Source organism: Nicotiana tabacum, chromosome 24 (genome assembly GCF_000715075.1).
Source record: "Nicotiana tabacum cultivar K326 chromosome 24, ASM71507v2, whole genome shotgun sequence".
Taxonomy (NCBI): domain Eukaryota; kingdom Viridiplantae; phylum Streptophyta; class Magnoliopsida; order Solanales; family Solanaceae; genus Nicotiana; species Nicotiana tabacum.
In genome coordinates this window covers 110,422,562-110,535,022 of record NC_134103.1, presented here as the reverse complement: position 1 = coordinate 110,535,022, position 112,461 = coordinate 110,422,562, and the positions used below count along the sequence as shown (strand labels likewise).

Genomic DNA, 112,461 nt, shown 5'->3' with positions numbered 1-112,461 from the left:
AAGGACCGGATCGGGCTGTTCGCCTCGGTAGAATTATGTAACACACTCTTATGGGATCGAGTCGTTCACCTCAGCATTTCTATGAAGTACTCTTATGGGATTGGGTCGTTCGCCTCGACAACTTCATGAAACACTTTTATGGGATCGGGTTGTTCACCTCGACAGAATCGTGCGTAATATTTGACAAGAAGCAGTGTATCCGTGAGTTTTCCTGATTTGAATTGTGACCACCTATCTAGTGGGGACTATTTTATATGTATACTCCGGTTAGGGAGGTAACCGATAATTGAGAGCTTGTGTTTACTGTTCAGAGGAGGATCGTACCACGTACCTATATTTGTTTACACTGTTTATTTACCATGCCTCATACTTATTTACTTTCTATTGTACTGCTTTATTGGATCTATAGTAAGTATTGATATCGACCCCTTGTCACTACTTCTCCGAGGTTAGGCTAGATATTTACTGGGTACGCATTGATTTACGTACTCATGCTACACTTCTGTATGTATTGTGCATGTATATATATATTTCTGGTGGTCTTTTGGGAGCAAAGGCTCGGCTATTGCGGGGACTTTACGGTGAGCTGCATCCCACGTTACGATCCGCAACATACAGAGTCTTTATCAGAATTATTTATATTTTTCTGTCTAACTTATATTCCGGACATATGTTGTATAGTTATTGTACATTATAGTAGATACTCATGCACTTGTGACATCGAGTTTTGGGGGTGTTCTACGATTTATTTTAACTAAATTGTACGTAACTACGATTTATTTTAATGCACCGATTTCTCTATCTAAATAAGATTCATGATTTTAAAAATAATAAAAATGAATAATTAAGTGTTGGCTTGCCTAACGACGACGTTGGTCGCTATCACGACCTATAATGGATTTTGGGTCGTGACAGGTATCTCGAGCTTTCATGTTTTGGTTCAAGATTGATTTTGATATGAGATTCGGCAAATTCTATTAAATAATTTAAACATATTCCAATATTAAGGAGAATAAACGGTAAACACGTCCAATAAAAAAAAAAAAAATCTATATTAGAATGAACCTTGTAGTCAACATTTGGATATCCGATATTTCTTGATTTGTTTCTATCTTTGTAGCGTTAGTACTTGATAAGCATATTTTGCCTGAAACGCTATATGATATAGTCAGTTAAAAAAAAGCAAGCGATGTATATAAAACAATCACGTATATATTTCATGCATATTGCTTATATATTTCATCGCACCTATATAGTTTTTTTATAGTAACTGATGTGATGATAATGACAAATGATCTGTTGCCTTGTGAATAGACAAATATTTTCAGATGCTTCGCAATATAATATTTACAGTATCACTCTAATACTCGTTTTCTTGCATCCGTATGAACAAAAAAATTAAGACGTTTTGACAAATACAAAGTAATATTAGTACAATAACTCCGATAATAGAATCTCCATATCTCTCTTGCTCCTAGGGTGTACAAATCGAACCGAAAAATCGTACCAAACCGAAAAGTCAAATCAAACCGATTAAAAAATCCGACTTGGTTTGGTTTGATTTTGTTTGGTATTGAGTAAAAAACTCAAACCAACCCGACATATAAATATATAATTTTTATATATACTTTACGATTTTATATAGAATTTTCTTTAAAAAATGTCTTAAAATATTTGGGATTCTCTTGCGCAATATAAATTTTAATAGAATATGAAGTGCACCATATTTATTGACATTAAATAATGGGTTGTATGATCACTTTCTTATCAAGTGTTACAGAAAATGCCTTTATATCTTTGTTCTTCCATATTCATAACATATGTTAAGATCTATTAAAGTCTTATATCTTTTTCGAATGTGAAGTGATTATAAATATAAAAGCCCAAACAAACCCGACATATAAATATATAATTTTCTTTAAAAAAAAACCCATATTCCATATTCGAATGAGTAAAAAAACTCAAACCAACCCGACATATAAATATATATTTTTTATATATACTTTAAGATTTTATATAGAATTTTCTTTAAAAAATGTCTTAAAATATTTGGAATTCTCTTGCGGGATATAAATTTTAATAGAATATGAAGTGCTCCATATTTATTGACCTTAAATAATGGATTGTATGATCACCTTCTTATCAAGTATTACAGAAAATGCCTTTATCTCTTTGTTCTTCCATGTTCATAACATATGTTAGGATCTATTAAAGTCTTATATCTTTTACGAATGTGAAGTGATTATTAATATTTAGGTATCATATTGATTTTTATGTTTAATTACTAGATTCAGTTAACCTGAAAGTGTACATCAACGAAAATATTGGTAACATGAAAGTGTACATCAAAAAAAAATTATTGTTAGACGACTAAAAAATTAACTATTATGTGTTACTAATAGAATTCTCCCGTAAGAATATTTTAATCGATAGTATGTTTGTCAATTTTTTTATATTTTTACTAAATATATAGTTATTTATCAAATATTTAACAAAGTAAGATTGAAATAATATTTAAGTAACAAAAAATCCAAAAATCCGACAAAATCGAACCAATCCAAACCGATATAATTGGTTTGATTTGATTTTGATAAAAATCGAATCAACTCGGTCCATGTACACCCCTACTTGCTCCTATTAACATATAAAACGTCACACATCCTATAACATCTACGTTAGAAAACATAATAATAAACTTAGAAAATAAATTTAAAAAATTTAATAAGGCACAATGATTTTTAAACCTGCAAGTAGTCAGCTATCACTAATTCGGGTCTCAGTAGTTAGGACGTCAATAAATTGAAAATCATGGATTCGCCATAAACCGGCATATAAGTTTCAGTATTAGGAGCCCAGAGGCGGATATAGTGTACTGATTACGGGTTCAACTGAATCCATAACTTTCGACGCGGAGTAAAAATTTATATGTAAAAATTTATTAAAATTATAAAAATAATAGATATGAACCCATAACTTTAAAAATTGAACCCATAAAATTTAAATCCTGGATCCGCATATGTAGGAGCCACCTTAAAACCTACAATTACGTATGCACAATATTCCTGGATCTTATCCTAATGCCTCATAATCTTATTCTTGCGAATGGTTTCACGTTCGTAGGTGTGTATATGGATTGAGTTGGTTCGGTTTTTATCAAAATCAAACCAAATTAACTATATCGGTTTGGACTAGTTTCAATCTTACTTTGTTAAAGTTATGAATATAGTTTTGATAAGTGAATATATGTTTAGTAAATATTGAAAAAATTGACAAACATATGATCTATTAAAATATTCTAATGGGAGAATTCTTTTAGTAACACATGATAGTTATTTTCTTAGTCGTCTAACAATAATTTTTCGTTAATGTACGCTTTCAAGGTTAACACATGATAGAATCCCAAATATTTCTACATTTTTTAAAGAAAATTCAATATAAAGTCTTAAAAATATATATATAAATTAAATATTTATATGTCGGTTTGGGGTTGCTCCAGTGGTGAGCACCCTCCACTTCCAACCAAGAGGTTGTGAGTTCGAGTCACCCCAAGAGCAAGATGGGGAGTTCTTGGAGGGAGGGAGCCGAGGGTCTATCGGAAACAACCTCTCTAACCCAGGGTAGGGGTAAGGGTAGGGGTAAGGTCTGTGTACACACTATAGTGAGATTATACTGAGTTGTTGTTGGTTCGAGTTTTTTTACTCAATACCAAACCAAGTCAAACCAAACCTAGTCGAATTTTTTAATCGGTTTGGTTTGATTTTTCGATTTGGTGCGATTTTCCGGTTCGATTTGAACACAAGTAGACTTTCATGTATCAAAATCTTTGGTTGGAATAAAAAATAACAAAATGATTGAGACAAATAGAGATTCATGACACGAAAGAACCAATAAAGAATCAAAATAATTTATGGAATAACTTAATATAGCAGAATCAAAATAAAACTGAAACACGTACATCCTGATCAATAAGATCATGTCGAGGCTAATAATCTCATTGATGTTCTTCAAATTGACCTAACGCCAAATACGACATATACTGGCTCTTATGGATCAATCTTCCATAGAAGGATTGAGGTTATCAAGCGATGACGCAACTGTTTCCTTAAGAGGTCGTTTAAAAAAAATAATTAGTCGTAACTATTTAAATTCTACCAAAATAAATTCACATGGATAGTTTACTAATATTGTCCCTTTATATAGCCGATGCAAAGGAGACGTCAAAAGGATAATAATTCTATGTATCTAGCTCAGCGATGCAAAGTGCTTAATGAATACAGGGAACTCAAAAAATTATTACAATAGTAAAGATGAAAAAATTATTACACTAGTACGTCAAAAAATTATTGCAACTACAATGAAAAAATAATTTAGGATCCGTCCAAAACCGATTTATATTTGTGTTCTGAAGTGGGTAAGGGTCGATAAAGAGAGGAGAAAAGAGTAAAGAAAAAAATTAATATTCTAAAAGAGGAGGATTAAATTTTCAGAAAAAGCCAAAACTACCCACCCTTTAATTATGCTAATTGATATAATTAGATATGAATTAGGGTTTAAGATTCACTTGTTAAAAAATAAGGGTAAAAATGATCCAAAATTTAGACGGCTAGGGTTTAATTGGTACCAAGATTTAAGGGAGGATAGGGCAGCTTGAACGCGTGAACTTATAATACCAGAGCCTATTCTGTCCTTGATATATCGTTTTACTACTTTTTCTATAACTTGGTTTATCTGTAATTTTATTTAAATCTGGACCTAAACTTTATCAGTTCTAGGCTTTTCGCCGCCTCCAATCATACACCTCTTTGTTCCTTATTTTTGCTCCGCGGGTATGTTAATCTGAGGCTGTTGGTCTTATTGCGATCTCCTGTGTGATCTCTGCGCTGCATTATTTTTCTTGCTGAAGGAAGAAAAAAAAAAAGACAGAAAGATTCAAAATTTTCTGTTGTAAGTCCGCTGATGCTCTCTCGCTCTCTCTTTCTGCCCCTTTCTCTTTGATTTTTTTAAATGTTCTTAGATTCTGCTGTTTTTTTTTTCGATCCAAAATCAAGATGGATCGAGTAAGGGTTTTGGGCTTACAGCTTGTTTGGATGGTTGTTAACCATTGTATTGTTTTATTAAAATTGATTGTATTGTATTTTTAAATTTATTATTCCGGAATAATGAAAAGTCCCATTTTTTAAACAATACATGTGGTGTAATGAGATTGTTTCATATTTTTCTTTCCAATTATACCATAACTTATTATTCCATAATTTTATTTTACCCTTTTACCTTTTTTTTTATTTTAACTCCAAATCTCCCGCCTATAACCTATTGTGTCTTCATCCCTTTTTTTTCAGAACTACTGCCACTTCCAACTCCAACGTAAAATTGCTAATTTTGTTAGAATTTGATGAATTTAATTGCTCAATCTATTTACAAGACATATTTGGTGATAAATTAGTAGAGAAGGGGCTTTCTTAAATTATTTTTATGCGTAATTCTTGATAAATTTAATATTTAAACAATTGAGGGTATTTTAGTAAACTTATCAGTTATAGTACAATACGATACAGTCAAACCAAACAGCAAAATATTATTTAACAACAGCAAACAATATAATTTATCCAAACGTTGTGTTTATTAAACGATACAATACAATACAATATAAAATGATGTGTAACAACCATCCAAACAAGCTGTTAGGGCGCGTAGGAAGTAGGACAGATTATAGATTTATGGCTATTGGAAAGCCTGACGGTTTAGAGGGTGGTCCGTAGAATGTTTTACTGAGACTCAGCTATACTAAAATATAAAGAAATTGGTTCCTGGACAAGGTTCAGTCCAAATTAGGACTAGTGTTTTAAGTGGATTCAGTTATTCGGTACGTGTCCTACCTGTGCCGGTAAGAGGTGACAGGTACCAGATGGAATAATTGAGGTGCACACAAGCTAGCTTGAACACCACTATCATAAAAAAGAGAGGATTAGTGCTGAGCTATACACCTACCCCTAACTTATCTCGGAATGATATTGAGAGCTGCATATCAGGCTTTCAGAGTAGTGGCAAGAAGATAGTCCTATCTGACACTAAGAGTTTTTTGACATCTTTCTTGCACCTTCTAGGTTTTGAAATATAAGAATATTGTGCTTCTATGAGATTAAGATATTCATATGGCTTGAAATTGTTATAATATTTGCTTATGGGGAATGCTCAACCTTTTTTTGCACGTGTAGGGTTTCTGCAGTTGGAATGAGTAATTGAAGTTACCTATATTCTTTTGGTATTTTGTCCGAATTTGGAAGTTGGAATTTTCTTTTCTTATGAAGTCAAGTCATTTTAACTGCAATCAAGTCATTTTGACATTATATCAGTGTATCCTTTTTGCTACAAGAACATTGATTTTAGATTTATCATTGTTGTTAAAGGCAAAAAGCTCTAAAATGCGCTCTAGGTCTGTTGGGGCTTTAAGCGCAAAGCACGCTTAAAGTGTGGGCTTTAGTAAAAGAAGGCGCAATGAAGGGGAAATATATATAGAACAAAGTAACAAATTCATTCAAAATGTTTTCCTTTACAGCTAATACACTTATTTTCCGATTATGTTTGTTGTTTAGTGCTGCTTGATTTACGACAAAACTCATGGGCAATGAGGTGCATGTCTTAGTGCCTTGCCTTAGACTGAAGTGCAACTTAAGCGTGGCGAAGAACCCTCCCTGAGCTTTTCTGAGTTTCAGGGCTTAAGCGCGCCTTAAATGAGCCTTTGACAACACTGAGATTTATGAGATGATTACTATTTAAGCTATAAGAGTTGTTTAATATAACTGATGGTATTGATGTGCCTCCCAAAAAAAAAAACAATGTGTATTTCCTGACAATAGCATCACGGTTATAGGAAGATATGAATCTAATTCGTTCATGTATTGTTAAGAAATAAAAAATAATTGGTTAGTATTATAGCAAGTGTACTCAAACGGTGGGAAAAGAAGCGCTATTATTGCCTTCAAGCTTTCAGAAATTTGAATTTCTGCATTTGAAATTATTGAGCAAATATAGTAGATAATCAAGAAAGGTCATGGAATTTCTTCTCCATCATTTTCTGTCATTCTTAAGGCACCATAATAAATCATTTAATGTACTGCATATGCCCCTGAAATGTGATCAATCTTGTGATTTACACGAAACTAAAGTGATGAATGAATGATGCTAACGAAACAAAAGGATGCATGTATCAGTTGAACGGGCACCTTGCGACCCATCAGTTAACACAATGTGGTAACTAATAAATGTTAATTTTCTGAATTATCATATAAAGGCACGTTTTTATTTGAGTCAATCCTTCTTTATATTTAACATGTATTTATACTTTTTTGCCTCTGCAATGAGTATAAATTTTCTCATTGTCCGATTATCCAGGAGTGGCTCATTTCCAGGTGAAAAAAGAGTGAAGTCCCTTTACAATTTTGGTTTTCTTTTCTAATCTTTTTGTTTTTTTGCTTTTGATAATTAGATCTTAACTTCCATTTAGCTGTTTTTTGTTACTTTCTGGAATTGATCAAGTGATTCTTCTGCAATCTATATTTTGCTTAATCATTTTTGGGTATCTTGTGATTGTTCAAGTCGCACATCCCATCTCTCTTTTCTGACTCTGGAAGACATCTATTTTACCTATTTTGATCTTATTCATGCTTTGCAAAATAAACTTTTACAACTTTATAAATTTTTTTCATCCTCCTCTTTTATAAAAACCACCAGTACTCTTTCTAGGAACCAGTATTTTCGGGGCCAAATGAAGAATGAATTAGCTAGGATCCATGGTATTCAGACTCAAGTCATGACTCGAGTAACTCTTTTGATATTGATGAAATCTCTTCCCTCTATCTTCTTGTTTTAGTTGATTTTGATTCTTTGTTGATCTTATATATCTTCGGTAGTTTTGTAGTTGGTTTTATCCATTGATCCTTTTAATGATAGTTGTTCTGTTTCTCTGTGTAAAGCAGGCTAGGCGTTTTAAGTCTGGACGTTTGAACATGGCAGCTCTAAAGGACCTGCTTCCACCTGCAAAATCTACTAGCAGTACACACTATGATCATACAAATGACCCGTGGTTCAAGAACAGATATACTGCAAGTGAGGCAGAGAAGACAGCAGTCATCAAGGCAAATCCTGTTCCTCCTTATCTGAAAAGAGCTGGCTTTAGGCCATCTAAGCTCGAGGATTTTGGGGATGGAGGTGCATTCCCCGAAATTCACTATGCTCAGTATCCACTGGATATGGGCAGAAAGAAGGATTGGAAACCTGGGGGGAAGACCTTGCCTGTTACGGTGGATGAGCATGGTGATGTGAGGTATGATGCGATTGTGAGGCAGAATGAAAATTCAAAAAAAATTGTTTATTCTCAGCATAAGGATCTTATCCCGAAGTTTGTGAAGGATGAGGATGACGAAGACATGGATGTGGAAGAGAAGCAGAAAATAATTGAGGAGACCACCCAGGAGACCAAGGCTGCTCTTGAGAAGATTGTAAATGTTCGGTTGAGTGCTGCACAGCCCAAAAATGTTCCTACGCAATCTCAAGACTCCAAGTTTATCAAGTACAAGCCCTCCCAGCAGTCAGCAGCATTTAACTCAGGTGCAAAAGAGAGGATTATTAGGATGGTGGAGATGCCTGTGGACCCTATGGAGCCACCAAAATTCAAACACAAAAGGGTTCCAAAGGCCTCTGGTTCTCCACCTGTGCCAGTAATGCATTCTCCGCCTCGTCCTGTTACAGTGAAGGACCAGCAGGATTGGAAGATACCTCCGTGTATATCAAATTGGAAGAACCCCAAAGGTTATACAATTCCTCTTGATAAGCGTCTGGCTGCTGATGGTAGGGGACTTCAGGAGGTGCAGATCAATGACAACTTTGCAAAACTATCAGAGGCTCTATATGTAGCAGAGCAGAAGGCCAGAGAAGCCGTTGCAATGAGGTCAAAGGTCCAGAAAGAGATGATGATGAAAGAGAAGGAAAAGAAGGAGATGGAACTTCGTGAGTTGGCCCGCAAGGCAAGATCTGAGAGAACTGGTGTGGCACCTCCAGCTGCTGAGAGGGGAACCATGAATGATGATGATATGAGTGTGGATTATGAGCGTGCAAGAGATTTTCCTAAAGAGTCAAGAGAAGACAGGGAAGAGCGATCACAGAGGGAGAAGATACGGGAGGAGCGGCGTCGGGAGAGGGAGAGGGAGAGAAGGTTGGAGGCCAAAGATGCTGCAATGGGTAAGAAGAGCAAGATTACCAGAGACAGAGACCGTGATGTCAGTGAAAAAGTGGCTCTGGGGATGGCCTCTACTGGCACATCAAGAGGGGAGGTTATGTACGATCAGAGATTATTCAACCAAGAGAAAGGGATGGATTCTGGATTTGCCACTGATGACGCTTACAACGTCTATGATAAGGGCCTGTTTACTGCTCAGCCTACACTTTCTACTCTATACAGACCGAAGAAGGATGCTGATTCTGAAATGTACGGAGGTGCAGATGAGCAGCTGGAGAAGATAATGAAAACAGAACGCTTTAAACCTGACAAGGCATTTGCAGGAACATCGGAGAGAGCTGCTCCAAGAGATGGACCTGTACAATTCGAGAAGGAGGTTGAGGAAGCTGATCCATTTGGTTTGGATCAGTTCTTGACAGAGGTTAAGAAGGGTAAGAAAGCAATGGCGAGTGTTGGTAGTGGAGGAACCATGAAGGCTAGTGCTGGTACCACACGAGATGGCTATGAAACATCTAGCAGAACTCGCATTGCTTTTGACAAGGGGCGTTAAAGTACCTTCAGGTAGCAGGAAGTACTGGCTGTGGATCAATGCTGGCTGCATCTACTATGCATAGTGTGCGATAATCTGCTGGTGTTTCATTCTGTACTATTTGCCAGGTAATTGCTCTTAGAATGACAAAAATAGTAACTGCTCTGTCTTCATGCTCTTGTAACACATCTTCTTTGTTTACCCGTTACTGTTTGGCTTTAATTTATGAGTTTGCAACACAAGTTTATTGTGCTTTCACGCTTAAAATTTGCATCGCTCAACTAAATGAAGCGCCTTTGACCGGTTGGATGATACTTTAACGGTAGGAATTCTGGTTTCAACTTTTAACCCATGTAGTTTGTTTTCTTCTGCTGTTAAGTCTCTTGCATTTCTGTAATATCTTTTGGTGAAAGGATTTTGTGTTCTGTAGCAGTTGCTGTGTGTGTAGCAATCTCCAATTGTTAATAACATCTCGCTACTTCATATTGATTAAGATGATAAAGTTGAGAATGTTTCTATGGCAGCTTATGAAAGTCCAAACGATAAAGTTTGACATGGTATATGATAAACGGCTCCTGCAATAGGTCCTCTCACCAGTTGAAGAAAACTCCCAAGTTGTAAGACCCCGTTTGTCATATAGATTTTGCCAAAATAAATTTGGATTTTATTTGGTAAACACATGTTTGGCCATAGATTTTGCCTACAGTTTGGCAAAATCTCAAATCCCAAAACCAGCTCCAAAATATCACTATTACATTTTTTAAAAATTGCCCAAAACTTTTGTATTTTATAAAAGAGCCCACTATTTATTATTTTGTAACAATGTTGCTTCGTTTCTCAGTCACTTGATAGTGTATCGTGTAGTTCATTATAAAAATGATAATTTTATATCAAATTTATTTATATTCAGGATTATGATTTGCGATAATATAAAAATATTATTGATAATGGTACTGTTGGGTATTTGTGATAGTTTTTAGAACTTGTGGGTATAAGTCATGTTTCATGTTTTTTCAAAATAAATTTGGGAAATATGTTTTGAAAACTGATGTCCAAACACATTTTCATCTTCAAACCAAACTTCATCCGAATCAGATTTTTCAGAACAAATTTGGGAATCTATGGCCAAACGCTAGCTTAAAATTTACTTAAAAAATTGTCGCTTTTCTGGATTTAGTTATGTGGGCAGTGCAAAGATAAAATGGCTCCATATGTTAGCATAAGGTGCTAAGAACTTGTAAAGCTGGAGGAGAATGTACGAAAATTCTAAATTACTTCTTGGTTTGTTCATAAAGGGAATGCAAATTATGTTGGTATAAAGTAAATGGATTAACAACTTGTTTGGATACTTGTTACCTATTGTATTATATCGTATTTTTAAATATAATATTTATTTTGATTGTTACTTAAATTTTATTGTATCGTATCGTTAAATCCATCGTTTCGTAACTACACAAAATGTCACTTTATGGAACGACGGATTTGGCGGGGTGACATCGTTTCCTCACTTTTTTCTCTCAACCTGACCTTACTTATTATTAAATAATCACATTTTATCATTTACCCTACTTTTTATATATAATAATTCTACTTTGTATCCTATTTTTTCTTAATAATGTTGCAAGTTTATTCTTCATACTGTTGGTGCGTGCAGGGGCGGAGCTACAGTGTGGGTGCGGGTTCGGGTGAACCCAATGACTTTTTCCGGAACCCTGTATTTGTATTAAAATATTTACTAAATCTATATAAATATATACTGCTGAATCCAGTAACAAAAGGGGTCTTGGTTCAATGGTAAGGACTGTGGGTTCACTAGGAAAGATGGAGGTTTGATTCCCTTTGAAAGCAATATTTTACTTTAAAATTTAGAACCCACACACATCAAATCCTAGCTTCGCCTCTGGGTGTGTGACATTATGAAACGACGGCAAACGATACAATATCTGTATATCATGTGCCATAGGTTAGCAGAGATGTCGGAATGATGGAGGAGCTGGAGCTCATGCCATAACACGTTTTACAATATCTCATTGTTTCTTAGAATTGGGATCAACTGTGCAGAGGATCCACATCAAAACACATGTGCAAACACTTCCGAATCAATTGCTGAATATTTGGAGTCCGAAACCAACGTAAAATTGGGCTTCAAGAACCAAACTCATGTAAAACAAATGTATCTATAGCGCATGGTATGCATGTGGTATACCATTTTGGTCTGATGAATCAAGCTAACAGGTATTATCAGGCCTACAGAGGTATAGCGCATGTATATCATGTGCCATAGGTCCCCATTTTAAAATCCACTTTCTTCCCCCACATAACAGAAACAACGCAGCCACCCCTCCCCCCCCCCAAAAAAAAAAAAATCTGCCATTAGCGGCGGACCCAAGGTCCCACCACGTAAATTTAATCAACTTTTTTTAACGAAAAAAATACAAGATTCAAGGTATATTCGAGGCGTAGAACACGAATCTTGCTTGCATTTCGAAAAAGGGAGTCGTTTGTCCACATTGAACAATGAGGAAAACACTTCAAATTTAGCTATTTTCCCTAATATTTTTCTTATAATAACTAAAAAATTTATATATAGTATTAACATTAAACTATGTATTCTTGTAATTTCCTGTTTTTATTCCTTTTTATAGTAATTTTTGAAAATTAGATTTTCGGGAAAATTCTAGAATTTTTGTGTTTGTGTGATGGTTGATTCTTTTGTTGCCTATGATGCCTATGTTAATATCATTTGAGTTACTTACTTGTGGTTAGCGCCGAACGTGGCTATTTAGTTGTATTAAGGCGTATAAGGCCCAAGGCAAAATTTATGAAATAGCAATGATGCGTAGAATCGTGTGGGACTTGGTGTATTGTATTCTTGTGGCTTGCTAACCGGTTAAAATTTCTAGGTAGGCCTAGAAATAAAGAAAACATAATCTTAAGTGGAGGAGAATGTGGCATCACACATTTTTTAAAAATACTTAAGGCTTCATTGGAAAGTCATTAAGCACTAAACATATCATTTGCATGCTAACAATAGTTAAGGTTATCAAATAAATTTGTTTAGGTATGTGAAATAGTGTTGACATGATTTGGAGGGTTATAATGATGTTTAGAAGTAGGGGAAAGGAATTTGGAACAAGTTGAAATTGTTAAAAGAAAAAAGACGCTCAAAGTTGCACATGACTTTACTTCAAACTATCATAACTCTCTTTATATAATTTATTATACTGTGTTTAGGGAATCAAATTAAAGATCTTTGAGTCTAGTTTTTAACGGTTCAAATCGTTCGCCATTTGAAATTTTATACACAAAATTTACGGCCAATTTACTGAGAATTGTCCAATCTATGCATCCGACTGTAAGGCCATGCAGCCGAGAGCGCACCTAAGGAAGTCTATTGCCCAATAAAGGTGTCCTAAACCCTAATATCGACCTTTCAAGAGTTGCCCATCCACATAAGCTCTTTTCCATTTCTAAGGCGACTTTTATAAAATCAATGACCTAAAGCAAAATTTAATAAGAAATCTTATACTTTCCTTTAATTGAAATTCACATATAATATTTTTAAATAACATAAAGCCTTTAACTTTACATAATATTGTTATTTATATTATAGAGGTTAATTTAAATAACTAAGATGTTAGACGTGTATTTAAAATATATTAACTTTGATATTATTGTAAAACACTGTATTTACTAATATGAAGATTCAAGTAGTTTAATTCAAATATTCTAAAATATTTTATTGTTTAAGAGCAAACACTCTTTCTTCTTTTCTTTCTTTTTACAGGATTTTTGTACTTTTTAATTTTTTCTGTAAACTTTAATATTGTCTAAATTTAAATAAAATTATAAAATCCACTATAAAAGTTTTGGGACCTCAAAATCTTGAGTGCCTAAATCAAGGCCTTACTAGCCTCCCTTTTTACTCACCTATCCATCTGTAACGTTCGTCAAATTTTATATAGTCTAAATTAAGACAACCATGACAAAGAATATTAGTGAGTGTGTCATCTAATTACCAAATGCGAATAAAGCTGATTGAACATAATATTTGCGGGGCAGTGCTTTTAACGGAACTGGTAGCCTAAAATCAAAATATATTAAAAGATACTTAAACTTCTTTCATAAAATTTATATAATAATGAGATATAAAAAAAAACATACATGACTTGATCTAGTAGTAGGAACACGTCATGGTATTGAATTCTCCGGTACACAAAAATGTAATAAAAATCGAGTTTTGAACTTTGTGTCACTTGTGTGAGAAATTTCTTAGTTAAAAAAATATACACAGAAGTACTTACTTATGATGTATAGAATATGGATCATTTTTGAATTTAGAGTTGAAATTTAAAAATAAAATTATATAAAAAAAAATTATACATAGAAGAATAAAAATAGAATTGATGAGAAAATAAATATATTATTTAATTTAATAATAATTCTTTTTATCTTTATTAACTCATTCAATACTACTTTTTTCAAAAGTTTTTAAAAATTTGAAAAATAAAATCTTTTATTCTCACACATATATATATATATATATATATATATATATATATATATATATATATATATATATATATATAGAGAGAGAGAGAGAGAGAGAGAGAGAGAGAGAGAGAGAGAGAGAGAGAGAGAGAGAGAGAGAGAGAGAGAGAGAGAGTACTCCTTCCTTCCCTCAACGCTTTTTACTAGGGTTCTTTCTCATGCTCTTTTTGCCTTTATTTTTCTCCTAATTTTCTCAAATATGCCTGTGTTTACAAAATATTAGAGCTGTTTTTTGCATATTAATTATCATTCATTCGTTTTTGTCAATTCGAAATGTCTTTGCTGTTTATTTGATCTTGTTTTGACATGATTTTCCTTTTCCCTTTTTTCAATTTCTGAATAATTGAACTGTAAAATCACTTGGGTCAATTCTTTTTGTTGGAAAAATCTTAGCTTTAGAATATACAACAATTTAACTGTTGCCTGTCAAATTGTGTGACTGACTTTGTGGTAAAGATTTTTCAGGTCAGTTATAAAAGGAGGGTACAATGAGGTTGGAGAAATGCTGGTTTTGCTCCTCAACTGTATATCCAGGCCATGGTATTCAATATGTTCGAAACGACGCTAAGGTAACAATTGTTTTTCTTCTTTTTCTTTTGCTATTTTCTCCCTTGTATATCATGGTTATGCTGAATGTTGCGTCCTTTGTTACCTCAAATTTGCTGGACTAACTAGTTGTTTAGTTGTAGGAGTTTAATACTTTGGTTTACTCATATAATCAGTAGTAAGAGGGGTCTACTGCTTCGATATATTAGAATCATCAGTTGTAAGAGGAGTCTACTACTACTTTATGGCTCTTTAAAGCCTCATGGTTAATAAAATTTTGAGAGAAATATATTCAACCAAATTTTTTATTCTTGTTGCTGGGTCTTTTCAAAAAAAAAAAAGAACTAACAGGTTAAGATATGAAGGATTAGTGAATGCCATTTGTTGTATTGCAATTATAGTGTCGTTGTCCCAGTTGACCTGAGTCAATGTTTTTCACAGCGGCAATTAGGACAGTAGATTTGAGTTGTGAGCACAAACATTTGCTTATTTGAGGATTTTGAGCAAGTGATATTAGTAGTTTGTGATTCGAACTCTGATTAAGCAAAGACTAGTATTGAGTCGATGTGTTTTTCAGTGGGGAGATTAGGTGAGTAGCTTTTGCGTGTAGATCCTTGGGAAACATGCTCATTTTAGGATTTCGAGCAGGAGATGTTAGCAATTTGTATTCACACCCAAGGGCGTGACGTAGTAGTCAATAAAGTGTGTGCAAACCTTGGAGATAGTAGAGACAAAAACCACCGGATGATTTCTTCCCATCTGCCTAAGTTTTGGTGGGCATAGACCATAGTTACTTGGTACCTGAATTGGTGTGAGGTAGCACGTACCGGGTGGAGCAGTTAAGCTACACGCAAGCTGGCCCAGGCACCACTGTCTTAAAAAAAGTTTGTAATCTAAATTCCCGATTAAGCAAAGGATTAGTATTGAGTTGATCACTTGATTGAAGGTGATAAGCTACACGCAAGCTGGCCCAGGCACCACTGTCTTAAAAAAAGTTTGTAATCTAAATTCCCGATTAAGCAAAGGATTAGTATTGAGTTGATCACTTGATTGAAGGTGATAAGTTTCACCTTTTTGAGACTTCAGAATTGACTGCTTGGTATTTGCAGTAGTGGTACAATTTTCCCGAATTCAGAAGGCTATAACTGGGTGAAAGTTTTGTCCTTCCCAAAATTTACACGGATAAACTACTCAGCTAGTACAAGAAGCATGTTGGTTGTCAGGTGTAAAAATTGAGAATTATTTGTACATGTGCTTTCTGACATTTTTTATATCAAAAATTGTGTGCTTTGTGACATTTGACAATACTGGAAAACTGGTGCATAAAGGCCAGAGTACGTCGTAGTGCATTTCTGTGATCTGTAATATTTTCTTTGTCTTTATCATGGTTGGTCCACCATAGTATGATGATGCACCTTCAGACAAAGCAATAAAAAGTAGTGGCTGGTTTTTCAGGAGATAAACCATCTCTTTGGCCTTTGCGCTCTATTTTTCTCCATGTCCTTTTGTTTTGTTGGTTTTTCTTGCTTTCCTATTGCTCTGCTAATGTTCGATAGTGATGGCATCTAGCTTTAGTGTCACGAAACAGGTAGATTCTCACTTTTTGCTGCTTGATCATGTAAATGAAAAGTTGTTTTCTGTTTGCAGATATTTCGGTTCTGTAGATCGAAGTGTCACAAGAACTTTAAGATGAAGAGGAATCCACGAAAAGTTAAGTGGACTAAAGCATATAGACGGCTGCATGGAAAGGACATGACTCAGGTGAGTAGTATTCCTCCTTTTCGTTCTTCTTTTCCTGTTGCATTTGCTCCATCCACTCCACTGATTTGCTTATTCTTCTTCAATTATGAATTCTGTTGTTGCTGCATGTTGCTATTTGAAGGACTCAACATTTGAATTTGAGAGGAAGCGCAATAGGCCGGAGAGATATGACAGGAATGTCACTGAGAACACTCTGAAGGCCATTCGCAAAATTGATAAAATCAGAGTTGTCAGGGATGAAAGGCACCACAAAAACAGGTCCCTTTTATACTGCTCCACTAATTCACATCATGTAGTTTTATTTTCTTTTTTTATATACTAACATTAGTTGGAAAATTGGACAGGATGAAAGGAAAGAAAACCAAGGAGCAGAGAGAGGCAACAAAGGAGCTCGAGCAGAGCATTCATATGGTTAAAGCTCCTGCTGCGCTTGCGAACGACCCATCTCTCACCTTGCCTATCAAGGTCAAGGTTTCACAGCAGAAATCCGAGGAAAATCGTATGGAGGAGTAAACATTTCCTTTATTCTCAAAACTCAAATGCAAAATCATAACTTTCCTGCAGTGGTCAATTTTGTCGGCGTGCGTAACAATATGTATAGCCTTTTTGATGACTTGTTAATGGTCATTACTTTGAGAAAATACACTTATCTTTCGTGCTCACTAGTGATGACTCTTTTTTTGAAGAAATTATCAGAATACTTCATCCTGTAGAAGAAATGTTTACTAGTTGGGTATATCTTGTGTTTTCGATTATGAATTATTTGTTGGATCTTTTTCATTTCTTCTGAAGAGACACAGTGCGCTTTGACTTGGATTGTGGAGAAGATAAATTGGAATAGATCGACAGGTTGATGCTTAAGAAGCCACCTGCTTATTGTTTGCTGCAAAAACCATGATATAAAATTTGCACAGTTTAGATTAGCTCTTTGAGAATACTGGCGATTTATTGTTTGTCAACCGTATAAGGCAATAATGGATAATCATTTTTTAAGTGGATAATGATTCTTATCTATATTCGATCCGTTTTTAAACAGTTTATTATCCAATTTATTTTTAATGGATAATATGAGTGGATAACTGTATTTTTTAAACCATTTTGCCACCTCTACTCACAACTTACCTTTTCGGAGGTGAAAGCGTAGTTTCACCTAGATTGTACCGCCGATATTGGCGACAACTAAACTTATTCGATACAAGATTCTCCAAAAAAAGAATGTGTTATTCCCAAGATTGACACTAATTCCTTTTTAGTTCGTTAAAAATAGAATGACACATCTTTAAATTTGAAAACAAGTTTAATTGACAAGCTTTTACATAGATGCACAAAATATTTAAAATTACAAATTTCAAAAGTCAACAATGACATAAATGAGTGTATTTTTGTATATCACATGGCAACGAGAAGAATAGCGTTTCAGATTTTAGTTACGTGTATATGTAGAACTTTTCTCATCATAATTCTAATAACAATGTTATTTGGCTTTTTGTAGTTACGGCACTTGGCTTAATGAGATTGCCTTTTCTTCTTTTAATCAAAATATAATTATAGATAAATGTTGAAAATAACGAGGTCAACAAAGATTCTCCTCGACACATTTCAACAACAAAATTTCTAACATCAGACATCAATACAGTTGTTGATTCTCACAGCCAAATCTTCTATATCTATATATTATTAAAATGAGAAGAAAAAAAATACCATATTAAGCCAAGTGGCATTGCCACAATTAGCCAAGTGGCACTCATTTAGCACTCATATTGAAATATAGGACAATACACGGCAAAAAATGAGAGATCAAAATAACTGTAGTAGGATGGAAGAAGGGGTTAATTTGGGTTAGAGAACGTCGAACAACCAAAGTTCTAATTAAGAGAACTCTCTTCTACATTGAAAGCAAGCATATTGATTTGAGTAAGGGAGCTTTATTTTATTTTTTTGTAAATAACACTTCTTCACCTTCTTTACGTTTTAAATTTTGTTTATGTTGTGTTTATAAAAAAATACTGTTTCTGCATATGAGTTGCATGTCCAGATTCTTATATGTTTACTAAAGTTGTTTGGCTTAAAATTTCCTCTTATTTTAACTGCATTTTTTTTGCCGATTCTTCGTTCTTCCCCTAAATAAACTAATTTTTTCCTTTTTTTGTTTAATTTTAGGCGCAATAGGGATTTTATCAAAATACTTCTTCATATGATGAAGAAATGAAAAAAGGGCACTTGAGAATGACTTCAAAGTCCATGGCAGAAAAATATAGTGACGGTACAGACATGAATTTCTACGTACTAACTACTAAGATTTGTATTCTCTCAAAAAGCTCAAAAAGTACAACTTTAGAGAAGATTGTATCCAACAAAAATAAAGGATAAAAAAAGATAATATAAAACTAGAAGAAGTCTATCACATAAAATGTTAGACACAAATTTTAAAAAGTTGGTTAACCAAGCTCATTGGTTCGAATGACTTCATTACAACACTCCGAGCTTGGTAAAGAAAAAACACAACACTGAGCAAGACTCTGCAGCATAAATGTCAGATCATTGACTCTACATAGCAATTATTTAGGGCAAGGAGCTTAGAACTAAATAAAGGACTGCAAAATGGCCACATACCTTTGATAAATTACTCTTTTCAATATATGTGTTACTCTTTATTGTAATTGATTTATTGAGGAAATAATCTTAAATCCCAACTTCATAAACACGTAAATAGAGCAAGCAAGTCTTTGACTTAATAGACCAAATTAAAGTATAGGTATTCCTTCCGTCCCAATTTATACGAGGATTGATCTATTCGGGAGTCAAACAACTCTTTCTTTGACTATAATTTTTTCCAATTCCTTTCATATATTGTGAATTATTAATTATGCAGACTTATAGTACTTTTTATATAGTTTTCAAATATATAATTTTATTAAAAATACTCGAAGAATCTATATTTGAAATTGAGTCAAAGGAAGAGTTATTTGACTCCCCAAATAGGTCAACCCTCAAATAAATTGGAATGGAGAGAGTACATCTTATGTGATATGGATCGTGAACTAAGGTACGATGTTATATCTTCTGACTCGCTTCTTTGTTGGTATATGTGTGTATGTACATTCGAATAGTCAAGTATAGAGTGCAGTAAGATGATTAGCTCGAGAAGATGCAAGTTTTATGTTCCCTTTTTACACATTAGCATTCTTCTCGGATAATCACATTTTTACCCATTAATCGTATGCTCCAAGTTTTACTATCATTCTATGATAACAAAAAAATCATATGGGCAAATTTTATGTGTATGTTTTGTGTGTGCGTCTAATCAAATTTATCATGTAGTTTGTAAATTTATCGAGACGTGGAAAAATATGCTAAAGATATATGATCAAAACTCGCGCGAGTTTGCCATGACATATGTGGCTGAAAGTTGATGGGAAAACATAGAAACATCAAAAGTATAAACATTGTAAAATCTTAAGAAAAACAAATTGTTCAAAGCTTTCCTTTTGGAAATTTCTAAGCAATTTTAGTTTATTATAATTGATTAGGATACCAACGCCAAATATGAGTGGAGTTGCTATGAGGCACAATTTTTTAAGCATGATTAAAACTATAATGAGTGTCAGATGTTTAATCCACAAATATTAATAAAGCTTGTAGACAGACAGAAAGCAGAAAGAGAGCCCGAGGTGCTGACCCGCAGCGAGGCAGGGGCGTTCTTAATGTTTTCTTTCCTTAGATATTATTAACAAGCAGAATGGAGATATTATTAACAAGCGGAATAGAGATCTTAAAAGTAGAAAGCGGGCTATTATTAAACTTTGCTGTTATATATAAACTAATGCATCCATATTAGAACTATTATTATGCTTTAAATAAAGTTCTTCCGTTACAGTTGTGTTAAGCTAATTGTGCTTTATTGTGATGAACGCAATTATACTATGAAATTCAATTTTTGTTTTCTTTACTACCACATCCGTGAATTATGCAGGTACTTATAACAACAAATAACAATATACCCAGTATAATTCCACATTATAGGGTCTGTTGAGGGTAAAGTGTATGCAGCTGTTTCCGAAAGACCCTCGGCAGATACTTATTATATACTATATAAAAGCAAAAACTTTAGATTTGTCATTGTAACAACTGTCTTTATTAGATATGTCCATAAAATTTACATTTAGCTAAAAATATGGCAATAATTATTTATGATATTTTTCTCTAATACTTTTCGCGCATCGCGTCGGTACTATACTAGTATCTATAAAATGAGAAGCAAAAGAATGTAGTGATGCCCTAGTGGCATAATCACATTTCAACAAGTATCGTTTTTGGACAAATCTCCAATAATAAAGTTGGAGTTTAATAGGCAAAAAAGTCGCTCAAAACCGGTTCATTTTTTGCTACGCTCCAAAATTGCTCTTGAAAGCCAAAATAACTACTTGAATTAAAAGAGCCCCACCAAAGATCACACTTTGCAAAGAACAATGGATTTGAAATTTTAGGGATCTGTGCCGATTTTAGGGATAATTGGAGCTATTATTGAAATTTTTGTAATTTCAATTCCTGTTTGTTACTCTTTTATCTCTCTTTCTGCTTTTTTCTCTTTGCTTATTCTCAATTTATATTTTTGTATTTGAAAATTTCTTCTTCCTTTTTCTTGGCAAGAGGTTTAAATAAATATTTGAATGGACTATAATGGATGTGAAAGAACAATCAACAATGTCGCTAAGAATGTCAAAGGGTTTGTACAATTGTTATTCTTCTTCAAAACAGAAGCTTTCTTCTTCAATCAGTCCATCAGCCTTCTAAATTCTTTTTCTCCATTTTCTTTGTAGTTTTCAAGATTGTTCAAATACAACTTCAAATAATTTGGCCTTTTCCCCATCCTCTATTTAATAGAGTCTTTACACACTCAATTTAGTTAAGTTTGAATGTCAAAAGTCGATTGATTCTGATATCTTATCACTTTATCTTCATGTTCAAGTACAGTCAATGTTTATGAAAACTGAATTGCTTAGATTTTTTTTTTAAATTCCAAGGTCTTAAACTGACTATGTTAAAATGCAGTGATTGAAACCTAGAATGGGTCAAACTCTGTTTACTCGCAAAGGTAAAGCAGAATGCTGCGATTTGAACCTCACAGAACAATGCAAAGTTTTTTTCATTCTACTCGATTTCAGCTTATAGTTTGAGGACGAGGATAGTTAACCATTAATTGTAATATTTTTGGATGCTGAAGAAAGTACAAAGCGAGGAGATGCAAAGCAATGGGAGTAGTGAAGGATCAGGTAATTTAGTGCTCACTATTTCTCGAGAAAACATGTTTAAGGGCTATTGCCCAACCTGTTGAAAATTTTATTTATTTCGGGAAAGTTCTCTTTATGATAAGATGTCTATACAATAGGAGTCAAAAATCTTATTAAATTCGTCAACCCTTTTAACTTTATTGATTAAGGTGGTAATTTCGTACAACAACCTTTCTTACATGAAAGTAAAAGATGACCATCTATTATAGTTTGACTGGAAATTTGTGATTATATTTGATGTATAGGAAAAAGAATTGTGTATTCGTAGCCCATACTTTAATTTAAAAGGTATTTAGACTTCACAAATTATTATGCATACATGTTTGTTGCCACTGTGCCACATGAATTCAAAACTTCAATTATGACTTTCTTCCCATTTGATTGCTTATGGACAATATTCAGCAATAAGTAAAATATGATATTTCCTGCTGTGCTTGCAAATTTGGAGAATAAGGAAAAGGAGGACTTAGAGTGAAACCATGTCGTACTATAGGTTATGTCAGTCATACATTTGCGTGTTTTCATGTATGATACTATAGATACTAATCCCAATCTTTAATGGAAAAACAAAGTGAACAAACAAGCTGTATACTTCACACCTCATTTGATTCAAATGTTTATCAAAGAGCTGACTGCATTCTTTTTCTATTTATTGATTGCAGATCTTAATATTTTTAGCCTTTTCGTAATTGCATAAAACTAGATAATGACATAAGAAACAAGGACGCACATTTCTTTTTCAGGCGAGTTTATGTTGTTATACACGATCTTCCTTACTTCAATATTTGAATTATGGTTGGATATGCAAAGATCTACTTATCACTCACTCTTTGGTTAGTTTTGTTCATTTTCTTACTAGAAAGCATCTCCCGTGCCCTTCCTTTGGCATTGCTGTATGGTCTAAACTATCTGTCCTTAACCCAATTCATCGACTGCTTTCACTAGCAATATAAGCTTTTACACAGTACATCTTGCAGTTGTCTTCAATGTTCTGTTGTTTTCCTCCTTGAACTTATGTCGTTCATGTTCGCTGACTTCTTTGAATGAAAATCGTGAATTGTTCATGAAAACAGGAAGTCAAAATTGGGTATTGTAAAATCTTCACTTAAATTTTCTGTTCCTGAGGCTCTTTGGGCTGTTAACAGTTAAAGAATTTGCTGGTTTAACATCCTTAATCAGGCTCTGAATATTATAGGTTAAGTTGAATTAGACAATTCTAATTGTTGTTGTTGTTGTTGTTGTTAATTAGAAAAGAATATTAGATTCTTGATGCGATACTGACCTGCAAAGAATTAAAAGCTCTTATTCTTTGATATTTTCTTCAAATAAGTTTTCTGCTATGCGGGGAGGAAGCATAATTCCTATTTTTACTTTAATTGTGTACTATGACTTAGGACATTCGTTCCATTTGACGGAAGTTCTCTATCAATACATCTTTCTCATAACAATAGACCTATTGTAACGATCCGACCGGTCGTTTTGAGTATTATAACCCCGTTCCTCCATTTACTGTACAATTTATGCCTTATAATTATTTTATAACTTACCGGGTTAGTTGGTTCGGGTCAGGAATGAATTCGAAATGAAATGAGACACTTAGTCTCATAATTGAAAATTTAAGTTAGAAAAGTTGACCAGATGTGGACCTAAGTGTAAAAGACCTCGGATTTGAATTCTGATAATTCCAACATCTCTGTATGGTGATTTTGGATTTAGGAGCGTGTCCGAAAAATTATTTGGAGGTCCGTAGTGGAATTATGTTTGAAATGCCGAAAGTTTAGTTTTTGGGAAGTTTGACCGGGGTTGACTTTTTGATATCGGGATCGGAATCCGATTCTGAAAATATGAATACCTCCATTATATTATTTATGACTTGTGTGCAAAATTTGAGGTCAATCGGACATGATTTGATAGGTTCCGGAGTCATTTGTAGAAATTAGAAATTTCAAAGTTATTAGGCTTGAATTGGGGTGTAATTCATGGTTTTAGCATTGTTTGAGGTGATTTGAGGGTTCGACTAAGTTTGTATGATGTTTTAGGACTTGTTGGTATATTTGGTTGAGGTCCCGAGGGGCTCGGGTGAGTTTTGGATGGTTAGCAGATCAAGAATTTGGACTTGAACAACTGTTGGAATTTTCTGATATCTGATGGTGTTTTCCTTCTATGCGATCGCGTGAATGTGTCTGCGATCGCGTAGGCTTAGTTGGTCAGTAAAGGTTTTTGTTCTACGCGACCGCGTGAGGATATCTGCGATCGCGTAGGGTTAATTTGAGGCAGTGATATTTTGTGCTTCGCGATCGCGTGAAGCGGGACGCGATCGCGTAGCTATGTGAGTTTGTTATTCGCGAACGCGAGAAGAAGGTCACGTTCGCGTAGAGGAAATGGGGCAGAAATGGAAATCATGCGTTTGTGCTTCGCGATCGCGTAGGTCTGTGATGTTGTGCATCGCGATCGCGTGGAAAAGTCCGCGATCGCGTAGAGTTAAACCTGGGCTGTGAAAAACTCTTCTTCGCGATCACGTGGTGATGTTCGCGATCGCGTAGAGCAAATGTCTGGGCAAGGAGTTTAAGTTCTGAAAATGGGACCTATTTTCATTTTTTGACGGATTAGAGCTCGGGAAGAGGCGATTTTCAAGAGTTTTTCAAGGAAAACAACGGAGTAAGTGTTCTTAACTCAATTTTGGTCAAATTACCCGAATCCATGGTTATTTTTATCATTTAATTGGTGAATTAAGTTGGAAAAGTCTGAAAACTCTCTTGGTTTAAATTGAAGATTTGAGGGTCGAGTTGGGGCCGAATTTTGATAAAATTGGTATGGTTAGACTCGTGGTTGAATAGGCTTTCAGATTTTGTAACTTTTGTCGAGTTCTGAGATGTGAGCTAAATTTCGAATTTTTATGGGAAATTAGCATTTTCTTATGGAATTAATTCCAATGAATTTATTGACTGAAACAAATTAATTTTGGCTAGATTCGAGGCGTTTGGAGGCCAATTCACGAGGAAAGGACATTGCAAATTAAGAATTTCACGGCTAGAGGTAAGTAAGAGTTTTAAATCTGGTCCTGAGGGTATGAAACCCTAGATTATTTTATTATGAGAGTATTTTGGAGGTGATTTTAGAGGTGACGCACATGCTAGGTGACGTGCGTGTGGGCGTGCACCGTAAAAATTGGGACTTGGTCCATTCCGTAAAACTGGAAAGTTGAATAAGCTTGTCGTTAGCTATGTGCCCTTTCTGTGCTTTAAAAATTTGACAGTGAAGCATGCTTAGGCTATGTGATGGTGCTGTAAAGACCACAGAGGTCTTGTACATGTTGAATTATCTGCCAAATTATTATTTTGTACTCAGTCACAGTTTACTTATTTATTTTATCTTAGTCTCTATTGTTCATTATTGATGCATCATATTATTGTTATTTGGGCTGAGTATCATTACTATTGAGAGCTCGAGAGACTGGAGAGATTTATGACTGAGTGAGGCCGATGGCCTAATTGTGAGATATTATACTATAGCATGTGAGTTGTCCGTGCAGCACGTGAGTTGTCAGTGCAGAACCTTTTATTATACTATAGCACGTGAGTTGTCCGTGCTGATCCAAATATTTATGCTATGGCACGTGAGTTGTCCGTGCAGCACGTGAGTTGTCTGTGCAGATTATAGCGCTTGGGCTGTAGGAGCCCTTCCGGAGTCTGTACACCCCCAGTGAGCGCGGGTACCCATTGAGTATGAGTGCTGAGAGCCGAGTGATTGGGTTGTTTTGACGAGTGAAGTGATTGTTGCCCTGAGAGGCTGTACTTGCTTTTCATTTATTATTGCACTTAGTTACTATTTGTTATTGTTGTGAAAGTCTCTGAAAGATTTTATATTCGGATTACATGAACTTGAACTGTATAAATTGATTTGACTTAAACTGCTGGATTTGAAAGCATGTCTATTCTCTATTGGAATTACTGAAAATGAGCTATAACTGTGTAGCTCGTCACTATCTTCAATTCTTTTTTTATTATTGTTACTTGCTGAGTTGGTTGTACTCATACTATACCCTGCACTTCATGTGCAGATCCAAGTGCTTCTGGACATAGCGGGTGCTGATTTTCTCGCACAATTAATTTTCCGGAGATTCAGAGGTAGCTGCCGTGTTTCGCAGACCTTGTCTCTCCTTCTCTATCTCCTTGTTTACTGTAGTTGGTCTTAGAATATTATAGACCATTTTCTTTTGACTTGTATCCATATTAGATGCTCATGTACTCAGTGACACCAGGTTTGGGAGCGTTGTATCGGAATTTGCTAGATTTTTAGTATTGTATTAAACATTATATTTTCAAACTTAAAGGAAATCGTGGGTTATTGATGTTGTCGGCTTGCCTAGTACTGAGAGAGGCGCCATCACGACAGGTTAGGATTTTGGGTCGTGACATCTATTATCGTAGTAGTATTAAATTACTATTTCAGATCCTATACGTTAACATGCATGTTCAATTTTCTATGCGCCTGCGGCTTGTTTGTTAAGTAGGTGTCGTCTTTTGACAATATGACATATGTCAAGAGAAGAGGCCTCTCCAAAAAATTGAAAAAGGTCAATCATTTGAAGAGCAGGGACAGTAACGAGGAGAATAGTTCTTAGCATTTTGCACCCTAAGGGTGGTTTGCTTAAGGTTTCTGTTGTGTGACATAAGAAACAATGATGCACATTTCTTTTTCAGGAAAGTGTCTGTTGTTATATACGATCTTCCTTACTTCAATATTTGAATTTTCTAAATATCTTTTAGCCTTCTGACCTTTCTATATTTTGGACGGTAAACTGAAAGCTATTTCTACTGTTTTCATCAATTTAGAAAGGATGAATGAGCAAGAATTGAAAAAATAAAAAATACGTTTCTGTTTATCTTGCTAAAAAAGAATTCTTGAATCCGTTGAGACCTTAAAGATAATCACTTTCATAAAGAGAGCTTGCAACTATCTTTTTCATAAAGAGAGCTTGCAACTATCTTACATATGTATAATTTTGTTGCCAGCCTCGATCTTCTCTAGAGAAGAAAAAAGAAGGGGAGCTGCATGTTGAAAAATAATACTCTTGCTAAGCCAAAGTAATAGTGAAAATTCATTTTAGAAAATTGTTCCAAACTTGAGAAGTTTAAGAGAGGACTAGGATTTGACTTTGCATTTGCCAACTCTAGTAATAAAATTTGTTTTTTTGGTGATAATGTTGTTAATTGTACAGTTATTGATGACATGCCTCAATATATTAATTGTTCAATCAACAACAACGGGGTAACATTATTCATCACTTTGGTATATGCCAACTGTAGGGCTCATCTCAAGGAATCACTGTGAGATGATATCCTATCTTTTTCTAATGATATGACTTTACCATGGATGGTCGCTGGCGACTTTAATTATATCGTGAGCCTGAGGAGAAGAAGGGGGTAGAATTCATAGTATGTCTAAAAGCCTTCCTTTCATTAATTGTATAGTAGGCAGTGGTTTAATGGACTTTGGCTACTTTGGTAACCCTTCACCTGGTGTAATGGGTGGGCATCTAGTAAGAGGATATGGGCAAGATTGGATAGGGCATTAGTAAACTCTGAATGGTTGCAAAGCTTTCCTGATATTTCAGTTGTTCATTTGGTCAGAACTGGCTCTGATCACGCCCCACTACTTATTTCTACGAACAATCAATGGGAGCCTAAGAAATATTTCAGATTCTTAAATTTTTGGACTGAACAAGAGGACTTCTTAAAAGTCGTTGAACAAGCTTGGCAAATACAGGTCGAATGAGGTCCTATGTGAAAATTTCATCTTAATCTTAAGAATGTTTGTAAGAGTCTCTCCTTCTGGTCTAGGAACACTATTGGGAATATTTTTGACAAAATCAAGGAACTACAAAATAGACTTGCAGAGCTTGAGAACAGATGTTTGAATGATAACTCAGAGTGTAATAGGATAGAGTACAACAATGTGAATGCTCAGCTTATCAGGCACATTAAAAATGAAGAATCTTTTTGGAGGCAAAAAGCTGGATTGAAGTGGTATTCAGAGGGGGATAATAACACAAGGTTCTTTGGTTCTGTTATCAATTCCAGAAGGAAAAAGCTAAAGTTAACAAGAATTAAAAAACAGGATGGCACATGGATTGAAAATAAGGATGACATAGTTACTGAAGCTGTTGCCTTTTTTGAACAACAATTTGCACAAGAGACTACATGTAGAGATTTTTCTATGCCCAGGAGGCTTCCCAGAGTGATAGGTGAAGATGACAACCTGACATTGGAGGCCATTCCAACTATGAATGAAGTGAAACAAGTGGTCTTCTCTATGAGTAGTAGTAGTTCACCTGGTCCAGATGGCTTATCTGGGAAATTTTTTCATCAGTGCTGGGATATTATTGCTAAGGATCTTTATGATGTTATACTGGATTTCTCTTTTGATAGTGAACTCTCAAGATCTTTCACTCACACATGCCTAGTCCTTATCCCTAAAATTGACAACCCCAACAATACACTGATTTTAGGCCCATTAGCTTAAGCAACTTCACTTCCAAAATCATATCCAAGCTGCTGAATACTAGACTATCCCCTTTGATGAATAAGATTATCTCCCCTAACCAAACGAGCTTCATAAAAGGGAGATCGATCTCTGACAATGCAATGCTCACACAGGAAATTGGTTCACAATTTAAAAAGGCCAAATATCAATGGGAATATAGTATTCAAACTGGACATGGCCAAAGCTTTTGATAGGGTTGCTTGAGACTACCTTTGCCAGACTTTGAGACAATTGGGATTCTCTGAATTTTGGATTGACATGGTTGCCAGGTTGGTCTCTAACAACTGGTATTCCATTAATTTCAATGGAGTTAGGCATGGATTTTGCAAATCCTCAAGAGGTCTCAAACAAGCCACTATCTCCCTCACTATTTGTTATTGGAGTTGAGCTATTATCTAATATGATGGATAAATTGAAGAATGAGAATTTCATCCCCTTTTTCGTGGACCATGGAAGTCCTTTGATCACTCATCTTACATATGCCGATGACACTATACTCTTTTCCTCTGGGGACCTCCTATCCATTTCCATGATAATAAGGAAGCTAGAAAATTGTGAGCAAGTCTCAGGCCAAATGGTGAATAAAAGGAAATTTTCTTTTCTGGTATCTCCATTTACTCCTATTTCTATCATAGAGGATATCAAATGCATTACTGGTTTTTCTCATTCCCCTTTCCCTTTTACTTATCTGGGTGCCCTTTTTACTATGGAAGATTTGTTTTTTGTTATTTTGGAAATATGGTGGCCAAAATAGCAAATAGAACTCAGGGGTGGAAAGGAAAACTTCTTTCTGTTGAGGGTAGAACGGTCCTTATCAGGTCTGTACTGCATTCACTATCATTGCATATCATATCTGTTGTGCATCCACTAAAAACTACCCTCAGAGATATTGAAAAATCTCTTGCTAATTTGTTTTGGGGATCTTTAGAAAGTAAGAGAACTTATCACTGGTTTTCATGGAAGAATTTATGTTACCCTAAGGTAGAGGGAGGGGTAGGATTTAGGTCATTGCATGACATGTACATTTCATTTGCTGCTAAAGCTTGGTAGAATTTCAGAACTCATAACTCCCTTCTCACTCTCTTTTTGGAAGCCAAGTACTGTAAAAAAGAAGTCGTCCAGTTTCTAAAAAGAAGAACTATTCTCAATCTTACTCTTGGAGAAGGCTAATGGATATCAGAAAAGATTGTGAAAAATATATCTTATGGAAAGTAGGGAAGGGCAACATCTCCTTTTGGTGGGACAACTGGACAAACAAAGGTGCATTAGCCAAAATAATTGGACAAGGCAACAAATCTAAGAATATTAGAGTGTCCAATTTAATCTCAAGCAATCGATGGAATCTGGAAGAGCTCCATGATGCTCTTCCTCCTAATTTGGTATCTCATATCGAGTCTATCAGTATTACTTCGGGAGAGAAAGATCAACCTATTTGGTTTGCGAATCACAATGGATCTTTTTCAACCAAATCAGCCTGGAAGGCTCTTAGGAAATCTAAAGGTTCCCCACTCACTCTCTCTAAGATTTGTCATAGTAAGTTACCATTCAAAGTCTCTTTCCATACATTGCGGTTATTGAATGGTAAATTAGCCACAGATGATTCTTTGGTTAAATTTGGTGTGCATAGCCCTTCAAAATGCTATTGTTGTCCTAATGGTACCTCTGAGTCTATTAAGCATATATTTTGTGAAAGTGTGGTTGTTGGAAAAGTTTGAAAATATTTTCAAGATGCATGTGGTTTGAGAATGCAATCTACAGGTGGCACAAGAGCCAAATTTATTAGACGGTGGATTGTTCAACCTCAAAATCAAGTTCATGAGTTGATATTGCAATGTTTTCCATCTGTTATATGTTGGGAAATTTGGAAGTATCGATGTACTTTTAAATATGAGGGAGTTAGAAATACTACTAGCAGTATCATTGCAAAAATTACATATCTGATACGACTGTTTCTTTCGGCCCAATTATCCTTCACCTTTCCCTTTCCAAGAATTACCCAAATGATTGATAGGATTAAGCCCAAGCTGAGCATCATTCCAGTGATATAGAATAATCCTGCTTTCGGTGAATTCAAATTAAATGTAGATGGGTGCAGCAAAGGAAATCATGAGAGCGCAGGGGGTGGTGGGATTTTAAGAGATCACCTTCGACATATGGTCATGGCTTTCACTGTGTATCTTGGGTGTTGCTCCAATAACTTAGCTGAGGTGCAGGCTATTAAAACTGAAATGAGGTGGTGTTTAGACCACGACTTTAACAGAATAACTATTGAATCAGACTCTTTACTTGCTCTTCAAATGATAAAGGGAGAAATCTCCACAGCATGGCAAATCAGAGAAGAAGTCAAAGAGATTCTAGAAATGAACATAGATGGACAGTTTCAATTCACTCACACCTTCAGGGAAGGTAACATTCCAGCTGATCTTCTAGCAAATTTAGCGAAAAGAGATAGAAAAAATCAGTCCTTCACTGGGGCTATAAACATGCCAAGGCAGATTACATCCTCAGTGAAAAATGATGAGTTAAGAAGACCAAGTTTTAGAATTAAGGTGAGGAAGAGCACCTTCATCTTTGATCCAGGTTGAATGTGATATTTGTGTTAAGTTTCATACTTAGCAATTTTTGGGACCTTAATTGTTTCAGGAGTAACCCTCCTCCTTTTCTTTCTGTTTTCTTAGGGATAAGACAATTGTAAAGTTGGATTTGTCCAATTAGCTCTATTTTGATGAGGTCAGGTATATGCCCCCTCTATGTTCCTTTTGACTTATCTTCAATATAATCTCCTATGAAGAACCTTTGGCCAAAAAAAAGAAAAAAAAGAAAATTGTTCATTGCGTTGCAAATTTCATGTTTTCTCGCAGACGCCTTTTTTTTGTCCTCCATGTCTTCGTTACATTCAGGGATTTGAACCGATGTGAAGAATATGAATTCCTAAAGATAAGGGGGATGGATACATGGTGCCTTTCGAGTTTGAGAATTTTACTGAAAGATCTGAACTTCTCAGATTAAAAGAAAATTGCGGGGTACCAATCCTTGACTCTTTTCATATATCTAAGCTAGCTAACTTATGCAATAACGAAAGGATAGGTTGTCACAGATGCGGTGCTAAACACTTCTCTATGGAGTTGCTGACTAATTCATGTGTTCCAAACGAAAAGAAGGATATGCAAGATAGCTTTCCAGAAAGAAAGAAATATCTTAACTTCATGTTCATCCCAGAAATTAGATGTTTGAGTGTTTAAGAAATCACCAATAAAGCTTTTACAGTTTTTAACATCTTTTTAGTTAGTTTGAAGCGAATATAAGCTAAACAACAAGGTAAATTTATATTTCAAGCTGACTTTCCCATGAGATGACTCTTCCTGGAGAATTATATATGATATTAGTTGGGTTCAAATATATGTCCTCAACCAAAAAAGATAATTTAAATACTAAAACATTAATTTTGATGTGATATTATAAATAAGATATAAACATCAATCTACTATAGTTAATTCCTTTTAATATTTGACCGCGCATCGCACGGGTACTAATACTAGTATACATAAGAAAAGAACAGCATATTACCTTACCAAGAGAAAAGGTTAGAACAGCTTACCGTCGTGCTTTTAGCTTTTATAAACTGGAAATAGTAATGAATCAACAGTGGTTTACTTGCATTGCCCACAAAGTATTTTAAGGTTAATATGGCATACAATGAGTAATTTTATCATTGCTCATATTGATAATTATACAAGCACCTACACAATTGCATATTCCTCTTGCATAAAACTTGGATTCTCTTTACACCACAATTTCTCAGTGTTCCAAAATTTTCCTATATAAGTTACAAAATTAGTGTGACATTTTGAAAATCAGCACGAACACATGTCGCATGTCAATCTCCTAACTGCTGTATTTCAATCGCTGAATTGTGCCTACAAGAGAAGTTGGTTATAGTGATGGGAACGTTACTTCCAGCAGAACCTAACTACTGTTTGTCGCGCTTGTATGTCAAAACTGCATGAGAATCAGACAATTTCAACCTCAAGGAAATCTCTGAATTTCAACCAATGGATAGACGCAAGACCATGCCATGAACATCTCTTCTCCAGCACTGATCGAGGACTCTTCGCCTTGTCAAGATATTCAGATCTACATGACTGCTGGTTTAATTAAGCAAGAGTGCTCTCAACATATTCCATTGCTTTTCTTTTCACAGCCTCCATTCGATCGTCATCACCAAGCGTCTTCTCATACTCGAGATACTTCTTAAAAAGGAACTGCACTCCAGACGTCAAAAGCCATTAGAAAACCATAGAATCGCTACCATCTTAAAACAATTAAGAAAAAACAAATCGCAAGAAAAATCATAAAGAATATTCCATGGTTTTTAAAAATATATAATCACCTTCATCTTTTTGGGTGGAAGGTTAAGAGTAATTGCCCTTTCAAATAAAGCACGGATCACTTCCGCATCTCCTAGTCGAATCTCCTGTTCATTTGATTTAATTTGAGTCATGTACAGTAAAAAAGATTTTCTTTATATATACAAATATGTCTATGTATTTGTATCAAAGTTCAGTTTAAGACGGTACTTGATCAAGATAAACACTCCACAAGTCAGTTCTCTTGGGATACTCGCGAAGCATTTTCTCAAACAAGGAGCGACCCCTGTCAGGAACCCCACACTTGAACTCTAGAATAGCTGTCTGTGAAATAAACTTAATATGCTTGTGCGGAGGAAGACTTAGTAAAGCACGATTCACCACTGACTGGACCCCATCTTGGCTTTGTTTCAATAGCCACTGAACCCGCCTGAGCCAAACCTAAATGCAAAGAGAACAAATAGAGTTGGCAATAGTTAAATAGGATCAACCAAAATATTTCCAAAACCACTTTTAGTTGTCAGTACCGTGCACGAATGCTTGAACTTCTTAACCATCTTGTTAAGCAGTTCATCTGAGAGTGTGTGTTGCTCGGTCCTCTCATACATTCCTAACAAGGCCAGATGCACCTTTTTGGGATCACAATACTGCAATGCTCTTTGGAATACTTTTGCAACAGCTTCCTGGATCGAAATCAAGAATAAGGGCTTCAGAGGAAAATATAGGAGGAACTCTCATTGCAAAATGAAATATAACAAGCATAAAAAATGGATCAATATCTTTGTTTTGTCATACCTGTGAGGGATTTCCATACTCATTTTCTAAATTAAAGTAGGCAACCCAAACATTCAGCTTCTCCGACTCTTCTCGAACATTTATTGTCCTCAAAGCCCTTGGGAAAAGAATCAAGACACAATTAACAGGTTATATATAGATAATTTTCCATCACATTTTACACCTCACAGTACCTAAGAACACTAATGCACGAAAAAGAATAAATATCATGGCAATTTCACTTCAGTGGCCAAGTATGAGCTGTGCATATGACTTTGCACCTCATGTGGTTCTCTTAAATTGTTTCATGCAAAAGACTCCCCCTTTTGGAGCAGAAACATTATACTTAAAAGCCATATGTATATCACAAAAAAATCTCTTCCGAGTCCATTAAATCTGATGGTACAACCTGCCCAAGATAGTTTTTCCAAAAATGTGTTCTTAAGAATCCAGAAATCCATATACTTATCCTTAAATAATCTTTTCATGCTTGCAATTTGACAAGGTATACATGACATTATAATCTTATAACCTCGTCAACATATTGACTGTTCTATCACATTGGAGCACAAGAAGTAGACATAGTTTAGAAGAGTGACAAGAAATAATGGCTAACTGAGAGCTTAAATACCAATATGACGAGAGGCTTGTTTATTAACTCTTCATTTGGCAGAAAGGAAATTCACTGTTTGTTCTAGATGAAGAAGATATAACTTGAAAGATTTACCGTTCAGCAATTGAGCGTGCCTTCTCAACATCAGCCAAAGACAGCACAAATGCCATGTATTTTATCCAGACAAAGCTGCTATTTGGGGAACTTCTAACTAATTTCTCAAACTCATCTTCATCTCTGGGAATATCTTTTTCTAGTAATCTTTCCTCAGCAGCTCTAATTTCTTGTTCCCTGCATTAAAAAGATTGTATCACATGAAGACAGTAAAGATACAGACAACTTTGCTTTCTATGAATTTGTAAACCTGAAGAGAAGATTAATGATCAAACAGTACCTCAATCTTTTAGCTTTCTTTGCTGCTAGTTTCTTGTTCTTTTCATCTGAAGTACCTAAATTGCTAGCATCACCTGAGTCTTGATTAACTACATCGCCCACATCCAATTTTTCTATATCATCAAGTGGGACCTCCAATGGTGGTATTGATGCCCGAGATTCAACTTCAGCAAGGAACGGGTCCATCCCATCTACAGATTCTTCGTCAAGATTATCCCGTTCTTGGGAGCTCCTCTCAGGTGAAGGAGTTGACTCGATACCTCTGGAAAGAGCATTTCCTTCCATTGCACAACCAGAACTGTGCCTTATATTTGTTTCACCACTTGTAGCATCATTAAAATATGAATTCTTCATCCCAAGTGATATTCTCTGTCTTTCCTTATCCACCTAACAAAAGGTTGAAAAAAATGAGTTTGAGTGAAACAGACCCAGATGGAAGAAATAACACACAAGCTACAGCCTAAGTCATCACTCGTGTTATTCTGGAAGCTATATTAGCACTTGAAGTGCTTCAGATGGTATGATGATTAAAGAACTTGAGATGCGCAAATTAAGTGAATTCGCTTATATAACGTGGGGTAACATTCTTATTATTGTCTGAACCAGGAAACCAAAAACCAAGAAAAGAAAACAAAGAAAAAGAAACAAAGCAAGGCATATAAGCAAAAAACTTTTCCATTACTCTCCCTTTTCCTTTTAGTTTTGATAAAGTTTCCACCTAGTCCAAAGTATTTGTCTACTCAGTGGAACTGCATTGTCATACAGAACAAGCATTTACCTTCAAAATCTTTGCCGTCACTCTATCTCCAGCTTTGTATCTAGAGTCAATATTGTTGACATGATCGTCAGAGATCTCTGAAACATGGCACAATCCAACCTAGAAAATGAAGCTGAATCATCAGCACACAAGTAAAACACAAGCTTTCTGCTAAGAAACATAGCTCATCAATATTGTAAACTGATGAGAAAAACATATTCATGATGAACACCAGAACTTTCTTAAAGAATAGAGAACTTGTTTATAGCTGATGAAAATACAAGACAAGAAAAAAGATACACTTATCACTAAAGAGTCAAGAAGTTGCTTTACAACTGATGAAATTACAATACGTAAAAAGATATAGACTGAATTTCCTGTGAGTTAAAGCATGTGAAAAAGTACTAATGTGGTAACTTGAGTCGTAACTTACTACCCAAAGGCAAGTCATAACTGTTGGAAGTGACCAGTTACATACCATGTTTGTGTGATCAACTAGGATAAACAAGCCATACGGTTCAACTCGCTTAACTCTGCCAGTTATGACATCCCCAACAGTCAAATTACTTAGAGCATCTTTATCAGACTTGGAAGCACTGCCTGCACTTGATGTCCTTAGAGTGACTTCAACTCGCTTAGACAATGGCTCCACTGACACCACCCTACAATAAAGGAACTTAGTATACGACAACATGAGGATTGAGACATAAATAGTTTATCCATACTGACAAAACTTACTTGCCAACGACAAGTTTCCCAACAGGGAATTCTTTCTCCGGGTTTTCAACATAGCCATCATACAAGTTTGAGAGAAGAACTTTTGCATCAACTTTGCGCGAAAGCATTACGAAACATCCTTTCGGTGTAACATTTTTCACATATGCCTAAAAGTATGAAAATGGGAAAAGAAGAGAGGAACCTCCACATTAATTAACTCGCAGAAAAGGAAATCCATCATCATTGCAGATGACAGTAACATCGATAAACTGATACGCTAAAATGATTTTAGTAATGAGTTCATCAGTACAATCAGGTCATATCCTATGTGTTATCTTTTTATTCTTTTACAACTGAGAAGCCAGTTCATATCCTATATGTTGAACGATTTTAATGGAAAACGATGAATAGACAACAAATTTTGTCCTGTGCATATATAAGAATGAGTTTGTTATGACCTCAGCACATATCCATTTATTATACATATAGAATACAAGAGGCATCTGCTAGCAGTCGCACAAAAAGTTCAGACTTGAGACCGTGTGAAAGAAGTTTCATATGAAGGATGCATAAACCTTTCAGCAGAAAAGTAGAAAGGAAAAAGAAACAAGAAAAACCATATATGCGATGCAATGGAATCAGTTACTTCAAGATTTTGAAATTAGTGGGCAGGAAAAAGAAAACGTATCTGAAGGGAGTGTCATTAGCATCAATTACAAAAATGTAGTACACTTTCCAATCTTCCCACATATATAACATATCTTTTAAGACACCAGCCACAGTAAGCAGAAGAGATTAATCAATCAGCAAAGTGGCACTTGAGAAATTTTGCATTGGTACTATAAGTGACAGCAGAAAGGAGAAGGTTAACTTCAGACAAGTATGGGGATGAAAAAGGGACTTGGGGTACAAGGGGCTAAACAGTTCATAAGGGACAGCTCAATGGAAATATGTAATGAATTTTGGGTGATCAAGAACACGTAAGCTGAAATTGGGAAGACATTCTTTCAGCAACCCTTGGTTTGAAGTCAGTTCATTGAGGAGAGACTTGACGTTTAAAAAATAACTAAAAGGTTTTGTTTTGTATTTTAGGGGGAGGGCATTAGCTGTTAAATGTTAGCTTCTTTTCGCTATGATGCAGTTTTGTCCCTAAATGTGAAATCTGATGTTTAATATGTAGGGTGTCGGTTGGTTTATGCCACTTAGAGTGAAGGATTTTATAGAAAGCTGAAACTTCGAGAAAAGCAGATGTTGGATGAATAGCAAAGGAAATTATCCTCCTTGTGGGATTTTGGGCTACTTTTAGAGAATTGGGTAGGACTGATTATGGTCGGGAAGGAGCAAGTGATTACCTAGTAGTGATGTCGATGAGATATTAGGCAGATCACTTCATTTGGTCCAAGGGAGGAAGAGAATCATATGATTTCTCCAACCACTGGAAGAATACGTCCCTTGGACCTCAGGGAAAGACAAGGTATTTTACCTCAGCCTTACTTAAGAGAGGGATTGAACCTAATTTGAAGGGTTTTAAAGCCTTCCCAACTAGATGATAAAGATGGCTTTCCTCCCTCTTTAAGTACCCCCAATCTTCTGATTTTCAATCTAGACAAGAGTTACATAAGATTCAATACCAGATGATCATAAAAATTAACTTAGAGACATCTATCAGAGTGTCATTGTCAATGTTGCACATTATCTTTTGCGTGAAGGGGGAATGAAAACAAGACGCAAGCAGAGGCGAATAATATAGGTTTGAAAAGGTCAAGAAAACTACAGAAAGAGCATTGATTGCATATTAATGCAGTTTGCAAAGGGAAAAAAAATACATCTAAATCACGTTGTACCTGCACCGCCATATTTGGACGAAGATCCTCTATCTTCTCCACCAATCCAGGAAAATTCCTGAATAAAAGTGAACAAAGAAAAGAAAAATAAATCAATCAAAAATAAAAAAGAGCAAAGAAATGATATGGGTGCCAACCTCCTATATATCAACATTGTTAGATAAGCTCAAGGAGGAAAGGAAGCAGAGGGGGAAATACGGGTCTCTGAATACTTCTTTTGGTATAAGTAATAAACTTCTCATCCAATTGTTTAGTGTAGTTGGAAAGACATCTAAATTGTTTCTTTTGATTCTAGAGGGACTGGAAAAGCTAATTAATGTGGAGGCTCCACTTCAGTTGACCTTGTCTTTTATTTCCTAAGCCAAACCAGGGAAATAGCCCCTGCCCCCCCCCAATTACTACATACAGAGTGAGATTCCAAAGTAATACAACTTCATCAATTTTGTAACCTGTTTACCTAATATATTAAGAGACCACCATAACCGTACAAGTCATCTTACTCATCTAAAATTAACTCCCTTGGGTCTGCAGCGAGGAGGATCGTGAAACATAAAGAAGTCCAATGCACTTCAGATAACATAAGTCACCAGGAGCAAGTGCATAGCACACACATTGGCCTTAGAATTCATTAAAGAGAACTCTATTGTGCTGCTAATCATGTAACATTGACTACCTCAGGTCTGCAAGCAGGATCATGAACACATAAAAAGATCCAGTGCACTTTGGATAACAGAAGTCATCACTGGGATCAAGTACATAGCACACATCAGAGTGAGAGTTCATTGAAGAGTGCTCTCTAGAAACCACCTAAAAGGCTTAGGCAACGGCAATTTTTTATCGGTTAGAAGCACCAACATATTCCATTAATAGAAATTTTGAAGCATGTTTTAAATTTGCAGCATGATAATAAACCTAATACCTATGAAGATTATAAATGCATTTAGTATCATGAAGCTCATGTTGTTGACCTTGAAGAAATAATGCAAAACATTGCCTTAAGAGTAGTCCTTAATACGATTCAAGTAAGGAATTTGGAACTTACACAGTGTCATTGTTTACAGCAAGCTTCTGCTCCTGGGTTCTGTGTGAAATAGACTGCAGCGAAAGGTCAATATGAACAGTGCCCTTGCCTGAATGAGTAGTCTCCAGAACTTTGCACTTTACAAATTGTCCTTCATGATATCCAGACAGCGGATCAGCAACCCCTGGATCTGTCAGTTCAGTGAAATGAACCTTACCATATAGGTGAGGATCAATCTGAACAAGCAATCCACCAACACCTGGAAAGATTTTGGAAATCCTGCCACCCAAAACACTGCCTTCACGAATATGAAATGCCATATTTTCACTTGAATGATCCGTGGGGCCATCTTTTTGACGGGCAGATCTTTCCAGGTCAACCAACAGTGGTCGTGAAATCAAGCGCACCAACTTCTTCTCCTTATTAGCACTTAAAACATAACCGGAAAAAGACCTGCCGATAGAGAACCTTTTCTGAAATTCATCTAGCTCATTAGGCTCACTTGAGCTATCTAAGACGTGGAGCTGGGCCTTAACATCTCGAGATATCGTTAGCCAAGCCCATTCATTGTCAACTTTGTACACAAAGCCAGTAACGAGTTGGCCGGTTGAATAATTGAATTCTTCAACGGGCTCAATTTCACCAGATCCTGGAGATGCAAGTAGAACAACGATAGTCAAAAGGAATACCTTAAAAAAAAGTAGACTTGCCTCACTTGAACATGAAATCAGTCATGTCTATTAAAGAATGTCAATCTGACCATCTTAGAACAACCCCTGGTTCATAAGATTTATTTTAGTTTGTATTTCTTTGAACGGGATAAAAATATGCTTTTCTGCATCTACCCTGACCATTGAAAGCCAATTTTTTTTTTTTGAGAAAGGTAACCAAAGAAAGCCAAGATTTTTAAATCTTAGCAAGTCAACATTTGTAGCCATAAACTCATGTAAACAATGAATGTGATTTATTGAATAAAAGTTAAGAGCTCTCAGCATCATGCATATATGCGCCAACCACAAATATATAAGACAGGGAACAATAGCCCAGTCAAAGAATGGCCCGACATATCCTGTATATAGCAAAGGATAGAATCACGAGACTTTTTGGTGTCAGTAACATAAGAATAAGCAACAAGCGCAAAGACACAAGGATTGGGTAAAATATAGGTCCTACTACACATATTGGGCTTGTGGAGCTTACAAAGTAACAAAAATAAGGTAACAAACCTTCTAGTAATATGTCACATAATACAGATTTCAGTATATTTTTTTGATAAGGTACCATCTGGAGTTTAACAGTCAAAGGTAAAGTTTGACAATCTATGGACAGAGGCGGAGCCAGAATCTGAAGTTTCTGGGTTCAGAATTTTAGCCCTTTTAAGTTATTGTGTTATGAATTAATAATCTGAACATATTAAATGAATTTCTTAAGACAAATATAGAGTTTGGACCAAAGTTACTGGGTTCGGCCGAACCGCGCCTCGGTCTCTAGGTTCGCCCATGTCTATGGATTTGATCTAACAAGAAGAATGCAAATATGTCCAAATTGGATGAGGTAGAAGACAAGCATAAGTGGATGAAATTCATATGAAGTCAGTCAGTATAAAAAAAAGGTCTCATGCCATACGTGGCCATGTTATCATTTCACCTGCAAGTGTGGATGGTTTAATGGATAGCTCCCACTGATAGCCTCTCTTAATACTTTCTGACATATTGGACTTTGAAATAATCCTTGCAGTAAGAGTCTGCCCAAATCTGAAGTTACTAAATGGAGCTTCAGCATGATTGTCATCTGATGCCTATTCATCAAGTCATCAAGAAATTAAAAACCACAAGTTTAGAAACACTGGAAATCAAATTATGTTTTTTTTCTTTTCCTACTATTCTTTTATTCTTTCCTTTTCTTTCGAGAAGGGTAAGATCTCTATTAAGGGGTCTTTGGTTCAAACACGAGTTATGCAGAGATTAATTATGCAGGGATTAGTTATAAATGGACTAGTTATCAGAGTTTAATTACACAAGAATTAGTATTGCGGGGATTAGTTATACGAAAATTACCTTATGTAAGGATTAGTAATATAGAAATGTACTGTCAGTATTATTAATTATTTGTCTAGTTTATTCTATTAACATTGTTAGCATATTATAAATATGTTTTTTAAACCAAAGAAAAAAGTTTGAATAGAGGGTATTCTTGTCATTTTGTGTTTTAATCCAAGTATTACTAATACATTTATTAGTTATTCCATCTTCTACCCTGCATAAAATAATACATAGATTCCCTCATAACTTATACATGTATTAGTTATGGAAAAGAAAAACATAAACCAAACATTGTATTAGCAATGCTATGTTTAATGTGGAAAAGAGAAAAAACCAACCAAACATTGTATAACTTATGCTAGATTTTATGTGGAGATTATTTTTCCCCATTTTTGTAACCGGCAACCAAAAGACCCCTTATGTAATCAGTTGAGAACAAGTCATCAAGTAGTGGCTCACCTCTGTTATGTGGACCCTCCCATGGAAACCGGACCCAAATTTGAGTCTCAATTCAAGTGGCCTTATTTCAGTAATCTGCAGTTAATCGAAAAGACAAGATATAATCCCCAGCTAATTTATGATCTCAATCTTGCATGCAGTAAGAGTAACTACTACCAGGGACGATATCCATACCTCTGCCTGAACCAGCGATCCAGCATTATAACTAGATTTCTTTTTAGCCCTCTTGGAACTCGACGTTTCAATAGCTTCACTAATAGATTTAAGCAGCAGCAGCAATCTCCCACTTGTTGAAGGAGAGGGAGTGGCCATAACAGTGGCAATGACACTACATTAAAAGAAAAATGAATTACAAACTAGGAAAAAATAAATAAAAATATTACTAACTAGAAACCACAATAGCATGCATTAAATACATATGAATTACTTTAGCTATCCATAGAATAGAAAGCAAAATAGCATGAAGCCGGAGACATGAGTACATTATTGAAGCAAGAACAGTACGTTCTTCCACAGCCTTATGGAGAGGAAATTCTTAGCAACAACTTGTAGCTGTAGAGAATTCCCCCCCCTTTCACCCAACTAGTTTCCACATAAGTCATTCTAATTTTATTGTCCCGTGATTAAATTAATAATTCTTGAGCCTTGACTTAACAACCGAAATCCCCTAATATTAAAATACTACATAGAAAGAGGTGTACGCTCCTGACGTTCCTATATCACAAGTGATTCAGATTCCATGGTAGCTTTCTCTTATATATTCTTCCATTCACATATCAGCTAGCCATATCTTCTGACTGGTATATGCGCACATATCATACTGGGATGAAAGGGCAGCCCGGTGCACAAAGCATCTCACATTCACGCAGGATTCGGGGAAGGGCCGCACCCCAAGATGGTAACTCCTATATCTAAATTCCCTTGACTTTATCAAGTTGGCACATTTCCCTTGAACCATACTAGAAGATTCTTCAACATACATTTTTCCTTTGATCATACTACCTCATTCACCCATTTGCTATTCAAAAAGCATAAACTACAACCACGTCGATGCAAGTTTTACTCTCTGAACTTCCTGATTTTCTCTTACTTCCTTCCCAAGTCTAGTGATACTACCTCTTGGACGATGTCAAATCACAGCATTTAGACCATGATTTAATGCACATCTCATTTGCTTTTCCTTTAGAATTCGTAAACATCAATTTCATTGTCAACTCGAGTACAATAAATTCCAAACATCAGCAAAACCACTAAATGGTAAAAACCAATAAATGAAATGACAATCTGTTTTAGCTGTGCAGCTAGACATCATAAAGTAACGGACAATGAAAACACAATTAAAAAAATACAATGGAAATTATCCGGATTGTTACCTCTCTCCATTGGCAAATGATTTAGGGGGTAGATTTTGAGTGTTGTAATCAGCTCGTGATGCATATCCAAGAGTGTTATTATATGATGGTAGTGAAACCACCTGGTTAACAGAAATGGTTAAGCATGCCTAAACAGTATGGATAGAAGCGAGCCAAAAAAATTACAACAAAAAACTGAAAAGACTTGCCAAGTAATTTTCTTTAACAATCTCCACAACTGCATTTACAGTTTGATTTACTTCCAATTCCCCAAGTGCTTCCCTCTTGCGTTTCTGTTTATGAAGGGAAAGTAATCAGATACATGAAAGAGAAAAAGAAATGTAGTGCAACCTGTGAGAAGGCACGGGAGAAAATATGTTATTGATATTGGATCATAAATACAATACAAGAAATCTCTATTTATAGCTATACACTACATGGAGATATTACTCCTCTTCTAATGTGGGACAAGACTACACTATACATATCTGTAAACTAACACTCCCCCTCAAGCCGGTGCATACACATCATATGTACCGAGCTTGTTACACATGTAACTAATACGAGAACCAGTAAGAGCCTTAGTGAAAATATCTGCTAGTTGATCATTCGACTTTACAAACTTTGTAATATCTCCTGAAAGTATTTTTTCTCTGACAAAGTGACAGTCGATCTCAATGTGTTTAGTCCTCTCATGGAACACCGGATTTGACGCAATATGAAGAGCAGCTTGGTTATCACACACTAGTTCCATCTTGCTGATTTCTCCGAACTTTAACTCCTTGAGCAACTGCTTGACCCAAACTAACTCACACGTCGCCGTAGCCATGGCCCGATATTCGGCTTCGGCGCTAGATCGAGCAACTACATTCTGTTTCTTGCTCTTCCACGAGACCAAATTATCTCCTACTAGAACACAATATTCAGACGTAGAACGTCTATCAAAAGGTGATCCTGCCCAATCAGCATCTGTGTACCCAACAATCTGCTCGTGGCCTTGATCCTCGAATAGTAATCCTTAGCCTGGAGCTGACTTTATATACCGAAGAATGCGAAACTATCAAAGGGAGAATCCATAAACTATCAGGTCTAGTCATTGTGAGGTAATTCAATTTGCCAACCAACCCCCTATATCTCGTAGGGTCTCTAAGAGGCTCCCCCTATCCAGGCAGAAGCTTAGCATTCGGATCCATAGGAGAGTCAATAAGTCTGCAACACATCATTCCAGTCTCCTCAAAAATGTCTAAGGCATACTTCCGCTGTGAAATAACAATACCTGAGCTAGACAGAGCGACCTCAATACCTAAAAATATTTCAATCTGCCCAGATCCTTAGTCTGGAAGTGCTGAAAGAGATGTTGCTTCAGATTAGTAATACCATCCTGATCATTACCAGTAATAACCATATCATCAACATAAATCACTAGATAAATACACAGATTAGGAGCAGAATGTCGATAAAACACAGAGTGATCAGCCTCACTACGAGTCATGCCGAACTCCTGAACTTACCAAACCAAGCTCGAGGGGACTGTTTCAAACCATATAGTGACCTGCGCAATCTGCACACACAACCATTAAACTCCCCCGGAGCAACAAAACCAGGTGGTTGCTCCATATAAACTTCTTCCTCAAAATCACCGTGGAGAAAAGCATTCTTAATGTCTAACTGATAAAGAGGCCAATGACGTACAACAACCATGGACAAAAAGAGACGAACATATGCTACGTTAGCCACGGGAGAGAAAGTATCACTATAATCAATCCCAAAAATTTGAGTATATCCTTTTGCAACAAGACGAGCCTTAAGACGATCAACCTGGCCATCCGGGCCGACTTTGACTGCATAAACCCAACGACAACCAACAGTAGACTTACCTGCAGGAAGAGGAACAAGCTCCCAAGTGTCACTCGCATGTAAAGCAGACATCTCGTCAATCATAACATGTCGCCATCCTGGATGAGATAGTGCCTCACTTGTAGGCTTAGGGATAGAAACAATGGGCAAAGAAGATATAAAAGCATAATGAGGTGACGACAGACGATGATAACTTAAACCGATATAGTGGGGATTAGGATTAAGTGTGGATCGTACACCTTTGCGAAGTGCAATTGGTTGACTAAGAGGAGACAAGTCCGCAGCAGGTGCAGAATCTGATGCGGGGCGTGAATCACCTAGGCTCGATGCTGGATGTGGACGGCGATGATAAGTTAAGAGTGGTGGAGCTGCAGAAGGTTGAACTGGATTATGTGGAGGAACTGGAGCTATAGGTGGTGGAGCTACAACCGGAGCTGTAGGTGGTGGAATTGGAGCTATAGGCGGTGGAGCTACAACCGGAGCTGTAGGTGGTGGAACTGGAGCTATAGGTGGTGGAGCTACAACTGGAGTTGTAGGTGGTGGAGCTGGAGTGACTGAATATCTAAGTGATGACCTGAACCTGTGAAGTATGATTGGGTTTCAAAGAAGGTAACATCAGCGGATATAGGGTACCGCTGGAGGTCAGGAGAGTAGCATCGATACCCCTTTTGTGTTCTCGAGAAACCAAGAAATACGCACTTAAGAGCACGAGGAGCTAACTTATCTATTCCTGGAGTAAGGTTATGGACAAAACAAGTGCTTCCAAAGATACGGGGTGGAAGAGAGAACAAAGGTAAGTGGGGAAACATGACAGAGAATGGAACTTGGTTCTGGATAGCTGAAGATGTCATACGATTAATAAGATAGCAAGATGTAAGAACTGCATCCCCTAAAAATGCAACGGAGCATGAGATTGTATGAGTAAGGTACGAGCAGTTTCAATAAGATGTCTATTCTTTCTTTCAGCTATCCCATTTTGTTGAGATGTGTACGGACAAGATGTTTGATGAATAATCCCATGAGATTTCATAAACTGCTGAAATGGGGAAGACAAATACTCTCGGGCATTATCACTACGAAATGTGCGAATAGAAACCCCAAATTGATTTTGAATTTCAGCGTGGAAGGTCTGGAAAATAGAAAACAGCTCAGATCGATTTTTTATTAAAAATATCCAAGTGCGCCTGGAATAATCATCAATGAAACTGACAAAGTAACGGAATCCCAAGGTGGAACTGACCCGACTAGGACCCCAAACATTTGAATGGACTAAAGTAAAATGTGACTCTGCTCGATTATCAAGACGCCAAGGGAAATGGGAGCGGGTATGCTTACCGAGCTGACATGACTCACACTCTAGAGCTGACAAGTGAGATAAATAAGATATCATTTTCTGAAATTTTGACAAACTGGGATGTCCCAACCGTTTATGTAATAAATCTGGTGAATGAGTAACAGGACAAGTTGTAGAAGGAAGACAAGATGTGAGTCCATGTGATTTAGCAAGGATAAGGTAATAAAGTCTGTTTGATTCGCGCCCGGTACCAACATGGTCAATAAGAAATAAAACAGCGCATTTAAGTGATTTGACTAAGCGACTAACAACTATGAGATTAAAAGGACTATTGGGAACATAAAGGACTGAATCTAAAGGTAAGGAAGGAAGTGGGCTTGCTTGACCTATTGCAGTTGCCATGGTTTGAGACCCATTGGCTATTGTGACTTTTGGAAGAGATTGAGAATACGAAATAGTAGTGAAAAAGAATTTGTTACCAGAAATATGATCTGATGCACCTGAATCAATGACCCAAGACTCAGAGGATGAAGATTGGGAGAAACAAGTCACGTTATTACCTATTTGAACAACAGAAGCTATCTCAGAAGATGTCTGCTTACATGCTTTATACTGAAGGAACTCAATATACTCTGCTAAAGAAACCATCCGACTATTCAAAGCATCGGTTCCCATGTCGCTACAATTTGTAGTAGTAGGGTTAACTTGAAATAGTGGAAATAAGTAGCTCTTGTGAGAAAACTGAAGAAATAGCATGAAAAACACTATTTACAGCAGGAAACAGAACATTGTTCTGTGCCGGAAACACTGTAGCTCACCGGAAAATTCCAAAGTTGTCAGAATTTGTCGTAACCAGGATGGATAGACTCGGAATTCCTTTGCGAGCAAGTTGTCCTGAAGAAATGTTTTAAAAAACAATAGCCATGAAAGGTCACTGTTCACGCCGGAAAAATATAAAAGTGGTCGGAATTTGATTTGAATTAGATGGGTAGGCTCGGAATTTTGAGAAGAGCACACTGTCCTGAAGAAGTTTCGCGAAACAATGGCCGGAACCCTCGCCGGAAAAGTTGTTGCCGGCGCGTGGAGGAACGTGGCGGCTTTTCTGCCAGATAAAATTTCAGGGGTTGGGCGTCGGAGGGTGATCTACCTCGTGGTGGTGTTGGTTTAGCACAACACCGACAGAAAGTGACTTTCACTTAGACAAGCCTTAGGTCACCGGAAAAATTGCAGGATGACTAAGTTCTTTCTTCCCGATTAACGATGGAATGACGCACATCAATCTTTTCTCACTAATGCTCTGATACCATGCGAGAAGGCACGGGAGAAAATATGTTATTGATATTGGATCATAAATACAATACAAGAGGTCCCTATTTATAGCTATACACTACAAGGAGATATTACTCCTCTTCCAATGTGGGACAAGACTACACTATACATATCTGTAAACTAACACAACCAATATAGATGCAAGATAAAAGAAGAAAACAAAATACAAGATTGCATACACAAAATTAATAGTTTTTCTTTGAAGTAGTAGTATGAGAGCAGCCCCCGAAGGCTTTGGACTAGTGGTAACCGGTAAAACTTGTGATGTGTGGGTTAGCCGCACATCGCGGTTCAAACGGTGTTGCGGACAAAAACCTGGTATTTAAGTAGAAAAGGGTAGAGGGGCAGGTCCATTATAAACTGAGTTTCGAACCGTCCGCCACTAGCCCTTGGTATTTCTCCGTTATCAAAAAAATTAGTATGAAAGCAAGAAGCTATTATTTTTCTTTAAAATATCCTTAATGAGGCAAACAAAACTGAGAGAATGAACATTACAGCACAACAATGAAATAGCAATTTCAAGAATGACCTTCTGGGCTTGATTATTAGTGGTCTGTTTCTTTGATTTATTCACAAAAGCTGGCTTCAAAGACAGATCCACTAGGCGTTCTATCTTGGAAACATCAAGTACCGTGGTTCGAATACTTGAGCCAGTTTCCACAGAGATTCCACCTACTGCAAAGAATATCATATACTTAGTATTGGTTCTCAAGGCAACAAATAATAACTGGTTATTCAATGTTTCACAGGGACTTACACTGATAGTGGGAGATAAAACCAAAAACATCATCATATTTCTGAAAGCTTACTACAACACCAAATTCCTTTATTTCATGAACTTTTCCCTTCACAGTGCTACCAAGATTGAATTCTTCCACCCATCTTAAGTCAGAACTTCCAGAGTCCACCGACTGCAGCTTTGCAATCTGATAGCAGCGAAAGATGAATAAAGATCCAATCAAAATGATATAGATGTTAAGAGAAAAGAGTGTCCCTACATCCCCTTTAATATAACAAGGTCTGATTGAGCACAGAGATCCAATAGTTGGTATCTCATATTTGTACTACAAAAGAAAACATTACCTGATTCTTTAAGCATGAATTGCTCAACGAATTTGAATACTTGAAACTTGTAAATTGGCATAGATTACTTATAATTACGAGTAGAAGTGTATCTTTGTGATACCCAAGAAATACAAACATTCCTACTGACAGGGAACAATGATGAGACTAGAGACTCCAATGCATGACCTTAGCACACAGGATTTTTTTATTTTAATCTTGACTCAGTTTGCACATTCTTCTCTGTAAGCAGGAGATAATACACATACAAGCCCCACCTATTCTAGACCCAAGGCTGGAATTCATGCTCTTGAAAGTTGTAAAGGTTAATAAATGAGAAAACAGAGGAGCTAAGACCGCAACAGACTTGATCATTCAAGTCAAAAGCTACAAAGCAGAAGATTTATGGTACTTCCAGAAGTTTCAAGTCAAAACAGCCAAATCATAACAGCACGTGATATTTTTCTTTCCATTCCAAATGGACACAACCAAGAATAAGAAGAGAAGATAAATCAAATGGGAAAAGTCTCGACTAAGTTTAAAGGAATAAGATTTAAAGTGAATCCCATTTAACCCAAAAATAAAAGGATTTACAGTTAACTTAGGCAGTTTCAACTCTCAAGTGCACTCCCAGATAGAAAGTCCCTTCCTAAGGACAGAAAATCTGCCTGCACAAGGCCTATACAGTAATAAAGGAGCATTTCCGTGTACAAAGACCTATACTGAAGAAGATTTTCCTACAGATTTCCAAAATGTTTCTTTGTTCTGATAGTTCTTTTTTTACTTTTCTTCTTCTGACAATTGTTCTGATAGTTCATTTACCTACCAAGTGATTATGTGTGTAAAGAGACATAGAATAATCGATGTGTCTGACAAGCAAACAGGGATTTTTTGCCAGTCGTGATCAGAAGAGTTGTTCGGCAATATGGAATTCATTGTCAGTAATTACCTTCTCCTCCACAAGGAAGTATTCTTGAATAAAGGATGCATCAGTTGAAGAGCAGGACGACTGCTTCAAAGAAACTGTAATTCGATTTGTTTCACTGCTAACCTGAATGAGAGAGAGAAGGGAAGAACCTAAATTTCAATGGGAATCGCAAAAACATAACATACCAAAGCTTCATTATACCAAACGGTTGACCTACATCAACTACGTTAGAGCGGACAGACTGTCCAATCTGGTAAACTTCAGAAAGACTAGATCTTCTGTCATCAGTAGCCTTCACGAAAAACGATGATGAATCAGCGATTTTTATTGATCATATAATGCACTTCATCCAAATAAAATAGACAATTATGAAGGTAGTAGATTTACTGCAAGAAGTATATACCCTGTTTCTTGGAGAAAAACCAGTCAAACGCCCGAGGTAGCGAATGAAGACACCACTTTCAATTATATTACAAATATACCCCTGGATAAAAAGATACATGCTGTGGTTATCGAGAAGTGGAATTACCAGAAAGTAATAACATCATAGTTAATAAATTAACTTCAACTACTAGTGCTTTGGGGGTTTCAAAAGATCCTTTTAACTTTATTTGTTGTGACCTCTTCAGTCATGAACAATCACAATTTGCAAGAACCACGCCCACCCATAAGAGGAGTAAAACAAAGAAAAAAATATGCCTCAGTTCCTTGCCATTTGGATTATAAACAGTTACCTAACTCACCTAGAAGGGAGGGATGAAAGAAACTCAGAAACTAGGAAGTAAGTTTCTTACATGCAGCACAGAGTTAAGATGGACTTGACTAACATCCAGCGGAAGCTGCTGAGCTGAGGTCGCAAGAGAATGTTTTGCAGAGAGTATTAAATTGCTGCCCTCAACATCTACAAACATCAAAGATCCAGACAAATATCTAGTCAGTGCACGTGTTTAAATACTCTCTCTCTCTCTCTCTCATGCAGCCCGAAAAACTAAAAGAACATAGAAAAACCACAGGTTAGTCTATCAGTCGCAGTTGGTTAAACTACAGAAGAATCACATAAGAACAAGAACAAATAACAAGTCCAGAGGATACAAAGTCGACTGCAGCATTAATATAAGGTATTATAATGGATATCTCCAACATCTACAGCAGTCTTGGTTAAATTAGTATTCAATACTTTGACTTTGTAGCATGCAACTAGAAAACCTAGAGCTAGAAATCTTTGCACCCTCTTTTGTTTTTTCAGTTTCATACTGCACCATTGATAAGTTTTCCTTAACATAATGAATTTCATTAATTTCTCAATGACATGCCTTATCTAGATTAACAAGACACCATCTTTTTGCTATTATTATTCAGGAACACTACAACTTTGGCCTCTTGTCAGAAAAACTATAAGCTATATGTCTATCCAACAAATAAAAGACAAAATTACTGGACAAGTGAGCAGTGAGCTATGAAACAAATGGTGGGAAATGAGCAGAAATTAACTGTAGAGATAACTGAATACAGCTGGATGTAGGATAGAAAAAGTACCAAGAACCAAAAGCCGATCAAACTCATACCCAGGCCTCAAGGCAGACTTCATCAACTCAGCATGGCCTTGCAAAGTGGCAAAAACAAGAATATTAAACGCATAATTGATGCATATAGTGCACAAGGACATAAAAAAGGGGAATCTGTAAAAGCAATTGAGGGAGGAAAAAGGATTCAATTGCATAACATTCACCAGTGTGATCAGCCAAGTGTTGAGGAGAGATTGTGCCCTTAAAATGACCCTGAGCAGTAACATCTATGACAACTGCATCGGCAGTTACTCGCTCAACCACTCCAGAAACAACCTTTCCTGGTTTGACCAGTTCATTGCTAGATACCCTAGCATTAACATTCAAATAAATGGAGGAATCATTTATTTAATCAAAAAAATGCAATCCAGAAAATGCAACCTCAAAAATAAAGCCGTATGAGTACAGGGCAAAGAGACATGCATATTTGATCAATATGGCAATAAAGTGGTTTCGTGAAGAAAATCTTGAAAGTCACATAAATTTTTCAGTCTAAAGATGTCAATGATTCAAGAGACACCAACTCTCTAACAAACCACCATGAAGAAAGCAAAAAAGCTGCAAAAAATATTAATTTCAATACATCCATGTATTGAAGATCCACAAAATTTACATCCAATAACAATAGCAACATACTGTCACATAAAGTCCATTTATTAAAGAAGATTGCTGACATCATTACTGGAATACAAGAACTTCATATATTTAAGCATATGAAAAGTTGATCCCCTCATTATGAAAAATATTCAGCTGTTTCTTCAACCGCTTGAGAGTGATCATCAATAGAAATGAAAAAGGATTCCTACATAACATGTTCTTCTAACGGAAGCTCATTAGAGGAATAAGAAAAAATATTCAAGAGCATGTTAGAAATGCATTCTTTTCATGTTAGAAATGAATTCTTTTTACAATATTAAAGCAACTTCTAACGAAGACAAAAAAGAAACAAACCTTGAGGGTGTTGTTGTCAAACTGAGGTTAATACGCCGTGAAGCCGGATTAGAACTGGTAACTCTACATTTCACCACTTGTTCTACGTGATACATGGAACTTATTTCACAGCACGGATCTAGTCCAAGTTCAGATCTGGATATAAATGGAAGCATCAGTTCCAATAAGACGCTGCAGAATATAAATTGACACAGAGCCAAATATACTGACAAATCTCAGATCACATGTAGCCTTTACCCTGATCTTAAAATCATTTTTTGATCATCCAATTCATTTTAATTTACATTAAGTCTTATTTCAATCTGTCAGAACGCAAAGAAGAAGAATAATAAAATTTTCCTTCAATGAAAAAGTTAACATCCGCAAATGATAGTCTAAGAGCACATATTTGAAGAAATTATGAAGACACGAGCAGCGCTGATGCAAAGGCAATTTGCAACACTTCACTACTTCAGTAAACTTCTATTGCACTCTTCTTGATACTCTAAATGTTTTATCGGATAATAGCAATTCAGTAATCTCATACAAATAATAACATATTAGATTATAGCTAATCCACACAAGTATATTCAACTTTCCATTACAAAGCAATTATGTAATCTCATACAGATAATAACAGAGTTCAATTCTGAAAAGAGATTCTTAAAGCTAATCTAGAATATATTCTACTTGCCATTATATCAGTCCACATTCATAGAATTGGTAAAGCAAACTCATAACTCAGAAGAGAAAGAAGAAGTCTGGAAAATATAGGTAATACACATTTAATCCTCTCAGAGATGTAAAAATGATTAACTGATGAAGGAACAGAATGAAATAAAAGTACTATCGTTTACAGAAACATAATCAGATCAGAAGTGAAAAGAAAAGCCAAAAGTCAATGTGTTACCACACATGATAAAATAACAAAAATACAGATAGGTATTGGCATTTAGTTTGGAGGGTGAATTGCAAGGGAGTAACCTAGGGGCAAATCCTTGTACTCCATTGTAAAAGCGGACAAAGCAACCGTGGTTTTCAATCTTCGTTATCCATCCGTGTATTATTAGTCCTTCAGTAGCATCAGCATAAGAGCCAAGGATTTCAAGTTTTGATTTAACCTACAAAAGACACCAAGAACAAATTGTTAACAACGGCCAAATGATGAGCGAGTGACAAATAGTTAATTTTCTTAAATGCCAATTTATTACAAGGTTGCAACAATATAATGGATAAGAAGCAAGTGATAGAACAGATGAACAGTTAAATGGATTTTGCAGCGCGGGAGGCAAATGGATGGTTTTTCCCAGATAGGTATTACGTGCGGACTCAAAATGAGCTTCACGGAATGGTTCAACACAACATAATGCTTTTTTTTGTCTAACTGCAACATAATGAATATTTTACAAGCCAACACGAGTTCAGCCTAATAATGGGCGGGATCCACCACTAACCCACTTCAACATGTCTCACCCAAACACCCAATGCCCATATTAACTGATGTCATCTTTCAAAAAGCTAAAACCATATCAAAAATCCAGAAGAACAATGAGATTATAAAACATGATAGTCATCAAAACAAATACTAATGTCCGGTGAACATTTTTTTTTTGATAAGGTAAATTGTATTAATCAAAAGGGAGAGAACTCCCGTATACACGAAGTATACCAAAACGTAGAGAATTTACATCAGAACATGATTCTCTACAAAAGACGCCCAATCTTCTATACAAGTCGGGGCTAAATGAGTGCACCAAAAAGCGATCAAAGATAAAAGACTATTCTTAAGATGTGAAAAAGGAGACTCAATCGCCTCAAAAGCTCTCCTATTTCTCTCCCCCCATCACCTTCTCATTGACCTTCCTCTATCAGGGGAAAGGTTTACTTGGGTCAGGGCGGAGGATTCCAACTCAAGGTCTAGAATTGATAGATTCCTGACATCTCCCTCATGGGATGAGCTGGTGCCGAATGCGCTGCAGATTCCTTTACCTAGGTTGACTTCAGATCATTTGCCTATTTTGCTAGATGGATGCAAAGGGAGGAGGGTGCGTGCTTCCTTCCGATTCGAAAACATGTGATTGAAGGTGCCAGGATTCGGTGACAAGGTGAAAGAATGGTGGACAAGCTATGGGGTATCAGGGACACCTTCATACCGGCTTTCGAAGAAACTCAAATTGCTCAAGGGAGATATTATAAGGTGGAATAAGGAGGTTTTTGGGAGGGTAGAGGTTAAAATGAGGGAGCTTATGCATGAATTGGGGGATTTAGAAAGAGGGGAAGGGGCGAGCGAGTTAGACGAATCTGAGAAAGAGAGATTGGGGGAGGTTAGGAGTGAAATAGTCGAGTTAGCAATAGCTCAGGAGACTAGTTTGGCGGCAAAAATCGAGGGCGCTCTGGCTAAAGGAGGGGGATTCGAATACCAAGTTTTTTCATAGGGTGGCGGTCGCAAATCGAAGGAGAAACTTCATAGAGTCCTTATTTGTGGATGGAGTGAGGATTGAGGGAGAGGAGGAGGTAAAAAGGGCGATAGCGGGGTTTTATGAGAACTTATATAAAGAGGAAGTTAGTGGGAGGCCGACTTTTGGGGGAATAGAGTTCAACCATATAGGGGAGGGAGACAGCGAGTGGCTAGAAAGGGTTTTCGAGGAGGAGGAGGTGCACGAGGCTGTGTCGTGTTGTGCTGGTGATAAGGCCCCCGGGCCTGATGGTTTCTCCTTGGCTTTCTTTCAGCTCTTTTGGGACACCATCAAGGGGGAGTTGATGGAAGCCATTGAATACTTCCATGCGAATGGTGTTTTCGAGAGAAGTATCAATGCTTCCTTTATTACTATTGTGCCTAAGAAAGAAGGTGCATCTTGTATCAGAGACTACAGGCCTATTAGTCTAGTGGGGAGCATTTACAAGATTATTTCTAAAGTGCTTTCCAACAGACTTAAGAAGGTTCTTGACATGACTGTTTCGTCCTCCCAGAATGCGTTTGTGGAAGGCAGGCAGATCCTGGATGCTGCCTTGGTGGCAAATGAACTTGTAGACTCCAGAAGGAAAAATAGAGAACCCGACTTACTATGCAAGTTAGATCTTGAGAAGGCTTTCAACCATGTCAATTGGGGAAAGATGGAGGAGATGGATAAAGTTCTGCATTTCCTTAGTCAGATTCTTCGTCCTGGTTAATGGTAGCCCGTGTGGTTTCTTTGGCAGCTCCAGGGGTCTCAGGCAAGGTGACCCCTAACCCCCGTGTTATTCATTCTAGTGATGGATGCTCTGAGCAAAATGATGGATCGTGCGGCGGGCGGAGGTTTCTTGAGAGGATTCTCAGCTCCGATTGGGGTGCTTAGTGCCCGAAGAGTCTCACATTTGCGGATGACACACTAGTTTTCTGTGATGCCGATATGGATCAGTTGACCTACCTGAAGCAGGTCCTGCAGTGGTTTCAGTTAGTATCAGGACTCAAAATCAACATCGGCAAGTGTGAGATTTTCCCGGTAGGTGAGGTTACTAATATTGATGCCTTGTCTGGTGTTCTCAGATGTAAGGTGGGCTCCCTTCCCACTACTTACCTGGGCCTCCCTTTGGGCGCTTCATATAAGGATACTACGGTTTGGAATCCAGTGATCGAGCGGGTTGAAAAAAGATTAGCAGGGTGGCAGAAACGGTATTTGTCAAAAGGAGGTAAGGAAGTGCTTATCAAAAGCACTTTATCGAGTATGCCCACCTATTACTTATCCCTGTTGCAAGTACCAGTGAGCATCACAGAAAAACTGGAGCGACTTCAAAGGAACTTTCTGTGGGATGCGGTTGATGGAACTAGAAAGTTTCATCTAGTGAATTGGCAGACAGTCACTTCCCCAAAGAAGGGTGGTGGACTTGGAGTGAAAGATCTTAGGGTATTTAGCAGAGCTTTAATGGGAAAGTGGCCGTGGAGATTCGGGGTAGAAGAGCATGCTCTATGGAGGGAGGTCATAGTAGAAAAGTATGATTCAACGGGAGGGGGGTGGAGGACCAAGGCGATCACAACACCTTTCGGATGTGGCATGTGGAGGAATATCATGAAGAATTGGGAAGCATTCAGTGGCAACATCACTTACAGGGTGGGAGATGGAAGGAGAATCAGCTTTTGGAATCATAGGTGGTGTGGAGAGGATACTCTCGAGGGTCTCCTTCCCCCACGTCTTCAGAGTTTCAAACCAGAAGGAACTGATGGTCCAACAGATTCGCAAGGAGCATGAAGGGAGAGTAGTATGGGACCTCTCATTCAGGAGGAACATGCAAGATTGGGAGATTGCGGAGCTTCAAGTTTTGTTGGCACTGCTATACGGGCAAGACATGCTCCAGCCATCCTGCGACTCTTGGAGATGGGGCTTGCGTGGCGATGGTTTGTTCACTGTAAAGTCCTTTTACCAGAGTATGTTGGTGAGAGAGGAGACCACTTTTCCATACTCCTCGATCTGGATTTCTAGGGCGCCCACGAAGGTGTGTTTTTTTGCATGGCTAGCGGCAAAGGGAGTGATCTTGACTGCTGAAAATCTCCGAAAGAGGGAAATTATTGGCTAGCGGCAAAGGGAGTGATCTTGACTGCTGAAAATCTCCGAAAGAGGGAAATTACACTTGTTAGTTGGTGCTACATGTGTAAAAGCTTGGCATCACCCATTGAACACCAAAAAGATTCAGGATTGCCCTCCACAAAGCAGAGGACACAGGGCAATGCAACAAAAGGTGATCAACTTCTTCCCCTGAGCTTTTACACATGTAGCACCAACTAACAAGTGTAATTCCTCTCTTTCGGAGATTTTCAGCAGTCAAGATCACTCCCTCGCCGCTAGCCATGCAAAAAAGCACACCTTCGCGGACGCCCTAGAAATCCAGATCGAGGAGTATGGAAAAGTGGTCTCCTATCTCACCAACATACTCTGGTAAAAGGACTTTACGGTGAACAAACCATCGCCGCGCAATCCCCATCTCCTAAGAGTGGCAGGATGGCTGGGGCCTGTCTTGCCCATATAGCAGTGCCAACAAATCTTGGAGCTACGCAATCTCCCAATCTTGCATGTTCCTTCTGAATGAGAAGTCCCATACTACCCCATTTCATGCTCCTTACGAATCTGTTGGACCATCAGTTCCTTCTGGTTTGAAACTCTGAAGACGTGGGGGAAGGAGACCCTCAGAGTATCCTCTCCACACCACCTATGATTCCAAAAGCTGATTCCCCTTCCATCTCCCACCCTGTCAGTGATGTTGCCACCGAATGCTTCCCAATTCTTCATGATGCTCCTCCACATGCCACACCCGAAAGCTGTTGTGATTGCCTTGGTCCTCCAACCCCCTCCCGTGGAATCGTACTTTTCTACTATGACCTCCCTCCATAGAGCTCTGTTAAATACCACTTCCCCATTAAAGCTCTGTTAAATACCCTAAGATCTTTCACTCCAAGTCCACCTCATTTCTTTGGGGAAGTGACTGTCTGCCAATTCACTAGATGAAACTTTCTAGTTCCATCCGCCGCATCCCAAAGAAAGTTCCTCTGAAGTCGCTCCAGTTTTTCTGTGATGCTCACCGGTGTTTGCAACAGGGATAAGTAATAGGTGGGCATACTCGATTAAGTGTTTTTGATGAGCCCTTCCTTACCTCCTTTTGACAAATACCGTTTCTGCCAGCCTGCTAATCTTTTTTCAACCCGCTCGATCGCTGGATTTCAAACCGTAATATCCTTATATGAAGCGCCCAATGGGAGGCCCAGGTAAGTAGTGGGAAGGGAGCCCACCTTGCATCTGAGAACATAAGACAAGGCATCAATATTAGCAACCTCAGGTAGGTCAACTGATCCATATCGGCATCACAGAAAACCAGTGTCATCCGCAAAAAGCAAATGTTAGACTCTTCGAGCACTGAGCACCCCAATCGGAGCTGAAAATCTTCTCAAGAAGCCTCCGCCCGCCGCACGATCCATCATTTTGCTCAGAGCATCCATCACTAGTATGAATAACATGGGGGATAGGGGGTCACCTTGCCTGAGACCCCTGGAGCTGCCAAAGAAACCACACGGGCTACCATTAACCAGGACAGAGAATCTGACTGAGGAAATGCAAAACTTGATCCATCCCCCCATCTTGCCCCAAACTCCATCCGCATCATAATGAAGTCCAGGAACTCCCAATTGACATGGTCGAAAGCCTTCTCAAGGTCCAGCTTGCATAGAAGCCAGGTTCTCTATTTTTCCTTCTGGAGTCTACAAGGTCATTTGCCACCAAAGCAGCATCCAAGATCTGTCTACCTTCCACAAACGCATTCTGGGAGGACGAAATAGTCATGTCAAGAACCTTCTTAAGTCTGTTGGAAAGCACTTTAGAAATAATCTTGTAAATGCTCCCCACGAGACTAATAGGCATGTAGTCTCTGATACAAGATGCATCTTCTTTCTTAGGCACAATAGTAATAAAGGAAGTATTGATACTTCTCTCGAAAACACCAATAACACGGAAGTATTCAATGGCTTCCATCAACTCCCCCTTGATGGTGTCCCAAAAGAGCTGAAAGAAAGCCAAGGAGAAACCATCAGGCCCGGGGGCCTTATCACCAGCACAACTCGACACAGCCTCGTGCACCTCTTCCTCCTCGAAAACCCTTTCTAGCCACTCGTTGTCTCTCTCCCCTATATGGTTGAACTCTATTCCCCCCAAAGTCGGCCTCCAACTAACTTCCTCTTTATATAAGTTCTCATAAAACCCCGTCATCGCCCCTTTTACTTCCTCCTCTCCCTCAATCCTCACCCCATCCACAACTAAGGACTCTATGAAGTTTCTCCTTCGATTTGCAACCGCCACCCTATGGAAAAACTTGGTATTCGAATCCCACTTCATTAACCAGAGCGCCCTCAATTTTTGCCGCCAACTAGTCTCCTGAGCTATTGCTAACTCGACTATTTCCCTCTTAACCTCCCTCAATCTCGCTTTCTCAGATTCATCTAACTCCCTCGCCCCTTCCCCTCTTTCTAAATCCCCCAATTCATGCATAAGCTCCCTCATTTTAACCTCTACCCTCCCAAAAACCTCCTTATTCCACCTAATAATATCTCACTTGAGCAATTTAAGTTTCTTCGAAAGACGGAATGAAGGTGTCCCTGATACCCCGTAGCTTGTCCACCATTCTTTCACCTTGTCACTAAATCCTAGCACTTTCAACCACATGTTTTCGTATCGGAAGGGAGCACACACACACCCTCCCTCTGTATCCATCTAGCAAAATAGGCAAATGATCTGAAGTCAACCTAGGTAAAGGAATCTGCAGCACATTCGGCACCAGCTCATCCCATGAGGGAGATGTCAGGAATCTATCAATTCTAGACCTTGAGTTGGACTCCTCCGCCCTGGCCCAAGTAAACCTTTCCCCTGACAGAGGAAGGTCAATGAGAAGGTGATCATTGATGAAGTCAGAAAACTCCTCCATGGCCCTCGAAAACACACTACACCCTAATCTCTCCTCCGGGAATCTAATAGTGTTAAAGTCTCCCCCTAGAACCCATGGAATATCCCATTCCCCCATAATATTGGCCAGTTCCTCCCAGAAAGACACCTTGGACCCTTCCCCTACCGGCCCGTACACTCCCCAAATCCCCACTCCACCCCACTCACTCTATCTTTGACGAGAGCTGCCAAAGAAAAAACTCCCTTCCTAATCTACTTAACCTCCAAGCTTATATCATCCCACATAAGTAGAATGCCCCCGGCACTTCCCGCTGCTGGGACCCAGTCCTATTTCACCCAACTACCTCCTCAGACACTTCTCACGATCGCATCCGACTTCCATTTTGGTCTTCTGAAAACAAACTAGATTGGTACCCCACTCCCTAACTCCCACTTTGATGATGGCCCTTTTGTTTGGGTCATTCATCCCCCTCACATTCCATGAAAGGATCTTAACTTCCATAAGCGACAATAGCCCCAATTTCCCCACCCCCCCTAGCCGAGGTCCCTTTCTCTCTGTCACACACTCGCCTCCTTCTCTGATACACCACTACATCCCCTAAGTTATTTTGCTTAACAACTTTACCCAAGTCCCTCCCTGCACCATCGTAAAGAGATTGTTGCTCAATCTCCCTCAACAGTTCTAACACCCTATCTTCCTTCCCTTCAACAGAAACACCTAGAAACTTCCCTAAGTTTAATAGTTTATCCTCCATCCAGAAAGACATATCCCATCGTCCAATCCATGACGAAATTGGGCAAGCGTCTTCTATATATACCCTTTCCTTGCTACTACCAGAGGAATACAGGACCATAGCATTGCTAGCACTAGGAGTTTTAACCTCCGAAAGGGTCTCACCATTTCCTTGAGTGAGCAGCAACCTCTGAAATTAATACCCCGTTGCTATAGGAATGTCCATAACCATCAGTAGGGTAGCATGGAGGAAGAGAACATGGAACCCTTGGCGGCATATTAACTGAAAGTACTGGTCCGACACTAACATCAATTGGGGCATGCACAACAATCTCCCTAGAAGAAGAAGTAACTTTATGTGTGACCTCAGCACAACTAAGCCCTGGAGCAGGTGAGGGGTTGATGGAACTGGGTACATCAGAGGCGGGGGGCTGTGGATTAATAGCACCATCTTTAGCCGGTTCTGCCCCTGCAGCAGCGGCCATCGTAGAGGGGCACAGGTCACTGGAGCTCGGTGAAGGAGTGCCACTGTGTGAAGCACCATGGCCAGAAGGAGGAGGAACGATTGTTCCCATATGCTTAGTTGCCTTATCATGCGCGGTTTGAAATAATCTGGGCCCATTAGGATCAATTCTAATGGCATTGGGGAAAGTTGTTGGGCCCATATGAGGAGGCCCAGGCCTATACTTGCTGAAAACTTGCCCGGCCCTATGATAATTAGAGGAGGATCGGCCCATTCTATCTTTCCAGCCCGCATCACTAACCCATTCACGTCTTCCCCTCCTGTTAAAATTTTGTCTTCCTCCCCCAGTTTCAAACCTCCCGTCTCTTCTCGATCTAACGTCTGATTCCGGCTTAATCCAGTGATCCGGTGAGCCCTCCCCTCCCCTCAGAGACTGATTTCTCCTCCCCTCCCTTCTATTTGACCTTCCATTTTCTTCCGCCACTATCACAGGCATAAAGATAGGGCGAAATTCAGGGGTCAACCAAACCTTATAACTCAAGTAGCCATCTTCCACCACAGTGGAGACAGGAATTCTGCCCCCTTTCCTTACCACAATCGTCACTCGCGAGAGATCATGTAAACTGCAAGTGACATCAATAAAAACTCCACAGATTTCCCCTATCGTCTTGAATAGGTCAAGACACCAAAGATGCACCGGGAGACCCACCATGTTGACCACCAATGTTTTGCCAGTGAAGCAAGGGTCAAGACACCCATCATGCTCCACCCATCTGTCTAGATTTAAGTTCCCATTGAACCACTTGTTTCCTCTTACAAGAATTTCTGAAGCTTGAGACTTGTCAACAAAACGAAAGAGATATTGAGTGTCCCCCAGTTGCGATATTTTCAGCCCGTCCTTGACATTCCATGCCTTTGCTGCCCAGTTCCTAACAGCCTCTGGAGAACCAACCCATTTGGAGAAAGACCCAATGAGACTAGATTCCAAGAAACCCTTGCGCCTGAGAGTGTGCTCCTCGGACAGCGAGAAGTGCAGCTCTTGCCCTACGTCGAGCTTTCGATGGCATCTTCCCCCAAGTTCTAGGGCTGGCCAAGAGACAGCTTTGATAAAAGACATGTTTTCCAGTTTTCTAGATTCTAGAGAGAAGAAAGAGCTTCTCTCTGTACAATCCACCATATTCTAAATGCGGTTGTCCCGAAAAAGCTGGCCGAAAAAAGCCTCAATAGTTGGAATAACAGTAATCACAGTGGGTGAAAACAGTATATAGGAAGGGAGGAAGGTTTTCTCGTACTGAACAAAGGAATCAATCGCCAGAATTTGGGGTTTAATGGCCGGAAAAAGAAAACGTCGTCGGAATTTGGTGAAACTGGCACGGGAAGGCTCGGAAAAACCTCGAGAAGAGGCTATCTGAAGAAAAAAAATTAAAAAGTCGCCGGAAAAAGCCACAGACCGGCGCGTGGCTGAGATGTCGCCGGAAAAACAGGCAAGTTGGCGACGCGTGAGGGCGCGTGAGGGCTCGGTTGCTGGAAAAAGCCACACTGCTTTCGTGACTGAAGAAGAAAAGCAGAAGTATCTGGAGAAAGCTAACGAGTAGAACAATTATCTATATGATTGCCCTTTTTGCTCTTTTTTCCTTTTCTGGTATCAGGGCATTGATGCTTTTTGTTTTATCTGATTTTCATATGCTTGCTAAAAGGGCCGAGAGTCTCCCGGAAACAGCCTCTCTACCCCTCTAGGGTAGGGGTAAAGTCTGTGTACACTCTACCCTCCCCAGACTCCACTGGTGGGATTTTAATGGGTTGGTATTGTTGTTGTCTACATTCTCAAGCAGTTCTATTTTTCTCTTTCAACTTTTATAGTATTTCTGACAAAGTTAACTGCAACTTAATTGCAATTTGAGAGAAGAAATTGAGATGCAAAATGCAACCATCTTAGACATCCAGATGGAAAACTGCAATGTATAGAATCTAAGATGGAAAAAAGAAAAAACAAATTACTAAAACATTATGCAGTATGCAAGACAAAATTAAAGGAACAGACTTTGATTGCTTTATTAAAATAAACTTAATAAGGCAATTTGAAAAACCAATGTTCTTCTTACCCAACATATATGTTTCAGTTTTCTTCTACTCCTCATTAGCGAGAGGAGAATTAGTGATAGCTACACATATGCATGAGCGAGCTGCTACTACTACAACAACAACAAACCCAATGGATTCTTGGAGTATGGGGAGGGTAGTGTGTACGCAAGCCTTACCAGTTACCCCTACCTTGGGAAGGCGGAGAGGTTGTTTCCGATAGATCATCGGCTAAAAAGAAGATGATAAAGATAAAAAGAAGCGGTGGCAACAAGTAGTAACAACAGTGAGATATTAAGAAAACCAAAGTGAAAGATAGCACTCAACAATATGTAGTAATAGCAATCTAAGAATAAGAAGGATACCATACTAGCACTAATGCTACCGGTATGAGAAAGAAAAAGTAAAGCGCTTGACAACATACTAGTCTTCTACCCTAATCCTCGACCTCCACACCCTCCTATCAAGGGTCATATCCTCAGTAAGCTCTAGTTGCGCCAAGTCCTACCTAATCACCTCTCCCAATACTTCTTTGGCCTACCTCTACCTCTCCTCCTACCTACCAAGGTCAACCTCTCACACCTCCTAACTGGGGCATCTGTGCTTCTCCTCTTCACATGAGAGAGGTACTACTCATAGGCAAATAATATGCTAGAACAAGGGCTGACTATAACGCAAAGTGTCGGGTACCAAACCCAATTATGCTAGTGCTAGTTACTCAATAAATAGGTTCCAAGCTAGATAGAGGAAAAAGTTAATAGGTTGTGAATTGTGGTTAGGCTCAGCCCATGCCAACCAATGAGAAGTGGGTCTTAATGCACCCTTGATAAATTGAAATGGGACTCATTTTATCTTCTTTTTTTTGAAGGTATTTCACTAGAGAGGTGTCAAGTAGATGCATAGTTACAGAAGCAGAAGACAAAAATACATAAAAATAAGAGTATGTAAGACCCTTTACAATGTGTCAATCTATAACTATGGTGCTAACAAAGTCCAAAAATTGTTTAGTGCTAATCACAGGTGTTAACTTAACCCAGCTAAAAAGGGTAAGCAAACAATTAGCTTTGAGAGTGTGATTTGGAGTTGAGATTCCATCAAAACATCTTTGGTTCCTTTCATTCCACAAACGACAAAAAATTACTGCATGATAGGACTCATTTTATCTTTTGCCAAGCTCATTTCTTTGATGGTTATAGGCACTGTAAATGGGTTAGTTTCTCTTTTCTGCTTGTATTATGAAACTGTTACATATGTGCAAACAAAGAATTTCTTGAAAGTTTACTCTCTTGTAGATAATCTTTTTTGAGAGGGCTAGTACCGGAATACCATGTTAGAGAGGATAGGATCAGCTATGAAACAAGTAGAAAAAGATTTGGGAAGTAGTCATGCCAAAGCTTTGTTTACGTTTAGCATAAAGACGCAAAGACCTTTTGGACTCTGCATCATGAACAGCACCGTACTAACACTATATGGATAAGAGGCTCATGCTCAGAAACATATCCGTAGACAAAAAAAGATGCAATATAGATAAAAGACTTGAGATAAGAAACTCATCAGTAGGTGAAACAAGATAAAAGAAAAAAACACTGTCAAACTGGAGAATAATAAGTTCAAGTACTCTCGACAAGCAAGTTGATTCAAAGAGCCATACTAGTGTTTTCTTGTGTGTAACAGTAATCCTCTTTGACTTGCAACCAAGAATACGAAAGACTAATTCTGCTCCGACCTGCAAAAGATATCAACAACTCTCTACAGGTCAAAACCAATGAGATGAAATAAAAAACACCAGCACATTAATCTGGAATACCTGGAATTTTTTCCTGGGTTTTATGATTTCAAATTCTGACATATGACGAAGAGGGCAAAGTGCTTTCACACCACTAGAAAATTGAACTATGGCACCGAAGCTGTCTACTGCAATGACTTTAGCTTTTACCACCATCCCAGGTTTGACATCTGAGTGAGTGAAAACTGATCCCTCAAATGCACTGGTCTGTTCATAAATAAAGGAAAGATAAGGAAAGTGTTGGGATTGCAGAGAAAAGTTAATTAAGGAGAGCATATGGTTAGACCTGCTCCGCGAATCTAATAACAAGAAACCGAAAGAAAATGCAACATCTATCCATATCCCTACTCCAACCCCCCCCCCCCCTTCTAATTAAAAAGGGAAAAGAATAGTAACGGAACTCTTCAGTTCTACCCAACAAAATTGAGAATAAGTATAGGTGTTTTTTAATCAGCATTCACATAGCAAGAATGCAAAAGGCATTTCAAGACCAAACAGAAAAGAGAGGCAAAGAACAGAGAGAAATCAAGAGGAAGGTAATGTTCAATGCGCGTCGTGCCCCAGTTCCTAGAGCAAGAACCAAAAGAATGTCTTGAGAGAGTTCTTCAACTAAGGTATCCACATACAAGTATACCAGAATTTACTCTATCACATTTTGCACTGGACCAACACCAGTTCAACATCTAAAATTGACTTGAACCAAAAGAATAATTTCCAACAGTAAACAAGTATGACCTTTAAAACCCCAGTAGCAAGTCCTTCCAGATGCCTAAACCCAAGAACCCTAACGCGGACAACTTTCCCTTCCTTGAAGCTTTTCTCCAGCTTCTTCACTTCCTTATCAGCAACGTCAGATACCTGCAAAACTTGCCAATTTTTTACTGAAAGTGAAAGTTGTGTTCAAAGGCATAAATATTAAGGCCCAAAAACAATGGAATCCAGGAATATCCTTACATTGACATATGCCGGAGTTGGAACTGGGGAAGAGGGAATTTCCAGCAAAAGGCCCAAACCCCTATCAATCCTGATCACTTTTGATTGATCAAAAATATCCCCAACCTTGATAAGCTGCACAACAGAAAAATCAGTTTAATTTAACGATATTAAATGATTAATATAAACATGGAGTTGATACAAGGAAAGCAAGGATGCATGCATACTTAGTTCGCGACACAGTAGAAGCACTGTAGCCGAAATTGAGTGTTTTCAATAGGACTAACTAAATAGATAGATAAAAGTTTGCTACCATAAAAACTTGCATGTCATCAGCTCATAAATTAAAATAACAGAAAACCGTGTTTTACTGAGAATTCCTCTAATTTGTAGATATTAGAAGGTTGCTTGCTGGTTTTGAACTGTGCTTCACTGTATGCGGGTGGCAACCTCATAGCTTCCATCTTAAACACCAAAAGTAAAATTGTACTTTGCTTCATCAAGGAAGAACCATGAAAAGTGCACAGCTCAGTGCTTACGACATACGACAAGAGTAGATATACTTCCTCTTTATTTGACAGGTAGGGCTATAAGCAGCCAATAGAAGCAGCATTCCATCAGCTTTCCCATTTAAGCATTTTGAAGGGCAAGACCAGGTATGCAATATGTATGTGCTGGATCAAACCAAAAGTGTACTGAAAGCAAGTATAGAAAAATGAGGCCCAACAATTAGAGGTAAGACTGGCATCTCTGAAGGAACTGGAACAGACCCAACCACAACTATCTTACAAATAACATTTGAATCGGGCCTATAACATCCACAGTAGAGAATCAAACGCCTTAGCAAGATTCATCCATAGAACAAGCGATGATTTCTCCTGCAACCATCCTGAAAGATGCAAAAGGTCCAGAGGTCTGTGTCTTCATTATAGCCCTAATGTCCTCAAAGTAATCTAATCTTTAAGATTGACTAAACAATCTTTTCTCTCCAACAGCTCTATCTTAGGGCCATATTCTCTTCCTATAATCCAAAATCTTATTTGTCCTCATTCCAAGTTTCATCTAAGCAAAGGCACTTCTATGATCAAAGAAGTGAAAGCCATGTACAATAAAATGAACAGCTTTATTAGAAAATTCTCCATATGCAAACAATAAACCTGCAACTTGCAATATTTTAGAATTGATAGAGAAGGATACTTAGGATCTTATGAACTTACTGCAGGAGGAGCCTTGTTGTGAACCAGGTGAGAATTCAATGTCAAACCAACAGCTCTAGTTGAGGGATCAATAAATAGTATCCGAGCATTAACCTACACCAAGTAAATAAAGTGCTAGTTGAAATTAAAGAAGAGAGAATTATCTAACTGGAAAAAAGTAAAAGATAGCAAGAAAACTCAATACACAAAAGTCCCTAAATATTCAAATACACTATCCAGGATAAACGTATTTGGCAACTCATTAATTTTCTTTTTAGAGAAAGAAAGAACAATATTAGTTAAAGGGAAGAAGAGCACAAAGAGGGATGGCCGTCTATCATTATAGAGCTTAAACATAAAGTTCTACAATCTCGCTGAAGATCGGTCAAGTGTATATCATGAAAGGCTGATTGCCATCAGCGTCACACCATATGGAGGACCGGAAAACCCCTGTATCCTGTATAGTGTTGTAGAAGATCTGACCAAATAACCACAGTACACAGTGAACATCTCGATTATCTTGCCATTTTTTTATGTGACTAAAACCTCAATATCAACCGTTAAAACTCACTAATTGTAATCAAGAACAAATATGGGCTGCAACACAATGGTTGGGATGCTAAAATACGAGTTAACACCATTGTTTAAGCCCCTGACATTAATTTCAGGTATATGCTTCGTTCTTTTTTTGATAACCGAGAAAACACCACGAGCCAATGGTGCACGGTTCGAAACTTGGTGGATAATGAGCCCACCCTTCTACCCTTCTCCACTTTAACACTATGCTCTTTTTCTATCCGAACCTCTGATGTGCACCTAACCAACACATCACGAGTTGCATTTCCACTAGACCAAATCACTGGGGGCAGGTATATGCTTCCTTCTTTTCTCTTGTTCATGATAAAATGATTTTGCACTCAATTCTGGGAGGATAATTGGATGGGAATTACTCCTTTATCTACTAAATTCCCTCATTAGGTAACTTTTATTCTTCAGAGGGAGGCAATTTTGTGTGGAAGTTCCATATTTTTGCGTTTTAGATGATAAAGAGGTAGGCAATCTAATTGTTTTACTTAAAACACCATCTGATTTCAACATTCCCTTGATCTGATACAAGGGTGTAGGAGGTGGATACATGAGGAATTTGCTGAAGTAAAAACCATTACTTAGTGCAATCCCAAACCTACTCTCCTTTTTCTTTGGAATCTAAACTGAAAATCTAATACTCCTCTAAAATGAAGGCATCTGCATGATTCTTGTTTCTAAATAGACTGAACAACAACAACAACGACCCAGTAAAATCCCACAAAGTGGGGTCTGGGGAGGGTAGTGTGTACGCAGACCTTACTCCTACCCGATGGGGCAGAGAGGCCGTTTCCGATAGACCCTCGGCTCATGAAGACGGGAATAAAACAAGAAGAGACAATTCATCAGTAACGTCAGCATAACCGTAGAAATAGTAACAGAAGCATAAAAACGAAAAAATAGATGACATGCAATAACAGTAACCAGTAATTAAGGCCATAATCACCTTTCCTACATCGTAAGTTTGCCTACAACTTGTGGAAGAGGCTATTCTGAATAACTGGTGAAAGTTTCTAGCTCCAGCATCAATTTACAATTTCCAACCTAAATTTGTGGCCTCATGGTGTATTTGGCTTGAGAGAACTGCTAGGATTTTCATGACAAATATCTACCACAGTATTTGGTCTGGGATAAAGTGATTACCTTACCCCCTCTGTGGATAGAGGGCAATGGTTAATGTAAACTTAACTGATATACAACACACTGGGTAACCCGGTCTTCTTAAATTCTAGAATAACTCATGTTTGCCACTTCTAGTTTGAGAGGACTTCAGGTCCTCTATATTGAACCCATAAAATCTTCTTTTCTTTATAAAGGAAAAGAACTCGGTGTTCGATAATGGAGCAGCAAAAGTATCCCCAAACAATCTAAACCATACAAAAGCACAAATGGAAAAACAAATGAGAATGACTCTTCCTTCTAAAAAAACAAATGAAAATGACTTTCACTGCTCTTACTACACATTGTGCTACATCACAGCTTATGAATATGGAAAGTCTTTTTAATGGTGGCAAATCACTGGTGTTAAGCCTCTCAGGTAGCAAGCACCAAGTAAATACCTTGATTTGCATAGCCATGCAAGAACACATGAGAATGACTTTGCAATGCTCTTCCTACACATTATGCAACAATCTTCCTACACATTATGCAACAATGACAGCTTATGGATTTGTAAGGTCATCTTGACATTAGCAAAATTGCAAACCGCAGGTATTAAGAACCTCATGTGCTAGGAACCAAGTAAATGCCTTGATTTTCAATGGTTATTTAGTTTGTATTTTAGAAAGGACAAGCTCATTCTTTTAAAAGGAAGAGAATATATTGGTGTAGCAAGTCTTTCATTCATGATCCGCAATGATTACTTAGACCAACTTGCATAAATTTATATGACATGCCCATTTGAAGCATTCTTCCAAAATCCTTTCCAACTTCGCTCCTTTTTTTTGTTTGATAAAGTAAGTGATTTCAATAGATGGCATCAAGAAGATGCAAGAAGTACATGATTTGGCATTTGAGCTTACAAAAAATATTCCGGCTCCTATACATAATTGGCTAAGCCAGAGCTAAAGAACTAATGAAATCCAAAAGATGATCAATATTGTTGATAGGGTACAGTCTAGACCAACAAAACAAATTGGCAATACACATAGCCTTTAAAGAACCAACTTCGCTCCTTAAAACAGACGAGTGAGAAGTTATTACCTTTTTATTTTGAGGATAATCAATCTTCCAACTGGAAGAGGGGAAAGTTTGCTGCAGATTGAACATATCAGCCTGTAGCAGCACAAAGTAAAAATGAATAGATGGAAACAATGAAACTAGAGATGCAAAACTCTGGTGAACAGGACTGAAATACAGTAAACTTACTGTTCCTGTAAAGTACGTGAGGAATGATAACATAATTCCATTTTCAAGTATTGAACGCACACTAGCATTAACCATCATGCCTGGAACGAGAAGATCAATTGAGATACCCTTAAGATCCTTGGTCTGTACAGAAGTAAAAAATGTGTATGTTATACATGAATGCAACTTGAGGCAAAATGGACAAGACAATGAAAAGGAACACAGTGCAAAAGTTAACAGCAATCCATTCAGTATAATAAACTCAAAAAACATACCACACATTTTGAGACCACATCAGGATCCGAACTCAAATAAACTACTTTACGTGTTCTATCAATACTTTTAACAACCCCTTGTACCAGCTGCCCGCTTCTAATCTTAACTTCCACATTTGCTGTAAAAAGGATATAAGCAGATAAGAAATTAGGTTCAATATCAAAAAGCAGATAAGGAGTTTGGTATAATATAAAACAGTGCCTTTCACGAAAAATTGATAATAATGCCTCAGGAACAAGCCAGCAGCAAGAAATCTTTTATAAGGCGAACAATGAATAAATTAAATTTATCATGCAGAACACATTCTATTTGTGTTTCCAATATGACCTAATGATATTGAAAAATAAGAAAATATGCAAAATAAAGTTAACTGAGATTCAGACAGCAATTTCTCTAGTAGCAAACTCGTGCCAAAGAAGTTTTTCTCACGAACAGACTGATGTACCAATTTGGTATCTGAAAGAGAAAAAAGAATACTGCACTGGAAGAACTCGGAAAAAGAGAAGTAATCAAAAGTAATATCAAGGAAATGCAGCAAGATTATTGCTGAAAATGGTCCAGCACTTTCAGCAGATTACAATACTTTCTTATCTTCAAAACTGAATACCTATACCACCTGCTTTATGTCGTCGACCTGACCCACTAGAATTACTTCAGACTTCTTAAGATTTCTCCTCAGACTTGAAACTTGCTTGAAATCACAAGAGTACCTTTCAGGTGATGTAGTTTATCCTACTTAGCATCACATAGCACAAGTGTATCGTTTGCATAAGAAAGATAATAAACTTGTATATTAGTATCACCTTCCAATGTAAGCTGAGAAACCTATCACACAGCACAATTTCTGATTCCATACATCATCTTGCTGAACATTTACAAGCTCAGTATGAATAACATTGAAGATAACGGGTCCCCTTGTCATAACACGTGAACATTCGAAAAATAAGGCATAAAGAAGCCCTTCAAAGGTTGAAATTCACTACACTAACATGGGAAACACATTACCCTTCATAAGGTGGACGTAAGGTCTGCGTACACATTACCCTCCCTAGACCCCACTTGTGGGACTCCACTGGGTTTTTTTTTTATAGGTAACTGAGAGAATTTTATTGATGTAAAGAGGGGGCCAACTTTAAGAAAAAGTTGGATAGGAGTACATCTAAAAGATAACTTTACAGAGAGGGTAAAGAACTAAGAAACTCAGCCAACGCCTCCGGCTCAAACATTTGACGAGGATTCCACTGGGTTTGTTGTTGTAATATGGCAAACAACTTGGGATTGCCAAAAGAGGATACATGCATATCTCAGAATGAAAGGAAACATTGATCAAAATATGACATCCTCAAAATACAAATACATCAAATTTATTTTAGTTATAGGAAAAGGGAAATAGTGCCTGAAACTGAAAGACGAAAGTTGACTTTTCTGCATTTGAGGTTGGTGAGCAAGATAGTAGGGGAACAAACATTTTTCCCGGAGAAAAAGCATTCTGTTGAATAGCATGAATCATCTCACTAAAAGTTTAAACTCTCAAAGATGACACACTTTTATTTGTTTAATTGTGAAACGTGCACCTTGATCTAATATTTTTCTTGGAAAAGCACATGAAAATATTCACTGATTAATAAGGCTCGTATAAAGACATTTCTCTGCCCTAATCCCTTGTTAAATTGTGTGAACTTCTCTAAATAAAAATTAACTCTTAAAAAAGGAGGCGCTTATTAATTTTTTTTAGGTTTGCATTGTCAATCATCTATATTAAGTTCTTTCCGCAGGATATTAGAAGGAAGTTGGGTTCTCCCTACACTCAACTTTCTTTTTCCCTTCAAGCAAATACATGAAAGAAAATGTATATCCTTTTGCTTTTTGCACCATTATCAGGATCACAATTTCAAGAAACAGCAGCCAAGCACCAGATAAATACGGCACAAAAGAGCCACAAAAATAAACTTAGCCCTTCCTAGCTTTATGTGGTTTAATAAATCAAGGTAGTTGAGGGATCTACATATAGATATATAGATCCAATTGTTTTCTATATGAAGCTTCTAGGTACAGCTACTATTGTTGTTAAATCAGACGAAGAATCAAAAGGGAGTACTTGAGCAGACATGAAGCTTACCTGATTGATTATCTTTCGGCATAAATCCGGAGAAGGAAGGCAGCCCGAAATGAAGTATATAGCCATGGTCTTCCATGCTTTTCACATATGCACTAAGAATCTGTACATAGCATAAGATAAGCCGCATGTTCAGTAAAAATACACAATATCAGGTAAAGGAATGTGAATATATCATTTAAGGGGAAAAAAGTTAGCAATATACTCCCAGAAAAGATGGAAAAATCACTTAAATTAAGAGAAAGGCTTCTCGTTCTTCTACAAAGTGACATCCCAATATACAAAAAAAGTGTAAGCGGGTAAAAAATGCTCTCAGGCACATCTAACAAGGCTAGAAAAGATCACTTCTTTTCCGGCAGTATCTAATCAGTTCCGCCGTCCTTTTCAGAGTTTTACTATTAATCATTCATCAGTGATTAATCTTAAAACTTCTTTTATTTCATTATGGGGGGAAATAGGATTTATTTTGCAGCAGGTTTTAAATCTTATGATATTACACGACTCAAGTCAAGGGCAGAAACATGGTTCGATTGGGTGGAAATGAGCCATAATCTGATGCATAGAACAACTTTCAACTGGAAAACAATGGAATGGCTATGCTTTGTTCTTCAGGAGGCTTCAAGAGATGCTGGCACACATGTAAGGAAATGGAAATTAAAGGAGCAGTACTCAATCTTTTTCAGTTCCAGGAAGAACAAGAAGTTTGGAAGATTTATTAGCATTGTATCAATCCAAGGTGACAAAAGATCAGTAACTATTATTCCTGAAGTAACATTTCATGTGGGATCGAATGATATTGCATTAAAGATTAGAAGATTCATCAATGCAGACAGAGGACCATTTATTACAAGTGGCCCCCGAAAGGTAGATTCCAAAATTTCTTATACACAATATGTCAAAAACAGTAAATGGCAGACGAAGGAGTCTAATGAAGCACGCATTAGTAGAGAATCATGTTCTGATGTAAATTCTCTACGTCTTTGGTATACTTTGTGTATACGGGAGTTCTCTCCCTTTTGATTAATACAATTTACCTTATCAAAAAAAAATGAAGCACGCATTACAAAAGGCCCCAAAAATAGAATTTTGATTTCTGGTGGTGTTCTAAATGCTGATGAAGGTCTGTTGGGTAGATGTGTTGTTGGTAGCTTCGAGGAAGGCCTTGTAGAGAAACCAACTATTGTTGATATCCGGAGGTGGTCGGTGAGCTCCTGGAAAAGTGTTTTTGGAATTGATGTATATGAGATCGGTGGATCAAGGTTCTTGTTCCAGTTACCTAACAAACACATGGCGGAACACATTCTTCAAGGGGAATGGAGGTGGAAACGGGCAAAAATTTCTCTGGAATGGTGGTCTCCAACCTCTGGGTGCTGCTGCTCCCTGCAAACAAGAGGTTCGACATGGATTAAAGCCATGGGTCTTCCATTGCACTTTTGGACTGAGAAAATTTTCAAAGCTATTGGTGACCACTGTGGAGGTTGGCTGGAAACAGAGGAAGAAACATCTCTGAAAAATCATCTTAAATGGGCAAGAATCAAAATCAAAGGTGATGGTATTAGTGCTCCGACGGAGATAAAAATAGAAGATAAAGGCTTTGAGTTTACCATTCCAATTTGGTGTGAATCTACGACCAAGGTGGTTGTAGAAGAAGAAGAAGAAATGGGGGTGGCTTTTAACCAACAGGCAATACAGCCCTACTCTGCCGAAGAAAACAGTTGTAATATAGGAAGGGATGGGCATGTGGGTACATAAAAAACAGTGCCCAATTCAAATTACAAAAGTGACCTAGGGAATGGAGTAAATGGCTATGATAATAGGGCCACAGATCTGATGGTTTCGGGGCTTGCACCGGCCCAACATATCACAGGGAATAAAAAAGAAAAGGAACAGGGAAACTTATTGGGCTCATTTTTATTTAATGAGGCCCAATTGACATCATCAGTCCAAAATATTTTACCACCCTCAGATAAATCAGATAAAGTGCAAGGAAACTCTGCGGGCTCATTTTTATTTAACGAGGCCCAATTGCTATCATCAGTCCAAAACATTATGTCCTCAAATAATTTGGACCCATTATTTGTGGGCAAATACTTTTGGTCCTTCACGAAGCTCTACAATAGATGTGAACAAAGGAGGAATCTCTCCTTCCCAATTTTAAGCTACAAAAGCAGATTGTAATCCACGAAGACGCTGAAGACTATGAAGATGCCATGACCAACATTGACGGTGAGGGTACACAATTTGACACTGGCGGAGATAGAGGTGACATGCAGATAATCGATCCCATGGAGACTTGCTTCGAGAACAATCGTATTAGCGCCTTCGCAGCCTGCCTTTCCATTCTTCGAGTGCAGTTCCTTCTTGAGCCTTTTCATGTAGATAATCGATCCCATGGAGACTGAACTTTGGTCAGTTGAGGAAGCAGTAAGCACAACCTCTTGAAATTCAAGAGCAAGAAGAGGAGATAGATGGGGAGATGGATGCATCTTTATGGGTCCATCAAAATGTAATGAAACTAAGCAAGCAATTTGGAATTAACTTCCAAGGATGTGAAAAGGACGCTCTGGCACTATTCACGACAGATGCAGGCAATTTAAAAGACAAGAAGAGAACACCATTCCAATGAAAACACCCAAGAGAAAAGACAATAATGAATTGAAAGGTCTGGTCATTAATATGAAATTTAAAAGCACTGGTGCTAGGAATTAGGGGAAAGAAATTCCAAGGATCAATGAATATCAAGATTATATCTTGGAATGTGACGGGATTGAATCGTAGAGCTAAGATGGGGGTGGTTGGCAGCTTGATCACCGAATGGAAAGCTGATGTTTATTGCTTTCAGGACAGAGGGAGATATAGAGGAGATGGTTAAACAATTATGGGGTAACAGGGGAATGAAGTATGAGCAATTGGAGGACAGTGGTACTAGAGGGCGTATTATAATGTTGTGGGACAGTAAAGTTTGGAAGTAGGAGGTGATAGCTACCGGGTCTTACTCTTTGACATGTAGGTTTGAGTCATTACCCCAAGATTTCAACTGGCACATGACTGGAGTTTATGCTCCAAATTATGTTAACGTAAGACAAGAAGTGTGGTGGGAGATTGGGGCTGCTAGGGGTCTATTTATTGGACCTTGGGTGATTGCTGTGGATTTCAATATAATAATATTTCCTTCTGAAAAAGGAATTGCACTAGAGTTACTAGAACAATGACAGAATTTTCAGATTTCATTTAAGACATGGAGTTGGTTGATCTTCAGTAGGAGGAGCGGACAGGAGTGACTGATTCCTCATATCAGTGGAATGGAATGATTGCTTCAGAAACATCAAGCAGGAAATTCTCCCCCGAGTGTGTTCAGATCATACCCCTTTAATTTTACAATGTGGTAACTAGGAGCAAACAAAATCCTACTTCAAGTTTGAGAATTGGTGGCTGGAAACTGAAGGGTTCAATGATAGAGTTCAAATTGGTGGACATCACTTGAAATAGAAGGAAGACCAGATTATATTCTTGCTTGTAAACTCAAAGCTCTCAAAGGAAAACTAAAAGAGTAGTAATAGTAATTTTGGTAATCTAGAGAGGGAGAAAAATCATATTCTTAATAAAATCATTGTACGGGATATTATTCAGCAACAAAGGAGCCTTAATCAAGAGGAGAAGGCCAGGAAAGCAAGACTCTTCATGGAATTTGAAGAGTATGCCAGAAGGGAAGAAATTGCATAGAGGCAAAGATCTAGAGCACTTTGGCTCAAACAGGGAGATAAGAATACCAAGTTCTTTCAAAGAGTTGCAAATGCACACAAGAGAAGCAATAACATTGATAAGTTGGTAGTGGAAGGGAGACCATTGAGGAACCAGAAGCCATTAAAAAAAAATAGTTGACTTTTATCTGAAATTGTACTCTGAAACTGAGGTCCGGAGACCTACCTGCAGTATGACTAATTGCCCCACTATCTCTGTAGAAGAACAACAAGCGATGCAAAGCCCTTTTTAGGAGGAAGAGGTCCTACGATGCCTGAAATTATGTGCAGCAGACAAAGCCCTTGGGCCAGATGGATACACTATGGGTTTTTTCATCAAATGCTGGGAGGTGATCAAGTCAGAAATTATGGCAACTGCTCAAAATTTTCATTCGCGTGAAATTTTTGAGAAAAGTTTTAATGCCACGTACGTGACTCTGATTCCTAAAAAGACTGGAGCATAGGAGCTAAGAGATTTCAGGTCTATTAGCTTAATAGGAAGCATATAAAAGTTGATCTCTAAAATTCTCACGAAAAGGCTCAAGAAAGTGATGCACAAACTAGTTGATTAACACCAAATGGCTTTCATAAAAGGAAGACAAATTACGAATGTTGTATTGATTGCTAATGAATGCATACATTCCAGGATTAAGGAAAAAGATCTAGGAATGATGTGCAAGCTAGACATTGAGAAAGCATATGACCATGTCAATTGGGATTTCCTCCTAGGAATTTTGCATAAGATGGGTTTTTGGAAAAAAGTGGATCAGTTGGATGAAATTTTGTATAAGTACGGTTAGATTCTCTATTTTGATCAATGGTTCCCCATAAGGTTTCTTCCCCTCACAAAGGGGTCTGAGACAAGTTGATCCCTTGTCACCATTTCTCTTCATAATAGCAATGGAAGGGCTGAACAACATGTTGAAGACTGCACATAACAATGGGTGGATTAAGGGCTTCAATATTGCAAGTAGTCAAGTTGAGAGGTTGGAAATTACTCACCTTCAATATGTGGATGATACTCTAATTATGTGTGGTGCAGAGGAAAGTCAAGTAAAATATATTAGGATTCTCCTTATCCTCTTTGAAGCTATTTCTGGACTTCATATTAATTGGAGGAAAAGTCAGATTTATCTTGTTAATGAGGTGCCTAACATACGGATCCTGACAATCTGGGAGGGGAAGTTGCTTCTTTTCCTACTATTTATTTGGGGATGCCATTGGGAGCAAAAAGCAAATTCAAAGAAATATGGAATGGAGTTGTGGAAAGATGTGAGAAAAAGTTAGCCAGATGGAAAGCACAATACATTTCTTTAGGAGGTAGACTAGTTCTTATTAAATTTGTGTTAGACGCTCTCCCAACCTACATGATGTCCCTATTCCTTTTACCTGCAAGTGTAGAAAGGAGAATGGAAGTCATGAGAAGGAATTTCCGATGGCATGGAAATAAAGAGAAGAAAGGATTTCACTTAGTTAAATGGAAAAGGTTGACCATTAGTAAACAAGAAGGAGGTTTGGGAATCAGAAATCTGAGAAGGCAAAACAAATGTCTATTAATGAAGCGGTTGTGGAGGTTTACAAGGGAAGAGCAAACACTATGGGAAAGGGTGATAAGAGTGAAGTATGGAAAAGAAGGCTTCTGGATGACTAGGGAAGTGAAGAATCCTTAGGGAACGAGTTTATGGAGATCAATTAGGAACCTGTGGCCAAGTCTTTCATCCAAACTGAATCTTAATTTGAGGGATGGAAGGAAAATATTATTCTGGGAGGATAACTTGCTGGGAATAGGATGCTTGAAGGTTTTATTCCCTGACATTTTTACATTGAATCAACAACAAAGAGCTACAGTAAAGGATGTACGGGGGATTCAGGGATGGAACTTAACATTCAGAAGACTATTTCAAGATTGGGAACTGCCTAGAATTGCAGAATTCTATAACACCTTGGATCAAGGTAGAGGATTGCAAAAGGGGAAGACACTCTTTCAAGGAAGAAGCACATCAGTGGAAGTTATACAATAAGTTCAGCCTACAAAGATTTGAATCAGGTGTCTCAAAACAGTTTATGGCCTTCGAAACACATATGGAAAGTTAAAATACCATACAAAGTGGCATGTTTTACTTGGTTGGTGGCTAAATAAGCAGTACTTACTCAGGAAAATCTTAGGAAAAGAGGATTGCCAATTTATTCTAGATGTTATTTATGTGGACAAGATGCAGAGACAATTGGCCATTTATTTCTACATTGTAGAGTGACCAGACAGTTGTGGGAATTGTTCATCAATCTACGGGGCATTAGGTTGACAATGCCAGGAAGAACCTTTGAACTTTTGGAAAGTTGGAATACAGGGGGAATTCTACCTCTAACAAAGACAGATGGAAAATTATCCCAGCAGCTATTTGGTGGACAGTGTGGAAGGAGAGGAATGCAAGATGCTTTGAAGATACAAGCAGCCCTACGCAGAAGATTAAGATAAATTGTCTTCTTTTTTTAGTTATTGGTGTAAATTAGAATATATTGATGACCATGATTCAATCATAGAAGTCTTAGGCTCCTTGTGGAAGAACAAGGATGTTACGCTTTGGTTTTTGCCTAAGTTCTCCATGATGTACATTTTGGCTCCCAGAATAATTTTTGTGTTGATGATTTAATTAGTATAATAGATATGTTACCTTTTCAAAAAAAAAAAAAATAATAGACCAGTTCCAAAAGGTAATCAGAAACCAAAATTTAGATAATGTACCTATTTCTTATAGTAGAGCCTAGAGGGAAAGGAACAAAGTTAGGGAACTACAAAGAAAGGAAGCACAGGGCATGCGCAAGAGCTGAGAACATCCGCTCAGACTTGCTTGCTTCAGCGCACATAAGATTCCTTTGTGTATAGATTATTTGGTTCAGTCACCTAAAATACCTTAGCTACCTTAAAAAGACCAGGATCAAAATTAACTCGCCCTATTAAGGAAAGGGGGCAGCATCTTTCTTATCATTTTACATTGTTAATTGGTTTGCACAAGTTTAAGCTCGTGACTTATTAGGCTTTCTTTCCTACTATTGTGTGTTCCTTTTCTTCTTGCTTCTGCTTAATGTCTCCAATTTTCAATCCCAAAACTCAGGAAAAGCATTGAAGTCTTGCCCCTTAGATCTTGTATTTTAGCTTTCCCAAACACTTTTTTTCGGTCCCGTGTATTTTGTCTCTTCATCGTAATCAAAATCTAAATCATAATATCATTTCCTGATGATGAAAAGTCACACCATTTCGTGAAACAACCTTCACCGTGAATGATTTGATATGATAATTTCCTCTATCCATTTATTGTCGCTTCACCATTTTGGTGTGCACAAATTGCTTTATCATTACTTTTTACTAAAGTTTCAACCATTGTCCCAACTATAGAGCAACTAAGTTAACATTCAAGAACCTACATCTCTATAACTTTCAGCATCACTCCTATTTTTATAACTATAGTGACCAGGCCAGCTTGCGCGCACCTCGAATAATTCTACATGTACTTGCTACCTACCTTCCACCAGTAAAGATATGAGTAACTTTGTCCACCAAGTCTTGGATAGACCGGAAGAAATCACCTAGTGTTTTTACCTTCTCAAACAAAAAGTTTACATTCAAGAACCCCATTGACACATCAAGCAAATAAAGGATTGGGGCCAATACCATTCCACCAAAAAGTGAAATAAGAGCAACTTGGTGCAAAAGCAGCATGCGCTTAAGGAGGGTCCTGGAAGGGCCGCACCTAAGGAGATATTATATAGGCAGCCTATCCTGACGCAAGCGTCAGTGGCTGATTCCACGGCTCGAACCCGTAACCTATAAGCCACACTTGGAAAACTTTACCCCTTCTACCCAAAGTAAACTTGGTTAAATTGCATAGTCGACTATTCACATTCAATTGTTTTATGCAATCATATCTATCCCTCTAGTTGCTAACTCAAGAGACTGCATGAGATTTTTCCCAGTTGCTCGACTTTATTTGTCAGGTTTGTAGTCCAGAATTACTTCTCTTTTGATCAAATTGTATGACAATGAGCCCATCAGTTCATGACCTGTAACTTCCCAGGTTTTACAGAAGTCTTGATTCAAAACTTGAAATCAATCGAAACTTCGGCACATCGGACCTTCTGTTGAAAACAACTTTGTTTCTACCTTTCTAAATTTACTCTGATTAGGTTTTGTCTGTTGCTCTATTGCATGCTCCATTTTCTGTTTTCTGGTTCGCATTGCGAAAATACTTGGGATTCAAATGATAGCTTGTTTACTTACGACATCACCTTTCAAGTATTCCCCCATCATCTGGTTGCTAATTGAAGAGATTCCACAAGATTTTTCCCAATTGCTTGACTTTATTTATAAGGTCTGTAGTCCAGGATTACTTCTCTTTTGATCAAATCGTACTATTTGGGCCGACCAGTTCATAGCCTGTAACTTCCCAGGTTCTTTTACGGCTATAATTCTTGATCCAAAACTTGAAATGAATCAAAACTGTGGCACATCGTACTTTCTGTTGAAACAACTTTGTTTCTACCTTCTAATAAAATTAGGTTGTCTGCTGCTAACTATTGCCTGCACCATTTTCTGTTTTCTGGTTCAATTGCGAAAATACTTGGGATTCGCACTGAAAGCTTGTTTCCTTCTGGCATCCCCTTTCAAATATCCCTCAATAATCCGCCCCTAAGACAACTTTTTACCTGCATACTCTACTTCAACTACACAGAAAAGTTTTGTAAGAACTTTACTCTCCCCCATCATAACACCTCTTGCATTCATAACGTCCCATTTCCATAACAGCTTCTTCCAATTCTCAACTCCCCCCAAATACTCTAATACCCATTAGATTTCCTTTTCTTGTGAAAGAATGTCAAGACATAGCACCACACACATCCTCAAAGAGGATTAGAGAAACCTATCTAGCATGTAAAACTCCTTTAATTCAGACGTCTATCAACTGTTCATTCTTTTAATCAAATTATGTTCATTCCTAACAATTCACCCTTGATATCATTGTTCTACCCTCTGAATCAATAGCAAATCTGTTTTAGGAAGAGAACTTTTAAAGTAAAGCAGCATGTCTATTTTGACTTCAGTTTGGTACATGGTGTTTGAAAACTATATTGTGTTAACCATTGAAAGTGACAATAGTATTCACCAAAATATGTAAGAGTGGAGATGCAGTTTAGAAGATAAGGGTTTAGGATAGGTAGAAAACATTATATATGGACCGTCAATTAGACCCCATAGAAGGATAAAACTGGAATGTATGCTGTATGCACCATCAATCTTGCTAGAGAATGGCATGATAGATGAAGATATAGCACATAACATCATAATAGGACACAAAAGAGTGTGACAGGCTTGCTATGCAATAGGAAATAACCAAAATGAAAGAAGATTCCATAGAATTGTGGTGACAACACAATAGTTTACGGGAGTGAATGTTGCCCTTTAGCATATCCAAAGATGAGGGTCCACGAAATGTGATTATATATGCACCATCGATCTTGCTAGAGAATGGCATGATAGATGAAGATATAGCACATAACATTATAATAGGATGGCTAACACGAAAGAGTGTGATAGGCTTGCTATGCAATAGGAAATAACCAAAATAAAAGAAAATTCTAATAGAATTGTGGTGACACCACACTATATGGGAGCGAATGTTGACCCTTAGCATATCCAAAAGATCAGGATCCATGAAATATGAATGTCAAAATGGATGTGTGATCATACAATCTTGGACAATATTAGAAATGTTCACATCCAACAAGAGGTACAAGTACCACACAAAGGATATAAGATAAAGTCCCCTTTGGTGGTTAGCCCATGTCCTACATACACCTCCACATGCACCTGTCTTTAGGTGCGACATTATGAAGATTGAAGGTGCTATAATGAGATGAGGAAGATCCAAAATCATATGGACAAAAATTGTCTCACACCTATCATTTATTGGCATCAATGTGTACTTAGCCAAGTACAAAACACAATGGAAGCAACGGATCCATAAAACTACTATCAATTAATTGGAATTTTTTTTATAACTGTGGTATCCGGACCAGCTTGTGCACACCTCGACTAATTCCAATGGATACCTGCCACCTCCTACCAGCAACAGGTACCATGTGACTCTATCCACCAAGGCTTAGACAGATTGGAAAGAAATTCACCTAGTGGTTTGCCTCCATTGGGATTTGAACCTGAGACCTCATGGTTCTCACCCACTTCATTGACCACTAGGCCACACCCTTGGGTGCTACTATCAATTAGTTGGAATTAAGGTTTACTTATCATTGTTTGGTTATTTAAAAAAGGTTTACTTATTGTTGTTACACATACAATAGGTCCAATGTCACCATGAGTATTTATGGTTTCGAATAAACTTGTATACCAATGTAGAGTTCAGAGTGAGATCTAAAGAAGCTCTAACATTAGAGAGCCCAAAATTCGCCTTAGAACACAAATTATTTACGAGCAAAGAAAATTCTGAATTTGTTTGGCCCAAATAAAGCGGAATAGATACAGAGGATTCATATTACCAAATCTTTTTGTAATTCAGACTTACTTGATTGATTGATAAGTGTACGTTCACTTGGATTTGTGAGTTATCTTTTCAATAAGGTGGATTTATGAGTTATCTTACTGTAAATATATTTCTTATTGTTCTAAACCAGTAACACAATCTGAAATATTTCTTAAGGTGGATTTATGCCTCAAAATCTGAAATGCAAATCAGACTGCCGTATAATTTCTAATTTTCTTTTTTTGTTTTTGGTAAGTACTTTCTAGATTTCTCCTTGACAAAGCAAAAGGCAGGACAATGACAATATTCTCTTGGGGAAATAATGAAGCCGTCATTTTTATTTTTATTTTTTGACCAAAAGATAAATATTAAAACATCATCTTGTAACAACATCCTTACTAGGCTACAGCACGATAAAAATTAAATCAAAATGGTGGTAACTAAAAGATAATTAACATACCATTCCTTCTTGAATAACGTCAAGAGTTAAACTCTTGTGCAATAAAGCGAGACGCAAAGAAAGCCAAATTTTTCTCTTCCCCGCTTCTTTCTTATCGTCATCCAAATGCAAGACGATGCAAGAAACAAGCTGACCGACGTGATATACAATAGAAAGAAGATTGGTGTTCATCTCCGACTGTGAAGGAAAATTTGAGCCATTAGAAGAATAAAATAACACAACAATCACTAAGAACATGCAATATCTTCAACAATTACTTTTATTAGAGGAGAGATGATAAACTATATAGAGATTTAAGGAACCTAGCATTGAATTTACCTTTATTAGAATTCTTTGACTCTAGCTATACTTCCATTAAACAAGTATTTTCCCAATATTTTGATAAAGTAATAAACATTATTAATAGAAAGGGAAAACTTCTCATATAAGATGTATATAAAATAAACTGTTCTCTACATACAATATTTCAGCAATTATTTGTTTGTGTAATTGTGTGTGTTACCTCAAAAATTAAACAACTAAATGAACAAATTGTGCCAATAATAAGATCTCTTTGGTGAAAAGAAAAACCTAGAAGGATTATATCTTTAATAAGTCAAAAAGGTTTCAGACAGAGACTGAATCTAATTTATGCCCTGCTAAAGAGAAGTCATACTTGGATGATATATCATCATCTTATGATAGGAAAGAACAACCATTTTTTTCCTCCAGCATAGCGAAGTAAATCATAAACATAAAAATAATCCCCTCAAATCCAAGTATGTGGTGTACATCTGTAAAAGCTTCCACTTCAAAGGTTGACATTGCTTTTCTTAACTAATGGAGTTACATATGAAAATCTCCCCTCATTATTCGATTTGTGGTATATGCCTCTAAGATTTTACTAACAAATTCTTCTAGGTCATGGAAAGTAAAAAGAGTTGAGCTTTTCTTATGAGGAAAAAGAGTTGAGCTTTTTCTCCAAAACATCAAATTGTGTACCCAAAAATGACCTCATGGATGTAAAATACTTCGAATAATTTACAGCTCATTGTTTAATCATCTTTGACCTTAAACAAGATAACCGTTCTATTCTAAAAATGTTTTGCATAGTAATATCCAGGAACTCAAGTTCAAGTAAAAAGATCATTTTAACCTTGCCCAGTTGGTTTTCATATAAATGCTAACTACTCCATACCTCTCATAATGGTTCTCAGGATATTGGCTAAAGATTAAAAAGATATGAATCCATTAAAAAACTGACCAAAGCTCTCGTGAATACAACATATTTCAGATATGCTATAGCTCAATGTTTATCCGTATTTGAGTAAACAAGAAGACCTTTCTCTAATGGAGATGCTTTGCATAGTATTATCTGGGAACTTAATTCAAGTAATAAGATCATTTTAACTTTGACATGTTAAATTAAGTGAAATAGTAATCACCCCACAACTTCTCAAGATGCTTCTCAAGAAATTGACTATGAACTCAAAGGATATGAATCCATTGAAAGACTGACCAAATGTCTCATTAAGGACTTAAGGGAGTGGTACATCAGAATTTTCTTGAGATGCAATAAACATATATCTTCTTCAGTAAGCCTCGAGAGACCATGAAACATAAGGAATCAAAAACATTTCCTATTAATTTAACCAAAAAGTAGGGTGGGAAAAAAACTAAACCAATTAATGATTTTATACCTTCTAGTGCATTTCTTCAATAAAAACAAATATGCCTCAATGCCAAGCAAGTTCGCTAAGTGAACTAACCATGCCGCTCCATTTAAATCAACACTAATTCAATAGTTGAAGATTCAAATATCCTACCACTAGAAACTCTCTAGTGAGCCTCGAGAGACCATGAAACATAAGGAATCAAAAACATTTCCTATTAATTTAACCAAAAAGTAGGGTGGGAAAAAACTTAAACCAATTAATGATTTTATACCTTCTAGTGCATTTCTTCAATAAAAACAAATATGCCACAATGCCAAGCAAGTTCGCTAAGTGAACTAACCATGCTGCTCCATTTAAATCAACACTAATTCAATAATTGAAGATTCAAATATCCTACCACTAGAAACTCTCTATGTATTCTGTTGGCATACTAATCTCTAACAAGACTAGAAGGCTCCTCGTTAACTAAACCTTAACCATAGCTAATTGATACCTCCTATGTGAATCTTTTCTTTCACTTTGCCCTATTTTGTGCTAACTCTGCATGGGTTCTAAGAAATTTGTAGGTGTTTGAGACTTCTTTACATGAGATTTTAGGCCTACCGTCCTTTTAACACCTCCAATCACCACGGATTCACACCTATACACCGCCACGTCTAGAGGTCGATATAGGACATGACTAAACCATCTCGTGATCTCTCATTTTTATCCTCTATGCAGACTACTTGTTTCTGGTGCATTTCTTCAAATGAGACAATATTCCCAAACCATGAGATGATGTTTCAACACTAATTTGGCTTTGTTGACCAAAATGCAACCACGAACTCACAGTAATTTTCGCTAGAAAGAATGATATTAATGCTCCTGCCGAGTAATTGGCATAACTTTACACCACTGGTCCTCGAAGATTTCTCAATTGCAAAAAAGGGTACAAAGAAATGTGAAATGACACGGGGAAGCCTTCTGGAGAAAAAAAAAAAGACAATTTGGGAAATAAAATTTCAAAAAAATATAAGCTGAGGATAAAACAAAAATAAAAAGTCATCAAGGATAAACTAAAATCCTCAAATGCAAATGTGAGAAAGCTAAAAAGTCTGTCAAGCAGGAAAGAACATTTTGGGTGTGCAGATTTTTTTATTAACTAGGACTTAATATCATGTATGTTCTTAAGTTTATCCACTCCTGAATATTTGAGTTCGCCTATTTTCTTCCTTGTTTTTCGTTGACAGTAGAGGAAAAAGAAGCATTTTGAATTCTTATTTGAAATTTCAATGTTACACACATGCACAATAATCACATAGACTCAGGATTTTTAAATTTATGTTGAAACTATGTCCATAAGTATAATTCTGAGGCAGTGATGTGAATAAAAGTCAAAATAATGGAACCGCTGCAAAGATAAATAAAAAAATCAGCACTATTCAAATGGGGCTTAAAAAAGACATTATTTACTTAGAAAGAATTCAAGTAATATAAAGAGCCTTAATTGGATATGTCTAATTCAGTAGCAATTGAATTTTAAGGGCATTTAGTCAATAAGTTTAAACTAGTGTGGGAACATCACTTTTTGGTTGGTTACAGTACCACACCTTCTTTTATCCTCCCATTTAATAGATAAATTGAAGAAATTGATACAGCACACACTACATAATAGTTTAAATTCCTTCCAGCTTGCCTAACAATGAAAACTCCTGCCTAGAATAAGCTCTGGACCAAAAGTTATTCTTCTTAAATTTTCATTAATAAAGGGACTTCAGGAATACAACGAAAATACAGTGCACAGAACCTATACTTAGGATTCAGAAAATAAATTGTCAGAAGATTCAGTACCAGTTTTGCTCCATCCTCCACAAAAGGAGGAACTGCTTCAGATGCTCGAACCAACCCCCGCAAGCCTCCCGGGAGACTGACAACGATATCTTTCTCATTTACTTCAGAAACCACTCCCCAGAGCTTCATTCCAGGAGATATATTCTGAATGCATAAGAAAGCAAAGCAGTTATATGTTTACTGCCAGTTCGCATAACTGTTAGGACAACCACACAGCATAAAACTTGGAACACAGGTAGACATGATGAATTACATATGTAGTCACTAAAAATGAACTTGTAAACTGCTCAGTGTTGTCAAAGGCTCATTTAAAGAGCGCTTAAACACTGAAGCTAGGAGAAGCTCCGGGATGGCGCTTCGCCTCGCGTAAGTTACACTTCAGCCTAAGGCAAGGCACCAAGACATGCACATCATTGCCCATGAGTTTTGTCGTAAATCAAGCAACAATAAACAACACATAATCGGAAAAAAAGGGTGCTAGCTGTAAAAGAAAACATTATGAATGAATTTGTTACTTTGTTCTTGATATATATATATATATATATCCTCTTCATTGCGTCTTTTTTTAACTAAAGCCCACACTTTAAATGCGCTTTGCACTTAAAGCCCCAACAGACCTAGATAGAGCTTTTCGCCTTTGACAACACTGAAATTGCCTAAACAACAAAATGGTTCTAAAGTCCACAACGTCGTATAAGGCACATGTAATTGTGAAAGCAAAACGTTTCACAAACATTTTTCTATCAAGTAAATAAATTTTCATTGACGAAAAGGCCCCCAAAAAAAAAGAAGCGGTCGTATATAAAAATAGGGAGAAATGCTTCAAGAAGCGATTGAAACCACGATCCCAAGGTTTTCACAGACATGTGAGCAAGTTGTTAAGTACACTCTTTTTTAGAGAGAGAGAGAGAGAGAGAGAGAGACTGATTTCAAGCTAAAGTAAATTTTATTAATGAAAGTACGAAGAAGGTACTGCACACCACAAAATTACAGGAACAGTATGGTTCCCTATCTCCGCTCCGCTAGAAAGCTACTATATTAACGGAGCATGTTTGACTTTATGAAGAGATACACCCTTCCACATACAAGCATGGTTAAATGAAATGCCCTACATCCACTGCACTCAGATATGTAGGGACGGGAGTGATATGTGGAACATGACACCAAACTGCATTAGAGAAACTGCTAGAGAGGTGCTAGGGTCTATTATCCAAAGAAATGGGGAGATTGATGGGAATGTTACACATTGTATCAGAGCAGGGTGGGTGAAATGAAAACTCGCATCAGATGTGTTATGTGATAAGAACGTGCACCTAAACTTAAAGGTAAGTTCTACAAAGTGGTTGTTAGACCGACTATGTTGCATGGGGCAGAGTGTTGGCCAGTCAAGAACTCCCATGTCTAGAAAATGAGAGTAGCAGAAATGAGGATGTTGAGATGGATATGCGGGCATACCAAAATGGATAAGATTAAGAATGAAGAAATTCGGGCCTTGGTAGGAGTGGCTCCGATGGAAGACAAGATCCGAGAAGCGAGGCTTAAATGGTTTGGGCATGTGAAAAGGAGAAGCGCAGATGCCCATTGAGGAGGTGCGAGAGGTTGGCCCTGGTGGGTTTGAAGAGAGGCAGAGGCAGGCCAAAGAAGTAGTGGGGAGAGATGATTAGGCAAGATATGGCATTGATTAAGCTTATCGAGGACATGACCCTTGATAAGGAAAATGTGGAGGTCGAGAATCAAGGTAGAAGCCTAGTAGGTAGTGGAGAGTGTTTCTTTTATATACCAATAGTACTAGTGTTAGTCTGGTGTTATATTATTGTTAGATTTCCAGTTTTACGTGTTGTCCCCTTTGCTTCGTTTTCTTGTTACCTTGTTGTTGTTAATGCTTGTGCTACTGCTTTATTTTCATCTTGCCTTGAGCCAAGGGTCTATTGGAAATAGACCCTCTACCTTCCAGGTAGGAAGGTTTGCGTACATACTACCCTCCCAGACCCCACTTGTGGGATTATACTGGATTTGTTGTTGTTGTTTCTACTGCACTCATATCTAAATCTATAAACACAAACGATAAAAGCAAGTGCCTGAGTACTAGCCAGAAAATGAAGACATCAGGAAAAAAAAAAGGAAAAAAGCCTGAGAGAAAAGTCAAAACGCATTGAACAAGGTTAAAATGGAGGTAAGTAATGCATAAGGTGCTAACTATCAAAAAGAAAAATGCATATGGTGTGCAAGAAAATCAGCAACAATTTTTCTTTTTGATAATCGTGGTGTCCAGGCCAACTTGCGCGCACCTCAACTAATTCCACGGGTACCTGCTACCTAACACCAGTACAGGTATCGAGTAACTCGAGAAAATCTACGACAATTGAGTTAATTTCCTTTTCTGTTCCCTTTTTTTTGGACAATAGGTGGTAATAAGGTAATAAGTGTTGGCAGTTCCGTTGTCATTTTATAAATGCGGAAATACCCAAAGACTCAACTGCACTAACCAATTCAAGAACTTTTACAATGGTATTATCAGCAAAGCACATATATTTCAAAAAATGACTTCTAAATCAGACTCAAATGGATGAAACAACTCTACCTTAATCATAATATTATGACAACTTTTTTATAAGGAAAACATTGTGATATCTTAGCATGTACCCTGTTGTTTTACCGTTTTACGTTTGAAAAGTTATCTTTCCGTCCTATTATGCAAGCAGTTACTCAATTTTCACTTCCACAACCTTAATATCATACTTCATGCACTTGAATTTTCAACAGACATATCCAATTACCAAGTCCAAATATAACTTAAAGGTCTCATTAACATTTATACTCTTTTGACATTTTTCGACAGGATGGCCAGTGACAAAATCATTCTTAGAAAGGGATACAAAATACAGAGAAACTACTTATAATTGTAAATTTCCCTAATGTTCAAGCGACACATATAGCACACGTCTATGATCAGTCTGAATCCTCTACAATTCCAGGAAAAGTTAGTTAAGAAATTCCAGGCAGGCCATACCTTTAAAGTGACCCTGTTAGCAAACCTCGGCAATTTCCCATTGATGCCACCGCCAAAAAGCGAACCTAAGTCATCTTCTGTTGATTGATTACTCCGTTGCACCTTGTTTTGCTTCTTCCCCTTCTTCTTCAACAATCTCTCTTCAGCCTCAAACTCTGCATCCACCTCAGCTCGAACTTCATCCAATTCCTCTCTACTCAAAGAACTTCCCCCACCTACAAAATTCATACGGACAAATCGGTCCATATGTTCGAGAAACCAAATTAAATATATCATACATTGTTTCGTTCAACAAACCAATACGACCAAGAAAATTAAATAAACTAGCTCTTTCCAAAGAAAAAATCTTTAGACAAATTAATTCATGTCACTAGACATGCACAGCTAGGGAAATGCCCACTAGATTTTTTTTTCTCACAAGCAGTTATATGATCGAGAAACTCAAACAAATTTTCATAAAAGCTTATGTGTTGACCAGACCCAATAGCAATATTCCAATAGAAATACCCACAATATTCATGACCCATTTTTTCATTAAATGCAATGAATACACAAATAGTAAACTGAACAAATTTGCTTCCTTCTACAAAACAAATGGTGATTGGGCAGAAGAAGTACCTCTAGGGAAGTCAGGAACGTCGTCTTCAAGCTGAAGGGGCATGGTTGAAACGTCGCCTTTGCCTTTGGCCTTGAATGGTTTTTTAGATGGATTTTGAACATTCCTTGAAACGGGTTTAGAAAACTTTTTGCTTTGGGATTTCTTTGAAGGAGGTGCCATTTTTCTAGTACGCTTTTTCCTCAATTCAGAGAAATAACATCAAGATGTCCGAGAAAAGAAGAGAAGCAGAGACTGACGGAGGGTTTAGAAGGGTTTAAATTTGCCGCTGGGTCATGTGGGCTGGTAGAGATTGTTGTTTGCTATGTATTGGGCTTTTTTCAATTTGCTGTGAAGTGCATAAATAAAGGGAATCTTTACAAAAATATCTCAATTAAGTCTAATCATACATTTACCAAAATTAACCAAACACATATAAAAATTAAAAACCTAAATAAATAAGATTCTTTCTCTTCAAGAATCACACACAAAAATCTCATTCCACATTTTTTAGCGTGATCGACACCATTAGATGCAAGACGGAAAGGAAATTTTATGGATGAGGTAGCAAACAAGGTGATGAAATACAACAAAATATAAATACAAGATTCCAAAAATCTAAGCAAAAAATGACATTTTTCACTGGTTATGATTGAAATTCATTGAAAACATGTAGATTAGTCAATATACAATTTTTGAGGAAGATTGGAGGTGATTTGGACTAATTTGGTATTAAAATTTGTAGTTTAAATCGAATTCAAAAACTTCTTATGCGACACATGTATCACACATACAAGTTTACATGGATATACATGTAATACACATTTGATACAAATATAGTACATATGTGATACACAAATGATACACAGTACGATACGCATATCATTTTTTTCATGTTTCATCTTCTATTTCGAATTTTCAGTTCAAACCAACTCAAAACTTTGCCAAATCATCCCAAAACTGATATCCAAACTCCTTAAGATGTATCCAATATGTTCTAATAACACTCACTCGAAAAAAATAATAAATTGACCTTTTTTTTGCTACAATAGCTAATTGGCTAATATTAGTAATATTTTATGAATTGACCAGTTTTTGTAATAAACTACTTATAAGTGGACATATGTCGCTCCTTAGTCTTTGACTAAGTACACGTGCGTCACTTGACAACTCGCTCACGATTTTGCACAACTTGCTCACGTTCTTGCTATGCCAAGTCAACCTTACTACACTAAAGATCGTTAAGCGAATGTTAGAACACAGGAGAATTGCCAAAGGAAGCTTTTGTATTAGAGAAAACTTGATTGTATTGCTTAATGAGCTACAAATGAATAACCCCTATTTATATACTAGTTTCATAGGGGCTAGCGAGTAAATAATAATTATTACACAAGGCCTTTATTATTACAAGTAAGTCCCTTCTCTAGAATATTCTACATAGCTAAAATCTTCAATGGCGTTCCTAGCAATTTCATAGGGTTCTAAGGTCTTCTATGAGAAATCTCCATATTTTTCTAGAACCTTCCCAAATGTGCTAGTCCATTTCATATGTAAACTTCTATATGGCAAAAATATATGACAAATGGAACCTACGTGGCATGATGATGTGGCGGGTCATGACACTCTCCCCCACCCAATTTTGTGTCGCCCTCGGCACAAAGCATCGACACATACACGTGCACCTTACCTTGGCATCGCTGAGATCTTTGTCTATTAGCCATGATGCCCTATGGGGCGGTTCGCCTTCCCATGTCACATAGTACTTGTCACTTTTCTTCTTGCCCCGTTTGTACTTTGGACGGCTAGCAATGATGGCCTCGATCCTCTGCCCATCGGATGCCTCTCCTTGCTCTTGGCCTGAATCTCCCCATGACTCAACCAAATCTATCAGCTTCTCAAGCATCGGGTCCATGTTTTCACTCCCTATTTGGCTGCCCTCCGTGATCCCAGCCTTGTTAGCAAACTTGTCCCCTCTGCTTGGTGCATCGTCTAGGTCGGATAGTATGACATTACTTTGTAACTTGCTATCCTCTTCAACTATGTCCGCCCAACTTTTCTTGCTACCACCATACTCCATTTGCATGGGGGCCAAGATAGGCTTTGGAATCCTCTACTTTCTGCTTAGATTCAAAGTGCATCCCCCAATGCAGGCGGTCTCTCATGTGCCTAAACAAAGTTTCCGATCATTGCTACAAGCTTCCCCAATTTTGGGCATTCACTTGTGCGATGTGATCCTTTAGGCAACACCATCCCTTAGGCACGTACTCGCTACCGTTCTTTGGCCCCTTGTTGTTGCTCTTGGACCCATGTCCGTTATGGGATGGCCCCTTGACATTGCCCTTGTATACCTTGGTTATTCCTTTCCTGTTGTCCTTATCATGATCTCCCCCTACCTCTCTCGGCGTTGCCTTCTTTGGACTTGGCAGGATCTATCTTGAAGTCAACGAGCGACTCGGCTACCGCTATGACCTCGTCCACGTTAGCTACTTCATGTCTTTTTTAACTCTTGCTTTGCCCAATTTTGCAAATTATCCATGAAATAGATGAGCACCCTCAACTTCCAACTAAGAGGTTGTGAGTTTAAGTCACCCCAAGAGCAAGGTGGGGAGTTCTTGGAGGGAAAGAGCCGAGGGTTTATCGGAAACAACCTCTCTACCTTAGGGTAGGGGTAAGGCTGCATACACACTACCCTTCCCAGACCTCACTAGTGGGATTATATTGGGTTGTTGTTGTTGTTATCCATGAAATAGAAGAGGGAATCTTTCTCGGACAACGACGTGATTTGCAGTATTAAGGTAGTGAACTCGTGCACATACTCCCAAATTGTGGCCGTTTGTCGGAACTCCCTTAGCATCCACCTAGCCTCATACACCTCATTCACCGGGTAGAATTGCTTCTTCAACTCCTTCTTGAACTACTCCCGCGTCTCAATCTTGCATAGCCCATTTTCCATGTCAGCATACTTTCGACGCCACCATAACGCGGCAACCTCGGTCAAGTACATTGAGGCATTGCGTACCTTAACAACTTCGTCATCCTCCTTGACTACCTCAAAGTACTTGTCCAACCTCCAAAGTAAGTCTGCCACCTCGCATGCATCCCGTGCACCTGCTTTCGCTTAGGGACCTTCACATTTGCCCCTTTTGCAAGTACCACACACTTGGTAATCCCAATCATGGTTCCCTACAAAGTTTTCTTCTAGCAATCTCTTATATTTTTTCTAACATTCCTTTAGTCATAACCTTTGCTATGATACCACGTTATCACGTCCTTGGTCTTTGACTAAGTACACGTGCGACACTTGACAACTCACTCACGATTTTGCACAACTTGCTTACGTTCTTGCTATGCCAAGTCAGTCTTACTACACTAAATATTGCTAAGGGAATGTTAGAATACAAGAGAATTGCCAAATGGACCTTTTATATTAGAGATAACTTGATTGTTTTGCTTAATTAGTTACAAATAAATAACCCCCATTTATATACTAGTTTCACAGGGGCTAGTGAGTAAATATTAATTATTACACAAGGCTCTTATTATTTACAAGTAAGTCTTTCTCTAGAATATTCTATATAGCTAGAATCTTCAAGGACTTTCCTAGCAATTTCATAGGGTTCTAAGGTCTTCCATGAGAAATCTCCATATTTCTCTAGAACATTCCCATATGTGCTAATCCATTTCATATGTAAGCTTCCATATGACAAAAATATATGTCAAATGGCACCTACGTGGCATGATGATGTGGCGGGTCATGACACTTAGCTTGCAGTTTCCTATAAATAAATGATGGAGTACACAAATAGCCCTCGAAATGGATGGTCTTGAATTTTGGGGGAAGTGGACAAATACCCGATTAGGGCCACTATTTAAGTAGCACCCGAAGTTGAATATTTTGTACAAATTTACCCACTTCATATTACAACTCAAAATTCGCATGTGATCACTTCAGAATTCGTATCTAAAATTACAAATTGGGATTAAGAATCTAATCTAAAGTTTTTCTATCATTTCTAAGTGCAACTTCAAAATCGGATCTGAAATTATCGTTTCACTTTAAAGTGCAACTTCATTATCGGGATATGAAGTTTTTATCACTTCAATCTGCAACTTCAAAATTGGAATATAAAGTTCTTATCACTTCAAAATGCAACTTCAAAGGTGAGATCAGAAGATTATGGACAGTATTTGGTTTTCCAAGGTGACAACTGAATTGGTAAGATTCGGCTTGGAGAATTTTGAACTCGGACGTCATTGCCGGCTCTGTCGAGATTGAATTTGATATCTGAACTGCAAATTTAAAATAGTGACTCAACTCTATTTGATTACCTGAAGAAGAAGCTTAACACCATTGTTGAACACTTAGATTTAACTGGAAATTTTCATATCTGAAAAAGTAGGAGCGAAATCTAGTGCGGCGTAGAAGAATCTGAATCTAAAGTACTCACTAGATTGGGTACTAGTTAAACTTTTTAGAAAAAGTGAGTACGAGTTAAATGGTGACGATCAAATAGGGTATCCCGTAAAATTTTTACTTGAATTTTTGTCCCACTTGCCACTTGGATAGAATTACAAGTTTAATAAGTATTGCCCCTCACTTGCCATGTGGGCAACACTTTTAACTTTTGACCTTAAAGTTTTGTCTATGGGGCAAGAGGGGTCAAAAATTAAAGAGCACCCAAAAACTGTCATATTCCTGTGATTTTTTTTATAAATACCCGAGGGACCGTTGTTTAAGCAATAGGCTAAGTTTAATATTTTTTATAGATTAACCCACTTTGGACATAACTTTAGATATGCGTAACTAGAGTGATAAAAATTTACGTCTGATGTTGGAAGGTCGCATACATGAAGAACTTTAATCAATTATGACTGAACTCTTTGAGAAGATAATAGCCATGTTCTTCCAAATTTGAAGTGTAGGCGACGTACCAATGAAATTTGATATTAACCTATATGTATTTGCATCTAGTGATACATTTGGTGCCATAATTATCATTGTGGTATGAGTCAAAAATTTAGTTACGTCGTTAATGTTTACCTACTATTCAACTTCTTTGTAATACTCTCTGGATTTTCAAAGCAGTGCACTATCTAGGAAAGTTTTTGCCTTTGACCCTCGTAATCTACCTTTTATTCTTTCTTGGATACTTTATATTGTGAGGATGTTACATCATGTGCGTCTTAAGGTGACGTATAATGAATATGAGACTTGTAATCAAGATTTAAATGAGTGTAGAATCATAATATGACTATATATGATATTTGGATATAAAATATAAAGTTTGGGGAAAATCGGATTTAAGTTACAGAAAAAAACGACTAAGGATTTGCCTTGTAACGAAGCTTTTTGAGCAATATATTTCGTGTGTTATATGAGGTCTTTTTGGGACAAATTATATACCAAATTGAAGGTCTTGTGTTGTTGTCTTGCCTATAGTAGGCTTGAGGAAGTAGTAAAATAAGGGAAATGTTGCACGTTTTGTTACATATTAAATTACTTTCGTTATATAAATGAGAGAGTCATTCGTAGCTTGACAATAACTTCACTGTCGTTATTGTAGATTAAGGTGCATTGACCTAAGTTTAGCATTATTATTGGACAGATTTCTATAAGGTATGTTAAGGCTATCCCTTCTTTCCTTTTGGCATGACCCATATGATACAACGAAACGAATAAACACGCAGCTCTCACAAATGACTTTGTTATTAGAAGTACTAGGGTTGCCTATGTTTTTGATTCCCCATATGTCCTATTATTATATCGTTTGTTTATGGGTCTCAGAAAATATGTAAGTTGATAAAGTTTATTTCGTGACATTAACCGAAGGCATATTGATTTTGTGACATCCCGAGAGGTCTTATTGACTTACTTCTTATGCATTGCATTCATTTATACATGTATATTGACCTATGCCTAGATGACGTTATATACGCGTATATTATATGTATATGGGGTATGGGGAAAGGTTATGGCATTATATACGCATCACCATCTAATCACTCCCATACGTTGAGGATTTCACCCACTGAGACCGAGATGGTATGATGGGATACCTTCAGAGGCTTGATGATGTTACGTACGCATATACTTATGTATGATATGACATTTATACGCATATGCATGACATTATAAATGTTTCATGATTCACATAACTATTCAGACTTATAGGTTGAGTCATTTACTCCATGTTCTTTCATGTCTTTTATATACTGATTTTTATGCCTCACATATTCGGTACATTATTAGTATTGACGCCCATATTGCATGGGAGCTTGTGTTTCATGGCCGTAGGTGTAGGTAGACAAGCTGACGGTCCCCCTTCTTAGGATCCTTGCTCAGCGAGAGTTTGTATGCTCCATTTGATCCGGAGTTGTTATTGGGTTTTGGTACTATATTTTTGTATACATATATGGGTATGACGGTGTCTAGTACCGTCCTTTATATAGTTGTACATTCTATTAGAGGTCTATAAACAGTCATGTATAGTTGGATAATATGTGGTCTTGTCGGCTTTTATTTTGATATATAGTTGTCCATAGCAGCCTTGTCGGCTCGCCCTACCATATTCCGTATATATATATATATATATATATATATATATATATATATATATATATATGTGTGTGTGTGTGTGTGTGTGTGTGTGTGTGTGTGTGTGTGTGTGTGTGTGTGTGTGTGTGTGTGTGTGTGTGTGTGTGTGTGTGTGTGTGTGTGTGTGTGTGTGTGTGTGTGTGTGTGTGTGTGTGTGTGTGTGTGTGTTATACATGACCTACCCCTATTTCATGTTTATTTTTAGACATATGCTTAGGGGTGTTCGACAGGTAGGACTCGGGCACTCGTCATGGCCCATCGGTTTGGGTCGTGATAACGGAGATGGGAACAAACAAATCTTGGCTTCTTAAGGAAAGAATAGACCTCAAAAGTTTAATAATAATTTTTGCCTGCAGAGATGCATGACTGAAATGCACTCATTTTTACCTGTAGAGACATATGACCGAAGTGCCTAAAAAGGTATTGGCGAAGAAGTAATGGAGGATTTAATATAGATTGAAAAGAGGGCTAAGTTAGCTAACGAATGGGTTGGGATTCGCCTCGCCCTAGTATACCAAAAAGAAAGAAAAAGAATTGGCCGCACTTGAGTTATTGTTGTCTACACTATATCCAAAATGACTGAAGTGCATGCAAATTTTTACAGTCATGTGTGTTTGAAGTCATGCAATTATGTCTAATATTTAGCTGAATATTTTTTTGCCTAGAACAAAAAACTTGTTCTTCGAATTTCAACAATTCAACACATGATTTAACGCGCTAATTTACTCTAAGTGAGCTCAAATTTGAAACATAAATTCTAAATATTATAAAGAACAAACTAAATCATCAATTTATCAAAATAACAACAAATCTAACAAACTCATCTTATAACAATGGCGATTTGATAATATTTTTTAATCTTTTTCAACAATACCTATTTGATTTAAAATTCACTTTTTATGTTCAAATTGCAAGAATCATATTGTACAACAATTCGGAAGTAAAATGAAAGAAGAAAATAATAAGAAGAAGAATGACGACGATGACGACAATGAAGAAGAAGAGGAAGAATAAGAGAATAAGCAGCTTTGTATGAAGTTACCTAATTATCACGATCCAAATCTCACTGAGATTGCGATAGCGCCTAACTCGATCCGCTAGGCAAGGCAACCAATAAAAATACAACTCAAACTAAAGATTATTAAATAAATAATAAAACTAGAACACGAAATTTAATACAAGTTATCCCAAGAACTTGTTTTACAAGTCATGAGCAACCAATATTAGTATTACGATGTTGATATGAAGAAGATACATCATTTGTTTGATTGTACATAAGCTTAAATATACGTTCTAAACTGCCATGAACAAAATGGCAGCTAATAACTTGAACGTTCAATATCTTTAATGCTTGCCCTAGAACTTCGCAATAACTTAGCTCCAAAATCTACACGCAAGATGCAGAAGTATAGTATCAGTATAATCGATCTCATGTATTCAGTAAGTATTAAGACTAACATCAACAAAGTAGTGGCGAGGTTTAGTCTAAATATACTCACTTTATGTAACTCGTGCAGTTCATAACCATAAATAATAACAGAGAAATAGCCAAGAACAGCCAATGAACAACATATACCAATAATAAGATGCACAATTAAATATGAAGGCAATAAGCATTTTTTTCGGATAACCAAATAAAAAGCATATACAAATGGACCAAATTCGCATGTACAGGAGATATTCACCAAATAGCACTAATTCGAATTTAGATGAGTCTAGAGTGTACTTTGCACGATAAAGACTCAATTTCAATCAATCTCTAGATAACATATATAAGAAAACCTTTTTACATGAGTCTAGAATATCTAAGCATAATAAAGACTCAAACTTTACATAAACTAACACCCTCCAGTGTCTAAAAAACTGTTAACTAGTCTCATAAATGTATAAAATGCATCAAATAGCATACATAGATGATATGCATGGATATAGCATGTAAAAATACATGAATAGGCATAAAGGATTCACTTAAATTAAATAAAACTTCCATTTTTATTCTTGTCACTACCTAATTTCCCATCATAGGTCATGATAGCACACAATGCTACCGTCAGGCAAGCCAACAATAAGTTATCACAATAATTGACCACTCATAACACTTTTTAAACTAAACGATGGAAATAAATAAGTGAAAATAAATTTGGGAACCATGATAAGGTATTATCATCCTTACCAAGATACGAAATATGAACAAACTAATAAGCTGAATGATATAACAACAAATACAATCATGAACATCTCCTAAATTTTCCAAAACTCGGTATCACAAGTGCATAATTATCTACAAGAAAATACAAAATTACTATAACTATTATCTGAATGAAAAGTAAATAGAATACAATAGATATAAATGAAGGAGACTTTGTGTGTTGCGGCCCGAAACAAAGAATGCAGCTCACAACTAAGTCTCCCAATAAGTATGTCTACGCGCGTGGGTGACCACCAGAAGTACATGTATCAGTACCTGTACAATTAGTGCAGAAGTATAGTATGAGTACATAAATCAATGCGTACTCAGTAAGTATCTAATTTAACTTCGAAAATGCAGTAGCGAGAGATCAGCATCGACATTTACTAGTGGTCCTATAATATATATATACATATAAAAGTAGACAAGTGTGAAGCATAGCAAATAGCAACGAAATAAATAAATATGTATAACATGAATCTCAATAGAAGGTGTCCAAAGAATTTCAGAAATTGCTTCGGTAAAACCACATACTAAGCTCTCATTCATCATGCTCTCGATGCACGTTAATTAACGTACGCTGCATGTGTTAGCCATGGCGAAAGGGAGAGGTAGAGGACGCGGCAGACCTAAGATGCAACCCCTGGCTAACTTTGTAAGCTTGATGGTAACACGTAACCAACCACTGATGGAGAAATTGATGTAAGAGATAACTACACCAACCTCAATCCCCATTGTAGATCCAGCTACTATTGGAGGAATTCCCTATTGTTATGCCACTATGGGTAAAGTTTCCTAAATTACCTATGTCATGCTGGGGAGCTGGCTCTTTAAGCATGATTGCTAGTATAATTGGGACCCTTGTATTTGACGATGAGTGCACTACTAAGCAGACTCGAGTATCTTATGCTCGAATGCTTATTGAAGTTGATATAACCAAAGAACCGCCCACTTAAATCATGGTTATGGACCCTTATGGAAAGAAGTTTCAACAATCTATAACCTATGACTGGAAACCTGCTTATTGTGATAAATGTTTGGTTGTTGGATATAAATGCACTACCTAAGCACACCTTGTTATATAACAACCAAACCATATAAGGAGGGAAAGGGTAACAAGGTTGTTACACAATAATAGAGAACCAAAGGGCCCATACATGTTATAATTGAACCTCAGAATGCAAAACAAATTGCACCTGTTGAACAAGAACTAGAGGGTAATAACGTGGAAGTTGCAGGCCAAACATGAGTAGCAAGGTTAGCTGATACTATGGGGACTAAAGAGCCATCTCAACACAACACAACCTTACCTGTAGGTGCAAAGGAGAAACAGGATGACAGAGGCAAAGCAATGCAGAATATCATTGAACTTAACTTCACCAGCTTCCCAACTTTGACCCCTATCCCAATGAAGAATATATTTGAAGTTGTATCAACAAGTAGATATGAGGATCAAATACCACATGGGGATAGAGGTGGAAATACCATGTAACTATGATGAATCGGTTGTTCTAGAACATTATGAGTGTAAATAAAAGGTATAAACAAAAAGAGGTAATAGAGTATATTAGAGTAAATAAAATTAAGTTGTTAGGACTCATAGAAGTTAAAGTGAAGGAGCATAATGCCCAGAGGATGCAAAAGCTATTGTACCTGGTTGGAAACTACCAAGATACAATCAATAATAGAATTTGGATACTATGGGATACCACTAACCTATTGGTTAATGGTATTAACTATGATGCTCAAATGATACACTGTTAGATAAAAAGTAAAAGAAGTGATATTGACTGCTTACTCACAGTAGTGTATGGATACAACGGGATTGAACAAAGAAGGACCCTCTAGGATACTCTACAACAACTCTCATTAAATATAACAGTCTCTTAGATGATAGCTGGGGATTGTAATGCAATGTTATACCCCAATGTTAGGTTATCTGGTAACCCAGTAAGCTACTCAGAAATCCAAGACTTTACTGCCTGCCTTCAGAACACTACATTAATAGAACTACCTTGGAAAGGTGATTACTATATATGATTTAACAAGCAACATGGATCTGATAGGGTTAGCAGTAGGTTAGATAGAGTGTTTGGCAATTATGAATGGATGATGTCCTGGGGTCATATAGAAACAAACTATGAATTGCCTTAAATATCTAATCATGCTCCTAACTTTGACATCTTCCACATGGAAAATGTAGAGTGCCTTTCAGTTTCTTTAACATATGGACAGAACATGATGACTTCACTCAATTAGTTACTAGCATACGAAGTTCACATAGTCCACAGGGTAGTTTGAAATCAGTTTGGGCAAGATTGAAAGATCTGAATCTTGCTTTGAAATCTCTGAATTCTAAGGAATTCAGTGGCATAACTCATAAAATTGAGAAGGCTAGAATTGAGCTAAGTGACATACAAGGAAAAATTTCACAAGGTTGCACTGATACTTTACTTAATATGGAGAAAAAAGTCATACTAAACCTTGAGAAGTGGTCTTTAATTGAAGAAAGTGTCCTTCAACAGAAAGCTATAGCAAAGTGGATACAACCGGGAGATTCAAACTCTAAGTACTTCACCGCAGTGATGAAGGATAGAAGTCAAGAGAAGCAAATCATAAAAACTACAACTTTGCTAGGAGACAAGCTGACTGACCTTGATGCTATCAAAAGAGAGATTGTTGATTTCTACAAAAGTTTAATGGGAACAACTGCAACTACTTTGCCTGCCATCAATAGAATATACATGAAGCATGGGCCTACACTATCTTACCAACAAAGGGTTGATCTATACACAGAAGTAACCAATTAAGTGATCGTTGAGAGCCTTAAAGCAATTGGTGATGATAAAGCTCCAGGCATTGATGGCTTTAATGCAGTTTTCTTCAAGAAAGCCTAGGACATTATCAATATACAGATCATAGATGTTGTAAAAGAGTTCTTCACAATTGGGAAGCTCTATAAGGCCATAAACTGCACTACTATTACATTGGTGCCAAAAGTGAATAAACCTACCACAGTCAAAGAGTACAGACTAATAGCCTGTTGTTCGATCCTCTACAAGATGATCTCTAAAATCTTGGCCTCCAGATTACAGAAAGTCATGCCTTACACCATTTGTGAGGCTCATGCAAGCTTCATTCATAGTAGAAAGATTACTGATAATGTCATTCTAGCTCATGAGCTAGTTAAATCCTACACAAATGCTCAGATTTCTCCTATATGTATGATAAAGATTGATCTTCAAAAAGATTATGACTTAGTGGAATGGATCTTCTTACAACAAGTTATAAAGGAGATTAGATTTACTGACAGGTTTATCAGATGGATAATGGAATGTATTAAGACTGTCAACTATATTATTCTTATGAACGGGGAAACCATAGAACCATTAAATGCTGCCAAGGGTCTTCGATAAGGAGATCCTATTTCCCCTTTTTTCTTTGCTATAGTGACAGAATACCTGAGTAGATCACTGCATGAACTTAAGAAGGAGCCTGACTTCCAATATCATCCCAGATGTAGGAAGCTTGGTATCACTCATATGAGTTTTGCTGAGAACCTTCTGTTATTTGCTAAGGGTAATCTATCTTTTGTGGCTACACTTTACAAATGCTTTACTCGATTCTCTCAGGCATCATGCTTTCATGCTAATCTAGGAAAAAGTTCAGTATATTTTGGTGGTGTAAAACAAGTTGTGAAGGACCAGATATTGGCACACCTAGGATTTACAAGCGGATCCTTACCCTTCAAGTACCTAGGCATCCCTTTGTCTACAAAGAAAATAGCTCTTATAGAGTGGCAACCATTGATTGAAAAGATCACATCCAAGATTTCTTCCTCGACAACTAAAAAGTTATCTAATGCTGGTCGTGTACAGCTGGTCCAATTTGTAATATTTTGTATACAAGCATATTGAGCTCAATTGTTTATCTTACCTGCTATGGTGCTGAAAATGATAGAGAAATTTTGTTGAAGTTATATTTGGTTTGGAACTAATACAATAACCAAGAAGTCCTTAGTAGCATGGGAAAAGATTTATACTCCCAAGTCAGTTGGTGGACTTAACCTCATCAACCTTTCTCTTTGGAACAAAGTAGTTATTGCCAAATCTTGCTGGGAGTTAGCACATAAACAGGACAAGCTATGGATAAGGTGTATCAACGTATATTACATCAAACACCAACAACTCCAACATATGCCTATACCTCAGCAAGCTAGTTGGATGGTGAGACAAATAATAGGATCCAGAGCAACTCTGTTGCAGACACAAAATATACATGATAACAAGAAAAGTATCATTAGACAAATATACCTGCAGCTCCTAGGTGAATTACCAAGAGTAAACTGAAAATGTCTAATTTTTCATAATACTGCTAGGCCAAAAGCAGTCTTCACTATGTGGTTGTTGCTACATGGAATATTACCAACTAAAGATAGACTAGCCAACTCGGGAATAATTGTTACCTCTCAATGTGTTATGTGTTAAGTTCAGGATGAATCAAGGGAGCACCTCTTTGTCACATGGCCATACATTATTGAAATGTAGAAGAAAGTAATGTCTTGCGTCCAAAGATCACAAATGTCTACCACTTGCTGGGATCAACATCTTCAGTGGATCATCAAACAATGAAAAGGGAAGTCCAGAAGGCTAGCATCTTCGAAATTATCTATGTTGAGGTTTCGCATGCAATATGGATAGAGAGAAATATGCGTATATTTTAGCAAAGGTATCGAGGGAATGATGTCCTGGTGCGGGAGATTGCACACTTATGCAATGCTAGAGTAGTTGCTCGATCTAGGAGTTACATACAACAGTTTTGGTTAGGAACACAGTAGATTGACTAGTTTGTTTTATAAATAGGTACATATTATTTTTGTCTTTCAGTTTTGAGATAACAAGCTGAGTTAGCATGGCTATGGTTTTCTACAGTCCTTCTTTGGTGATTAATACAAAAGATATTTAATTACCAAAAAAAATCTCAATAGAAGAATAAATACGAAATCGTCAAATACCGAATAGTGCCTCGAATGGAATATATATGACTGATATCTTGTGCAAATATCAAATTCGGTCAGGATACTCATACGTGCAGTGACTCCCTATCGAAATATTATGTACGATTTTGCTGAGGGGAACAACCCAATCCGGTAAGAGGGGTGTTACATGATACTTCTGAGGTCGTATAGCCCGATCCCATAAGTGTGTCTCGTAATACTGCCGAGGCGAACAACCTAATTCCATAAGAATAGTGAAACTTTCAATGTGTCACTAGCCCAACTCGCAAAGATACATGTGAGTTTAAGTAATCATGAAACTACCTATCAAATAAGCACAACACGAGGATATGAACATAAGAAAAAATATAACTCTACCGATAGTCAAGTATCCCGCCAAATCTTAAAGCAACAAGGCTCAGTGAACTATGTAAATTCTAATCTCAAGCTGAATCATGATTTCAAGTATTTAAACACTCAATATTAATTCAATTAGTACATTTAAAGTATGATATAAGTTTAGGTCTGCCCGAACATATTGAGAATCTATCATATGCATGGACGCTCGTCACCTCGTTTATACGTAGCTCCCATAACACGTAGCACATAGTAAATAGAATATCTACGAGGATAAATTCCCTCTTATAAGATTAGACAAGAGACTTATCTTGCTCCAAATCCAATAATCGACTCCAACACCTCTCTAACACCTCAAACTAATGCCAGGTGACCCGCAACTAGCCAAAATAATGTACAAACTACTCAAAATATACTCGAAACCCCATAATTTAACTATTAGAATCAATTCCCAACCCCACACGAAAAGTCAACAAAAGTCAACCCGGGCCCACGCTCTCGTATTTTGGAAATTCACGAAGATAAATATTACCCATAGTGTCATGAACTCAAATATATAATTTATTTTTAATTTAATATCCAATTTCGTGGTCAAATCCCTTTTTTACCAATTCTAGGTTTTCCAACAAAATTTCATAATTTCTACCAATATTCATGTACAAATTCATATATAATCCATGTATTTAGCTCACAATAAGTAGGAATCACTTACCTAATGATACTTGAGGAAAATGGCTCTTCAAGAAGCTCATAAATCGCCCAAGATAAGAGAAAATGAGATGAAATGAGTTAAGTCCCGAAATTAAGTTTTATATTCTGCCCAGGCATCCTTCATCGTGACTCGAAAGCACCATCGCGAACGCGAATGCCAACACTGTCGCAGCCTAGTCCGCTTCTTCGCATTCCAAACATCCAGCCGCATTCGCGAAGGCCACTAGCATCCAACCCTTTTGTGTTCACGGACCCCCAATCGCGTTTGCGAAGGCCAAGTCATGCCGGAGACACCATCGCATTCGCAGAGAGGAGCCATGTCCTCCATCGTGTTCGCGGGACTTGCTTTACGTTCACAAAGAGAAATAGCTGCCCCTCTAATTTTTCTTCTTCGCCATAGCGGGACCACATAACTACAACTCACATAATGTCTTTAAAATACTCAACCAAACTCTTTTTCAGCAGCTCAACAACGAGGGAGAACAACATTCGTGAACTACATAACTACAACTCACATAGAGAACTAAATCACAACACTACCAAAATATAAAAAAAAATATACATTGTGGTGTACAATCCGATCTGATACACCAAATATTATTACAGCGAGCAACGATCCTTATCATAACATTATTACATCGACAACCCGATCCAACATATCAATTTACACGTATCATTCAACAACACATCAAAATATAGCAAAATCCATATTAAATATCGAAGAGAATGAAATAATATAACTCACTAAGGAAAAGATGGACTAGAACGAAGAAATGTCAAACCCTAAGTTTTAGAGCTAATCTTACTCATGTAACGTAATAAGGATCCAAACAAGGTTATTAACATGCAAACGATCAAATAGCGACGCAATCCAATACCACAAAGAAGAACGAAGTATGAAACGATTAAAGGCATGCGACAAGTAACACAAGTAATAAGTAAAGTCACGCAACATGTAAAGGAAAATAACAGGTAAAAACATGTAGCAAGTAAGAGTACGTAGTAGGTATAGGCATAAATCAAGCAAAAATATTTAATGAGTAAAATCATGAAATAAGCAAAGGCATTTAGCAAATAATCTCAAAAAATAAGTAAAGAGATGAATAAATTAGTCCCACCCACATGCTTTTAGCCTATGAAAATGCATATGTACTTTTCACTTTGCATATACACGGTCCTCATTTAGAACATATAGAAATTAGACCAATTGTTACACCTCATATTTCGGTATGTATAAGTATGTCATAAGTCAATTAGTGTAAGCTATGAGATCCACTTTGAAAGTATATAAAGTAAGTTAATCATGTTACATTGGATGTTACAAATATTTAAGATCATGATCATCAAGTACCAATAGGGTTGGAAGGTTTAGAAGCTAAACGAATCGAGGAAAATAAGTTTCATCGAAAGTCGAAAAGTTGGGAATGTTATAACGTGTACTTTTAGGGTGAGACTCGGGTGCTTAACATGATAAGAAGGTGATATTATGAGGTATTTTAGTCGTATGATAGTCGCATATTAAGTTTTGAATTCAAGCGAGTTATGAAACAAAAGTCGACGGAAGGCATCACAAGTTACGTTCATAAATTTTACTGAAATTTGGGTTTAATATAAATGAGTCTTTCTCCCAATATACTTGGAGTTACGGGGTGATCCACCCGCTAAATTAAAGGTCTATGAGTATAGTTTTCAATGCGTTAAAGCGTTTGTCCATGAATCATCGACGTAAAGATATTCGCATTTTTGCGAAACTGCGTAGACTGGTAGGTGACAAGTGGGTGTGTTGTAAGGCCCCATAAAATTTCGTAAAGGAATTTAAGGTTTCGTGGTAGCGGGGGTAGGCTTACGTGTTTGAGGATTGCAAAAATTCTTCGCGGTGAGCTTGCTCGCCGCGGCTCAGACTTTTTGGGTTGAACAATGCGTTGGGGAGTTGAAGAAAATCTTCAAAAGCATAGGGTATTTCTGTGGTTCATTCTGTGGTCGTAGAATTGATATGCGGACCGCAGATTTGGTCTCGAATTCAAGCAGGGAGATTGTTGAATATGAAGTTCATTTTTGCGGTCCATTATGCGATCACATATGCACTTCGCGGACCGCATTTCAGTCGCAAACTTGGCATGAGGAAATCTGGAATATGATTATGTGGTCCAGCCTACGGTCGCAGAACAAGTATGCGGACCGCATAACAGGTCTGCGCACTGCAGAACTGTCGCAAACTTGGTCAGGAGAGTCTAGTTTTTGGGCATCATTTTCGCGACCATTATGCGGGTTGCATATCGATTATGCGGCACGGTCTGCGATCACATACCTAGTTTCGGCAAGTTTAAGTTTTAGAAATTTTACCCGATCCCATTTTTATAAAAAAGGCTTTGGGGGTCATTTTTAAGGGCTTCATCTGATATTCTTTTTAGAGAGGTGAGAGTATCTTAGAGAGAGAAAGAGAAGACCTAGCCATTTATTCATCATTTCTTGCTCAAGGCTTGAAGATTTCACAAGGATCTTGCTAGGGCTTCAAAGAGGTAAGAATTTCTTTCCCTAATTCTTCAATTTCGAGTTTGGGATAAAATATTGGTGATTGGAAGTATGATTCTTGGGTGTGAGAATATTATGTATACATGCATATACCAATAAGGTTTGTGAGAAGATTGTTGAGCACAAATAAGTAAAGATTGGGTTGTGGAATGAAGGAAATCTTGTAGAAGAACCTTGCAGCCAAATTTACACACCTAGTGTTTGATAAAATGCTCAAATGAGTTGAAATCATGAATATCTTCCTAATTTGTGTTCAATTTTTTTAATATCTCAAAATAGATTGGGATTGCTAAGATTTTCGGAACGTTGTAGTAATTTAAGGAAAGCTCAAATCGAGGTATGTTGGCTAAACTCTTTTCTTAGAATTGAATCACATAGTATTCATGTAATTTATGTATGTCCCGAATTGTTCATTATAAAATTGGCTATTCCAAATAAGCTTGTGTTGAAAGATATATGTTCAATATGTATCCCAAATGCTTTTATCATATTATGTTATCATTTGAGAATGTGTTCAAGGTATGGGCTGTGCATTAAAAATGTTTCGACTTCAAATCAAGTTCAAACGAAGACTATTATGCCAAATTTTGTGAAAAATCTCTATGTGCCTAAGACTCTTAATTGCTCACATGTGTACTAAAAACCTTGATTTGAAATGCCTTGTTGCTGCTGATTTTGATGATGTTTGAAAGTGAAAAAGGTGAGCATGTATTACTAAATACGGCCGACGTGCCAAGAATGATTTTATAATTATAGCCACTAGTGCCAATAAAATGAAAAGACGTGAAAGAAGTATGAAACGAGATGACTGGTAGAAAAGGATGATGTCGATCCACACATCATCGTGATGAGACGGCCTAGCCGATCGGGTCGTGATTGGACACCATGCAGCACACATGGTGGTGATTGTGCTGGAAATTGTAATTGAAATTGTGATCGTGGTCGATGTCTTGGATGAGACGGCCTAGCCGATCGGGTCATGATCGGACTCCGTGATAAAAGTACGGTGGTATTGGTGTTGTGAACGGTGGCATATTGGTACTAAAGATCTTCGAACTTAAGATGTGGAAATTTATTTGAACACTGTCTTGATCTTAATTTGAGGTTTGATGTTGTTTGTGGCTTCCACTGATATTATGATTGTTCTTGCTTGTATTATTTATCATTCTATTGAGAGGGTGTTTTGTCATTCATACTAGTACTATTCCATATGTACTAACATCCTTTTGCCCGGGGCGCTGCATCTTCAATGGATACATGAGGTTCCACTATAGGAGATATTGATCAGTGATAGCGGTACACCCTCTTCCCAGCTGATTTGGTGAGCCCCACTTCATTTTGGGGTGATGTATCTTTTGTTCCTTGTGTATTAAGTTTGATGTATAGTCAGGGCCTTGTTGCCGACACTATCTTAGAACTCTTTTGTATCTATTAGAGGCTCCTTAGACATAGTGTGGATTGTATATTAGAGCTGGGGAAGTCAAATGAGTTATGTTGTGTTTGAATTACTTGTTCCACTTCAGACTATGAAAATGTGTGAAATTTGAGACTTTAAAATGAAGTAACTTATGGTAATGAATTGGTATTGTATACATGATCTCCTTGTTAACTAATTAACGAAAATATGTATTCTCTTTATTCATAAGTGAGTTTGGGTAGAAAGTATCTAACATGTTTGCTTGACCGGTTTCATTCGGTTGAGCGCCGGTCGCGCTCCCTGAGTTGGGGGCGTGACATGTGTCACCTACTTGCTTAAATGAAGGGACCAAATAAATCTCCCCAAAGAGGAGGCCAAGGGGACTTTTAAGGGTTGGATTAACTCATTTATTTCATTTATTTTTCAGACCAAGAACATCAGATTAAACACCTGCAACCCCTCCCCCCCAAAATCCCATACAAACCCTAGGTGATTTCGGGTGATACAAAGTGATTCTAGTGCCGAAAAATCCGGACAACTTGCTAGTTTCCCTTTCTCCTTCTTGTAGCTGCGTTGGGGTACTGGTTTGGATGACGAGGGACTAGGTTTATTGGGTTCTACTATGTCCAAGGTAAGTTTATGTTTCTCTTTCTCTTATCTAAGCTTCTACGAGTTGTAGCTCGATCGTAAAGACTAGAACTTGCGAGTTTTGAAAGAGTAGTATGTTGTTTGTTGTTGCGTCATTGTTGGATGGTTGTGAACTTATTTTTAAGTTGAATTCATGGATAGTTTATATGGTAAGAGTCTTAATAATGTATTGTTGGTTTGGTTGCTCGGTTTGAAAGAAAAGACAAGTCGGAAACGTATTTTAGTAATCTGAAAATCAGTTTTGAGTTGATGAACTTGTGGGACTGTTATGAGGTCATTTTAAAGTTGTATCGTAGCTGAATTAGTAGGGGTGATTGAATATTCGGCGGTTAATGTCGTTAATAATTATGGAAGGAAGAAAGAGTTTAAAACTATGGTGATTTAATCACAAACCGAGCTTGCCGCTCGTTGTACTATTGTTTGAATTGTTGGAACTATTCTTACGTTGTTGATGGTTGAATGGATAGGATTAGTTGTTTATATTGTTGATGATGTTGTTTGTTGCTTTTATTTTTTATTCGGAGAATTGAGGAAATATAGGGGAAGTGCTTCCCAATTCTCCGTAAAAGAGCTACTAGCTTAGAAATGTGTTTTAAGTTCTTCCATGGTATTAACCATAGTTCTAATACCTTGATGTATGTTTAAGTACTATGGCAGTTTATATTGAGTCGTTATTAACAAAGGTATGTTAAGGCTAGTCATTCCTTCTTTTGGCATGATTTAGGTAACGAAACGTAAACATAATGTTATTCCATAAATGGTTCTACTCTTGGTAGTTAAGGATGTTTACGTTATTCATTCTTGTGAAATGTAATTCAAAACACGTCTAAGTATGTTCATAAGTCCCTATTGAGGCATACGATAAAGATGTCCTAATGATGCTGAAAGGCTCTTCACGCATTTACCATCGAGCTACGGCCGGTCAGACAGTCATTCATTTATCACCGAGCTACGACCGATTGAGCAGTTACCCATTAACCACCGAGCTATGACTGGTCGGGCAGTTACCACCGGGTTGGCAGTTATGTATAGTTATTTACCACCGATTGGGAAGACACGTATTTTCCATCGAGCTACAGTCGGTTGGTCAGTCAGTCATGTTACAATATGGACCCAAAGAGAGGCATTAAATATATAAGTATAATTAGTATGCATATCATGGCCCTCAGTGGCACTTCAAAGGTTCAAGTTGATTCTTATATCTCTCTCATTGATGTTGGCTTATTGTTATATTTGAGTTCTGCCTTACATACTCGGTATAATATTCGTACTGAAGTCCTTTTTGTTGTGGACGCTACATTCATACCTGCAGGTATGGGTAATCAATTTGACGAGCCCTTACAATAGACGAGGTTAGCATTAAATGAATGATCGGTAAGACTCTGCTTCATTCGGAGTGCAGCTGGTCTACAAGTCATCATGTTGGAGTTTTGCTACAAACTTATAGGTAGGCTGAGGCCCTGTCTCGACCTTCTTTCGATGTCAAATACTCTTAAAGGCTTTGTAGACACATGTCCAATATGTACAGTATGTTAGAGGCCTTGATGGCCCGTCTGTATTCATGTTTTGAGTATGATAGTTTGTTGATACAACGTTTGCTCACTTACAATTATATATTACGAGTTGTGGCTGTGAGCACGTAATTTTCGCCCTACATAAAAATTACTCCTAAAAAATCCCCCAAAAATAGTTTTCTACTTGGTTTAGATTTTTGTAGGATTTTAAAGAATTTTTCTCTATTTGTCGTCTGAAGTTTATCACTTTTAGTTGTATTTTTAGCCTAATTAGGAATAACTTAAATCACAAAATGTCAAAAATATTTTTTATCTTTTGTTTTATTGCATTCTTACACTTTAGTTGCATTTTTAGGATTTAGGATTTAAGAGAAAACCCTAGCCGCCACCCTTTTAAGAGAACCCGGCATGACTTGATCTCATTTCTAAATAATTCAAGGTGGCTTAACAATTAAATTATAAATATTGCATGCACTCCTCACATGAAATATTTTGAAGAAGTGGTGGATGTTGATGCAATTTTAATAGTGAAATAGTAGCATTGTTGTTAGAAGCACTACCAAATGACATACACAACTTTTTCTTCAAGATTGTAAAATATATCAACTTCATGGATAGTATTACTTATAAATGCACCAGTATGACTTTGATTTTCATCATATTTTAAAGCAAAAATACATTTTTGCATACAAAAATTATCATATATCCAATGGCATGTAATAGTCACATATTCATTTTCATTAACATCACGACCAATATAGTAAGAGAAACTGTACAAGGAAGACGAGCGAACAAATAACGGATATATGTCTGATATTGTCCAAAAAGCCTAAAGATATCAGCTCTACAAATACTTCTAGGAATACCTTTAAACAAAGGGTTATAAATTCTTTGAATATAAGTAACAAAATATGGTGAAGCAGCAAAGCTAAAAGATAAACAACCTAAAATAATCATTTTAGCTAATTCTTCTCGATCTTTCAATATATCGTATTTACCCATTAAACCGCCAGTACCCGGATTAGGTTTTTGTTGGCAAGATTCTTCATCAACACCCCATGCAATAGGGTGGTTATCTACCATGTGCCTACGAAGTTGACCCGTTCCCCTTGCTTACCTCCGGTCTCATGTTTATAAACCTCCTTACAAATAGTACATCTTACATAATTTTAATCTTCTTCTACTCTTTCAAAAAATTGCCAACACTTACTTTCTAATCTTCGATTCTTCTTAATAGGGAGGGGAGGCCTACCTCTATTACCACGACCGCTACCCCTAGTATTTTAACTAGCAGTACCAGATGTAAGTGGTGGTGTTTCAATATTATCAGGTGTCTCAATATCATCTAAATTATCATCTATACCATAATCTTCTTGAAGTTGTTCATAATCTACATTTAAATTTTCAGGTGAACTTTCAGAAATATGTGTAAAGCTACTAGAAGAACCAGTATCACCTTTTGATCTTTTAGTATTTTTACTCTTACTAGTACCACCCTTACTAGTACACGTTTTTTTGGCTGCTCTAAAGATATCAATTATGTAAATTAAATTAAAAAAACTAAATTAATAATTCTAAATAATAAAATAAAAATAAACACCAAAGAAGAGAAAGAGACGGAATGAGTGTACCGGGAGTGCAGATGCCGCACTAAATTGGATATCACACTTTAATTGATAATTGTGATTTTGTAGTGGCTACCGTAAATAATTGATACTTGAAATAATAATTAATTGTGAACTTGAGAGCAATAAGCAATTCAATAATCAAGAGGGAATTGAGATAGAATCAAAATAGAAGAACGCAAGTTGTGAGAAAAAATGAAAATGATGGGGGCTATTTATAGTTTTTAAAAGGTTAAAAATATATTTTATCAATTATTAGGGGCGGGGGACTATTTTATTAAGAGGTAAGCCGAAATAGCTAAAATTGCAAAAAATGGTCGTTGGCCAACATTAATTTTTGAATTTGACCATTGGCAATGGT

At 37.2% G+C, this 112,461-nt stretch overlaps 4 protein-coding genes across 9 annotated transcripts; 3 read left to right on the top strand and 1 right to left on the bottom strand.

The window, feature by feature from the left end:
- The first annotated feature begins 4,607 nt into the window (after positions 1-4,607).
- Positions 4,608-11,526, top strand: LOC107761648 (SNW/SKI-interacting protein A-like). Of its 4 annotated transcripts, none has more exons than XR_012706812.1 (3): positions 4,610-4,944; positions 7,977-9,892; positions 11,419-11,526. XR_012706812.1 is itself a non-coding variant. In XM_075248355.1 (2 exons), exon 2 carries the CDS (start codon positions 8,007-8,009, stop codon positions 9,783-9,785), a length of 1,779 nt encoding a protein of 592 aa, XP_075104456.1. In that variant the 5' UTR covers positions 4,608-4,944; positions 7,974-8,006; the 3' UTR covers positions 9,786-10,031. The 4 variants fall into 4 exon arrangements, 2 of the variants coding, with proteins under 2 accessions (XP_075104456.1, XP_016435379.2); XR_012706811.1 differs by lacking the exon at positions 11,419-11,526 and adding an exon at positions 10,289-10,676; XM_075248355.1 differs by lacking the exon at positions 11,419-11,526 and having other exon boundaries at positions 4,608-4,944; positions 7,974-10,031.
- Positions 11,527-14,428: 2,902 nt separating this feature from the next.
- LOC107783657 (putative ribosome biogenesis protein RLP24) lies at positions 14,429-17,397 on the top strand. Its single transcript, XM_016604662.2, has 5 exons — positions 14,429-14,463; positions 14,781-14,884; positions 16,509-16,622; positions 16,744-16,880; positions 16,967-17,397. The coding sequence occupies exons 2-5, from the start codon at positions 14,804-14,806 to the stop codon at positions 17,133-17,135; spliced, it is 501 nt and encodes a 166-aa protein (XP_016460148.1). The 5' UTR covers positions 14,429-14,463; positions 14,781-14,803; the 3' UTR covers positions 17,136-17,397.
- A 14,697-nt stretch (positions 17,398-32,094) lies between these two features.
- On the bottom strand, positions 32,095-89,849 carry LOC107783659 (rRNA biogenesis protein RRP5). 3 transcript variants are annotated; one of them, XR_012706466.1, is made up of 41 exons: positions 89,541-89,849; positions 88,923-89,137; positions 85,913-86,056; positions 82,428-82,604; positions 71,698-71,797; positions 69,578-69,696; positions 69,324-69,446; positions 69,159-69,230; positions 66,393-66,485; positions 65,197-65,310; positions 64,978-65,100; positions 64,264-64,449; positions 64,108-64,182; positions 52,748-52,884; positions 51,785-51,919; positions 50,998-51,143; positions 50,805-50,870; positions 50,063-50,169; positions 49,672-49,752; positions 49,486-49,560; positions 49,290-49,391; positions 48,036-48,204; positions 47,808-47,953; positions 43,008-43,091; positions 42,820-42,920; positions 41,621-41,774; positions 41,447-41,521; positions 40,593-40,743; positions 38,967-39,594; positions 37,925-37,982; positions 36,102-36,247; positions 35,842-36,025; positions 35,385-35,483; positions 34,608-34,993; positions 34,328-34,504; positions 33,622-33,718; positions 33,354-33,509; positions 33,037-33,267; positions 32,850-32,933; positions 32,485-32,721; positions 32,095-32,376 (listed from the first exon to the last, which is right to left on the bottom strand). XR_012706466.1 is itself a non-coding variant. In XM_075247051.1 (40 exons), exons 1-40 carry the CDS (start codon positions 89,698-89,700, stop codon positions 32,614-32,616), a joined length of 5,805 nt encoding a protein of 1,934 aa, XP_075103152.1. In that variant the 5' UTR covers positions 89,701-89,849; the 3' UTR covers positions 32,095-32,613. The 3 variants fall into 3 exon arrangements, 2 of the variants coding, with proteins under 2 accessions (XP_075103152.1, XP_075103153.1); XM_075247051.1 differs by having other exon boundaries at positions 32,095-32,721; positions 40,572-40,743; XM_075247052.1 differs by having other exon boundaries at positions 32,095-32,721.
- Positions 89,850-99,570: 9,721 nt separating this feature from the next.
- LOC107777786 (uncharacterized) lies at positions 99,571-102,217 on the top strand. Its single transcript, XM_016597936.2, has 4 exons — positions 99,571-99,788; positions 100,504-101,098; positions 101,216-101,636; positions 101,751-102,217. Exons 1-4 carry the CDS (start codon positions 99,571-99,573, stop codon positions 102,215-102,217), a joined length of 1,701 nt encoding a protein of 566 aa, XP_016453422.2.
- The last annotated feature ends 10,244 nt before the right edge of the window (positions 102,218-112,461 follow it).

What these genes read in the sequence shown, in the direction of transcription:
- LOC107761648 (XM_075248355.1), top strand. Translation starts at nt 8,007, where the DNA reads ATGGCAGCTCTAAAGGACCTGCTTCCACCTGCAAAATCTACTAGCAGT.
- LOC107783657 (XM_016604662.2), top strand. Translation starts at nt 14,804, where the DNA reads ATGAGGTTGGAGAAATGCTGGTTTTGCTCCTCAACTGTATATCCAGGC. An exon ending in ATGGAAAGGACATGACTCAG is followed by an intron (nt 16,623 to 16,743) that starts GTGAGTAGTATT and finishes TGCTATTTGAAG; the next exon opens with GACTCAACATTTGAATTTGA. An exon ending in GAAAGGCACCACAAAAACAG is followed by an intron (nt 16,881 to 16,966) that starts GTCCCTTTTATA and finishes AAAATTGGACAG; the next exon opens with GATGAAAGGAAAGAAAACCA.
- LOC107783659 (XM_075247051.1), bottom strand. Translation starts at nt 89,700, where the DNA reads ATGGCACCTCCTTCAAAGAAATCCCAAAGCAAAAAGTTTTCTAAACCC. An exon ending in CAACTCCGGCATATGTCAAT is followed by an intron (nt 65,101 to 65,196) that starts GTAAGGATATTC and finishes CAAGTTTTGCAG; the next exon opens with GTATCTGACGTTGCTGATAA. An exon ending in TGATCGGCTTTTGGTTCTTG is followed by an intron (nt 50,170 to 50,804) that starts GTACTTTTTCTA and finishes TGATGTTTGTAG; the next exon opens with ATGTTGAGGGCAGCAATTTA.
- LOC107777786 (XM_016597936.2), top strand. Translation starts at nt 99,571, where the DNA reads ATGGGGACTAAAGAGCCATCTCAACACAACACAACCTTACCTGTAGGT. An exon ending in GATAGAGGTGGAAATACCAT is followed by an intron (nt 99,789 to 100,503) that starts GTAACTATGATG and finishes TGGAAAATGTAG; the next exon opens with AGTGCCTTTCAGTTTCTTTA. An exon ending in GGGTTGATCTATACACAGAA is followed by an intron (nt 101,099 to 101,215) that starts GTAACCAATTAA and finishes ATCAATATACAG; the next exon opens with ATCATAGATGTTGTAAAAGA.